This window comes from Macrotis lagotis, chromosome 5, assembly GCF_037893015.1.
Source record: "Macrotis lagotis isolate mMagLag1 chromosome 5, bilby.v1.9.chrom.fasta, whole genome shotgun sequence".
Classification (NCBI taxonomy): domain Eukaryota; kingdom Metazoa; phylum Chordata; class Mammalia; order Peramelemorphia; family Peramelidae; genus Macrotis; species Macrotis lagotis.
In genome coordinates, this window is record NC_133662.1 from 148484720 (window position 1) to 148628898 (window position 144179).

Below are 144179 nucleotides of genomic sequence, written 5' to 3' on the forward strand. Positions count from 1 at the left end.
CCTTTGCTCCTAGCCTATCTTTCACTTCTGAACTAGAGCAACATCTGACCTCCCCATGAATATTGATTGTCCTGATCTTTCATGCCCTGGAGATCAAAGGAAGCCCCTTTCCAAATGTGGACCCCCCCCCATTTCTTTCCTTGAATAGTCAATTAGGCAATGACTTCTCCACTCCCTTCTGTAGACTTTGTTATTATTGAATCATTTCAGCCTTGCCCAGCTTTTTGTGAAACCATTTGGAATTTTTTTTTTAGGTTTTTGCAAAGCAAATGGAGTTAAGTGGCTTGCCCAAGGTCATACAGCTAGGTAATTATTAAGTGTCTGAGGCTGGATTTGAACTCAGGTACTGTACTCCTGACTCCAGGGCTGGTGCTCTATCACTGGGCCACCTAGCCACCCCTATTTGGAATTTTCTTGACAAAGATACTGGAATGTTTTGCCATTTCCTTCTCCAGTTCATTTGACAGATGAGGAAACTGAGGCAAAGAGGGTAAAGTGACTTACCCAAGGTCATCCAGCTAGTCTGACTCAGAAAGAGGACTCTTTCTTATATTAAATCCAGGGCTTTATCTCCTGAGCCACCTCATTGCCCTAATATGTACCCTAAGGTTACATCCTCTACATGAACATATACCAGATTCCTCTGATGCCTTTGGAAGGTAGGTAGTATAGTCTGGACTATGGAAGATCTGAATTGAAATCCAACCTCAAGTAAGCTTTTTACTTACTGTATGACCTTGGACAAGTCATTTAGTTTATGTTTTGTCTCTGTTTTCTCAACTATAAAATGGGAATATTGATAGCACTAACTTCCAAGGGTTGTTGTAAGGATAAAATGGGATAATATTTGTAAAGTGTTTAGCACAGTACTAACTTTTGTTTGGTTAAGGGATAGCTAGGTGACCCAGTGGATAGTGGTGGACCTGCAGTCCAGAAGACCTGAGTTCCAATTCAGATTCAGATGCTTATTAGCTTATTAGACTCATTAGAGAATGAGCTACAAAAGTTCTATGTGCCTCAGCTGAGGGGAACATAATAGAAGTCACCTCCCTAAGCAGTGAGGATCAATGGAGATTTTCTTATGATTAATAAATATTTATTCCTTTCCCCTTGGTTTGAGTCATGCTCACTAGGCAGTTGTTAAGGATTTGTTCTACCCTAGGGTAAAGGCAGACTTCTTTTCTACAGCTGGCACTGAAATAGAATTTTCATAGGATGTTTGAGAATCCAACCCCCTCCTTTTACAGATCTTGGCTCTCCCTCCCTAGGGACCACAATGTATTGGAAAGAATACTGAATTTGAAGTCAAAAGACCCAAATTCAAATCCTAGTTGAACTCATTACTTGCAAATAAATTAACTCTCCATTCCTCAGTTTTGTTTGTTTATTTTTATTTTAAATCTGTAAAATGAGAGCTTTAAACTAAATAGGCTTCCCATAACTCTCCTCTTCTACTTTCAACCTCTGAGCCACCTTTGAAACCCATACATTAAACTCCAGTTTCCAGTCTGAAGAAATGCCTCCAGCTCTCTATTCTTGACTGAATGTCTATGACTGATGCACTCAGATTTCAATGGATAATCAAGGACCACCCGGACTGCCCCTCCTCACCAGCTCCACCCATTTCCCCAAGGTGCTCTCCTATGATTCAACACTCAAGTGCCCCCAGGGAAGTGATTTTCTGGGATTCCCAGAAAGTTAGAACTGGAAGGAAGAGGGATACAATTTCATTTTACTTATCGGGAAACTGAGACTCCAAGAAGTTAAGTGAATTGCCTGAGGGTCAGAGAGCTTGTTAGTAAGAGAGAATGGTTCTAAAGACAAATTTCCATTAATTTTGTGGTTTTTGCCCAGGGCTCATGTTTCCAAGAGCCTAGCATTTTATTACAAAAATGTTTAATCTAATGCTTTTATAAAAAAAAATTCTTCCTTCTTGCCAAAGGTGCTATTCTTTTCTCTGCAGACTGTAATCATTAAAATAGTTGGTTCTCATATTAAAAACTTATGTCATTTTTGCACAAGAGAATGCTTGACTTTGAAGTATTGAGTACAAATGGGCTTTTTGACCTTGTGACATACTGCCCATCAGCTACAAGGCTTTTTTTTTCCTTTTCTTTTCTAAAAAGTACGGTCAATTCACTCTGTACTTTCCCGGCTGTCAGTGTAGCTCTAGGTTACTTCCTGCAAAGTCAGCTGACCATGAGTCACTTTTACTGCATTTTAGCAAAGCAATATCAGAATCACAGAGATTATCCATATCAGGTCTAAAGGCTTGAGAGAAAGCTATTGAACCTTTCTGCTTGGGACCTTCTCAACTCCCCCATCTTTCATTCATAAACTCTCGTTGAATTGTAGTCTTTTGTTCTCCAGACTCTAGCAAAGTTATCACTTCTTAAAAGAAAGGAAAATCAATTTACCAATTTCCTGAAAGGGAAAAAAAATCCATTAATCTTTGTAGTAGATGAATCATTCATTTGGGTAATCTGTTTCCCTGGAGAGAGAGATTATGCCTTTGAAAGAAAATTAAAATCTTTTTTCTTTAAGACAAATGATGATAACATAGCATTAGTATATGATATAGTGATGCAAAAAAAGGAGGGGGGGACCCATAATTTCTAAATCCTAAAGATGGAGTTTAGATGTTAAAAAGGAAGGGTTAGGCAGGTGGATGATAGATCTCCTTAATTTTAGGGAAAGTCATTTATACAAAAATCATAGGGAAGTATGCGGCTATGGGGTTTAAAATTAGAACCAATTCAGCTATGGATATCAGTCCTACTTCCTTCCTTGGCTGATTGTATGAGAGTCTGAATAAATATTTTAACCACTTTGTTGACTCAACTTCCTCATCTATTAAATGGGGACAAGACAGCCAAGTTATTTCATTTGCTTCTTGTTAGAAAAAGGTTAGATGAAGATAATGGTGAAGTTCTTTGCAAAATAAGGACCCACATTTTAATAGTACAGAAATAAATTAGAACTTGGAGAGTGTGTGTGTGTGTGTGTAGGAGGGGACAACTATAATATGTAAAATCATGTTGCTATGTCATCACCTGCAATTTTTCTGGAGAATAAGACTATTTCAAGTTACAAAACTAGTGAGTCTAAGAAAGAGGAAACGATGAATGAACAAAAGCAAAGTTTAGAGGAAGCAGAAGCAACAGGGGAGAAGGTATAAGGGGTGGGATGATGTTACTTATATTGAAAGATTTCCTTTAGGATCTGTGGTTTGGAATTGATGAAATAGAATTTACTTCCAACAGCTTATGGAACTAGAAATAGGGTACCTCTTAGGAAAGGTATTAGGTGAGAGTATCCAGAGGAAAGTGTATAGCATAGTAAAGAGACTTGAGGATATGCTTTATGGGAATCAGCTCAAGGATCCGGGGATGTTTAGCCTGTAGAAGAGAATTAGAGCTCATGATAGCTTTCTTCAAATATCTGAAGTCTGTCATGTGAAAATGTGGTTGGATAATGTTTGACTGGATCCCAAAGGGTAGAAGAATGAGCAAGGGCAAAGAAAATGCAGAAGGGCAGACAAGAAAAATTTCCTGATAATTAGAGCTACCCAAATTTGGAACCAGCTGCCTAGGAAGATAGCAGCTTCTCCTGAAGTAGAGAAGTCTCCAAGCAAAGGCTGGAGGACCACTGGCTTAAGGATAGTACAGACAATGTTCAATTTTTGGCTCTTCCAGCTCCATGATTCAGGCATATTGATAGTATAGATATAGATAGATTTTCTCTCTATCTAGGATCTCTCTTAATTGGTCAGTTTATATCAATAATGATGGATAAAGGATGTCTTTACAACACAAGTAAAGGATTTCCCCTTACATGTCATATATTTGGTCCAGATCTGTAATTTAATCAGTGTGGGGAAAGACCCAGTATGGAAACTCCCTTCTCCTGATGCAGATCGACTCATCTGTCACTAATTAAGAGAGTTGCCTGAGCAAAGGCCGAGGAAGTCTAGGAGACCATGACGGTTTCCAAGGAGGCTGAGGAGGAGGAGGTGACAACAAGCCACAAGGAAAGAAGATGAAGTTTGAATAACTTCCCCCTCTTCTCTTTTCCCCTGCCATGTGAGTGGACTCTGGGGGTTTTATCCTGTTGTCTAATAACTGACAAGAGCCTCCAGAGGACATTCAAAGCCAGACAGAAAAACCTGAATGACATTTCAAGGGAGGAAACATGGCAGCTTTGACTAGCTGGATATTCCATATAAACTTTTTTTTTGCAGAGATCAGTGATAGCTGTAGGAGTATACCTTTTTGTCAATGAGTTTAAAATATTGTGTTCTATATACAAAATCATATTTTGCCTAGAGAGAGAGAGAGAGAGAGAGAGAGAAAATTTTCTGAGGTAATGAGAAGCTAAGTAAACTTGCTACAGCCTCCCAACTAATAAGTCCCCCTAAGTATTCCTGATTCTAACACTACCTTCTGTATCCACTAAGTCACATTGTTTCTCTCTTAATTTATTATAGACAAATTTCAAAGCAGAAAACTTATACCAAAGAAAAAATTATGGCAAGCAATACACAAAAACTTACAAATTATATATATAACCTCAGTGGAGAGAAGGAAAGATATACAGGTGAGGTGGAAAACGGAATCCAAGGGTCATTATAGGCACATTCATGTGGAAGGGGAACCTACCATTCATTAATGAAGAAGGGGTGTGCCTAATGGTGCCAATTAGTGATCTCACGGGAATTCTAATACCCATGTATTTAGACAATATAAATGCTGCATATAATATAGCTGTTTATTATAGTTAATAAATCATGGGATTGACTATTGACTATTGATACTTCTATTTACAACTAATTGCTGCTTTAAGTTATTAAAGCTCTATTAAGTTACTAAGGTCAATGGTGCTTCGTCTAAAAAAAAAAGTTGATATGGTCAATATGTTTAAAAGGGGTGTTGCTTCAGGTTAGGTCTCCTGGGCTGAAAATATTGTGCATCAATTTCAGTAGCAACTTTTGGTTAATCCCTGATAATCCTGTGTGAGCTTGGAGACAGCTCCTGGCATTCCCATTCTTGATATTTTTCAGATCTTTTTGTTAATAACATGAAGGCAGTGCCCATGTCTTAGGGTGGGAGTGGAGAATACTTCAAAATTATAAAGTTTCTTTTGAAACTTATCAGACCCAAACTCCTCATTTTCTCATGTTTCATTTGTTTTTAATCCTTTAGCTTGGTTTTCCTGGACTTATTTTAATATGAAATTTCATCTTCATATGTCCATCAAAAATCTTAGATTAAAGTTTTGATGGATAAAGAATTGACAAAGATGTGTCTGTCTTGTTAAATAAATCTCATTTCAACAGGGATGTTTTTCAGAATCCTGCTTGTCATATATCGTGATGCTGTCTCTAACTTGTCCATTATAATCATCAGTTTAAACTTCCAAAAATAATGGACAAAAAAGGTTCAATTAAGTTCTTCCACAATTTATTCTTATGTGATATCTGTGTATGTAAATATATATCCATAAACATAAATAGTGAACATATGTTTGTAATGTAAAGTCAAATAAATACTTATCAAAAAAGTGACCAGATTAGTAGATTGTGCCTCTATTAATATTTCTTTTCTCAACTTAATGATCAGTGAATTTAACTGAGGTTTTTTTTTTATGCTCAGGGGCTATTATCTTTTATAAGGACTTCTGTCCTGACAATAAATGGTTAGAATTTTATAATAAGCCTTAGGAAATATAAAGGAGTCACAGCTTATCGCTTTACCACATGGTCTCCAGAAGTTTAATATAGCTTTAATAACTTAAAGCATCAATTAGTTGCAAATGGAAGTATTCATATAGCCAATCACCTGATTTATTAAATAGTTATGTTATATACAGTATTTATATTGTCTAAATTCATTTATACTCCCAGGAAAGTCAAAATCATTTTAAGGTAGTAGAGTTTCATTTCCCAGTGGTCTTATGGCATGAGAACATAGTTGGTCTTTGATTTTTTTAAAATTATTTTTTAATTACTTTTTTTTGGCAAGACAATGGGGTTAAGTGACTTGCCTAAGACCACACAGCTAGGCAATTATTAAGTATCTGAGTCTGGTTTTGAACTCAGGTCCTCCTGACTCCAAGACTGGTGCTCTATCGACTGCACCTCCTAGCTGCCTGGTCTTTGATCTTTTAAATTACTCTCTTTTTAACTTCAAGGGGTAAAGAGTAGTGACCCTAATGAATACCTAGTTCAGAATTCTAGAAGCTCCCTCAAAGATAAATATGGTACCCCAAGATTCTCTGACACATGATTTGAGAATATTTGGTCTACCCAATATTCCTATAGTTTTCTGTTTGTTAAACAGAATAAGAATTTTTATTTTTCCACAGTCCAGTAATTTATAGAAACTCCAAAAATATTAAATGGGAAATAGAAAATACATTCCTAACCAGATTTTCCTTCTTCAAGTAATTTAATATTCCTGCAATATCATTAGAATATTGTGGCAATACAGGAAAAAAGGAAAATATTATAATTTTTACAGTAGGAATTGTTACATATTATTTAAAAAGAAATGACCCAAAGAGAGTGGGTTGCCTAAGGAAATAGTGATTTATCCCTGAGTGGAGGGTCATATAATCTAGATGAAACATCTAGAGCTGGAAGGGACCTCTGAGTCATCTAGTCTAAATCCTTCATTTTACATATGAGGAAATTGACGTCCAGGTTCTTCATTATCCATTGATCTTAATCCAAGAAGAGCCTACAATATTTGCTAAAAGGTGAACAGGACTGATACAACTCAACTTCCTTTGACTTCCATCTACTTTCAGGGGGATAAATGTAACAGTATCTACTAGGTACCCTGGCATGACCAAAAGGGGAAGTGAATAACAGCTTCTCCATTTGAAACTTTATGGGGAATTTCAAGGAGTTAGCTCATGATTACTCAAATTGAAGCATGGATAAAGCATCCAATGCCCACAGATCCCATAGAAACATGTCATACCTGCACTTAGTCAAGACCTCTGTATTTTCAATATCAAACAAAAGATCTAGCTCCTGGGCAACCATCCTCCTCCAAAGCAGGCTCAGGTTGAAGTTTTGTCCCCTGACTCAGAGGGCAACATTCCATTACCTGAGTCACCCGCACTACCTCAATAGTACCCTGGGTTTTCCTCCAAGGTTTCCCAGTCAAATCTTGAGCAAGTCTAACCATGTTTCTCTTATGAAATATACTGACAATACAATCACAGGGATTAATGGCCAAAAGGTTATGGGCTGGGCAAGGGCTATCCCCAGAAACGAGTTCTGCACTTGTGGTAGGGGAGTTTAACTTCATTTGAATACCAAGAAAACTTTATAGAATGAACATCCATATTATCTTTCGCACATGGCAACACCATCTCTTTGGCCTAATTTGCTTCTCTCATTCCTGATAGCTAAGAACATCTGATATGTGAAAGCTGGGTAAGATTATGCCAGGCCCTAATTAAACTTTCCTAACATTCACAGAGAGCAAGGGCATTTTCATATCCTAACAGGCAATGTAACTCTTGGACTTGCTGTTACATTGACAAATCAGCTTGAAATTGTAGGAGATGAAATCCAGGATCTTGAAGCATCTATTATATAGACCAGCCTAGAAAGAAAGTACCTAATACCCATGCTAATTATATTTGGTTAAACTTGTAAGTGGTTTATCTATCATCATTGATCATTCAAAACACACTGCTGATTTCCAGCATTTTATGGACTAAAATTAAATCCAACTAGATTTGATTACTGTCAATTCTCTTCACCAATGGCAAATTACAAAAATAGGATTCATTTTTTTAAGTGATAAGATGATTTGATTTCATTCTAATTAGTCTCATAATTTGCAAGCTGCACCCAAAACACATAGAAAATTTTCAATCCCACCCTTTACCTCAATAACTACCAACAATATATAGACCCTCCAGGTGGTTAAGCATTCTAGCTTTCAGGACTCAGGTTATGGATGGGAGAAAATGAGTAAGCCATCTGGGATGCTGAATCTTGATAAAAAAAAAAGGTAATGAGATAATTTCACTTCATTAAAAAAAAAGTATTGCCACCACCTACCTTATACAGTCTTATTCTGCTACTGCAATTGGTTCCTTGCAAACTATCATTGTGGCTTTATGCCTTCATGATTCATATCCAAGATAAAGAAGGTGAACATACCATTGTACTCTGACCTGGTCCAATTGACTCTGGAATATTGTGGTCAACTCTGGAAATCACATTTTAGTCAGGGAATTAGTAAGCCAGAAAGTATTTAGAGTAAGGTGAAAATACTAACAAAAAAAAAAATACATAGAATGAGACTTTTGGGGTGGCTAGAGTGGCGTAGTGGATAAAGCACCAGCCCTGGAGTCAGGAGTACCTGGGTTCAAATCCTATCTCAGACACTTAGTAATTATCTAGCTGTGTGGCCTTGGGCAAGCCACTTAACCCCATTTGCCTTGCAAAAACCTAAAAAAAAAAAAAAGAATGAGACTTTCTAGAGGGAATCAGCAATAATCAGCCTGGAGCAGAGAAGATTTAAGACAGAGGCAAGTAGTATTCTGGTTAAATATTTAGCAACCAACTCTTCAGAGGAAAAAAAAATACATACAATACATTTCTGTAGCTAGCTGTAGAGGAAGCTATGTGGTAGGGTATGCAGAGATACTGAATTCAGGAAGACCTGAGACCAAATATACTTCCTAGTGAAACTATCAACTATGTGACCCTGGACAAATTACTTTACCCTGTTTGCCTCAGTTTCCTAACCCATAAAATGAGTTGTTCACTGGAGCTAATCACTCCAGTATCTTTGTCAATAAAACCTCAAACAAGGTCATGAAGAGTGGTAATAACAAAAAAATCAGGTCCTGATATGTAATATTTACCATTTCTGAGGTTTAAATGCTTACTAAAAATTTAAACAATCATTTCAGTAATCCAAGTTGATTCCAGGAGTCACAATATTGTCCTCATTATAACTGAAGGCTGTTGTTAAGAAGGATATTAAAATTCATTCTACTGGTCCCAGGAGGCAATACTAGGAGAATGGGTATAAGGGTCAGAAGGGCAGATTTTAGTTTAGTATAAGGAAAAAAATATTAATGATGAATGCTGGCTAAAGCAAAATGTTATCTCAGGAGGTAGTGAGCTCCCCATCACTGAAGATCTTCAAACAGAGGGATGTCAGGAATGTTGTAGAAATGAATTCTATTCGGGGTGACATTTGGACAAGATAGTGTCAAGTTCCCTTTCAGTAGAGATTTTGCTATTCTAACCTTATGTGAATCAAAACTACCAGTAAGAGAAATGTCATGAATATATTTGATTACATTTAGGATACACAAAACATACTGAGGTTTAATAATATTGAATTGAAAACTAGATTGTAATGTGTGGGTGCAAAAATGAAATATGAAATTCATCTGTGGCAAGAAAATACATGTTTAAATGGGAAGTTCAGAAACTTAAAGGTTTTCTTAGATCTCAAACCCAGAACCTTAGTTTCATAAGCACGAAGAGAGAGATGGCATTACCCTTTGCCTAACGTAACCCAAGGAGAGAGATTCAGAAACTTCTAATTTACTACTAAAATCATGAAGGGGCACTTTTTCAATAGGGAGTTCAACTGTAGATCATGTGAAGAATCCAACATTGACAGATGCACAAATATAGGGGAAGACTACATGGTATAGAAGCAGACACAATAGCTGTGAGACCCTGGGCAAGTCACTTAACCCTGTTGCCTCAGTTCCCTTATATGTATAATGAGCTAGAGAAGGAAATGACAAAGCACTCCAGCATCTTTGTAAAGAAAACCCCAAGTAATAAAGAACCAGACAGGACTGAAATGACTAAACAATAGTACATGGTATGGTGGAATGACCCCTGGGACCTTAGAAGGAGCTCAAAAGGTCATGTAGTCCCATACTTCCACTTTACTGATAAGGAAACTGGGCACCTAAACTTAAATAAGTATGCACATTCAGCTTCCAGCCCAGATTCCCTGACCTTATGTGTGTGTGTATCTATGTATATGCATTTGTATGTAAATATATGTGTGTATATTTATATATTTTAAATATATAAATGAAGGGGTTAGATTATATAGTCTCTGATGTTCTTTCTAGTTCTAGATCTAGGGTCCTAAGATCTGGTCAAACCAATGGATGAGAACAATGTACTCAAACTCAAACTCAAAAGTTTAGCCAAGGTTTGGGAGAGTATTTTTTCCTTCCTTTATTTTTTTCCTTTTTTAAAAGTTTATAATTTTATTTTCCCCCCAGTTACATGTAAAGGTCAGATTCTGACTCTGCTACTTACAAGCTGTATGATTTTAGACAAGACATTTTACCTCTCTAGACTTCAGTTTCATCATCTATAAAATGGGGACAATAAGTTCATCATCCAGAATGATCTCCAAAGTCTCATTCAACTCTAATGTCTAAAAGTCTATTTCTTTTTCTTTTTGAAGTCCTGGGAAAATATGCATGGTACACATGGAGTGGTGGCAGGCAGGGTGAAGAACAGGATCAAAGATATCAAGTTTTGATTTCTTGTACAATGATTCTCTTGGATTAATTTTACCTCAAATTTTCAAATCTGTTACTATCTTTTTACAACTTTGCATTATGCATGAACAAAGAATACTATAACTTCCTTGGCTCCATGATCCAGTACATTCCAAACTGGAGAGTGATTATCCACAGTGCAACTGGTACTGAAGCATCTCTAAGTGGATTCCAATTTATTCAGTGGCTACAGAAGCCACTGGTCACAGCTGAGAAGATTCTCTCTCTCTCTCTCTCTCTCTCTCTCTCTCTCCATATATACATATACATATGTGTGTGCATGTGCATGTGTATGTGTGCATATGCATGTGCATGTGTATGTATATATGCATATGTATGTGTATGTGTGTATATATGTATATTAATCCAGCAGGAGAATTTTCTGAGACATATAGGGAAATAAGGTAGAAAGCTGGTAAAATGACATGAGATCTCAAGAATTTAGAGTACAGTCAATCAACAAGCATTACTTTTGTCAGTCATTATGCTAATTTTATAGATGATGAAATTGAGACCCAAAGAGATAGAAAATTTGAAAATACAAAGAGAAAAGAAAAACAGTCCCTGTCCTCAAGGATCTTAAAATATAATGTGGAAAGACAAAGCAATAAAACCAATCTGAAATGGGGGAAAAGGGGGAAGAAATTGGAAAGAATATTCCTTTTGGAGTCCAAGAACCTAGTTTCACTGATGCTTATTATCTGAGTGCCCTTAGAGAAATTTTTGTCTATTCAGGCCTAAGTTTTTAAAATAATTATATGTATATATTATTTATTTATATAAATAAATAAAAAGGTTGGGTTATATGTTCTCTGGGAGTCTTTCTAATTTTAGATCTATAATCCTAAGAATCATTCAAAGAAATGGGTAAAAATAATGTACTGAAAACTTAACCAAGGTTTGAAAGAGCATCTCTCCCCTCCTCTTTTTTCCCCCTCAAGTTTATTTAGTATTTTATTTTTCCCCAATTACATTGTGAAAACAATTTTCAACACTCATTTTTAAAATTTGAGTTCCAAATTCTCTTTCTTCCTTCCCACTACACCCCCCATTGAGAAGACAAGTAATTTGATATAAGTGATGCATGTGTTTCCCTTCTTTTCAGGAGACTGTTCTCCTGATCTCCTTGCAGATTGCTTGAACCATCTAGGTCTCTTGAACTCACCTAAAGTGGGATAGTGAGAAGAAAAAAGGAAAAGAAGGAGGAAGGGAAAAACACACTCACCAAACTATTCTGTTATCTAGTCATGAACTTAACTCAAATGCAGTTTTCTTGAGAAAAGAAATTTTTAAGGTCTCTTGGCTCCTTAAGGTACAAAAACACATGCAGGGAATGCAATATATGATCAATTAATTATTCTAAGATTTTTGAGAATGTAGAAAAAGAACTCTATTTTTGGATAAATTTAAGACCAGCTTTTATTTTTTATCAAGAACTCTAAAAGAGCATCCTTAAAAATTGATTTAAACTTGTCCATTTAAATCCAGCATCATTTTGAGATCATAGGATCATTGAATTTGAATTGGAAGGGGCCTAAAAGTTGTGTAAGAAAGTGAGACCCATCTGCAGTCCTTGGTCAGCAAGATTGTTGTGGTTCAGTCATTTCAGTCATGGTTGACTCTTCATTATCCCATTTGAGTTTTCTTGGCAAAGACATTGAACAGAGAGACAGACAGAGAGAGAGAGAGAGAGAGAGAGAGAGAGAGAGACAGAGACAGAGACAGAGACAGAGACAGAGAGAGTCAAAGTGGGAGAGAGAGATTAAAAAGTAACTAAAGGTTTTACTTATCCCCATGCATTGGAATCATGAAAATTTTATTAACCTTTTCCAAGAAAGTTCACTTATCCTGAAGTTGAAAAGGCAACAGATTAATAAGAATTTTAGAATAACTTTTTAAAAACTGTTAGACCAGAAAAATTTGCATTGACTCCAGGTCCTTTTCTACTTCATTTTGCAGGAGAAAACTGAGGCAAACATGCTTAAGTGACTTGTCCAGGGTCACATAGCATTTGTATTCAGGTCCTCCTGACTCTAAGCCCAACACTCTTTCCACTGCACCACTTATCTGCCCCATTTTGAGATCATAAGAAAGTAGAATTAAAGCTTGGAAAAATGTTGGAAGTTATATAGGAAACTAAGGCCCATATGCTGTCCTAGATCTACAAGATTGCTCTGTCTCAATTATTTCTACTTGTTAATGAACAAAAGAAGTCACTCAGTGCTCTGGCTTCTGGCTCAATTTCGTCTTAGGTAAAGTAAAACAGTTTAGTTTTTGGTAAAATTTCAAAGAACTGGAAAGATTAACTTCTGTGACTCTAAACTTTGTCAGGAACAAACTTCCAAAAGCCACCAAGACAGGCAACAGAACTTCTTAAAATAAGTCCAACTTGCACTTAATATAGAGATGTTTACTCCCACCCACCTTTCTGAGTATGTGGCTAGTGACTTCCTGTAAAGGAAATATTTTGTCAACTTTTGCCTTTGTTAGTTAAGGCTGGCATTCCCCACTTAGTACTGGTCCAGATGTTGTGAAAAAGAGATAGCATCACTGTAGAAATCTTCATCTCTTGAACGTTAGAGATAACCACAGGTGTCTCTGTAATCACCCTAGCCTTACCACTTCTAGTGGTCATCTCTTTCTAAGGCACACAACTGTAACTAAGATACCAGATCAATCAAAGATATGGTCTTGTAATCAATTTTTTAAAAAAATCTATTTTGCCAGAACTAAGCAGGGTAGACTAGACCAGTAGGTTTTCATAAAAATTTCAAGTGACCAACAAAGCTCTAAGACTGATTCTAACTCACTGTGTCTCAATTTCCTTAATTATAAAATGAAGGAGTTGGATTAGATGATTTCTCAATTTCCCTCCAGTTAGAATGCTCTCTGATTCTACAATTCTTTCAACTTCTTGATGATGACACCAAATCCAGTTTTGTAGCCATAGATATTGATTAGCTAATTATGGGTAGAGGAGAAACCTGGGATGAGAGAGAGAGAGAGGGGGAAACTAGGAAGAAAGTTTTACTCATCTCTGTGCCTTAGAATCATGAAAATATTATTAACCTTTTCCAAGAAGGCCCACTTATCCTGAAATTGAAAAGGAAACAGATTAAACTGAATTTTTGAATACTTTTTAAAAATTGTTAGACCAGAAAAATTTGCATTGACTCCATTCATATTGACTAAGGGTCTGGTGGCTAGGTGGTGCAGTGGATAGAGCACTGGCCCTGGAGTCAGGAGTACCTGAGTTCAAATCCAGACTTAGACACTTTATAAGCTGTGTGGCTTTGGGCAAGCCACTTAACTCCATTGCCTTGCAAAAATCTAAAAAAGCAAACAAACAAAAAACATATTGACTAAGGGTCAATCTGCTTTTCCTAGCCTTATAACATTTAGAATGTGAAAAGATTTAGAGATCTTTTAATGTCACAGGATTCTTAATCTGGGATCTGTAAACTATTTTAATTTTTTTTAATACACTACTTTTCAATGTAATTGATTTCCTTTGAAATCTTATAAATTTTATTTTATTATTGAAAAATATTATTCTGAAAAGAGGTCAATTGACTTCATCACACTGCCAAAAGGGTCCACGATATACCAAAATGTTAAGAACTCTTAATCTTGTTCAACCCCTTTATTTTGCTTATGAAGAAACTGAGATGTGTACACAAGTTCTAAATGGGATTCAAACTTAGGCCTTTGTCTCCAAACTGATGCTCCTTCTATTACATAAATCTTCAGGAATAAAATATTAAATAGATCAGACATCGCTGTTCCTATTGGCAGTTAGGTGGTGCAGTACTACTGGGCCTGAAGTCAGGAAGACTCATGTTCATGAGTTCAAATCTGACTTCAGAGATTTACTAGCTATATGACCTTATGCACATAATTTAACCGTGATTGCTTCAGTTCCTCATCTATAAAATGAGCTAGAAAAGGGAATGGCAAACCAGTCCAGTATCTTTGCCAAGAAAACCCCATATAGGGTCACAAAGAATACAATACAACTGAAATGATTGAATAACAACAATTTATATGCTCCCCCATTGAGGATAACCAGCAGTTAAAAACTAATCAATAGGGGCAGCTTTGTGGCACAATAGAGTACCTACCCTGGATTCAGGAGGATCTGAGTTCAAATTGGGCTTTGCAAAAAAAAAAAAAAAGAAGTAATAATTTATGCCGTTGCCCATGTCAACAGCCTAGGTACCTAAGCATCATTTCATCAGTATTCAAAATACTATCCTTCTACCTCCAACAGATGACCATAGTAACTGATAAGTCATATGAGCAGGCAAAGAAAGGGCAGATAGAATTTATTGGGAAAGGCATCTGCTCATCATTTCCTCTAAACTCTATCTCTAATGGAAAAGATACTAGCTTTGCAGTCAGAAGACTTGAGTTCAAATCTAGATTCTGCCATTTATTATCTGTAAGACATCAGACAAATGTTTAGTGTCTCAGGGGCTCAGACTCCATGCCTATAAAATGAGGAAGCTTAATTAGATGATCTCTGAAGTCATTTGCAGCTCTAAATCTATATAGGATCAAAGATCTGGAATTCTAAGGGATACTCCACCCCAAGGCCATAGACATCAATCCCTTCATTTTATTTAGGAAGGAAGTGAGATCCAGAAAGTTTTATGTGATTCATGCAAGAGCCACACATGAAGTAAGTAAGCATCAAAGTTGGCGTTTGATCCTAGGTCTACTGAATATTCTTTCTATGAACCTATATTTAGTTTGATTTTTGTTTGGTAGTCCTTGGTCAGTAATGGTGATCTGTAATAATTTTATTTCATGCTACTTTGTTGATGAAATAGCATTAATTCAGAACATTTTGCAAAAGATAGAGTCCCAACAACCTCTCTTAAAATGCAAACCAAACCACAGCAAAGAAAAAATGCCTCATTATTCTGGTTAAAAATGCCTGCAGTGAGATCCAATGTGGATGGTTTTCTACTGGGTTAGAAGCAACATGTTTGCCACACTAGGCAACAGGCATATTTTCTGAGACTGGTATGACATTGAGATCAGAGGATTGGGCCAAACAGGGTCTCCAGGAACACGACAGTCTGAGTCAATGAGCAATGATGTGAGCTTCTATTTATGTATACAAAAACACCTAGGTTTTCTTTCTCCTCTTTCGAAAGAGTTGACCTCCCCTTGAAAAAAAATCTGTAATGTCAAATGGCAGTTTAATAGACAATTTGTGGAAGTCTATTTTGTCACTATTAACGTATCAAACATACATGCTGTTAAAATCTAAGACCAATTGTCAGATTAGGTTTTACCCACAGGAAAAGAGTGGCTTTTTTATGCCACAGAGTGACGCACAGAACAGCCCCTGCAAGACCTTGGGCAAGCACTTTGTCACTAGAGTTGATGCAGACCAAGAAATACACCTGATCCAATCTGGCCTCTATGGTAACTGCACCACTCAGTGAACCAGATAATGACAATCCATCATCTGGAAGATGCCTTTCCCATGACTAGAGGGAGGAATAAGGGGTAAGCCATCAACAGCAACTCCTAAACAACAGGCTGTTTGTTATGGTTGCAGACAAGGATATGGAACGAGGGCAAGGCTTCTTGAAATGCTCTGCATCTGGAACAGAAGATTCATCTCCTGGGAGGAGGAAAAGAATCCATATAAACATTCTGCTGTCCTCTGAAGGAAGGAAGCAAATTAGGAGAACAACCTAGAAGACCGGGTTGAATCCTCTCCATCTGCAATTCTTTTTCCTTTAACTGAGTGTCCTAAGGTGGGTGGGGGTGGATAGGGATAAGGTGGGAAGGCAATAAAAGGAAAAAATAATTCTTGATTAAATAAAAAAAATGAAACATAGGAAAGGGAAATGCAGACAACCATACATTCAGCTAATAATGGAAGAGATCATGGGTCAGGATCATAGATCTAGGGGAAAGAGGCCCTGGAGGATATTTAGGTCAACCCTGTCATTTTACAGAGGAAGAAAGGGAGGCCAAGAGCAGATGTGTCAGATTCTCTTCCTGCAAAAGTGTGCTGCAGAACCAGATTAAAATATAATTGGAAAATGTTTCACAAAATAAAAATGCAATGTTCAGTCATGTCAAACTCTTTGTGACCCCATTCTTGATAAAGATACTGAAATAATTTTGTCATTTCCTTTTCTAGCTCATTTGACAGATAAGGAAACTGAGGCAGAAAAAAGGTAAATTGACTTACCCAGGTCACCTAGCTAAGAATTGTCTGAAGCCAGATTGACCTCAGAAAGAAGAGTCTTCCTGACTCTAAGAACCAAACCCTATCCACTGCCACCTAGCTGATATTAGCTGTGTTATATTGTAATAATGTTATTATTGTAATAATACAACATAACGCAGCTAATGTCAATTTATAGTTTTCTAAGTCAACATGAGGCCTTCAGGGATCCACTCTCTTATAGTTTGACACCACTGGTCTAGAGAGAGATCCAGTATTTTGCTCAAATGAGTTAATAAATGAAAGAACCAAGCTTTCAACAGATTCAAGATTCAAACTCTGGCCTTCTAAAGCCACAACTATTGTTTTGTTTTGTTTTTGATTTATTTCATTTCCCATGGTCTCATAAAGAAGCACAAAGAAGAGCAGGTATAAGGAGTTTATCCTGCTTGTTAGGTATCTCCAGGGTGGCTGAAAGAAATCCCAGAATGAAAAAGAAAGTGGCCATATGGCTGAAGGTATTTCCCCTATAAAAGCTATCATTTTTTTCCTGCACAGCTGGCATTTACTATCTCTTTTATACACATTCACTTTTCTAGATAAAGGATCACTATACCCCCCCCCCCAAGGCCTTTCCCTAAGTTCGGGTTCAGTTAACCTTGCCTTTTCCTGGTTTCAGCAGTTCTCATTGAGTATTACCTTCTCATTTTACTTTGTAAAAATGTATCTTGATAATAAATTACCTCCCTCTGTCCCAAAGTAGAAACTTAACTGTCAGAACTGTCAGCATTCTGTCCCCTAGAAGACCATAACCAGTCTATAGTGGTAAGACTTAGACTTTTTTTTTTTAGGTTTTTGCAAGGCAAATAGGGTTAAGTGGCTTGCCCAAGGCCACACAGCTAGGTACTTATTAAGTGTCTGAGACCCCATTTGAACCCAGGTAGTCCTGACTCCAAAGCCAGTGCTTTAGCCACTATGCCACCTAGCCGCCCCTAGGACTTTGACTTTTGATGTGTTTGGTATAGTGAACCTGCTCCAACAAAACAGACTAGCAACTCACAAAATCAAAGATTTGCCTAGGGCATTGATAGATTAAATGACTTGTCCAGTTAGTACATGTCATTGACTGGACTTGAACCCAAAGCTTTTTTTACTTTGAGATAGACTCACTAAACACCAATCCAAATTGCCTTTCAATAAGTCTTTGGGTTAGTAAATGAGTCCTAATAAATTAACTGAAGGGTATAGAGATCAAATTATACACCCAATGTCCAAAGCTATTAAAAGTCAGGTCTTCCTGACTCCAAATTCAACTCCATAAGATACCTGCATGACCTATCTCTTTTAACCCTAAGACATCACAAAAATATGAGCTATTTTTATTAAAGTGTACTCAGCAAAATGATGGAAATGTTCATTGATAAATACATATGTATGTGAAGTAGTTTTCCCACAATCCTTTGTACCTTGCCATTTTCAAATGATCACTTAATAAAAGTTCAAATAACTACATGCTATTTATAAAAATTCATTTTTAAGATTTCTAAAATAAAAAAATCTAATGATATAAATTGTTGAATTTAATTATATTCAAACCAGAATAATAAAAATAGTGTTCACAAAAGGCTAAAATCAGCCAAACACTAAGGGGTTCCGTGATCTCAAAGGATTTTTCAGACTTGCACTGGATATTCTCTTTAGCTAGGAGTGTGCTGAGGTATAGTCATTGCATAATGAAGCAAGTTAACCTCCTACCTTGTTTTTAATACCAGCTGTAAATATGCTCCTCTGTAGTGACTGTTTTCTTGAATGTTTGTACATTAGGTAGGTGGACACATACCAAATAAAACATTCTTTTAGAATTAAAAGTACATAGAGGGCATTTGGTCAGATCAGCTACCCCTCCATTGCCCTGGATAAGATAGTTTTCAAGAGGTCCCAGAGAAGGAGCTACTTGATTATTTGCATAAAGATATTATGAAGAGGCAAAGTACAGCAAAAGAGCATCAACTCCAGTCAGAAGCCTTGGGTTTAAATTTCTCCAATGTGTGATCTTTGGCAAGTCACTGGATCTCAGTTTCCTCATCTGTAAAATGAGGCAGGGTTGAGCTAGAAAGCCTCTGAGGTCCTATCTATGTCTAAGATGCTATAAAATTCTAGAACTTCCATTGGTAATATATTCTAGAACAACAATTGGGAATTTTCTTCTCATGTATAACCTGAATATCTCTTACTTTAACTTAATAATTCTACCCTTACCTTGTTTAATGAGTAACAGGATAATTGCTTACCATTGCCTACCCTCATGACATTCTATACTGCAAGAAGTCCTCCTTTTTGTCTTAAACCTTCCCTGTCTCTCTCCCATAGTGTCTATAAAGGCATAAGAAAAGTTAATAGGCTGATTTCTTAGAAACCTTATCCAAAAATTTAATAATTAACATCACTTAACTAAATGAGAATTTTAACTAGATATGAAGCTGGCCAGTATTATTCATCTATTATTACTTTATATGAAATTCTTAATTTCCCAAGTGATTAAGTTGAATGGTATGCACTATATTATATTTCAACAGATTCATACTCCCCCATTGTGATGCAAAAACTGTACAATCCCTTATGCAAACACTATTGTGTTATCTAGGTTCACTGTTGATTCTGCAGCCTAATCTTCTACTCCACCTTGGGGGGGTGGGAGAGATAAAGGCATATTCTCTGAGGCAGAGGGATCAATTTTGATGACTACCACCTGAGCAAACTCCACCTGGGACTCCCCAGGTGGTTGTTAGATAGGGTATTCCTCCTCTATCCCCTACCTGCTACCCTCATTAGTCATTCGCTCAGGTTAGTAACTTTGATTGTACAAAATCTGGCAATGCAGGTTGTTAAGTTCACCAATCTCCTGGTAGCCCCTCCCTGACCAGGTTACAACTTGTATTTCCAGAACTAAATTATTCGATTCAATTCAAACAATATTTATTAAATAGCTACTGTGGAAAGAATACTTTTTGGAATCTGGGAAAGGTACAGTGTTTGAATAAAACATAGTCTGGGTCTTCATGAAGTTTATAGAGTTTATGGGCATGAAAGTACATTGACAAGGATAAATATACAACACAAAACATTCATTTTTTTCTACTTTGGGATAATTCAAATAGTAGGAAGTGTTTTATTTTTTCCTTTACATCAAACCTACATCCACATCTTCTTTCCATTGCATCTAGTTCTGTATTCTGGGAGCAAGGAGAACAAATGTAAGGCTTCTTCGGTATTCCACATGACTACCCCAAAAACTAGAGTACAGCTATCATAGCTTCCCCCCAAACACATACATCTTAATTTTTCAAGGCTAATGATTCTCATTTCCTCCTGCTCTTTTTTAAGTAACAAATATTTTTTTAGAGATACCTAGATAGTTCAATGGTTAGAGTGATGGACCTGAAGTCAAAAACACCTGAGTTCAAATTCAGTCTCAGACATTTACCTAGGTATCTGACTCTGGGAGAGTCATTTAACCCCTCTTTGCCTTGATCCACTGGAGAAGGAAATGACAAACCACTCCAGAATCTTTGCTAAGAAAACCCCATGGACATGGTATGAAAGATACGGTCACAAAGAATCAGCCCCAACTGAACAATGATAATAACTAGGGCAGCCAGGTGACTCAGTGAATAGAACAAAAGGCTTGAAATCAGGAAGATTCATATTTGTGCATTCATGAATGAATGGGACCCTAGACAAGTCACTTACCCTAGTTTAATCTCAGGTTCTTATCTATAAAATAAGCTGGAGAAGGAAATGGCAAGCCACTCCAGTATCTCTGCCAAAACCCCCAATGGTTTCATAAGGAATTAAATATAGTTGAAAAACATTTTTTAATCAATCAATGTAAGAGTTCACCTAGGTCTAACCCCTCTATTTGTTCAAATGAGGAAACTAAAGGTCATATGCCATCCTGGTTAGCTTCCTTTGAAAACTCTACATCTCATCAATGTCCTTCCTGTTCCCAGATCTGAATATATAATATACCATATGTGATCTGATCAAAGCTGAGTATAGTAAGACTATCATAACTATAGTCAGAAATTAATTTTTACAGTGCTTTATGTTACTTCTTTTGTATATTTTTCTATAAATTCATCAATACAAATATTTATTGAACCTAGCCATATTAGACATAATTATTTTGTATAAAAGTCTGTGCTTGACTATGGATATGCAAAGATGTATAGGTTAGTGGTTTCTGCCTTTAAGAAATTTATAATATTATTTAGGATACAGGCATAAAAGAATAATAATTTTATTATTATTATTATTATTATTATTATATGTTATATGCCAAATGACAAGTAGATGAGATGTTATCATTTATTTCTGTAACCACTACTTTGCTTTTGAACATCTTTAGAAAGGGAATAACTATTTCCCATCCTGTAAAATGAAACAATCACTGGCTCTGGAGTAAGAAGAGTTAGGTTCAGATTTCACTTTTGATGGTTACTACCTGTGTGACTGTGACCAAGGCATCCCAGGACCTCAGTTTAGTCACTTATAAAATAAAGGACTTAAACCACATGGCCTCTAGGACAGATTAATTTTTTTTAAATTCTTGCTATTCAAACATAAGCAGATAAACATTGGTGACTAGATCTTTAAAAGAAAGAAAGAAAGAAAGAAAGAAAGAAAGAAAGAAAGAAAGAGGGGTGGCTAGGTGGCACAGTGAATAGAGCACCAGCCCTGGAGTCAGAAGTACCTGAGTTCAAATCTGGCCTCAGACACTTAATTACCTAGCTGTGTGGCCTTGGGAAAGCCATTTAACCCCATTTACCTTGCAAAAACATAAAAGAAAAAAGAAAGAAAATAGAAGGCCTCTGACTCCTTAGTTCTAGAACTATGAACTTATGAATGGCAAATGTTGTTGCTGTGATTTCTGAAGCATCATGGAGAGACAAGAACTGGAGAAAGCCCAGTATTGTCTTAATTAAAAAAAAAAACAAATATAAGGGAACCTTAGATCAGTGAGCTTGACTTTGATTTTTGACAAAATTCTAGAATGCTTTCTTAATGGAAGAAATGATGATAAAGGAATACAGTATTTAATAAGAATTGTCATGGTTTCATCAAGAACAGGTCATGCCATACCAACCTCATTTCATTTTTTAAGATGGTTATTAGATGAGTAGACCAGGGGAATACTGTGGACATTTACCTACTTCTCTGAAAAGCATTTAAAATATTAAGCAGACCCTAAAGGGCCTTCAAGCACCTCTATAAGTCTATAAACTGTTAGGATCCCTATGGCAAGATAACTCCTCTCTTTTTTACACCTCTGGTGTTTTTTTGTTAACTATTAGAAGACCTCACTTTTTCCAGAGTTAAGGCCCAGAACGCAAGCTGTATCCTGAGTATGGGACTACAACAATTCTGTCTGCTCATCTTCTGGATGTACTCTTCACCAGTTAATCACAGAATTGTCTCACACCAGCCCCAGGTGGTCTCTGTACTCAGATAAGCATTTGCAGAAACCATGTTCAAGTCACAAAGCCCAACTATGTATGAATCAAACTGGTCTCATAGTTACTACTGCCCCCCTCATTTCCACAGCTACAGTTCACCATGTGTTTCTTTATCAAATTACTACTATATGTATATCAAGGCTTAGTCTAGCTGCAGTAGATCTCCTTGGTATTAGAGCAAAGTCTAGTTTCCCCTCCTCCAATGAAGTAAACAAAGATGTTTCCTCCTTATAACCACTATTAGCTCTTTGGTTTTATTTTTATTTTATTTTTTCAGTTGTGATAACCTCTGGGTGCTCTTTGGTATTTTCACAGTTAATAGTTGGTGCAAAAACCTCTATAGGTCTTCAGTCATTGACAAAGGTGAAGAATAGGTATCATCATATTGGCAATCTTTAAATCTATAAGAGTTGGGGCAGCTAGGTGGTATAATGGATAGAGCATTAACCCTGGAGTCAGGAGCACCTGAATTCAAATTTGATTTCAGATTCTTAATAATTACTTAGCTGTATGACTTAGGGCAAGTCACTTAACCCCATTGCCTTGCCAAAAAAAAAAACCCAACAAAAAAAATCAACAGGAGTTACTGATTCCGATTGAATAGCAAGTTAACCATCCTCAATTCCTTCTCACTCCTTCCTAGTACAAGTGGAAAATATGGACAGATAGACATTCTAGTGGGAAAAATGTTTTTAGTAAAATACAATCTAAAAGTGAATTGACAATGAAAAAAAGCAGCCAAAAATCTCATGAGATCTAAGACTACATTAAGAGAATATAGTGTTGAGGATAAAAGAGGAGAAAATTCTATTAAATTCTTCCTTAGCTGGACAATACATGATATGTTGCATTTGATTTTGTGAACCACATTTTAGGAAAGGCAAATAAAAGCATCTAGATGATGTTGAATCTCAAGACTGTGCTGGATGAGAATCAATTGAAGGTACTACGGATGTCTGATACAGAAAGGAGAAGAGAGAAAAGGGAAGTGGAGGAGAGGAAGAGAGGAGATAAGAAGGGATAATAGGAGAGGAGAGGAAGGAGAAAATGGGGCAGGGGAAGAGGGAGATGGCAGAGGAAAGGAGAGGATAGTGGAGGGGAATGAGAGGGTGACATGTTAGTTATCTTCAAGTATTTGAAAATTGTCAAGAGAAACAGTAATTACACTTTTTTCTTCTTGGCCATCTGTGGCTGCCCCAGGAATGACAGGTAAGGAGTTGCAGGGTGGTAGACACAAGAGAAAATGTCCTAACATTGAAAGCTACCCAAAAGTTAAATTCATTGCTCCAGGAAATAGAAATTCTCAGCACTTAAGTAAAAGCTGAATTACTTGCAAGGATATTTTTTAAAAAATACTTTATAATTTGAGCAACAGGGTCTCTGAGGTGCCTTCCAGTTCTGAGATTCAGTACTTCTATGAAATGTTACAAGAATTTAGCAGAAGGGCACCAATACATAATGAAATGAAAAGGGAAAAAGTCCTGGTTTTTCACCTTGGAGAATACCATGCAAATTCTTGCAACTGCTCAGGGATTACAAGCTTGTGTTAAAGCAAGGATGGTCTTGAAAAAAAAAAGTTGTCAAAGAACAGAGCAGAGATGAGGAGGTAGAATGGGGTGAAAAGAGAAAAACAGACAACTTTGTACCAATACCCCATACCAGTCAAGACATGGTCAATTTTGCAAGATGCAGTAGAGTGGGGCCCATTTAAATAAACAGACAAAATTATACAGCTTGTCATAATAAGTATTGTATTAGAATACATAGAAAGAGGCAAGGGGATGCTTTCTTCTGATTGGACAGTTTTAATTTGCTAATCACAAAATAAGGTGATCACATGATAGAAACTTTTCAGTACAGATAAACAGCAATGATCTGGTTGCAAATAAATCTTCCTTATCTATATAAGACTTATGAAGAAAAGTCTTTATTTAAAAATATAAGACATATAAAAGTTATAAGGGGAGTCTAGTTATCTAGATAAGTTCCCCTGTTCACTTTGGGTGCATAATATAGAAATAAACCATATTCCAAAGTAAGAATGTTTCCTAAAAGTTATGATGTAAATCAGATTGAAGAGTGTTGATTGTGTGTGTATATGATAAATATTTCCAAATGAATTATTAGTGAATGACAGAATACCATGTAGGCATATCAATTGGATAATCTCTTTGGAATTTTTGCATTTCGAAATAGGTAGGTTGAATCCCAAGATACTGAAGTGGAACTAAATTATTTAGTACTTTTGTGAAAATTTTTCCTTTTCCTTTTTTTATAACTGTAGTCCAACTGGGTTGATGACTATGACTCAGATGATAGCCTAGCTGTGGTTTCAAGGGTATCACTTTAGCATTATAATCTCTTTTTGTCATTAGCCATCCCTGGGGATTTCACACACTATTACTAAGTTAAAAGGAACTCCCCTTTCCTATATAAACCACTATACCTAAAAAGGCCTTTGTATTTTTCTGACAGTGAAAATGAGACACAAGAGACAACTTCAATGAATGCTCAAATCTGGGTCAGAAAAGTTTCTCTTGAAATCATTACTTAATTAGAAATTACTTAATTAGAAAAGACAGGTGAATGATAAGAAAAGACTGAAAAATAAGTACTTTTGTTCATTTTCCTAAAGTTCTACTTACAGGAATGTGTGCAGTTGGTGAGGTTTGGTTTTTGGGTTTTTTTTTTTTAATACCTGAAAGTGTCAAGGAAGCAAAGGAAGACAGTTTCTCACCAATAAATTATTAACTGTGTAGAGATTATTCACCTTTGACTATGTATATAAAGGAAATAGCCATTTCCCAGACACTACTGAATTAAAGGCCTAATGAGACACTATGTTGGGTTTTGCTTTGTTTTTATTTCTTTGTTTTTCTGTGGACTAGAAGAGGTCATAGAAATGTAAGACTAGATTATTTGGAGAATAATCAAAATGCCTCTTGTCGAGGCAGCTGGAGTCCAAAGAGGAGCAAGTAATTTGCCAATCATCAGTTCAATTTTAATTCAATAAGCATTTATTAATCACCTACTATGTGCCGGTCAATATACTATGCTAGGATATAAATATGAAAGACATTGCACACCTGGGTGTAATGTTCCATTGAACTGAAGCCAAGTGGAACTGTTGATAATATATGAAATGTTACCTGGAAAGTTCTGAGTCCTCTAAGGAAGGTTTTGGAAGTTATTTGTTTCACCCTCCAGCACTCTAGTCTGAAGGAAGAGGCAACTGAGGAAGCTGACAAGAGGTTCAAGTATTACAAACAGTCAATCAGGATGATGATGAGATTTCAAGTGACCAGGTTATCCTGAGGATGGCATGAGGTTCTATGGTGTTAAAACCCAGTGGAGCTGCTGATTAAAAAGGTAGAGTTATCTTGAAAATTCTGAGCCCTCTCTAAAGGTAGCCTTTGAGTATTTATTATTCCACCCTTCAGTCCTCTAATGAGAGGAGAGAGGTAACAGGGAGTTGAAAAGATGCAGAGTAACATGAAGATAATAAATGATAGAATCAGATTTCAAATTAAAATCTTCTAACTACAAACTCAGCATTTTTCCCTTTCACTCAATGGCTCTTTGGATAAAGATTAAGGATAGAAGAGTAAAAATTCACTTAATTTAATAGATGTAACCAGTCCTAGATCAATCTTCACATCCCATTTAGTGACCTACCTTAACAGGTGTCTTAATCTTATTATCTACCTTGACACTTGGTACATACAAACCACTCTCAAACTCCTCAAGTGCACATACACACACACACACACACACACACATATGACATATAAATACAGAAACACACACTTATGAATCTCTGACTGCTGTTCTTATTCTAAAAACAATAACCAAACTAATAACTTCCATTGCTCCTTGAAAGATTATGACAATAAACATTCTGTAGTTCCACTCACCATCCCTATAATTTCCATAACACAGTTCTCCAATGTAAATTGTATCAGAGATTCTCTTACTTTTGAATATGCTTCTCCAGCCCTTAGGACAATGTCTGGCACATAATTGGTTGTTAATAAATAAGTAGTGATCAGTTTAATTGGTTAGTCATCAAAGGCAATAAGCATCTACTAATCACCTACAAGATATTTTGTATTGCTCTAAATATAAGTAGACAAATGAATTAGTTTTCACGTGCTCCAATATAACCAATATAAATTAACCATCTATGATTTCACATTTCTCTAACAGGCTGTGTAGTCAGAATTGTCCCCTCCTTTGATTTTCTTCCTAGAGCTCTGGAGAAAAAATGGTTCTGGAATTGAGTCCATGCTGGTTTTCTTAGTTAGCCAGCCCAGGAATGAGATCCCAAAGAATCAGGATCAGCCTTTAGGATTCAGCCCAGGAGTAGACATGACAAGGATTTGTTTTGGCAGTAATATCCCTTTTGGATGTAACCTTGATGAGATCACTGCTATATAGAAACATCATTAAATCATAAACCAATTTATCAAGAGATTAAGGTGATATAAGGGAGAGTATGACCCTTGAAATGATAGAGGAAAAAATTTGTACTTTTTTTCCTTACTAGAGCTCTAAAATGAGCATCCCTTTGTAAAAACTTAGTGATGTTAATACATTCAGTGAAATTGGAATGCTAACTACTAATGGTTTTCAGTTGGCTAAATTCACCAGCATGCTGGCTTGAAATAGTATTAGGGAAAACCACCCCAATCTCTCAAGGGCATATCTAGAACCTTAGGCAGGTGGGTGGGGGAAAGTAATCTATCTGACTTTTTAACTCACCATACAAAGAATTTTCAGCTAATAAAACGGTTTCACATACATTATCTCATTTGTTGCTCATGACCCTGTGAGACAATACGAGCCTTGTGATTTCTATTTACCAAAGAGGAAACTGAGACTCAGGGGAATTAAGAGTCTAATCTAACATCATACTCTTAGTAAACACAGGACAGGTATTCAGCATCAAGGCTTTCATTTCTGTTTAGTGCTATTTTGCTCTACAATGTTGCTTCTCAGGATCATTATAACCAAAGGAAAATTCTGTGGATTCAAGTTGGAACCTTAAAAGTAATTGTTCCTCAGCAAAAAGTATAGTGAATGAGAAGTTGTTTGGGCAATTTGGGTCAAAGACATTCAAGTCTCTATTGCCTAATCAGTCCATTGAACTTCATGAAGTCAAATGAATTTTGACTTGAGCAATTATCAGTTGAATTAAAATACTAATAGGAAAGCACTCTATGGAGAAAGGAGAAAATATACCTCCTTCCCTTCTTTGCAGGGGTGGGGGATCATGGGTGAGGAACATTGCATATTCAGTAAGAATTAGTCAATGCATTTATTGGTTGGTTTGGGTACTCCTTTTAGCCCTTTTTTCCTGTTACAAGGGATGACTCACTGGGAAGGGATACACTGGAAAATGAAAGTGATTTTAAAAAAAAGACATTGCAAATTCATTTTTAAAAGTAAAACCAAAAAATAAAAAGAAAGTGCTTTATAATTATAAATGCATACTAATATCACTGCTGTTTTATTTAGATACACTATATTATATATAACAAATGTATATACATACAAGTATAATATATGACACAAATATGTATACATTGTATGTAGTATATGTGTATATGATAATGTTGAATATGAAGATGAGAAAAATATTAGATGAATAAGATGATACAAAATGAAAAAGTAGTCATAAAAGGAATAGGCACACTGAAAATTAAATTTATAGCAGTAACTAAATCAGGAAAATATTTGACAAAATATATAGATTTAAATTAATTTTAATTACTTTTGCTGTTGTTTAGTCATTTGCAGTCCCCATTTGGGATTTTCTTGGTAAAGATACCTGAGTGTTTTGTCATTTCTTCCTCCAGTTCATTTAACAGATGAGGGGTCATATAGCTAGTAAGTATCTGAGGCTGGATTTGAACTCATGAAAATGAGTCTTCCTGACTCCAAGCCCAAAACTCTTATCCATTGTGCCACAAGACTAGCAAATAGTATACCTTTAATAAATGCTTATTGATTGACTGCTATTATTATGAATTATTTTAACTATTCCATCCTAAAATTCCAAATCAAAATTGAATATGCAAGTATTTAAGCAATTCAGATTGACTCTACTATCTGAATTTATACTATGACAGTCAAAACATCAGATTCATTTGGCTATGTGGATTAGACCTTCTATTCATACTCCCTAATTAAGTTTACAAATTTTATGAAAAGAAAACACATAATTCATTACTAACTGAAGGTAAAGAACATGTTTCCCTATAGTTCTTTAATTTCCCACAATGCCTTGATAAGTAGTGCACATACCATAGATATCAAATAGATATCAATTGAAGGAAGAGACAAATATCTTCATTATGGGTGGGTACAGGAAAAACCCTACCTAACATCATTAGGCAGGTTTACAGAAACACAAAGTTATGTAAAACCACTTTTATAGGGGTGCTGATGGCATTACTGTAGCATTTCAGGATGCTATGACAATTTGGGCTACAATGTATTAAAGATAACTATTAGAAACACCTCCATATGAATTAAGTCTAAGTATATATAAATATATACATATACATCATATATACGTTTTACTGTTTTAAGAAAATACTAGTGAATTAATTTTCTTCTTTATATTTTTATAATAATGGTGGTGGAGCAGGTCTGTTAATCATAGCTGTGATATCATTCTTATTAGTAGTTTTACTGAGCAATGCAAATTAATACCTTCTGTTTAATTTCCAATCTTAGTGAATTGCCTGGGAGACAAATGACTTTAAGTGATTTGTCCAGGTCACATAGCAGTAGTTAAACCTGTCTGTCTTCTTCACTCTGAAGACTGCTCTCTATCTCTATGCAGCACTGTCTCTCAAATACTAATGGCTAAATTCATACACACACACACACACACACACACACACACACACACTAATTAAGGACTTCTGTCTGATTTTGGCATTCCCTCCAAAAGTGACTTGGGTTTATGATATTCCCGTTAGACTGGAAATGTTATGCAATAAAAACAACATTGTTAAGACAAAGAACACTGAACAACTTAACTGTAATCAATGCAATGACCAATCTTGATTGATCTATGATACAGCATTCTATCCATTTCTGATGGGGAGATGAATGGAGTCAGGATGTAGAACAAAACATGTTTGTTTGATAACATAGACAATTCATGAATTTATTTTGTTTGATTATCCATATTTGTTATAAGGGAAGGGAAATAGGAAGGAGGAGAAAATAGATTTTGTTCATTAGAAAAATTAACTTAAAATTTTGAGAAGGTTATGAACATATTAGTATGAAATATAAACCATGTTGGGCTAAGAAGAGATTCTTATCCAAAGAAGGATTAAAGGATGTCATAAAATACAAAGTAGATAATTCTGAAAACTTAAAATTGAAAAACTTTTTAAAGAATAAAATCTACGCAGAAGGAAAAACCAACTAACCTCAGAAAAGAAATGAGTAAATTTGTCTGTCTCCCCTTCCTTTCATTGAAGAGGTAGAGGTCAATGGGTGTAGAATGTTTTTTAAGTTCTTAGTCATTTGATTTTCCTTAAATATTTTTCCTTTGTAACAATGGAAGTTACATGTTTTGGGTTGGGTAGGGGAAACATATTTGAAAATGAAATTTTGTATAAACAAAAAACATTGATAAAATTCAAAATAGAAAACAAATTATATGAAGATAGACTGCTGTGCATACATATGTGTCAGAGATAATCTCTAGAGCCCCCCAAAATAAATTTTGCACATTTATGAACTATTTTTCTATTTACACATGAATACTCTAAGTTAATTGATCAAAAGCTTTTTTTTTCCCTGACAGTCTTTTATATGACTATTAGAAAATGAAAGTTTGCTTTTATGTTCAGAACTGTTTAAATTTCACATTATATTAACAGGATTCAGTCAACTAAAAATTGTTGATTACTATGAAAGTCCATACAAGGTTGTTGAGAGGATAAAAAGATGAAATTTGTGAATGCACTTAGCACAGTATCTGACTCACAATAAGCTATATATGTTGGTTTTAATCATCTTTAATATCCCTCATGTATTCTCTGTGATGATCAATCTTTTTTGCCTATTTTCTGGAGTTGTTGGTTATGTGCTTGTTGATGCCTCTAAGTTGTATCAAATGATACACCAATCAACTAACAAGATTACCTGTTCCCTTTTTTGTCTTTTCATGAAGGATATCCTCAATGTATGTATAGATCATTCTCATAAATATTTTATAAAGATGATAAAATAGGCATTATGTTAGTAGTTGGAACTACTACTGGAGATCTGGAGATATCTTTTCAATATCTTCTCTGATGAGATACTGTCCATCATATTTTCTGTCATTTGGTGTCTTCCTTTCCTTTAGATAATTTGTAAATAAATCCCTCAAAATTCTCAAAATTATGTGATCTTCATCATAGATTTCTTCAGTGTGAACTAGCAGAAAGAATACTTAAGTACTGAGTTTAAATAGTTCTACTAGCTTTAGTATTGAGATTAAATTGCTATATTAATGCTTATAATACAATTTTTTTATCATCTGTTTGTTGTCCTAGTTTTATGTATAAATGTTCTTAGGATGCTCTGGCTTAATGGGGTTTCATGTTAGGCATGTTTATAGAATCATTTTGCTTTCCATTTTTTTTTGCTTTTTTTTGTGTGGTGTAGTGTTTGAAATCTTAAGTTGTCATCTACATTCCTGTGAGTTTGAGCTATGATGTGAGGTCACTTCACAGAAAATTTTTAAGAACTTGGTGAAAGGAAATATCATTAATAAAAGTAGAAAGTGTTATTTAAGGAATTGAAAATACCTGAATACCAAAGCCAGGAAATATAACCAAAGAACAATCTCCAGATTCTGTTTCTTAAACAGATGTAAAGTTTGTTTGTCTAAAACAAATAGTCTTCACTGTTCCTATTTCCAATAAATCATGCATCTACACCGGCTTGGTTTATCAATCATTTATTCCATATGTGCCAAGCACTATGCTAGGCACAGAGATTGAAATTCAAAGAATGAAACAGTCTTTTCTCTCAAGGGTTTTATATTCTATTTGAATCCTCATTACATGAGAATTCAACCCTGTTTTACAGTCATTTACAACATGGATGATGCCTTTGATGATGCTTCTTTATTCTCCTTGACCTCTTTGAATCTTTGATGCTGTTGATCACTCTCTCCTCTTTGAAATGTCTCTTCTTTCTAGGTTTTCAGGACACCACTCTCTCCTTATTCTCCTCCTACCTTTTTGACCACTCTTTCTCTGTCTCCTTTACTGACTCCGTCTGCAGAATATTTCCTATAATAGTAGATAGCATTCAGGATTCTATCCGAGGTCCAATTCTCTTCCTCCTCTACACTTGTATTTGGTGATCTCATCAATTCCCTTGGATTTAATTGCCATCTCTATGCTGATGATTTTCAAAATTTGTCTTTCCTCCCACTGTCCCCCTTCTTGATCTCCACTCTCCCATCTCTATTTGCCTTTCAGATATCTCAAATTGAATATCCAGTTTAATAAACCCCAAATCAGAACTCATTATTTTTTCCCTTAAACCCTGTCCCTCTGCTACTTTCCTTATTACTGATAGAAAACAACATCATCCTCTGAGTCCCTCATGCTCACAACCTTGGAGTCATCCTGGATTTTTCACTATCTTTCATTCCCCACCCCCAATATCCATCTCTCTTCTATGCCCCTTTCTCTCCTCTGTCACTGCCCCAACTCTAGAGATGTCTTTAATCACTTCATGTCTGGATTATGGCAATAGCTAGCTAGTATGTCTACTTCAAATCTCTCTCCACTCCAATCTATCCTTATTTCAGCCACTAAAATGAATTTCCTAAAACACAAGTCTGATCTTCATCATATCCCACTAAATAAAATCCAACTGGCTTCCCATTGCTTGCAAAAATAAATACAAATTGATCTGTTTGGGATTTAAAGCCTCCTGTTCCCTCTTGATCCAGTGACATAGCCCTTCTGGCTCTTCCATGAACTAGATACTCCATCTCTCAGCTCTGAGTATTTTCTCTAACTGTCCCCCATGCCTGAAAACTCTCCTCAGCTACAACTATTGACCTCCCTGGTTTTCTTTAAGTCTCAACTAAAATCCCACCTTCTACAAAGAATTTGCCTGAACCCTTCTTGATTCTAGTGCATTCCTTATGTTAAATTATTATCTATGTACCCTGTATCTAAATTGATTTGCATATATTTGTTTTCATGTTGTCTCCTTTGTTAGATTGTAAGCTTTTTGAGGACAGGGACAGTCTTTTGCCTTTTTGAATCCCTAGTGCTAAGCACAGTTCCTATTTTATAGTAAACATTTAATGTCTTTTAATTGCTTGATTGATTTCTCAACATATGATAATATATTGCAGCCTACTTACATTCACCTAGATTTTTTTTCTGTTTAAGTGCAATTTTTTTTTCATCTCAAATCATGGTGTTCCATAATCTGAAGTCATATGACATCATCATTAGAATAATTTTTATTTTTTATATTTTTAATAGTTTTTAAGGGTTTTTTTGCAAGGCAAATGGGGTTAAATGACTTGCCCAAGGCCACACAGCTAGGTAATTATTAAGTGTCTGAGGCTGGATTTGAACTCAGGTACTCCTGACTCCAGGACTGGTGCTCTATTCACTGCACCACCTAGCTGCCCCATCATTAGAATATTTTTAAAAAATAAAAGAGATTGGTCATGACAATTAATTGCTCACTTTGAGCATAATAAATATACATATACAATTAAACTATGTGTACAATGACTACGGTATTTTTATATATTTTATTTTTTTCCCCAATTGCATGTTAAAACAATTTCAAATATTTTTTAAAGTTTTGAGTTTTGAATTCTTCCCTCCTTTTGTCCTCTGAGCCCTCCACGAGATGATAAGCAATCTATTTTAGTTTATACACAATCATGGTGTTTTAATCAAAAATACTCAGCAAACATGATGTTATAATCTAACAACTTGAGTCAGGGTGGAGATCAATATTAAAACAATTAACTTTAAACTGGAAAGCTAAACATAAGCATAATCTTTAATTTATAAAATATCTTCCTCACCTTATTAAAACATTTATTGTACATTTCATTTGGTAATATAAAAAGTTCCCAGATCCACAGATGAGATTTGAGAACAAAATAAGTTTGTAAATCTGTTGTTTGGAAAGCAAAATTCATTTTCCCATTTTAAAAAACTTCTACCTAGGTCATAAAAAGTAATTAAACTCATAAGTAATAAAAACAGTAGAAAATTTAATCATGACAAAATCAGCAGTGAAATTAGTAGCAACACAAAGGCACAAAGTTAGAAACAAAATGTCTTTCACAATATAGAAACAATGCAAATATGAAATAATTTTAAAAATTTATTTTGAATAATGGTACACCATTACCCTCCTGCTTTCAAAGTGAAATTCATTCTTAAGAAGAAGGTTCATCAGATAGCTGACCCATGTGTGTTGTGGTAAAGCCAGAGTGGGATGGGGAAGGAGGGAGGCAGAATGTCAGATAGCCTTCTATACGGGAAGTTCTGTTTACCTTAGATAAAGGAAGAAACAAATAAATGATGAAAATGCATAGGCAAATGATGAAAAAACAGAGGCAAGAATATTAAGGAAAAGTAAGGTGAGAGGGAAGAAGGGAAATATGTTTAAGGATTCAAAATATATTTTTTGCTATTTTTCAGTCCAACTCTTTGTGACCATGTGGACCATATAGTCCATGGGGATTTTCTTAGCAAAATTATCAGAGTGGCTTGCCATTTCCTTCTGCAGAAGGAAATATAGTATTCAAAATATACTATTGAGCAAGAATTATCAAAGCCAACTAGGCCTTTTTAAAGGCATAGAGAATACCAAAAGAAAAATAAATATTAAAAATTCATGTACAGTTCCATTTGCTATAATAAGTTCTTTTGTATTTTATTTATTTGTTTGTTTGTTTTTGGATTTTTCAAGGCAATGGGGTTAAGTGGCTTGCCCAAGGCCACACGGCTAGGTAATTATTAAGTGTCTGAGGCCGGATTTGAACCCAGGTACTCCTGACTCCAAGGCTGGTGCGCTATTCACTGCACCACCTAGCCACCCCACTATAATAAGTTCTAATCAGAATCATTTAAATGCAAAAATATTTAAACTGAAAGACAAATATGTATTTACTTAGTTATAGAAAAAATATTTATTCCTTTAATAAACAAGAAATAGTTGAAGATAAAACAGATGAGATTCACAATTTTTGTAATTTGTCTAGATAAAAATCATAACTGAAATAAAAAAGTGAAGATTCTATTTGATAAGTTTTTATTGCATGTCTATTATGTGTCTAGCGCCCTGGGCTTTGAGAAAAAAATTTTTGTGAGAAACATGCATTATAAAAATTTGACATTCAAACCAAAAAACTCATATAAATAAATGACTGTAAGATATTCCCCTAATGAATAACTGGTCAAAGGATTTGCATACATAAGTTTCAAAAGAAGAAATACACATTGTAACTTATGCAAACATCGAAAATTGTTCAGACTCTATAATGTAATCAAAGTTGCAAATCAATTCAGCTTCAAGAATGATGGCATAATATGAATGGTGAGTAATGGGATTCAAGTAGGTGAGGAAAGCAAAAGTCTAAATCAAGGTGGGATATCAAATAAAGTAACAAAGCATGGAGCAGAGGAACTAGATTAAGTCACTTTGGGGACAGAGGGTAAGATGATAAACAAAACTGTGTCTGCAGTTAAATTGGAGAAAAAACATATCCATATGCTTCAATCATAGCAGAAAGGGGCAAAAGACGTGTCCTGCCTGTGTGCTTGTTTGGTGACTGGCTAGAAGACGGGCTTCCCTGCCTATATGAGGTTTAAGACGATGGAGAAGGCAAATCAGCAACAGCCAAAGGAATCTTGCCCCAGTTCCTCACTCAAGTCCTGTGGCTAATTCAGACTCAGAAGACTTGGGAAAATATACTTTCCTCCTTTCTTATCAGAGATGCAATAGCTACCAGTAACTTTTAATATGGTAAATCAGTAGAATTCAAGTTCTTCAATACACCAATTCACAACCTTGGTGGTTGCCAACTGTTTGGCACACTGGAAGGGATTGGGGGCAGCAGGCAGGCAGAGGTATCCAAAGTCCTAAGTACAAATAGTTAGAGATAGAGATCTTGAAGAGTTTTGCTCCAAATAGTATTTTTCTTAGACTCCTATACTGAATAACTCATTCTGAGTATATAGTAAGTATAGTTTTATAGATGTACTAAGGTACTAAGCCACTTGCTTTGACTTATTAAAAAAAAACTACCAAACATTTTTGCTTAAAAGATTTTTCTCCCACCAGGGTAGAGCATGAAGTTTAAAGAACTAGTCACAGTGACTTATTTTCAGTCTGCATATCTGTCCAGAAGAGATGACCTTGTAAATAGTTTCCAAAATTATTAACCATAAAGAAACTACAAGACCCACAAAATTTGCATTGCCCCATTTCACATATCTGCCTAATTTCTCCCTCTCCTATGTATCCTGATTCTCTCACACTCAGTGGCTAAAAGGACAAATGCATCTATCTGACAGAAATATATAGGGTTCCTTGGAAAAGAAAAGGATCAAAAAAGAAGTCCATCAAGTCAACTAGAATTTATTAAATACCTATTATTAAGCACTGGAGATACAAAAAGAGGCAAAAGATTGTCCAAATTGCCAAGGATCTCATAACATGTAAACACCTTTGTACAAAAAATTTGTATGCAGGATAAATAAAAAATGATCAATGGAGGGAAGATAGTAGAATGAAGAGAGATTGGGAAAATCCTCCTGTAGAAGTAGAGAATGGAAGGAAGCCAAAAAAGCTGGGGGTAAAACCTTGCCAAAAACTCTAAATGAAACAACTCATCCAATTGCCTTAGGATTTCCTACACAATCCCCACAAAATATGCATTAGCTAACAAAAATTAGCACTGTCTCAAACTTCCATGTAATTTTATTAATTAATAATTCTCTCAGCATTAATTGGATCACCTAAACTGAATCTTAACCAGTCCACACAATCAAACTAATCTCTACACTCCACCACATATTCACAAAGCCTATTTTCCTGTCAGAACTATTCTACCAGTTAATTCTATCAACATTAAGAAAATATCCTGTCCAATGTCAAGATGGAGGAATGAAGAAGGAACCCTTGCAATCCTTCCCCAATTTCCCTCCAAACAGCTAGCAACTGCTCAGAATTGATCTAGGAGCGGGGAAGCAGTTTACCATTGGGGAGGAAAGATCTGTCTCAAAGATTGGGAGGGGAGCGAGATTAAAGAACAGCAGCAGCAGCAGCAGCAGCAGCAGCAGCAGCAGCATTAGCCAGCCTCACAGCAAGGACCTGCAGCAAGGTTTCAAGCCTGGGGCAATTCACCAAATAAATTCTACCCTCCTGCAAACCAACTACCCTTAGGCAAGTAAGTAGTCTGTGCAGTGCAGCAAGGTTCCACACCAAAGACCCTACTCCAGTACAAGTGAAGACCTTGATCCCATTGCTGACCAGTAGTGAAGCCCTATCCTGGGGCTGGTCATCCCTTTGATGTTTCAGCAAAGAGACCCTCAAGGCCAGCCACCAGAAAGACTGTATTAACATAGCAATCCAATAGCAAGGCCACATTCTTGGGGGCAGGCCAGCAGCTAACCATACCCAGGAGATGTCAATAGGCAGGTCTCATCCCCCAGTACAAGCCAAAAAGGAAATCTAGCCTCCATCAGGTAAGACCCTGAGCTCCAGTACAAAACCCAGACAATGCAGGACCAGAACCAGCTTTAGCATAAAAGTACCAAGGCACAGAAACAGGCAAAAAAACGAACAACAACGACAACAAAAGAACTTGACACAGAAAGGATTGAGGTATAAACTTAGAAGAGGAAAATACTGTCAAATTGGATACATGTGAAATGCAAAGAAAAATTTCATTTTGTCTCAAGGGCAAAAAAGAATTCATAGAATTGCATTTTAAAAAGCGAATTAGAGAAGTAGAAGAAAAATTGTGAAAAAACAAATTAGAAGTCTTTCCAATACTATCGGGGTGAAGCAAAGCTGTCCTTTATCATTGCCATCATTTAATATAGTACTAAAAATGTTAAATATAGAAATGAAGAAAAAAATGAAAGGAATTAGGATAGGTAATGAGGAAATAAAATTGCCAGATAATATAATTCTCTTCAGATAATATGATACTAGAAAATCTTAGCAAATCAACTAAAAGCAATTTGAAATTATTAACTTTAGAAAAGTTGCAGAATACAAAATAAACATATAAATTATTAGCATTTCTATATATTATCAACAAAGTCCATCAGCAAGAAAAAGAGAAATTCCATTTAAAATGACTATAGATGATATAAAATATTTATGTTTATACCTGCCAAGTCAAACCCAGAAATAGGAATACAACTATAAAACCTTTCACACAAATAAAGATAGATCTAAATAATTGGAAAAATACTAATTGCTCATGAGGAGGAGAACCAAAATAAAAAAATGACAGTTCTACCTAAATTAACTTATTTGTTCAGTGCCATATCAATCAAATTATCAAAAAGTTATTTTATTAAGTTAAAAAAATCAACAAATTCATCTGGAAGAACAAAAGTTCAAAGGTATCAAATGAATCAATGAAAAAATGCAAAAGAAGATGGTTGACCTCTACCAGATCTCAAGCTGTATTGTAAAGTAGAAATTATCAAAATAATCTAGTTATAGCTAAGATATAGAGTGGAAACTATATCATTGGAATAGATTAGGTACAAATTACATTATAGTAAATGACCATCATAATTTTTGATAAATCCCCAAATCCAAATTTTTGGAACAAAAACTCATTGACAAAAACTGCTAGGAAAACAGTATGGTGAAAACTAGATATAGACCAATATCTCATACCATATACCAAGATATGGTGAAAATGGATATATGATTTACACATAAAGGGTTATACTATAAGAATATTAAGGGAGCATTAAACAGTTTATATGTCAGATTTATGGATATGGGAAGATTTTAGGAAGAAAGAAGAAATAGCTTTTCAAAAGAAAAATATATAATTTTAATTAAATAAAATTTTAAATTATTGTACAAACAAAAATAATGCAACTAAAATTATAAGAAAAATGAGGTGGCTGGTGGCTCAGTGGATAGAGCAATGGCCTTGGAGTCAGGAGTACCTGAGTTCAAATCTGACCTCAGACATTTAATAATTACCTAGTTGTGTGACCTTGGCAAGCCACTTAACCCCATTTGCCTCACAAAAACCTAAAAAAAACCCCAGAAAACTGGTGGAAAATTTTACAAGTATATCTGATAAAGGCCTCATTTTTCAAATGTTTAGAGAACTGAGTCAAAATTCTTTCCCAAACTTTCTTTTGGAGCCTCCCCAACATTGAGCTAGTTCCAGCAATGCCTGTGTCAATCTCATTCTCAATGTGTACGTCCCTGAAAAGAACAAGGTAAATGAACTTGACCACAATATTCAGAACTTCTCTATTTCCTGTAACCAATGGTTCCACATAGGGCTGATGGAGCATCTGTGTTTTCTTGGTGTTGTTAGACCAAAATCAGCACAAGCTGCAGACAATCCATCCACACTTTGTTGCATCTCAACTTCAGAGGCTATATTATTGAATGTAGTCATCTACAAAGAATATCATGCACCAACACGCCCTCCACTTTGGTCTTGGCTTGCAGCTTCTTTAAGTTGAAGAATTTACCATCAGTGCAGGAGTTGACCTTGATGCTGTATTCATCCTCAATGAAAGCATTTGATAATTTGACTGAAAACATCTTACTAAAAAGCATGGAAGTAAGAACATGGCCTTGAGTCACTCCAGGGGTGACTAGGAAATAACATGTGGCATCATCCATTATCCAGAACCCAGGCAAATATGTTGTCATGAAATTGATGGACAATACTGGTGAACTTCTCCAGGCAACCAAAATTTGACACAATTTTCCATAAATCCTCATGACTGACAGCATCTAAGGCCTTGGTCAGAATTAAAAAAAAGTTGTATGCAGACTTATGTTCTGTTCTTGGTATTTTTCTGAGGTGTCCCATAATACCATATCAACTGTTCCTCAACCCTTTTCTGAAGCCACTCTATGCTAAGGGAGGTGACATCTTCTAGGTGAAGGATCAGCCTATTGAGGAGGATTCTGACAAGAAGCTTACCAGCAATGGCTAAGAGAGAAACATCTCTGTGATTATCACAGGGCAATCTATTCCCTTTACCCTTATAGAGATGGGTGATGGAGGTAGCCTTGAATTTGGGGGGTTAACCTCTTCATGACATATAACCTGGCAAATTTCGTCAGCTTTTGTATAAGCAATGAACTCCCCATCTAATAGATCTCCCCTGGAATAGAATCAGCACTAGATGCCACAAGAAAGGAACATAATGGCATTCAGAACCCCTTCTTCATCTATGGGACTGATTGACTTCAACTTAAGGTAAATGGTCAGTGATTTCTGCATTCATTGCTGATGGTCTATTAAGAACACTATGGAAGCATTCAGCCCATCTCTCTAGGATTGTGTCCCTATCACTAATTAATGGACTCCATCAGCACTGAGTAGTTGAGATGCACTATTAATCTTTGTCCATAAATAGCCTTCAGGGCATCATAAAAAGCGCATTGGAAGGGGTGGCTAGGTGGCACAGTGGATAAAGCACTGGCCTTGGAGTCGGGAGTACCTGGGTTCAAATCCGATCTCAGACACTTAATAATTACCTAGCTGTGTGGCCCTGGGCAAGCCACTTAACCCCGTTTGCCTTGCAAAAACCTAAAAAAAAAATTACCTAGCCATGTGACCTTGGGCAAGCCACTTAACCCCATTGCCTTGAAAAAAATCTAAAAAAAAGCACATTGGATTGTTACTGTGTAATATACAGTATATATACTGTATAATATAGTTTATATACTGTATAATATAAGATACTGTATATCTGTATAGCATAAGATATTGTATATATATATAATATATGATACTATATATATATATATATATATAAAACTGAAATTCATCTGTCTTTTTACTGAGTCAAGAGTCCTGCATCTTTTTTTTTAGGTTTTTGCAAGGCAAACGGGGTTAAGTGGCTTGTCCAGGGCCACACAGCTAGGTAATTATTAAGTGTCTGAGACCGGATTTGAACCCAGGTACTCCAGACTCCAAGGCCAGTGCTTTATCCACTGTGCCACCTAGCTGCCCCCATCCTGCATCTTTCTAAGCTTCACTTGTACTTTACTTTAGATGGAAGTAAACGCTGCCTTCTTAGTATATGATTGTAATGCAATATTAATCTCAGAAAAACCTAGAAAGACATATGAATGATTGCATAGTGAAGTGAATAGAACCAGTAGAACATAGTACATAGTAAGAGCTATACTGTTTGATGAAGAATTGTGAATGACTGCTATTCTCAACCATATAATGATCCAAGACAATCCCAAAGGACTATACCATCTGACTCTGGAGAAAGAACTGATTTTCTCTGAATATAAATTGTAGCATGCCATTTCTCACTTTTTTTTTCTTTCAATTTTTCTTTTATTTGAATCTTCTTATACAAAATGACTTATATGGAAATGTTTTACATGATTAGACCTGTATAAACTATATCTGATTGTTTACCAACTCAGCAAGGCAGGGGGCAATAGAAGGGAGGAAGGAATATAATTTGGAGCTCAAAACTTTAAACAAAAATGTTAAAAAGTTGAAAAAAAGAAAATATCTTAATTCTCCATTAGTGCCTGAAGAAAAGGTAATTCACAATTCTGAATAACATGAGATTCTTTGCCTTAGTTCCCAGTCTCCTTTTCTATTTGTCTTCCCTATACATCCTCAGACATCCCTAGTCTTCCTACACACATTCTCTGCTTTAGTAAAATCCATCCCCTTATTTTCCTTGTCATGTGCCATTTCAGATTCACAGAAATGTCCCTATTTGTGCCTTCACTCATGTTTTCTATTTCTAGAGAACAAAGACAGAAAGAAACGGGGTGTGGGGGGGAGAGAGGAAAGGGGGGGGGGAATAAGGAGAGAGGGAGAGGAAAGGAAAGAGACAGAGGGATTCCTTAATGAATTTTCTAGGGATTTGAAGGTAAGTCTGCACATTACTATTCTGTATCAGAAACCTATGAAATTTAGAAATTGAGTCCAAGCTAAATAACTTTTTCATCCTTGCAAAAATCTTCCTTCCAGATTAGGATTTGGGTTGTTTGATGAATGACCAAAGGGTTTTTAAAAATCATTTTAGCTGGTATTTTTCAATCATTTTTTCTTTGAGTGATTTAAAAAATTTTTTATTTTATTTCTAATTTATGGAATAAAACAAGCATTTCCATAACTTAGTTTAATAAAAAGATGATTTCACATGTGTACCTGAAATATTAATTAAATTAATGAAATAATAAAAAACTATTAATTTTAATTTAATTTAAATATAAATTAGATTTAATTATTAATTAAAATGAATATTTCTATTTTATTTATTATTTCAATTATTATGAAAAAACAGTTATAGTAATTAGCTTACAAATAATTTTTCCCTATCTGTTCCAATTTAACTTAAACAAATACTGGCTTATTAGATAGATAGATAGATAGATAGATAGATAGATATGTGTGTGTATTATTAATAAATATTTTCTCAGTCACTAAAATGTGGTATAAAAAGAGCCCTGAATTGGTAGTCAAAAAATGAGTTTGACTCTCAATTCTACTTTCCTCTATGATCTTAGGCAAGTTCATTAACCTCTCTGGGCCTCAGTTTCTTCACCTATAAAAATGAGGGATTAGACTAGATTCCTGATGTCTCTTTCAAATCTAAAATATTATTTTATCAAATTCATCTGTCATGGATATCAATGCTAAATGAGTGGCAGAAGATCATATAATAGGTATATGGTAGAAGAGGGTCCCTGAAGTTCAATGAATTTTCCCAACAATGTGGTTATCAACTCTAAAAAAAAATTGAGAAAATTCAAAATATAATATTCAGAATAATTTCAGTTTCTTTATATGACTCTTTCACTTAATTAGAGAATTCTTTGAAGGATTTATTAGCAACAGTTCTATAGAATACTATACCACCTCAACTTAAATAGCACCTTCATAACTACAAAACCTCAATACATAGCATCTCAGAATACTAGAGGATCATAGGTTCAAATCTGGAAAAAACTTTAGAGGGCACCAAGTCTAAACCAGAGTCATAATAATTAACTTTAAAAATAATGTTAACTAGGGAACTAAATCATTTTGGTATCAGATTAGGGATCAGATATGGTCCTCTGGTTACAATCAAACATTCTTTCTGCTATATCACATCTTTAAAAAAAGTCAGAGTATCAAATAGGTCAAAAAGAAAATTTAAAATAAATCCTACATCATATTTCTTAGGTACTCCTACATCTTGGTCCTTCTGATAATATGCATAGTCAGATTCCAAGAAATATTCTTCTCAAAACATACAGGGGATCCCAGACACAGTCAATAGTAAAAGTGACCCATCCCTTTCCCTGTAAAGTTTAGAGTTGACTGTTTAACTAAATTAACCACATTTGGACTGGGTTCAAAATTAAAGGATGCAGATGTGATTTGTGACCATAAGGAAGGGGGGGGGAGAAAAAATAGAGACTCAGTGCTTATCCCATATAGCAATATGCTTAGAGAAGACAACTGTAACATCCAGGAAACCTGACCTAAGCAAAGAGGAAATAACCAAATATGGATTACACAATGAAATCAGCTTTCCAGTGAAAAAATCATCTGAAGGCTGAGTTTGCACAAGTGGGAATACCCTTTTTTTAAGAACTCATTTTCCAAGCTAAATAATAAAAGTTGTATAAGCATTTGCAAATGTTTATGGGAAAAGCAACAGTCATAATGTGGGGAAACACCCAGTTTTTCTACACATTCATGGGTTCAAATAACCAGAGCTGCTAATTTCTGGAGATCTAATTCAAGTGACATTTCCTACTGAGTCTCATTGGGCATGTTTCTGTTTCACATTGCCTGTCAGCTCTCCACAAATGAGGCTGTAGGCATCATCCACACAAAGAATATATTTGTCTTTATATAGTCTCAGTTTGTGTGGGTTGCTACAAATGATGGAAATAATCTTGGATTGCTGATTAAATGAATTTGAAATCCAGTGGCAAGAAAGTCATTTCTTATAGGATAGAAATAAACTTTTCTTTCTGGAAGAATTATAATTTACAAATGAATGTAATCTGAACTGCAGTCTTATGCACATTGTTCTTTATGTCTCTGACTATTCATAGAAATGCTCATTTTACTTAGTATTTATTAAAGTCTGAAAATATAAATATATGTATATTTTTAAAATCTCTCACTTGCAACTCAAAAATAATTAATTACCTAAGAGAGACAAATTCAATCATTTAAATCAAGTTGCAGATCTTTGAGTGAAATTTCACAAATTAATGGAAATTTTTTAAAATGAATATTTCATAATCACTTGAGAAAATTGTGGACTTTTCCTTCTGTATGCCTGATTTTATATATACATATACATTATATCCTTAGAATTATAAGTGAAATGAAATATAAATACACAGGGCAAATCTGAAGATTTTTGCTACTAGCCTTTTTAAATATATATTTTATTTTCCCTGGCTACATTCAGAAAAAAAAAATTTAACATTCATTCTTAAAACTTTGAGTTCCAATTTCTCTCCTTTCTTCCCACTCCCTATCCCTCATTGAGAAAGCAAGCTATTTGATATTGGTTAAAAATGTATAGTCATGTCATATACAACTTTAAGGTTTGTCAAGCACTTAACATTTTTGTTGTTCAATCATTTTAGTTCTGTCTGATGCTTCAAGACCCCAGCTTGGGATTTTCTTGGCATAGATACTCGAGATAGATACTATTTCTTTGACCAGCTCTTTTGACATGCAGAAACTGAATCAAACAGTGTTAAGTGACTTACTGGTGCCACACAGCAAATAAGTGATGCCAGATTTGAACTCAGGAACATAAATCTTACTGATTCTGAGCCCACTCTATCCACTGCTTCTCCTAGCTTTCTTAAGAACCCTACCTATGTTACTCCAATTGATTTTCACAACACAATAAGGTAGATGTTATTATCATCATCACCATTTTGTAGATGAGGAAAATGGCACCAAGAGAAGTTAAATTACTTTGCAAGGGTCATACAGAATAGATGTCTGAGACAAGATTCAAACTCAGGTCTTGATTCCAAGTGCAATAATACTCTGAAAAAAAAAATCAAATAGGAAGAAATAACATGGTGGGTTTCCTTTTCCTAAGTCGATTGGTCCTCACCATACCCCAATCACCTCAAAGAACCCCAGGTGCAGTGGATAGAGCAGTGACTTTTGAGTCAGGAGGATGGAAGTTTGAAACCTGCCTCAGACTCTTTTAAAAATTTATTTATTTATATTTCTTCCTCAGACTCTTGACACTAACTAGTTGAGTGACCTTGAGCAAGTCATTTAACCCTGATTGTCTCTCATGCAGGACCATCTCTAGTCTTCCTGATCCTTATCTAGCCACTGAACTCAGATGACTCTGGAAGAGAAAGTGAGGCTTAGTACAGTACCCCCTCACTCAAATCCAATTCATGTGCTCGTCATGACATCACCTCCCTGTCTTTTTGAGAATGAGGGACTAACATCAAAGAACCCAGACTTTACCACCAGCCTCAGTGTTCAGAGGAATAGTCTCAAATTATCCAGGAGTTTTGGTATCTATGCATAAAATAACATTCTTTTCATCTTGAGGACTAACTTCCTGATGTTTGTCTTGGGTGTAGGTTTTTTGATTTTGCTTTTTTTTTGTTTTGTTTTTTAGGTTTTTTTGCAAGGCAAATGGGGTTAAGTGGCTTGCTCAAGGCCACACAGCTAGGTAATTATTAAGTGTCTGAGACCGGATTTGAACCCAGGTACTCCTGACTCCAGGGCCGGTGCTCTATCCACTGCGCCACCTAGCCTCCCATTGCTTTGTTTTTTGACATTGTTCCAAGTATAAAAATTACTTGCTATATTTCTGTGCCTTCCAAAAGACTTTATATCAGTGGTTTTCAAAGTGTGGTCTGAGGATCCCTAAGGGTCCCTGAGACCACTTCAGGGTATCTATGAGGTCAAAACTGTTCTTAGATTAATCATTTCAATTTCAAATCCAGTAAATCTCAATAAACATAATTCACACAGACACAAGTTTTTGTGGGCCTTCAATAATTTTTAAAACGTTTTTCCCTCAGTAAATTTTTTAGGATAAGTAGGTGGCACAGTGGATAGAGTTCCAGGCCTGGAGATAGATTTGAGTTCAGATTCAGCCTCAGCTATTTACTACCTGAATAAATTTGTGAACACTTTCTATCAAATGAGCTAGGGAAGGAAATGGCAAACCATGCTAGTATCTTTGCCAACAAAATCCCAGTGGGGTCATGGAGAGTCTGAAATGAGAAGCCACCAACAACAACAATTTTTAAGAATATAATTTGGTCCTAAGACCAAAAAGTTTGAGGATCTTTGCTCTACTTGACCTGTCCTCATGTTTGTCTTATCTCTTTCAGTAGTCTAGTCATTCTCTGCTTGGCTATTAAACTACCCCTAAGACATCAAACCTTCAAGTTGGGTATTTTAGGAATGTATGAGATGAAATACTTCCTTCAATTTTCATGGACACATATAATTCATTAATACCTTCATATCAGTTTTGAAATTTAAGTATTTTTTAAAATAATTTCACTTGGGGGTAGCTAGGTGGCGCAGTGGATAGAGCACCGGCCCTGGAGTCAGGAGTACCTGGGTTCAAATCCAGTCTCAAACACTTAATAATTACCTAGCTGTGTGGCTTTGGGCAAGCCACTTAACTCCATTTGCCTCCAAAAAAAAAATCACTTCTTGGCTGTGTCAAAATATCTGGCCTCAGACTTTTATTTATCATAGCCAAGAAATACTAGTCCTCTTGATCCTGTCTCTAAATATAGCTACTCCCTCAGTAATGAGTTTTATTGAACCAACTGGCCACTGCTGTTTTCAAAGGATAAAAGGGCTCCATAAACACTTTCATTCAAAGTCCTCTGTTCATCAATAACCCCAGATGCTAACTACTATGGCCTATTCACCTAACTACTATATCCTACAAATCATAAGGTATATTTCTGCAGAAGTCAGTTAGAATGGAGAATACTTAGATAACATTTCGAAACACACACACACAAACACACACAGACATCCCACACCCAATACACTGTTTCTTATAAAACTCATGTTCTACCGATGATGGTTTCACAACAGGAATATGTGTGAGATATATCTTCTGGGGAAGATTAATTGATTTATGTACTTATCAAAACACAAATCAGGGTTTAATTTATTATTTGTTGATCATCCAGACTTAATAAATCAATGAAAAAGATCATACTAGAGGTATATGTCTGGATATGAATATATGTATGTATATATATACATATACATATATATATATATATATATATATATATATATATATATTGTAAAATTTGAGAGATGGTTGTAAATATTTACCAGTAAACTTCTGGTTAATAGTATTATCCTTGTATATAAAGAACAGAATATTTTTTTAAGTTTTTTTTTCCTGTTGATTCTGACTATTTTGGTTTAAGCTCTTTCAGTACTTGTGAGTATGCATTCTAAACAAAATAATTAAAAGAATTGAAGTAGATTTGTTTCATTGTTGTCTTTTTTGGCAAATGTTTCAGTGGTTTCTTTTATCTACTCTTTCATCCAGATATACAAAAAGGATTTACAATAGCTCAGAGAAGGTTATTATCTTATGATATTATCTTATGATTTTTTTTTATCAAATCCTCCATGATTCTAGGCAAATCAGCAAATCCTAGACTTCAATAATCAAAATGAGAGGGTTAGATTAGATGGTCTTTGGGTCTCTTGCAGACCAGGTTTTAAAGGTCTTTGATTCTGTGATTATATTTTAATTAATTCTCTAGAATACAATGGCCTAGAATACAAATATAACTGGGGAGGGGGCTTTTTTGAAATAATGATAATTAAATGATTAACCAGAAGTTTTCTTCTACAAGGCGTATTATATTGTTTTAATCCCTTTTCTTTTCCTTATAGAATCATTTATCTTGAAGAGACTCCAAGATATCATTTTTGCAATGAGTGTACAAATTTAAAATCTCTGTTGATGGGGAGATGGGGGTGGGGGGGTGAAGAGATTTGCTGCCGAAGAAGGGATGAAGCCACTCAAGTTTGAAATGAGGCAGGGTAAACTTCTTATTTCATCAGTAATTAGATTGAGTCCATGAAAAAAAGAGAAAGAGAAAGAGAGAAAGAAATATGCCTATATTTTTAGAATCATTTATGGTTTATAAAGTTTATTAAATTGCAAACAAATCAAATTGCTAAATTTAAAAGTTAAATTATAATGAGGTGATTAATAGCCTAAGAAATGACATCAGTTTTTTTTTCTCTTAAAATTTTTTTATAACAGTCATTTCCCGATGACCCTACTCCCACTCTGGATTTGAACCCTCCCTTCTCACAAATAAAAATAATTAAGGAAAAACTACTGACGGAGCAACTGAACCTGAAATCCCCACATCCCTGATGAAAGGAGGGACGTATGTTTCTAATTCTCTATTCTGAAGCCATTTTTGGTATTTCAATTACTCAGAGTTGCTTCCCTTTCGCAACCTTTTAATTTATTTTGTTGCATTTGAATGTTATGAAATGTTGTCATCCACTAAAAATGACAAGTATGAGGAATTTAGAGAAACTTGGGAAAATCTGTTTGAAGTGCTTATGGAGTGAATAAGCAGAAATACAATATCCACAATGATGACAATCAAGTAAATGAAGATAGTCCGAGATTTTATTTCCAGTGTTTCATCAACTTAACAAAAGTGACTTTAATAGGAAAAAAAATAAGAAAAGAATTGTGGACTAGAAGTAAGATTGATTATGTTTGTTTTTTTACCCTATTTTGTAAGAGAGAGAAAGAAAAAGGAAGGAAAGAAGGAAGGAAGGAAGGAAGGAAGGAAGGAAGGAAGGAAGGAAGGAAGGAAGGAAGGAAGGAAGGAAGGAAGGAAGGAAGGAAGGAAATTGCCATTCCCACAGGAGGTTTTCAAGAGAAAAAAGCTTTGGTTTATGTAAAATGTCTTAGATTCAGAAATGAAAGGTCCTATGCCATTCTGAAGTAAACTCCCTATTCCAGATGTCTTGTCAATTTTTCCAATTAAAGGTATGCTGATTTACCAATTGAGGTAATCACACTTTACCTGAGATTTCTCAGTTACTTTAATAAAATAAAGAATCTATTTTAGAGAAGAAGGGGGAGCAGGCAATGAGGGAGGTAAACTCATTCTCTAACTCAGACTGACTGAGCATTGATAGAGTAGAAGAGAAAGCAACCTTTAGCAATTGTCTACCCATTTAATCTGAGAAATAAAGACTGAATATCCAGAAGAAACCTTTCCCACTAATGAAATCAATGGTGAATTTGAGAAGCTCCTTGCTGAAGATTTGGAGGAAGACCTGACCTTCAAAGGATCCAGAAACATTGACAAGATGGTTGAACTGAGATTTTGCTTCAAAGCAAGAATGCTGGAGCAGTGATTGGGAAAGGAGGTCAAAATATAGCTGTACTTTGTACAGACCACATTGCCTGTATTTCTGTTCTAGACAATAGAGGCCTGAGGCCATACTGAGTATAAGTACAGAAAATGAAACAAATAGAGAAATTCTGAAGAAAATCATCCCTGCTTTGGAAGAGGGCCTGCAGTTGTCATGACCTCTACTGCAACCAGCTGGCTCCCACTCAAATCTGATACTGTAGAATGCTTAAATTACCAAGTCTATAAAAAAATGACTTTGGGGGGGCAGCTAGGTGGTACAGTGGATAAAGCACCTGCCCTGGAATCAGGAGCACCTGGGCTCAAATCTGGTCTCAGACACTTAATAATTTCCTAGCTGTGTGGCCTTGGTCAAGCCACTTAACCCCATCTGCCTTGCAAAAACCTAAAAAAAAAATGACTTTGGCTTTGAGTTGAGATTGTTGATCCATTACTGGTAGGAGGAATTAGTAGGGTCAAAGGTGCTAAAATAAAAAAAAAACTACAATACAACACTCAAAGAATATCAAGTTTTTCCAGGAATGCTGTCCTCATTCCATGGATAGAATTCTTATCAGTATAAAGTTTCATAGCGTTATGGAGTACATAAAGATCAGACTGGATCTTATATATGAGTCTCTTATCAAAGGGCATATATAACCCTATAACCCTAATTTCTATGATAAAATCTATGACTATGGTGGTTTCACAATGATGTTTGATGATTAACAAGCATATCCTATAGGATTTCCTATGCAGTGAAGTTTTTATAAAATGTCCCCAGGCAGTAGTGGACATATTCTGCCCATATCAAGAAGAGATTGTGATAACATAGGTCCTCACAGAGGCCCCCCCCATACTTTCTCCTGGATGTAGTGGCAGGGGTGGTAGCAGAGTTTGAAATTTTCCTCTTCCATCACTACCACCTAGAGGAAGAAAGCTTATGACTTATGGCAAAAGAGGAAGACCTAGTGACTGTTTTGATGAGTGCTGATGAGACCTGGGGCTCTGCAATAGATACATGGAGTCTTTCCAAATGGAAGATGCTTATGAACCAGATGTTGCTTCTGAATGTGATTAATTCTTTGCAGGGGACCATGGCTCATATGGTGATCTTGGTGAACCTATTATTACAGCACAAGATTTATCTGAATCTATTATTGACAAAGGTGATCAGTAAATCAAACAACTACATCTTGCTTCTAGAATATCAATTAAAACTGATGAATCTTTGGAAGGATCTGAGGATCGAAATATGAACATTACAAGAACACAGGACCAAATTCAGAATGCACAATGTTTGCTACAAAACAATATGAAGCAACATGCAGATATTGAAGTATTCTAATGCAGTGTGAAACAGTAATCTGTAAAGTTTTCTAAGACTGGTAAAGAACTAAAGAAGTCCTGCATTTTTGTATCTGCTTCTGTTTAAAAATTCAACATTATTCTATTTCATAGCTGTTGTGTATTTGAGGTGTAGTAAAATCATTGCTGTTTACCAGGTGTAATGCTTTAGTTTCTTATAGTGGGAGGAAGTGCAAAATTAACTTTAAAATTTTAAAACAGCAACAGAGTGGATTTTATTTTTGTTCATTGTTGGTGGTAAAATATGTATAGGTGTGTATACCTCCTATAATTATTTTGAATACCTTGCTTTGTGATCACTTAATTTTGAGGGTGGGGGGGAACAGGGAAGAATATCAATTAATCAGTCAATTAATGCCATATATCTCTGACATCCATTCAGAGTAGTGTGCAGAAAGTAATGTTCTTTTTGTGTGTGTGTGTGAGGCAAATGGGGTTAAGTGGCTTGCCCAAGGCCACACAGCTAGGTAATTGTTAAGTGTCTGAGATCAGATTTGAACCCAGGTACTCCTGACTCCAAGGCCAATGCTTCATCCACTATGCCACCTAGCCACCCCTGTAATGTTCTTTTGTAAGAAAGGTCTTATGATTTTTTCAAAATAAATTCAGTGATATATTTTTGATAGTCATTTTTAAAAGACATTATATCTCAAATGGATAAATCTTTTCACCTAGTCAAAAACAGCACTAATTAAACACTAAATTTGATTTTCAGCTCCTCTGTAGTTATAGGAATATTGTCTTGAGCATATAATAAACAAATAGTCCTTGTAGCAAGTTGATGACTTGAAAGTCCTTTGCTTGGGAAAGAATTGCATCACATTCATTCAAGCAACAAGTTGGTTTTTGCAAACACTTGCCCCTGCTCACAGCACAACTTTCTATATTCATGATTGTGGAGAACAACCAAGCTAGGAGCAGTACCATAAATTGGTATAGGTACACACACACCTGAAGCATGATTAGGAAACAGAAAAACACTTGGTTAAAAAAATGAAACTAAATAAATTCTGATTATTTTTAGAGAATTCCTTACATGTCATCTTGCCTGGTGTCCACATGTTAAACTTTGTAAATATATTTGTATATGTACATGTACATACACACATATTATGAATAAATATATACACACACACTTGTTTTTCCATTGTATGCAGAATTGAAAGAAAGACATACCATTTTTCTGTTATATATTTGATTGTGTAGGAAATGTTTGTGAACAATTAAAAAAAGTGATTTAAAAAAAAGTACCTGTGGATATTTTGTGTGATATTTTTGGCATTTGCATTAATAGCTAAAAGTTTTAATTTCACTTCCAAATAGAAATAAACTCACACAACTCTGAATTTGATGTGCCCAGTTCAAAGAATGAGTGACATTGTTTAAAAAAAAAGAATCTGGTTTCATTTCCTATCACAAATTATATTACAAGGTGCCTTGTGCTTTTCATTAGCTGTTATGGTTTTAATTTGCAAACTACTTTGGAATTTTCTCAAAACACAAGATATTTTACTCTTTAAAAGATCTGCCTCTTTGTTTTGCTGGTTACAACACTGAATGCCCAAGAAGTGAGGTATGGAAGGTGAAGAGAAAACCTCTTCTACTTACTTCATGGTCTTTTCAAAAAACTGAAACAAAAAAGTCAAAATAAATAAAATGCTTTAAAAAACTGAAACAAAAAAAAACTATAGGTATGGTAAGCAGAGACAAAGAATATAAATTCAAAAGCTTTTGCTACTTGTATTAGGTATGACCTTTGAGCTTCTTTCCTCTCTAGATCCATGATCCTAGAAATTGTCACATGAGCAATAATTATACTCCAGAATCTGATGTTTCTAGTGTTGTACTGGCAAATATTTAACTGGCTCTCTAAGAGAAAGAAATGAATCCATGATGATTTATATGTATCTATAGCATTTTTCTCCTACACTTTCTTAAACTTAGATAATCAACAAAATAATAAATTAATCAACAAAATTGTAAATTAAGCCCATATCTGTGTGTGTATGTCAGTTTCCAAGGTGTAAACGTTCAAGCTGAAGTGAAACAATCAGCTCTTCCTAGCTGATCGGAGCCAGGGCCAGCATATCTCTGGGTATTTTATATTTTTGAAAGGTATATAGGAAAATGGTTCCAAGAGATCTTAACATTAACATGAGATCTTTATAAGAATGCTTGAAATATTCCCTATCCATTTTCCACAGACCACAGAAGTTAGGCCAATTTGTAAAGAGCTAATCCATTTCTTGCACCACTCCCATCCCACTCTCACCATTGACTCCTGGGGGGGTTTCCATATTTTCAATGTCAAACCCACATGTTGAAATTTGGGCCTCTAAAATATTTACTATTTGAAAATTAAATATATGATATGAACTTTCTTGTCATGTTTTTAGATCACACAGTAATTTATTAAAATATGTTACAATCACAAAAGTCCTGAATTCCAAAATTTTTTAGTCAGAGGAAATGCTGAAATCTCTTACTCCACCCATGAAACCCATTAACCTTTATGCTAAGTAAAACTTATAAACTACCCAAAGTTCTTTAGGGAGTGGCTATGATCAACCCCAATATCTAGGTAACAGTGCTATAGGAGTCCATGGCTGTCCTTTCACCCTGAGAAAAGGCTTGGTGGACAGGCCTGAACAAAGGGTTTAGATGGGAATCTGGACCATCTCTACCTGTTGCTTAGGACCTAGGTGATGGCCCAGACAGAGGTGAAGAGAGATACAGAAAATTTTTTCACTATCACACATCTTAAGCAACACATGTCTTATCTAAAAACTGACCCTGAATTGGCCAGTTATGGTTTCCCATGATCCTTTGATTGAAAACAGACATTTGATAGGTAGGAGGACACCTTTTTTTCTGGTTTCTGGTAATTGTATCTGTTCACTCTATCTGTCCCAACTTGAAAAGTTCCTAATCTTTCCTTCAATTAGAAATCAAATGATCTAATTTTGTATTCTGGTTAATTGTTTTCTTTAAATTATTTGGTCTTATTTGATTAATTTTTTTAATGTATTACAGTTTTTCTCTCCCTGTATACAGGGTCTAGTGCAAAAGATGAGGGATCTGGTCCTGGTTTGATAAGCAATTGGGATGCATTGCTTAAAAAATCAATATGCTCAGAAGTGAGAACTGTTGTTTCCTCAGTCATTGCATCTTTCACCTGCCACGGTAGCTTCTAATGGTAACACACACATTAAGCAGGAAAATAGATGATCAGAAGGGAGAAACTAAAGTTCATCAGAAATAGTTAATCTTGACTCTGAAGCTCACTACCCTGTGTAATTTTAGGAAAGTCAGTTCCCTATTCTGGGCCTCAGTTTCCTTATCTACAAAAATAAAGAGTTGGACTTAATATACTTTAAAGTTCCTTTCTGTCTATGCTCCTATAAGCTCATGGAGATGAGAAGCCATGGAGAAATCAATATTCTTACTATTTTTGTAGATAGAGGACCATTAGCTATAGAAAGGAGAAGATACCTCCTTAAGATTCCTAGACTGGTAGTTCTATTAACAAATCCATAATCTAGATCTCTAAACACTACCTGTTGTGTTTTATTTTTTCAATGTCTACTCACTCACTCAGAAACCTAAAGTAGCTTAGCATTTTTTAAACAAACAAGACTATCAGTAGAATGATGAAATGATTTAACTATACCTCTAAGCATGCTACTTCATCTGGAATAGTACTCCTACAACAAGACATTATTAGTGGTATCCTTATTAATAACATCACAAATTAACTGATGCTTATAGTTCCTAATTCTTCTGGTAAAGTCTTTAAAAGATCCTGGGTGATTACAATGCTTTTTTTTTCTGTTGGCTACATTTGCTTTCCTTGTGACTGTAATGTTCAATAGACAGTGAGCAGTAAATCAGTAAAGTCACAATGCCCCAGGGATACTTTACTCCAGAAATTCATCTTGGTTTTTTATGTTCTTATTCAACAAAGCATCTATTTGAGTCACCTTTCAATATGACCTTTTCAGGTAAGTTCCTCCACCTTCTGAGAAGGGAGGAATTATGTGTCTTTGCTCTACAAATATGAAAGATGGTTCAACTTCATTTGTTCCCCAGGGGGAAATCATGTGACCTGTGAAAGAGGGGAGAATTAAACGTCACAAGGAAGCAATTGTTCAACGCTTTTACTGAATGATTAAAAAAATAAGAAGTGCCATCACGTGTTTATTTTGTTTTAATGAACAAAATTGTAGAGGAAATAATTTATTTTTCATTGTTTCCAGAGTTGTGATTGAAAGTCAATCAGTCACAGTTATGTCATGGCAACCAATCCATGGTCAGAACAGACAAAGTAGAAACAGGACTAGGGAAAAAAAAGGAAGGAACACTTACAAGGGAGGTAACTTTCATGAATTCAGATTGTATTTGACATTGGTTGTACTTAAGTAGAAAGAAACAAAGACTTAAAGCAATTGCTTTTATGCCTAACTCAGAAAGAATGTAAATGCTAATCAATCAATCAATAAGTATTTATTAAATACCTGCTCTGTGATCTGATGCTTGATGTTTGTCCTTCATTCTCAAGACCATGACAACAGGGAGGTGATGCCATGTCAAGCACATGAATTGGATTTGAGTGAAGGGGGGCTGTGCTGTATCACCAGCTTCATTTTTTCCTCTAGTTAAGCCATCTGGGTCCAGTGGTCAGTTATGAATCATCAGAGATGGCATGTGAGGCAATCAGGGTTAAATGACTTGCCTAAGGTCACACAGCTAGTAAGAGTCAAGTGTCTGAGGCCGGATTTCAACTCAGGTCCTCCTGACTGCACAGTTGTTTTCTAACCACTTAGCACCCCTAAATACCTTTTCTGTAGGTATTTAATAATGCTTAACTCTATATACCAGTGGTGATACAAAAATAAAAATAAACTAGCTCCTCACTTCAAAGACTTGACATTCTATCAAAGAAGACAATACAGATAGATAGATAGATAGATAGATAGATAGATAGATAGATAGAGATAGAAATAGAGATAGAGATAGAGATATAAAATAAATACAAAGTGATTTGGAGGTGTAGAAATACAAATAGGAACTGAGTTCAAATCCAGTCTCAGACACTAGCAAGTCACTTAACCTCTTTTTGTCTCAGTTTCCTTAACTGTTAGATAGAGATAATAATAGTACCTTTTTCCTAGGGTTGTTGACAGGATCAAATGAAATAATAGCTGTAAAGCTCTGGTACATAGTAAATGCTTATATAAAGGTTAGTTATTTTACTGTGGTTATGGATAGCTTGACAAACCAGCAGAGTATTCAAATAGAAGCTAACACTTAAGCTGAACTTTGGAAGGAACAAGGAATTCTTAGAGAGCGGTGAAGAAAGAGGACTTTCCAGGCAAGGGAAATGGTCTTTAGGCCTGAGATAGAATTACAGTTTATTCTTTTATAGTACTTTTTTCAGGATCCTGATCTTAATGAAGGAATTCCTTGTGAATACAATTTAAAATACCTTTTGAAAGGAAAGATTTTCCTTTTAATGAGAAATTTGCTTTTCCCACTCTAAGAAGACCTTTTCAACATTGCTAATAAAATTAAGGGTTTCTGTCCTAAGCTTACTCATTTATTTGCCCCACATCTCAGCATTGCTCTACATTTCCACCATTTCCAGTCCTCTAATGTTCCAGTCTCTGAGAAAGTAATGACTCTTCTTACCAGACTATTTGTGTCATCGATCCCTATTCTTTCCAATATCTTCCATAAATTTGCCTTGTCAGTTTCATTTCTGTTTTCTTTCCTTTCTCCAATTCCTCCAAATCTACTGCCTTCTTTCTTTTTAAAACATGCTCATGTGTCCCCCAGCCTTAAAATACTTTCAAACACTATTGTTGTTCAGTCATTTCAGTTGTCCCTGCCTCTTCATGATCCTCATTTGGAGTTTTCTTGGCAAAGACATTGGAGTGGCTTGCCATTGCCTCAGTTTTCTCATCTGTAAAATGAGATAGAGAAAGAAAACATGATTAAGTGACTTTCCCAGAGTCATAAAGTTAATAAGTGTCTGAAGCCAGATTTGAACTCAGGAAGATGAGTCTTCCTCATTTCAAGTCCAGCATTGTATCCATTGTACCACCAAGTAACCCTCAAATACTCTGACACTGCCTCAAATTATTATTCTATCTCCTTCCATTCATTGTCAAACTCCTGAAAATAGTTGTCAATAATCACTACCTTCATTTACTCATCACCCTCTTATGATCCACAGTCTCATGATTTCTGACCCCAACATCAACTGAAACTGCCCTTAGGCTTACCAATGATCTCTTCACTAATGAATCCAGTGTTCTTTGATCAGTCCTCAGTCTATTTGCACCTTCTACAGTTTTTGACATTTTTGACCAACCTCTCCTCCTAAACATTCTTTTTTCCCTTGACTTTTTTTTTAAGGTTTTTGCAAGACAGATGGGGTCAAGTGACTTGCCTAAAGCCACACAGCTAGGTAATCATTAAGTACTCCTGACTCCTGGGCCGGTGCTTTATCTACTTCCACCACCTAGCTGCCCCTTCCCTTGACTTTTGTAACAATTCTCTCTTCTGGTCTCCTTCTGGAAAGCTCCTTCCCAGTCTCTTCTCCTGAATCATGCTCTCCATATTTTATCTTCACTTTTCCTTTACTGATGATATCAACTCCCATAGTCTATTTATCACACCAAACATAGGTATCCAACCCTAAACTGGGTTTTGCTTAATAGCAATTCCACATAGCCAGCTCCATTTTGGACTTCTCCACGTGAATTTCCTGTTGACATCTTAGGTTCTATTTTTCAAAAATGGAACTAATTCTCTTCCCCCCACCCAACCCCACTCTACTTCCCAACTTCACCAAACCTGTTGTAGGGGAACCATCATCTATCCTCTCCATCACTCAAGATTATAATATTGGATTTATCTTTGGATCTTTCCCTCCTTTTTTTTCTGCCACCACCAATATCAGTTCTTCGGTATCTCATCAGTTACTAAGTCTTTTCCACTTTACTTTAATATTTACCCTGAAATCAAACTAACTCTCTCTACTCACGTGGTCACCATCCTAATACTCTCTAGACTATTATCATGGCATCCTAATTGATCTCCCTTACCCCAATTCCTCCTTCACACAACTGCAAAAATAAACTTTCTAAGGTACAGGTATGAACATTTCTCCTCTATCTTCAGTGGCCCCATGTTTTCAGTATGATAAAATACAACTTTTCATTTTTGTGTATTTAATGGCTTCCACACTCTGCTTCTAACCTACATTTTCAGCATTATTTCTCATTACTCTTGTTTCCACACTCTTCATTCCAGTCAAACTGTAAGACTAGTTTATACTTGATCTTGACATTCTATTTCTAGCCTCTCTACATTTCCACAAACTATTCTTAACATCTGAAATCCATTCCTTTTTAATCCATATTTCACAGAATTCTTATTATTTTTTCAAAGTATCAACAAAATCTTTCCCTAATCTCTCCAATTACAAGTGAGTTCTCCCCCCTTCAAATCATTGGATCATAGAAAGAATCTTAGAAGATAGATAGTTTAATCCCCTCATTCTATGAATTTAAGCTAAGATTTAAGAGTCTTTCACTACTTCCAACAGATATGTCTGTGACCCAAGATCTCCTTTGGATTCACAGAAATAATTTGAGCATTTAGTCTAACATTAAAGTTTTCATTTTCTCTCTTTTGTTCTTGTTCCTATCCTGGAAACTGCAAACAAACCTCCTGAATGAAGTTCTAGTTTTGGCTTGTATCTAGACTTCCACAAAAATGTGTAAAAGAACTTCTAGTTCCCCCAGAAGCACCCAATATACAACATGGCTAGTGGGTATTTGAGTGTCTGTATTTTACCCATTACAGAAAATTCTTAAGACATGGAAGATTCACTGGAGTCCCTGAACAAATATAGAAAGACAGAGAACTCAAATATCCTATTAAAATCCCTATAAAATGTAAAGACATGGGACAGCTGGGTACCACAGTGAATAGAGTACCAGCCTAGAGTCAGGAAGACCTGAGTTCAAATCTAGTCTCAGACACTTGATTGCTTACACAGCTGTGTGACCTTGGACAAGTCGTTTAAACCCATTGACCCACAAAAACTGGGGAAATAAAAGAATGTAAAGACACTTTGAGTGATTGCTGAATAAACACCTCCATTCACCTGGGACCAGGTTATTTCAGTGATTCTTGGCAGTATCAGAGTTGACAAGGTTCTGATCTTTTGCTACCCAACCCATCCATGATGGCATGGCTTTAGTGCTTTAGCTACAGGCCAAGATCTTCTGTAGAGGAGTCACTTCATTCTTCATGCACCCTAATAAGGAAATTATCTCCCTCTAGAAAAACTGATGCCACATTTTTTAAAATCAGAAACTCTGGATTTCTTGGGAACCCATTAATTCCCATGGAAAGTCCATTTACCAGAATTCTAGCCTTTGATCTGTGGTCATAAAAAAAAGGAAACAGAGAAACAGAAAGTAACCAAGTCCATGAACTTCTCTTTTAAGCTCACCTATGCAAGCACAGGATGCTCACCATGTATTTCCCCTGACATTTTCCCTTTTCTGCTTCTGGAGTGGTGGGACAGGGATTGCAAGAAGACCCTATCCCCTACCCCCTTCTTTCACTATTGCTTTATTGCCCTCAGATCTGAAAGTACAAGTAAGATAAAGCCCAGGAAGATGGGGGGGGAAGGAAGAAAAAAAGGTGGGTGGCTATGGATAGAGTCATTTCACAACTCATCTTGGAGGTAGTCCCATTCAATATTAATCAACCAGAGGAGATCTATGTACCTTTTCAGCAGGGGACCCTACAGGACCACAGCCTGTAATCTCATCAAGTTAACTGAAGTCTTCATAAAATTGGTTAGAAGATCCAGTTGATGCACCCCTTAGGATTTGATTCAACATCCTCTGACTTAATTACTGTCTGTGTGACCTTAGCCAAGTCACCAACTTGTCAAGATCTCAGTTTCCTCTGTAAAATGAGGGAGGGGATGGGATTGACTGGTGCTTAAGGTCTCTGCTATAAATCTATGATATAATTATCTTATGACTCATTCACTCTCTCTACCTGTTTGACCTTGGACATATTCTCTAACCTCTTTGGGTCTCAGTTTCCATATCTGAAAAGTGTTAAGGTTAGATTAGATGGGCTTCCTCTGAGGTCCTTTACATTTCTAGATCTATAATCTTATGATGCCAAGGACAGCCCTTTTCCAATAAACTTCATATTATACCAATTTGTGTACATGCTGTATCCCCTCACTATTATATAAACTTCTTGATGGCTTATGCATCTTCATATGTCAGGACTTAGAACAATGCCTTGCTCCTGGTAGAAATTTAAGAAATGTTGATTTATTGATCAAAATCATACATGGAGAAAGACATTTCAAACTCTATTTCTAGCATACAAATGCCTTGTAATAAAAATTCCCAGGTGACCACTAAGTTCCTCTTTCACTTCTATAAGTGAAGAAAAGGAGAATTGCTTTTAAATGAGTCGATTATGTAATTAAAATGATAGATCAAGGAAGACCCAGTTGCTAAGTGGCAGCTATATAAGTTTAAACAATGAAATAACAAGCATCTGAAGGTTTCCTCAGATTCTTGCTTCATTACAGATAATGATCAGACTAGACAAAAATAACTAGAATCTGCAATGATTAATTAAATGTTAATTGCTGTGGCTTTAGCAGTGTAGGGAACTCCTATACACCTGTGCTCCAGCACCGCTTCAAATTCCAGTAGATTATTGCTGCAGGCTCCCTTTTGCCTGAGACTCCTGCTATGATTGCTCCCCTTCATCTGGGATTGTGCTGCAAACTGGAAAGAAGACCTTGTTCTAAACCAAATGGCTGCTACTTTCTTCTGAACTTGCTTTGAACTCACTCTAAGACCTTCAGTCTTGGATCTGTGACATGGAACTGAGCAGAGAGCAATAGATTTGTTAGTTTGCACTGTTCCTGCATCTTGAACATGTCAGAAATCCTCTATGCTTTGCTTTTTTCATCCTGTACCCAGAAGAATCCACACTGTTGCTAGCCAGACCCCTACTATCCACAGACATGTCTGTTTTCCTGTGCTAATTTGGCCTGGGAAAATGACACACTTCGTCTTGAATTTCTTTTTTGTTTTTACAAAGGCAATTCACTGCAGCATCTAGCTGCCCTTGTATCTTGAATTTCTTGGTGAGAATTTGGTCAGATGCATTTTCTAGATCTTTTTTAGAGAAACCTGGGGAAATTAGAAAGGGACACTTCTGGATACTCTGACATCTATCAAAGATGATTTTTTAAAAATTGTATGTCAAGAAGCAAGAATTATATGTTTGCATAGCTAGTTAGGCAGCTAGTTAGGTGGCACAGTAGATAGAGCACAGACACTAGAGTAAGGAGAACCTGAGTTAAATCTGGCCTCAGATACTTCATATTTACATAGTTGTGTGACTTTGGGCAAGTCAACATAACCCCATTACCTCGACAAACTTGTAGCTTTTCCAATATTATTGTAACTCATAGAATATTTCCTTTCTTTTTGCCTTTCTGTTTGTTTAAATCCTATGTGTAAACTTCATTTTAATTCAGCTATTATAGTCTGTAAGTCCCTACCTAAATCGAAGGATCCCCAACTTTTTTTAAAATTTCCTTGTTTTTCAATATACCTTCCTGAACTTCCTATTCAATATGCAAAGATACAGATCTTTGAGTCTACTGTGCTACAGGCATTCTCTAAGCTTTCCTAATTTCTTCCATTCATTAATCAAGGAAATGAGTTCTATTGCTTGTTATATTTATATACAAAAGAAATCAAATAGATTTATTAATTTGGATTAGATAATCTAGTAATTAACCAAATATTCCCTGTTCCTTCTTGTACTTCCCTGAGTACTGGAAGTTGAGAGCCAATGTATTAATGCATGAGGGAGTGAATCTGCAATTTTCATGAATACTGTCTAGTGTTTACCCTGTCCTTGAGAAATGCTTCCTAGTGATAGCCATGAGGAACTCATATGCATTATTTATTTTTTAATCTATAGAATAATAAGGAGGTCAGATTTCTATCAGTGTTACCAAATCAACTGGTAGCAACATAAATGTTGCACACAAAGCACTAGGTCCAAAGTCAGGAAGTCATATCTTTGTGAGTTCAAATCCACCTTCAGACACTTAGTTATGTGACCCTGGGCAAATCACTTAACCTGATTTGCCTCAGTTCCTCATCTATAAAAAGCTCTGAAGATGGAAATGGTAAGCTACTTCAGTATCTGTGCCAAGAAAATTCCAAATTGGAGGGGTGAGGTGAGTTTGTTGAACTTAAAGTCAGTGAGACCTGAGCTTCTATCCTGCCTCAGACACCACTAACTGGGTGCCCATGAGTAAATGACTTAACCTCTTCCAGTCTGTTTCCTTCTTTGTAAAAGAAGGGAAATGATATACTTATCTTATAGGATTATTTAGAGGATCAAATGAAATAATATATGCATAGCACTTTGCAAACTTTGAAGAGCTATATAAATCCAAGTTATTGTTTCTATATTTGTTATTAATTATTATTATAAACAAAATTGTAACAAATATAAAAAAATCAATTTGGACTTCATAAAGGAGGTAAAATCTAAACTAGTCTTTGAAGAGTAGGGAGGTCTTTTCAGGAAGAGAATAATGTCATGAGCATACGCAGGAAATATAGGCAGGCTTATACTTCCGATAGAGAGGATTCAAATTCTAACAAAATAATTTGGGACCAGATATAGATTGTCCTAAGTTTCAGGTTTTATTGATTGGACTTTATTGGAAAGAGAACTTTGGACATTGTTGAGTAGTAAAAATATATGATGAAAGAAATTTCTATGATGCACCATTGGTCTCTAAAATGAATTGGAGGCAAAGAGATTAGAGGAATGGAGAACAGTTAGGAGATTATTACTAGTGTCCATGTGTTATTAAGGACTTGACCTAGAATGGTAGCAGTGAAAATGGTAAGAGAGGATGGAGATAGCAATTGGTCTTGTTAATTAAATAGATTTAGGGGGAGTCTAAAGGATGTTGAGAGCAGGGGTTTACTGAGGAGGGAAGGTGATGAGTTTGACTTTCAGACATCTTGATGAGTTACATGGCAAGTTATCCAAGTAGAAATTTCTAAATGAATTTTTTTTTGGCTAATTTCAAACAAAATAAGAGGAAAATGATGTAAAATAATGTAAATTATTTCTTCTTCAAAGAAAGAAATCTAGTAGAAACACTTAATGGTGTACTAATTTTTTTTTAATGTAAAGAAAAACTTCACTCATTTGTTCCTATGTTGTTTTCTGCCCCTTTTAGAAAGTAAACTCCTGACATCTGAATTACTATTCATCTAAAAATATTTCCCCCCTTTACCTGTTAAAGCACTTAGAATTCCCAGTCATGCTGTAGTATAATACAGTCACTGTTTCTATGTTGGAGAAGCTTCTGAATAGCAAAAACTTTTTTATTTTTCTCATTTTCTTACCACCCTTGATCCAAAAGCAAGCACATAGTAGCAGTTCAGTAAGTATTTCTTATTTGGTGAGTTAAATAATCATGATGTTGTGATTTCTACAATAAACTGCAGATTATTTTATTAATTCTCATAAACTTACTGATCATACTAAACTGGTACCCACTAAAAAAAAGCACATCTTTAGCATAGTCTTTCAAAGACTCCTTAAAGAATGGGATTCAAAACTGATAAATAAGAGGATAGTATGGTACTGAATTTAGAATAAGAGGATTTAGGTTTAAATCCTTGAGGAGACAGGGAACAGCATGAAAACATGGGTTGCCTGTATCATGACAAGGTTACCCTTAGAAAAAAGTGACCAAAAAATGAAGGGGGGGCACTATAGATAAAACTTGATATCTTCACAATTTACCCAGGTTTATCCTCTTTGAGATTAACAGGTATTATAGTAAGAAATACATACTTGATGTCTAATAATTTATCTCAATACTCAATTATTATCTTTTTATTGTTACCAGTCATAATTTTAAAAAATCTCAGTGATGCAATGTAGCTTTGTGTCTTTATGTCATGATATGGAATACTTATTATTTTGCCAAATATTTCAGCCAAGGGTTGGCAACGCACTAAACAAGCATTCCCCAGAGAATACACTTTCTGATATATTTTCTAGTATCTGCTTTCAGCCAACTTGGTAATGTGGCAACCAAATATGGAATTAGCCCAGATTCTCTATTTTCAGTTAAAAAAAATTATGTTCCTATTTTTTCTTCCAATATTAACTCATTATATTAATTCAGGCAAGTGTCTTAACCAAGGTGTCTCTTATTTTATGAGTTTTTCATTTGCCATAATTACTGCTTATTAAAAAATAGATATAATAGGTAAAGTACCTAGTACAATGGAAGTGCTTAAGAAATTCTCTATCAATCTATCAATATTATCTATCATTCATTATCTATCTATATCCTTTTTGGAAAATATACTTCAAAAATATTATTAAAAAGGTAGAGAGGAGACCAAAGATTTTCATAGAAATTATAGGTAATTTAAAATGACATAAAATATTATGTCATCAATCAATAATTCAATGAACAGTTATTAAGCACCAAACAATAATTAGGCACTATGTTTATATAAAGATAAAAATGAAACAATCTCTGCCTTTGAGGATCTTACAATCTAGTTGGCCAACTAGGCCAGTTTCTTACACTGGGTATAGGGATATAGATAGAGAGGTAGATGAAAAAAAAAGAAAGAGAGAGAGAGAGAGAGAGAGAGAGAGAGAGAGAGAGAGAGAAAGGAAGGAAAGAAGGAAGGAAGGAAAGGAAGGAAGGAAGGAAGGAAGGAAGGAAGGAAGGAAGGAAGGAAGGAAGGAAGGAAGGAAGGAAGGAAGGAAGGAAGGAAGGAAGGAGATATAGATGCACAGATAGATGGGTAAATAAAAAGGAAAAGTTCTATATAAAGGTTGGAATTTGAAGTGAACTAAAAAGAAAATCAGATATTCTACAAAGTAAACACGAGGAAAACCAGCAAAATGGACAATTTGTGAAGATGATAAAAGGAACACCATATATTAGATAAATTAGAAATGTCAGGTAGTCTAGACCTCAGCATATGTGAAGGGGAACAAAATATAATAAGGTTGGAAAAGTAGTTTGGGGCCAAATTGTATGGGGCTGAGTTTATTTTTAATCTTCAAAATAATAGAGAGCTATTAGAAGTTTGCAGTAAATGTGGCACCACATCCTGGCCCATTCCTGCAGCCTGGTCTGCCAATGCATTTGTATTGTGCTAGTTGATGGTGTGAGTTGTGTTGAGGTCATGAATAGTTATTGAATTTTGCATTCAGTCTTTGATGGGTTGGGCAATTCGGCCCAGAAGAGCTAAAAGATGACCACATTTGAAGTAGAGGGATGAAATGGTTCTTCCTATACTTTATAGAAAAATCACTTTAGAAGCTATTTGGTGCATGGATTAGGATAAAGAGAGCCTTGAAGAAAGGGAACTAATTAGAAGGCTATTATAATAGTCTATGTAAAATATTATAACAGCCTGAAGTTGGGTAGGGTTTTATGAACAGAGAATTCAAGAAATGGAGAAACAACATGATTTGGCCATTGATTGGACATGTGAGGTGAAAGAGAGTGAGAAGTTGAGAAATTACCAAAAGTCACAAATCTGGTTGACTGGAAAGATGGTTTTACCATTGACAGAAATGAGGTCATTTGGATGAGAAATAGATTTGGTGGGAAAGATAATTCATTATGAATTCACTTTTGACTATCCTTCAGGAATACAGTTTGAAGTTTTCAAAATGCTAAAAGTAATATGGAAGTAGAGTCCAGGAGAGAGGCTAGAAGTGATTCACTGAGCTGGGAGTCACTGGTATGGAGGTAAGTAAAACCCGCATGATCTGTTGAGGTCAACAAGAATGAGATCAAAAGAAACAAAGGACTGGGGCACATCTTTTGGATGCACTCACAGTTAGGTTTTGATATGGGTGATAATGCAAAAGAAAACCAAGCAAAGGAAATTGAGAAAGCATAATCAAACTGTTAGGAAGAGAAGCAAGAGCTTGGTGAAATAAAAACCCTAAATAATGTGAGTTCAGAAGGAGAAGTGGTCAATAATTTCAGAGAGGTCAAGAAAGATGAGGACTGAGGATGAGGTCATCAGATATGTAAAAATGGGAGAACTGAACTAAATGACTTTAAGAGTCCTTCCACCTCAAAATCTATGATCTTAAGAAATGCAAAATGGAAGAGGAAAACAGAACCAGAAGAATAAGTAAAAGAGGAAAATATATGAGAATGAATAGATATGGAATCCTGAGGAGAAATTTTTGAGTTGGTGAATTGAAATGTCTCTCTCTCTATATATATATAACAACGTAACAATAACTAACATTTATAAAGAATCCTTTAAGGTTTATATTTACACATGTTATATTATGCTCACAACAACCCTGGGAAGTAGGTGCTATTAATACTCACATTTTACAGAGAAGGAAACTAAGGCAATCAGAGTTTAAGTGACTTGCCCAGAATAAGACAGCTAGTAAGTGTCTAAGGCAAGATTTGAATGCAGACTTTGACTCCTTAATGCCAAATCCAACACTAACCACGGCACCGCCTAACTCCCTCAGAACAGCTTCTTTTTTTTTAATAGAACTTATCTTTGTATTGATTTCCCTCAAACCCTTACTAAAGGTCAATCTATTTTAAATTGTTCCAAATAATCTCAAATAGTCATGAAGTTGTAATTATTTAGGAAATAATCTCAAAAATGGATTCAGAATTAAAAAATAATATTTTTGAGAGGTCATAGTCCTAGATAGGATAAATCTGTGCACCTTCAGATTTCAGAATGGATAGGAATAAATCTATAATATAGTAGACACTTTACTATATCATCATCATGCAACTGATTACAACATGAAGTTAGGTTAAAGAAAAATAGAAGTAGGGGCGGCTAGGTAGTGAAGCAGATAGAGCACCAGCACTGGAGTCAGAAGGACCTGAGTTCAAATTTGACCTCAGACTCTTAATAATTACTTAGCTGTGTGACCTTAGACAAGTCCCTTAACCTCACGGCCTTATAAAAACCAAAAAAAAAATCAAAAATCAAAACAAACAGAAGAAGTAGGTTTATATAATAAAGTGACCTGGGTTTGAATCCCAATGCCAATAATGTTATTTATTATCTGTGAGACTTGAATTCCAATCCCAATAATGTTATTTATTATCTGTGAGTTGGGATAAATCATTTCAATCTGGGTCTCAGATTTCTCAAATTTGAAGTATTCTTTTAGCTCTAGATCAATGATCTCTATATCTAAGGAATTCAAATTATTTTAAGCAATTTTTATTTTTTAATTATATTGAATACTAATGAAATCTACTATTTGCATTTAAATACATTCATTTCAATACATAGCATATTGCAGCTAGCTTAATCTTGGTCAGCTTTCAGTTTCTTCATCTTAAAATATGATAATAGCAACTACTTCATGGGGCTATTGTGAAGATCAAAAATTCTTTGCAAACCTTAAAGAACAATATACATGCTAACTAATATATTATATGTTTAGTTAATACAATTTCAAATGCCATTGTATCTTCCAAAATGTTTTAAAACCTTGATGGTGCCTTGGATAAGATCTAGGGTCCTGCTAACTCTGCTTTGTATTGGGACAGACTTAGATTCATTTTCCACATCAATCTATCCAGCCATTTATTTTCTATGGCTAGCATCCTCTGGGTGTGACCCAGTAGATTTCTATTTCAGTGCTCACTGTAAACACATGTACTATGTGTACCTGCTGCCACGGAGACTGTCACAATAAAAAAAAAGCCAGATGAGATCATCACCTTTAAGGATGGGGTGGCAATTGATCAGAATCCTGATATCTTCTTTACTCAGTAAAAGACTTGGTAACCAGGGAACTTCTCCAAAGGGGCTACCTTTTGATACTGAACCCCAAAAGAACACTCAAATAGTCTTCCACATGCCACAAGCATGTTATGCTTCTCCCCCCAATTCCCAGATAGCTTTCCACTTTGATAGGTCAGTGTTTGGATCTTGGGCTCCCTGGCAATGCTGTCTTTTACGTTGTATACTTCTTAAGTTTTACTTCATTCCACAAATCTCCCTAAATTTTATTTTTTCCTTTCCCATGAATTCTCTCTAATTCACCCTTTTCCCTCTCTCCTAAAGCCTTCTGTTTCCCACAAAGAAAATCCCCACTAGTATTTGCCAATGTTCCAATCACAAAAAAGATGGGAAAGGTCAAAGTTTAAAGTCAAGTAGAGCCCTAGAGTAAAGGACAGAAGGCAAGAAAAAGGTATTTAATTCAAATCAGCAAGTTTATCAAGCACCAAAGGAATGCTCAGAACACTAGGAATCCAAAGGAAAAAAAATGAAAAAAAAACAAAAACAAACAAACCCCCCCCCAAACCCTGTCCTCAAGGTGTTTCCATTCTACCAGGAGATTATAACAAGAAAACAGTTAAGTAAATGTCAGATAAATAACAACTAAGAGAACTATTAGACTTCCTTAAAAAGGTAGAACAGAGGGGTAGCTTGGTGGCGCATTGGATAGAGCACTGGCTCTTTGAACTCCTGTTCAAATCTGGCCTCAGACACTTAATAATTACCTAGCTGTATGGCCTTGGGCAAGCCACTTAACCCCATTGACTTGCAAAAAAAAAGTAGAACAGGAGTTTTACATGAAGGAAGACAGATATTCTAAAAGAAGGAAGTGTTTTTCAAGAGTGCTAAAGCATGGGAAGGAATATGAAATACTATGCACCAAAAGATTTGAGCTAATTCCAATATGACTCTCAGTCTCTGTACTGGGAAGGTTGGACACACCATAGAAGAGCATGACTTCTCCAGTTTGTCCTTTCCAGAGATCATTCCCCTTTCTTCTCATTTTATATATCTCTAAACCTAGGAGCAATGAATGGGATAGAAAAAAGACAACAGAGAGTTAGAGAATTCATTAAGTGGAGCAGCAAGGTAAATGTTTTCTTTTGGATCATCAGAGCAAGATATAAGCTAATGTAAAATAGAGATAAGAGTTAATGTTGATATAGCAGAATGTAGAAACTCTTGTTTAAAACTGTTGAAGTTGAGAGTAGTCAAGGGGTTAAAATTCAGGCAGATTGCAGTGCCAGGGAATAATGGGTAAGATGGCAGTATCTAAATATTTGACTAAGTGTTTTTCTGGGGGGGGGGGTTGGCTTGGGTTTTTTTAAGGGTGGGGCATGGAAAGGAGTAGAGGATGACTAACCTTAGGAATAAAAAAATCCATGAATGAAAATATATTTATTAAGAGTTTACTATGTGCCAACCACTGTGCTAGGCCTGAAGAATACAAATAGGGAAAAAAATGAAGACTGACCTGCTCTTAAGGAGCTTTCACTCTCCTTGGGGAAGACCACCCAGCACACTCTCATTTGTCATCATGACCAAGGATCTCTTTTAAGTTCTCCCTCATTTACTTCAATTCAGTTTAAAATGTTACTGAGACAGAGTACCAAAAGATAATAGGATAAAAAGACAAACATTCCCTTGTTCTTGGACAGTTCAGAATTCATGGGTTCTTTCCAACTCTATGAAATCCATGAATTCTGAACTAGCCAAGAGCAAGAGTATGTTTATCTTTATATCCTCATTTTACAGGGAAGGAACCGAGACTCAGAGAGTCTCTTGCTTGTGGCCTTAAAGGTAGCAAAGAAGCAAAGATAGGATTTAAGCCGACATCCTTTAATTCCAAATCTATTCACTCATATTACCCCCTTTAGACTCACTTCGGCAATGTTGTTGGCAGATGAGAGAGAGTTTTTTTTTACAAGGCAAATGGGGTTAAGTGGCTTGCCCAAGGCCAAACAGCTAGGTAATTATTACATGTCTGAGACCGGATTTGAACCCAGATACTCCTGACTCCAGGGCCGGTGCTTTATCCACTACGCCACCTAGCCACCCCCAAGATAGAGTTTTAATATAGTATCCTATCTCCATTTCCACCTATTCACAGGATATCTTAAAAACTTCCCTTAACTGCAGTTTTCCTAAATTTTTCTCTTCCCAAAAGTAAACAGTTCTAATCTGCAAGGCCTTTCAGGTCCCTCATAGGTAGAAAGAACACTGATATAGAAGGAATTATAGTTGTCAAAATAAAATTAAATGATTTGAGAGGTACTCCCCCAAAAACTCAAGCACCACCCATATCCCAAGATTCTACAGTGGTATTGGAATTAAAATGAAAACATTAATTGGTAGGTATAATAAATTAAGTCAATCATTAATTCATTAATTCCTGAGAGAGTCTGAAGTGGTGGTGGAGGTGGAAAAAAGTTACTACCCCTTAGTCTGCTTATGTAAAATGGAGACACTTATAAAGATTAAAAAAAAAATAAGGTACTCATATATGGTTTTAAGGTTTGCAAAACACTTTACATACATTATCTCATTTAATCCTCATACTAATTCTGTGAGGTGGAACAGATGTTATTTATATACATTTTACAGGTGAGGAAACTGAGACTATAAGATGATCACAGAGTATCAAAGATAGGATCTGAAGTCAAGTGTTCCTACATGTAGGCCAAGAATTCAATATATTGCCTGTTGCCACACAGCCTGTACCTCATGGATTTGTTGTTTCAATGAGATCATTCCAGCATCGGCTACACCTTCACTCATTCTCTTTGACTCCTTGATCAAGGCAGAGGAGTTGGAATATCCCCTTGCTCCCCATTGCTATTATTCATTTTTCAGTAGCCTCTCTTCCCTTTGACATTCATACTATTAATATATAATCAAAATTCTGTTAGTTGGTGTCTACAGACTCCCAGCTTACTCACTTCAGTCTTGGATCATTCCCATCATTCAATTCCTTCATGCCTTTCTACATTTGTGCGGCAGAACCCATTATGATTGGGTCCACTACAAATTTTATGTTATAGCCTACTGTATACCTCCCTTATTGACTCACTATCCCATTCTCTTAATGATCCTTACAAACCTTTTCATCCCTCTATCACTTATTTTTAATTTCTCCCAGTCTGCAGGCTTATTTCTTGTAGTCTACAAATGTGACCATGTCTCCCCCATCCTGAAAAATTAAAAAAAACACCTCATCTGATCAACTACCCCTCTATCTAACCACTTTTCTCTTCTACTCTCTTAACTGCTTACAATCTCTTTCCAAAATTACTGATGATCTTAGTTGCTGAATCTAATGATCTTATCTCTATTCTCATTTTCTTTGATATCTCTATGTCTTTGAAAATGTTTATCACTGTCTCCTTGATTATCTCTTCTCTCAAGGATATTTAGAACACTAGTCCCTTCTAGTTCTCTCCCTATCTATCAGTCTCCTTTGCTGAATCCTCATCCAGATCAGGATTTCTGTCAGTGTTACCTGAGTTATTCCCCCAGGTTCTATCTAGCCTGGGTTTTCTCTACATTACTTTCCTTGGTGATCTCATCAACTTCAATAGGATTTAATTATCATCTTTTTTGCTGATGATTCTCAAATCTACCTATCCTGCCCCAAAGTCTTTGCTGACTTCCAATTTCCCATCTCCAAATGCCTTTGAGACATCTCAACCTAAATGTCCTGTATACATTTTAAGCTAATGTCCAAAACAGAAATCATTATCTTTCTGCCCAAACTCTGCCCCTCCTGTCTTCCCTATTATTATTATAGAGAGTAACACAATCTTCCCAGATCCTCAAGCTCCCAACCAAGAAGTTACCATGGACTATCTTTCACTATATTTCACTCCCTATATCAAATCTGTTAACAAAGTCTAACAATTTTACCTTTGCAACAATAATGGTGTACTTCACCCCCTACCCCCCACCTCACCCCACCGCTTACTGTCATCACTCTAGTGGAGACCAGCATCACTTGCTGTCTAGATTCTGCATTAGCCTTCTGGTGGGTCTGTCTGCCTCAAGTCTCTGTCTACTCCAAGCCATCCTCTATTCAGCTACCAAAGTGGTTTGTTAAAAATAGGGGTCCAGGGGCAGCTAGTTGGTGCAGTAGATAGAGCACCAACCCTGAAGTCTGGAGTATCTGAGCTCACATCTGTCCTCAGACACTTAATAATTATCTAGTTGTGTGACCTTAGGCAAGTCACTTAACCCCATTGCCTTAAATAAATAAAATTTAAAAAAAATAAAGTTTAGGTCCAGTCAAGCCACTCCCCTACTCTATAAACACCACTGGCTACCTATTATCTCCAAGATAAAAAAAAACAAATTGCTTTACTTAGCATTCAAGTAAATGACTTTCATAAACTATATGTTTCCAAATTTTCTAGTCTTTTCCCACTTTATTCCCTATCAGGTACATTTTGTTCCAGTGACACTAGCTTCCTACCTATTCCCCCAAACCTATTCCCCAGATACACCATCTCTTGACGGGGGCATTTTCTCTGGCAGTCTTCCATGCCTGAAATGCTCTCCTTCCTCAACTTCCTTCATTGACTTCCCTGCCTTCCTTTAAATCTCTATTAAAAGCCCATCTTTATGGAAATTTTTTCCAGCCTTTCATTTTTTAATTATTTCCTATTTGCCTTGTATATAGCTTTGTATATATACTTATTTGCATGATATCTCCACCATTTGATTATAAGTTCTTTGAAAGCAGGAACATCTTTTACCTCTTTTTGTATTCCTGGTGCTTAGAATAGTGTTTGCTACATAGTAGCCACTTAATAAATATTGATTGATTGATGATTTTTTTTATTTTTTTTTGCAAGGCAAATGGGGTTAAGTGGTTTGCCCAAGGTCACACAAGGTAATTATTAAGTGTCTGAGGCCGAAGTTGAACCCAGGTACTCCTGACTCCAGGGCTGGTGCTCTATCTACTGCACCATCTAGTCACCGATTGATGATTTTTAAAAGCATTTTGTGCTGTGTACATAAATATAAACTATCCTGCTGAACTATCCTGCTTATAACCATGATGATGATGGTGGTGGTGCTGCTGGTGGAAGAGGTGGCGCTGATGATTTTGATGATGATGATGATGATGATGATAGGTGGTGCTGATGGCAATGATGGTGGTAGTGGTGGAAATGATGCTGGTGATGATGGTGTTGATAATAGTGGTAGTGATAATGAAGATGATGATGATGATAGCCATGATAATGGTCTAATCTTGCTTCTGGCACAAGTCTGGGGATGCTGGAAAGTTACACAGTCCTCTAGACACTCTTAGATTACAAATTGCAGAAAAGGTGCCAATCTGCACTGGTAGAGGGAGTTTCCTCCGGTGGCCGTTCCCTATATCAGTCATTATCACAGTCCCTGTCTCTATCTCCAACAAATGTGTCAGTCACTAGCTGGGGTTTTTCTAAGGAAGACGACTTTTTAGAGGTCTGAAAAGGTCTGCAAGTATAGGGCACTGTTGGGGGGTGTCACACCTGGGGTCACAGGTCAGGTAGAGGAAAAGGAGGGAGGAGAGTGTAGCCGAGCATCCCCAAGTTCCCATTTTGCCCCCCGGGGAGTCCTTCGCAGCCTCTCTGATCGGGTCTGCCTCTCAGGGGGTGTGGCTACGGGGGCTGGGGGGTGCAAGGTCACGATGAAGCGGGGCTAGGGATCGTGACCTTCATTTCTACCCAAAGAGCCCCGGATGATTCCTGGACGATCTGCCCCCTCGTTCCATTCGATCATCGAGAGCCCTTCCCGAGCAAGCCTCCCCCGGGGAGGCAGCGATCAGCGGGGGAGGACGTGGGAGCCATTCAGGGATTTCTTTCTATGTTTCCCCCCTCCCGTCACCTTTTTTTTTTTTTACTTCTCCAAAGTAGGTGATTTTTATTTTTATTTTTAATAGAAAAACGACGGTGAAAAAAAAGAACCGTCTTCATTCCCATCACCGCGATTTCCACATGGATGTGACGTTCGGCCCGCGCTTCCGAAATGCCCGGGTTGAGTCACGCGGGGACAACCCCGGGTTTGAAGGCTGAGGAATTTCTCAGTCCCGGCGGACGGCGGTCCCCTGCGCCCCCCCCTCCCGCCCGCCCGCGCCGCCCTCCGGGAGCCCCCTGGCGGCCGGCCGCCGCCACCGCAGGCGACCCTCGCCGGCCCCGAGCTCCCTCGGCTGTCTCTCCGCCCCTTCTCCGAGTGCTTTACAGAGAGCCGCCGCTGGGCGTCACACGGTCACATGTCGGAAAGTCCCAGAACCCGGCTGGAAATCCCCGGGCAGATATATTACCCGGCCTAAAAGAAAGGAAAAAAGAGAACCTGCGCAGTGGCTGGCTTCGAGTTGTAGGACCTCGGCTTGCGGGGGTGGAGCAGCGCGGGGCAAGCCGTCCTCCCGCAGCGGCGACAATTGTAGCAGCGGAGGCAACATTGTAGCAGCGGAGGCAACATTGTAGCAGCGGAGGCAACAGTGTAGCAACGGCGGTGCCCATTGTAGCGCTATCGGTAACATTGTAGCGGCGGCGGCCGCAGCTCAGCCCGCCGGGAGCAGCCGGCCCTGCAGCGCCCGCTAGCCCAGGCTGCGGCTCATGGAGCGCCCCGCCACCTCTGCCCTCACCTCTGCAGCCCGCCTTCTCGTGCATTAAATCGGGACTTGTGCATTCCGTACGGCGCCCATTGCTGCTTCGCAAAGGTAACCCCCATCTCTCTCTCTCTCTCTCTCTCTCTCTCTCTCTCTCTCTCTCTCTCTCTCCCCTCCCCCCCCCCCCCCAGGCGCTAGGTATTGTGCGCCGGGGGTTTGGCACTCGGGGCTTGGCCGCACGAATTTGGCACAGACCTTGACCTGAGCCCTGTTGCTTTGACAGCTTGTGGTGATGGAATGGGGAGGGGGAGGGGAGGGCTGATGCTTACAGAAAAGATATGGGGGGCTGAGGGAGGGTAGGGAGGGAGGATGCACCTCTGAATCTCCCCAACGGTCTGGGCCGTTAAGACAAATTAAAGATAAATCGGAAACCTTTAATTTTCGGCAATGGACAGAATGTGGATAATAGCCGTGGATTTAAACTGACTTTTGATGCTGTTAAAATTTTCCTCTTTTGTAAAAAAAAAAAAATTACCTCTGCTATTCGAAGCAGGAATTCCGCATTTTCTGCAAAGGGCCACAGAGAACGTAGTGAATCTGGCATTGCAGAATATAAATAAAGGATGATGGATTGGAATGATGGATTGGATGGATGTATTGGAAATGACCCCAAAACTTTGCACACCCCAGAAACCTCATTTCCCCAGATTTTGGCTGCCAAAATATTTTACGATTGTGCGACAGAGTTGACTTTTTAAAGTTCCAGCTGTGGAAAGTTCAGGAGAAATTTAAATACCTCCGCTTCAGTCCCACCCCTCTGTCAGTCAGCTTTGTCAGTCTTGGTTGTCCTACATCCTGCCACCTGGCCTTTGCAGGAAAGCTAGGGTATTAAGAATAGAGCTTAGCTCCCGTGGATTGGTCTGAATCCAAATCTCCCAGCTTGCAAGATCTCTTGGTGAAAACCAGTCTGATAAAGTGGTGCAAACTCTTTGAGAGCTATTTGTCATTTTCACCTGATTAAAGGGGGGAAAAATAACAGCCCTGAAGTCTAAGACCATTGAACAGTGAAAGATGTAAAAGATAACAATGCAAATTTTTAATAGTGGAAGAAAAGAAAAATAATGATTCTTGTTGAGGAAACTGAGGCACAATTATGACTTTATGCATTTATTCAACAAATATTTATTGAATCCATCCTAAGTATTATATTGGCTACTATGAAGCATTTAAAGATCAAAATATGGTCCCAACAATAACGTATGTATTCTTCTAGATTAATGTGCTTGACTCTGCCTCCAGCAGTTTTTGGTGTACAATGTGAGAATTTTATTGTTTTGGCTTAGTGATTTCCAAAAATGGAATTGGGGGGTTTTTTTTGGTTGATAAATAATTCACAAATTTCTGCGTTGTACACCAAAACACCTGTACAAAATGGAAAAAATAAAGAATAACCAAAAGGAAAAAGAGAGAGAAGGCTTTTAGAGATGATTAACTTCTAAAGAATTTTGTAGTTCCTAGTGACAGAATTTGGGGAAATTTTTGTGAAATGAGTCAAAGTAATATTACAAAACATCACTTTTTTACAGATTCATAAAACTTTTCTTCTCCTACAAATATATAACAAGCATAAATTTTTAGAAAAAATACTCAATGACTCCATGTGGAGGAGGGTCTAAGAATTAGACACTTGGAACAGCATCTTTTCATTTGTTTTGGTGGGTAGTTTTGGAGAATGAACAAATATGGTTGAATTGCTTTAAGTTCTGGAATATTGACATTTGCATGGGTTCATATGGATGATTTTGGCTTTCACAATTTAAAGAAGATCTAGGACTAGAAGAAAGCAGTGAATAGAAACAAATCATTCTTTACATGTTTTCCGAATAATTTAAAGATCTTTTTATGGTAACCAATTTTTAAGGCTCTAAGATTTACAAAACATTTTGCTCAGAGCCATTCTGTAAAGCGGGGGGGGGGGGGGTCATGTAAGTATTATTGTTTCCCTTTTAATAGCTGAAACTAAGATCCAAATAGTGTAAATGACTTACCCTGGGTCACACAGAAGAAGAAGTTAGGTTGCAAGTCTAGACCTCCTCTCTCCAAGGGATTTAGTGCCACCCATCTTATTTCCCTCTCATGTTAGTGAGTTTTATAAACACATTTCTGATGGAGAAACCAAGGACATTTTAAAAGACTCATTGCTACCACACTTGCATTTGTGATATCCTGTGCCAGTATTTGGCCTCTCGGATATCAAGGGAGAAAAATCAGTTTTATATTTGGCTAAGGGAAGGAAAATTATATTCTTTAAATCATATATATACCAATGTCAAATTGAAATTGAAATTAATTGAAAAAAATTCCACTGGAGAATATCCTTTCATAATTTATAATAATAATGAAAGAAGTATCAGAGTTCAGAGTGATTTGAAATCCATTAGGGTAGCAGATGTCTGTGTTAGTTAATAATTTATGCATTCTGATAGGCCTAGGTAGGAAGTAAGTTTCTCAGTAGTCCTAAGAGATATGTATATTTACCTTAAGGTAGGTTAGTTTTCAGCATTGGATGAATGGAAATATTTTTTGATATACTACTAAAGCCAACTCATTCTTGATGATTATCTTTGTCACCTTGAAGGTTCAGGAGTCATATAAAGAAATCAAGATATTTTGGGACTACCTGGGGAAGTACCAGGACAATTGGGAAATGTTTGGGGATTTTCATTATCTTTTTTTTTAAGTAAGATGTGATAATGATAGGGAAAAGGGAGCAATGAAAACACCTGGTGCTTGTACCACAATGGCTTGTCAAACAAAATTGGTTTGATCACTCAAACCTAATCTCATCCCATCTAGAAGCTCATCTCTGCTTCTTCATCTTCCTTATATTTTAAGTTGCATCCCTGCTAAAGGTTCTGAAAGCTCTTTTCATTTCTTCTCCAGGGCCCTCATTTTCTTGTATTGTTTGATTCACCTGGGGATGAAGAAGAGAGTGGTATGCAACCACTAGTTGGTATCTGGAGTACAAACAGCAAATTTTATTGATTTGGAACTGAGTAATAATTGAACTCCAATTTTAACCATTAAAAGTGCTTAATAATTATAAGCCAATGTATGACCTGAGGTTCGATCTCCTTGAAAGTAGAAATTTTTGCATTCATCATACTTTTATCTCCAACATCTGGCATTGTTCCCATTCATAATAAATACTTGTTGATTGACTGATCAGGGAGATGGTATGACATATTGAATCATGTTACAGAATTGAGGAGTCAGGGAGACTCCTTGACCACTATCCTCCCCAACTGTGCAAGTTGGGCAAATCACTTTAACCTTCCTCTTCTTCAGTTCACTCTTCTCTACAATGGTGGCTTATAATAAGAGCATCATTTCACAGGGATATTCCTAAACTCCAAAGAAATATTCAACGGAAGTAAGAAATTAGTACAGTGGAAAGAAAACTGGCCTTGGAATCAAGGACCTAGTTCACTTACCACTTATGTGGGCAAATCATTTAATCTCTCTGGACCTCAGTTCCTCATCTGTAATGAGAGGGGGATCGACTAAATGTCTTATTTAAGGTTCTCCCCTACCCAACTTTAAATCTATGATCTTAGAAAAAGAAGTTTTAAAAAATAAACTATATGATGGCTTTAAACAGTCATGGGATGTGGTGAGGATGTCACTGAATATTGTTTTTAAGAGAAAAGGAACATTTTCATCATCACTTGGTTTGATGGTATTGATCAATTTCCATATAAATGTTTCACTCAGGCCATAAAAAGAAGAGATAATCAATATTCCTGATGCTGTTAGGAAAGCACTGTTTTCACTTTCTATACCAGTAAAGAAATAGAAGGTTTTAGCTGTAAGTTTGGCAGTGATCAGATCTGCTTTTTATTTGGGGGTGGACCTACAGGTAAGAGTGTCTTCTCTGAGCCCATAACTGGTAGCTGATATTTCATGGTTCAGAGTAGTTAGTTCCTGTGAACTTCATTTCACTGCATCAGATTCAGAATCAATGATGAGATACCTGCTGTGTACTTTTGCTCACAGAAGGGATTGGTTCTATGACAGACATTACTGAAACACAGGTTATTCCCCTCCTCCTCAGTGCCCACTCTCCTCCTTCCTACTCTTGTATATAAGTTAATCTTTAAAAGTGATATAACTTGCAACAGTCCAGTGTGAGTAAAACTTAGGTACCAACAAGCATCTTGGGAATAGAGGTGACTAGGATTTAAATCTGTTGCCCTCATATTAGAGTAGTGGCAAGTTTCAAATTCTGATTTCCTATGGGTAGATAAAACAGAGTAGATATTAAGACTAGCCTAATGGATTGTTTTTTTGGCTTTGTTTTTCCCTTCTCAGGTATTCTCCAACAACATGGCTGAACAGCAAGTTCTCCCCCAGGCTTTGTATCTGAGCAACATGAGAAAAGCTGTGAAGATAAGGGAGAGAACCCCTGAAGATATTGTCAAGCCTACCAATGGGATAATTTATCACTTCAAGACCATGCACAGATATACAGTGGAGATGTTCAGGACTTGTCAGTTTTGTCCTCAATTCCGGGAATTTATTCTTGTTGCTCTAATTGATAGAAGCATCCAAACTTCACTAGAAAACCAGAAAAAGCTCAACTGGTGCCGTGAAGTCAGGAAACTTGTGGCTCTAAAAACAAATGGTGAGTTTGAGAGCCCTTCCAACTCTGAATTGGGATTGATCCTAGGACTCATAGTAAAATATTCTGATTAAGGTTTTGGGGTGTTAGGAAGGTGACACAATGACAAGAAGGGTCCCCACATGGATTTGTTTATGTGAAATAGCTACAACTCTATTATAATCATATGTAAAATGCCTAGCTGTGTGATTCAGCTGACACAGGAATCTCAGTAAAGGGTGTTGCATAGTCTAAGTACAAGATTTTTTGTTTTATGTTATGTTGTTTTATAAAGCAATCATTATTTTCTAAGGAAACATGTTAGAATGCTTGGAGGGTTAAGAAAATTGGACTGGAATCCTTAATCTTTGGGCAAATCTTTTACCTGATTTTATATATCAGTTTATTACCACTTATAAAAAAATGGCCATCATGACTCCAGTAAACAAGGTTAAAGGACTCTTAACCCTTTCAAGAAAAGTCCCATAATTTATTCAAAGAATTTAATCTGTACTTTTGAGCCTAGGAAATATTAAATATAATTGTGCAGGGCTTTGTTGTCTTCAGAATTTTTCCAGCTTTCTCCCAGCTTTCTCACTGGCCTCTAAAGGCAAGCTCTTAACCTTTTTTTTTAATTTGGAGATATTTTTCCCCAATCTAAATTCATGAGCCCCAGAAATCTATGCACATAGCCTTTTTGTGTGTGTGATACTCAGGTTCAGAACTGCTCTAAGGTCTCTTCCAGCTTTAAATCTACAATCTGATGATTTTTTATTCTTAAGAAATAATAGAAACATTTCAGATCCCCCCCCCTCCGTTTTTGAGCTGTTTTTCATTGGTTGTTGCTTATGATCTTTTTTCCTCCTTGTCATATTTGATTTTCCCCCCACCCCCTGCAGGCTACTGATAGTGTTGCCTGATTCTCCTTAAAAATCACAGCAGGTTCACAATTTGTTACTTAGTTTTAAATTATTTCTGGGTAGCTTTCACTATTTATTCAAGTATAGTTTGGTTATTTGTTTGATGTTTGAAGTCTGGATATGTGTGATGAATGCTAGAAATAAGTCCAAGTGGGATTCTTATTCCTAGGTAAGAAGCCGGAAACACAGTATTTCCTATCAACAGCAATATTGCTAAGATTAGTATAACATTACTGATAAGAAAAGAGGACTTTGATGTTTGCTGACCATTATGAAAAGGCAATTATCCAGAGATGAAACAGAATCAATATTTGACATCTTCCCCTAGGAATAGTCTAGAAATAAAGATCTTTTAAAATATCAACAACAATTTTAATAGCTGAAGTGTATATAGTTTATTTTACTTGATTCTTACAGCCCTTTGGGGATGATGCTGTAGGTATTATTCCCATTTTAAAGATGAGAAAACTGAAATTCTGAGAGGTTCAATGACACAGCCATGATTGCATGGCTAGTTAAGTACTAGAGACAGAATTTGAACCTAAGTCCTACCTAACTCCAGAACCATCTCTCTTTGTACTCTACATAGTCAATACAGCAGTTGTTGTCATAGAGAAAGCAAGATGAATCTGTGTTAGATCCTAACACAGAATTGGTTGTCCTGGGAGACAAAATAATTTTCAGTGGTGATATGTAGTAGGAATCTAGCCAGGCTTTGGTGTCTCCTAGGAAGTGGTTTTCTTTGCCTCCCCTCCCCATTCATTACCAGGAGGGATGGAGTCATAGGAAAGGGTGGGGATTGAGGAAGGGGAGTGGCCTTGCAGAATTTGAAGTTTGTGAAACACCAAACAATGCTTAGCAGGGAGTCCTATTCACTTAGAAGGTATCTACTAGTATTTGTGGATTGGCTCAGATTTATTGGTTCTTGAGGAAAAGGTACATGGGAAATGTTTTCTGTTGATTAAATGCTTGATTAAAGCATTTTTATGAACTGATTTTTACTTTAGAAGAGATTAAAAGCATTTCTGCTTGTAGGAATTTGGTTGGTTTTTTCTAGGCAAAGACTTTTTTTTAAATTTGTTTTTGTTTTTTTTGGGGAGGGTTACAGTTGCTTATTCTTCCCCTCCCCGGATCAAAAGTCTATAATGTCTAAAAGGAGAGAAGAGGTATTCAAGAAGGGGAAACAAAACCCCCAAAACCAGAACAATGCCTTTTCATCTAGAATTTTTAATAAGATTGATTTCCCCCCCCCCCATTTAACCTGTAGGATGGATTATATAAAGTTACTGGATTGTTTGGAAGTGGGAGAAAAGAGATGGTAGGTGATTCACAATGTTTGCATTTGAGGATATGAGACTAGAGTGAATGAGGAAGGGAGTAGGTGGTATAAAATTGAAACTTCATGCGAAAAATTCCAGTGTCTATTGGCTGCTGCGATTTCACTTGTATAATGAATAGGCCTATTCCAGCTCACCCTAACCACACCCACTTGGAAAGTCCAGTATGCGCTTCACAGTTTAAATGTCTACACACCAGAACAAAAAGTACAATAGCAGTTGCTCAATTGCTAGTCAAATAACTTGGCACTGGGGAATTCCAAGTGTTACTGAGGGAATTTTGTGCTGGTGAATCTCAATAAAGAACTGAAAGTAAGAACAAGGAAAAAAAAAGCCTTATCTTTGCTCTAGATTTTGCAAAGGGGAAATTTCAACAGAATGTAATAGTTGCCACACTTTTGGCCTAGACACAAGACTAAAGTGATCCTTTTCCGTTTATTTGTCTGGATATTTGTTTAGCCAGTCTTTCTGATTTAAAAAACAAAACAAAACAAAACCAAAACCAAACCAAATAAATAAGTGAATGGAAAGAATGTTAGTTTAAAGTGTATTTTAGTATTTTGAAAAACTTGATCAAGGTGAAAATATTATCAGACTTCAAAATTTTTGGCCTAGCAACATTAGAAAAGTTTATCTTGGTTTTAAGCAATTGTGGGCTTCTCAAAGAATTACCGATTGTGTGTTTGTGTGGGATTATCTGAATTCAGTTCAAGAAATGAAGTTAATATTCAATGCATTTGTTGCTTTGAGAGTTTTGAGAAAATGCAACTCTGTATGGAGTCATTTCTTCCTTTATTTCAAATAGTCCCCAAATCATGTCTTTTAAAAATGTTCTTACTCACCTTTCTTAGAAATAATGCCTTCATCACTTCAGCCCTAATTACCCGGAGCATAGGCTGTTTGACCTAAGGAATTTTCAAACCCTTAGTTCTGTGGCATGTTATGATTTTTAATGAGGAGTTGGCCATTTAAATAAGTAGTATTTGACTGTTGCTGACAAACAATACTTCACCACATTCCTGTGGGGCAGCTTTGTCTTGTCAGCCCTACATTATGAATGAGAGGAAACTCCCAGCACCAAGGGTAAAGTGATATAGCCAAGTCACTTCAATGTGAGTCACTAGCAATCCCAGTCCCATGCCTAGGAAGAAAAGCCAGCACTACTTCCTGATAATTGCATGTTTACCCCAGGCCTTTTCCCAGTGTCACCATCCCTGGATGGTGGAATCCCAGAATATAAAAGCTGAAAGGGAGAGAAGAGCCCAATTTGGGAATCACCTCAGGGTGTTCTCAAAGGTGCAACAGTGCAGCACAGTGAAGAGAACCCTGGGTTTAGACCCTGTCTAGCTCTGCAACCTAGCAAAATCACTTAGTCAATTCATTTAGCTCATTTCCTCCTCAGCTATAAAATGGGATATAATAATTCCCTTAGAATCTTCTTCAGAGTTGTCATGAGGATGAAACAAGATTATGCATCTGCTTGGAAAATCTTAAAGCACAGGATTTATATCAATGACTGTTATCCTGTCTAAACTTCTTATTTTACAGATGAAGAAACTAAGGCAACTAAATGACAAAATAGAGCACTGCATTTGGAATCAGATCCTAATTCAACTCTTGCCTTAGACACATTAAGTGGGACTCTGGACAAATTAACTTTAACCTCTCTGCCTTAGTTCCTCAGATATACAATGAGAGAATTGGACTCAAGTTTCCTTCTACCTCTAAATCTGTGTTCCTATATTGACCACAAAGGTTTACTGTTGCCAGAGCCAGTCTCCGGTTTCAGTTCTCTCTCAATTGCACTCTGCTACCCTTCATTAAAAATAAATTTGGAGTGTTCTTTTCATTAAATAAGAATTCTCTTCTTCCCCCCCCCACTGGAAAACAAAAAACAAAAACAAAAAAACAACCAGCACTCTTCTAAAACAGCCTCCCACTATTCTATGAAATGTAGGCAGTGGTCCTGGAGAAGATCATTTGACTGCTGCCACTTATTTTCTCCCTTCTCAGCATTACCATGTAAATGTTAAGGAAAAGTGTTAACAGTGTGCATGCTCTTTTGCACAGGTGATGGGAATTGCCTCATGCATGCTGTATCACAGTACATGTGGGGTGTCCAAGATTCTGACTTGGTCCTGAGGAAGGCCCTGTACAGCACTCTGAAAGAGACTGATATCCGCAACTTCAAATTCCGTTGGCAGCTGGAGTCGCTGAAATCCCAAGAATTTGTGGAAACAGGCCTCCATTATGACACCAGGGTAAGAAGATTTTGTTCAAGCAAAATCTGCTCCTTGGGAAATACTAGGCAGTTCATTTTCTGTGTACATTTGGGGGAAGGGAAGGCAGGACAGGGCACAGTTGTCTCAAATGATCTTACGATGGCCAAAGTCCTGCCAAGGATCTCTCTTCTAAGAGAAGAATCTCTAAGGGTGGGTTTTTTTCAGGAGCTTCTCCTGGTTTTCATTTGTCATTGCCCTTACATGCATTATTGAGGCAGTGAGTCAGATTCAGGCATGTATGTATAATCCAGTTCATCGCTCTCCAAGTCACGAGTATGGAATTTTTGTGGACAATTTGGATGAAGATATTTAAAATTTTTTTTTTATTTTTATTTAAGACAGTGGGGTTAGTAGTAACTTGGTCAAGGTCTCAAAGCTGGGCAAATATTATGTGTCTGGGGTCAAATTTGAACTCAGGTCCTCCTGACTCCAGGGCTGGTGCTCTATCCATTGTGCCACCTAGCTGCCCCTGGATGAAGATGATTTTATATCTCTTTAAGGTTTTGTAGACAGATGTTGCCCATAGCTTTCCTCACAGTCCATAAGGGGCTTCAGTACTGAGTTTGAACTACAATGGAAAAAGTCACCAAAACGAAAAAAAAGATTGTAGGGGGAAGGGGGTGTAGGGAGAAAGACTATTAGGCTATTTAAATGATTTTATAGGGAAAAGGGAAAATAAAACTGAGTGAATAGACACAAACTAGAGTGAGGGGGAGGGAAAGAAAGGAAAAATACATTAAATTGCCTTTTTCGTTTTTCCCTTAGAATTGGAATGAGGAATGGGACAATCTTATCAAAATGGCATCCACAGATACATCAGTGGCCCGGGGTGGACTTCAGTATAATTCACTTGAAGAAATCCACATATTTGTTCTTTCTAACATCCTCAGAAGGCCAATTATTGTTATTTCAGGTGAGAGTCATGATTTCTGTTGAGGTGTTTCATTTTAATCAGTGTACAGTGAAGCACTTCTCCACTTTAAAATTTTCATCTCTAGGATGTAATCTAAAATTTCACTGCATTTCTTATAATGAAAAAAAGTCATATTGATCTAGTACAATAGCAATGAATAGTTGAAAGGAATTTGGTTTGGATAATTCTCAGTGGTTTATTTTTCCTGCTCTTTCTCTATACAGACAAAATGCTGAGAAGCTTAGAGTCTGGTTCCAACTTTGCTCCTTTGAAAGTTGGTGGAATTTATTTACCTCTTCACTGGCCTGCCCAGGAGTGCTATAGATATCCCATCGTCCTTGGTTATGACAGCCAGCACTTTGCACCACTTGTTACCCTAAAGGACAGCGGACCTGGTAGGAAAATTAAACTATGATTTAGAACAGCTTATTTTAAATGTTAGTGTGAAGTATCTCCATTCCTATTTGAAGTTAGTTGTATTCCTGATTTAAATGAAAATATGTCTTTCAAAAAGTTTGTTAATTATCACATCATCAGATAAATATAATGTTTGTTTTACCTGAAACCAGTGAAATATTTCTGTTAAGAATTAGAAGTGTTGGGACAGCTACATGGCACAGTGGATAGAGCACTGGCCCTGGAGTCAGGAGGACCTCAGTTCAAATCAGTTCTCAGACACTTAATAATTACCTGGCTGTGTGGCCTTGGGAAAGTCACGTAACCCCATTGCCTTGTAAAAACAAAAAAAATTTAGAAGAGTTCTTTTAGTTTTTTTTTTTTTTTATGCAAGGCATTGGGGTTAAGTGGCTTGCCCAAGGCCACACAGCTAGGTAATTATTAAGTGTCTGAGGCTGGATTTGAACTCAGGTACTCCTGACTCCAGGGTGGGTGTTCTATCCACTGTGCCACCTAGCCACCCCCAGAAGAGTTCTTTAAATGATACTCCTGTTGGTATTCTGAGTGCAGGGAGTAAAGAGAATAGAGGAACTGTGGTCCTTTCTACCAGTTAAGTGATGATGTAGTTTTTAAGGAGCACTTTTCTAGACTCCTCCCCACCATTTGTTCAAGGTATCATTCTTAATCATGATTTCATGGATCAAAACCTAGAAGGGACCTCATAGGCCATATAGTCCAACTCAATCTTTTTAAAGTTGAAGAAACTAAGGCTCAGGAAGTTAAGTGACTTGCCTAAGATCACATGGTAATTAGCAGGGTCAGGACTTGAAGCCAGATCCTTCAGCACTCTTTTCTAGTATACTATTTATTCAGAAATGTACTTAGCATGTTTCTGATTTCAGGCACCACCCCATTTAGTAGAATAACATGTCCACATCTCATTTTCTCCTCAGAAATCAGAGCCGTGCCACTTGTGAACAGAGATCAGGGAAGGTTTGAAGACTTGAAGGTTCATTTTCTAACAGAGCCAGAAACAGAGATGAAGGAAAAGCTACTCAAAGAGTACTTGACTGTGGTAGAAATCCCTGTGCAAGGCTGGGACCATGGGACAACTCATTTAATCAATGCTGCAAAGTAAGTGATTCCCTGTTGGCTGAATTGGTTAACATTTTTACTCCTTATTCTGAGACAATACCCAAGCAATCTCCCATCTAAAGCTGGGCCTTAGCTTTATAGGAATTTCCTTCCCTCCACTAGAAAAATCACATGAACACTGGCCTATTGCATTTTTTTGGAGATGTGAATAAATTAGGAATGCAAAATTTGAGTCTTAAGCTTAGATTAAGGCAGGGCAAACTAGTTTCAAATAGCATATCTGAACAAGAAAAGAGTCACTGAGATTTTTTTTTAAACTATATTGTAGTAGGGTTCAATTTTATTTCCTACCTTGATGGACTTTTATATATCTTTATATCATCACATATTTATTTATATAATATATTAGACATAAATATTTATAAGACTATTTATATTTTCTTTAAATCATCATAGAAATCCCCAGAAAAATAGCCTTTCATAAAAGAGGTATACAAAGAACAATTGTAACCCACATTTTCTTTTTTCATTTAACAAATATTTGTTTTCTCTCTGTCCCAAGGAAAAAAAAGAATAAAATTAAACTTCTAACAAATGTACATTTTCACACAAACAGTTCTCACTATTAGCTCTGTGCACAAATGCATGTGTCATTCAATATCTTGGATCTATCACCTTTAAAGAGGTGGATGGTATAGCCTGGTTCATCATTGGTCCTGTGGAATTGTGGTTGATTACTGTTTTGATCAGAGTTCTTTGATCTTTCACAGTTGTTTGATTTTTTAGTATTTAACCCACGGTTCTTTTCCTGCTTAATTGGGGTGGGGGGAGTGGAGACATGAGAAAGACAAAAAGAGATACAGGGGCACTGATACAGCCTCCTCTTCTGTTATCCTGCTTTGCTTGGTGACAGAAATTAAAGTTCATTAGAACATGGGTGGAGCTTGTAGACAATTTTTATAACATTCATGTGATTCCTCTAGACCAAAGAGGGGCCAGAGAAACCTCAACTGTGCATTGCATGTTTGGTTAAAATTTAACATAGGGAAGGCTGTCCCTCCTGGCCTGTTCCACTTGGAAGTCTTAGGTTCCTTTGGGTTTCTTAAGGGAATTTTGAGTTTTAGGAAAACTGGGACCAAAAATTTGTTATTTTGTCCTATGGAAGATTTTTTTTTTGTGGAGGGGAAGAAGTTAACCTTCAAATAACTGAAAGCAATCTTGTTTCCCTCCCCAAAACTAAAGTATAGAATACAATGGTAGCAGCTTCTTCAGATTGTACTATTTTTAATAAATCAAATTGGGCTAAATGAATATATCATAAATTTAGAGCTTGAAGGAAATTTGGAGGTTCTTAATCAACCCCAATCTTGTTATTGTTATTATCGTTCATTTTTCAGTCACAACCAACTCTTTGTGGCTCTATTTGGGGTTTTCTCACTAGAGTGGTTTTTCATTTCTTTCTCCAGTTCAATTTCACAGAAGGGGAAACTGAGGCAAACAGGGTCAAGTGATTTGTCCAGGTTTATATGGTTAATAAGTATCTGAGGCCAAAATTAAACCTAGAAAGATGAGTCTTCCTGTCTCCAGGCCCAGGACTCTAGCTGACATCTTACAGATGAGTAAACTGAGTTCCAGAAACATTAAAGCGACTTGCCAAATGACAGAGCAGTGATATGGTATTTTATAGAAAGAAGCGAAAGCTTCTTCATTTATTTAATGTGTGACTCTGCTATACTTGTTACTGGATCAATTGGGTGTCCATGGCAGTTTGGAAATGAAGGTCTGAATTTTTGCCTGTGGGTCAGTGTTGTAAATGCTATCCTACTTTTTTTGCTCTCTAGGTTAGATGAGGCTAACTTACCTAAAGAGATCAATCTGGTAGAAGACTACTTTGAACTTGTTCAACATGAATACAAGAAGTGGCAAGAGAATGAACTGAATCAGGGAGAGGCCCAGGCTAGGAATGGGCTGGAGCCCCACCTACCCCAGCTTTCCCTCATGGAAGTCAAATGTGAAACCCCAAACTGTCCTTTCTTCATGTCTGTGAACACACAACCTTTTTGCCATGAGTGTTTTGAGAGACGGCAAAACACACAAAATAAACCAAGAAAACAGAACTCTAAACCAGGGGTGGGGAAACTCACCGGCATAAGAGGTGAAGCTGAGGAATCACCAGTTATGGGGCCGCACTCTGCACCTCCCACTGCTCCCAGCCTCTTTCTGTTTAGTGAAACAACTGCCATGAAATGCAAAAACCCTGGATGTCCCTTCACCCTGAATGTGCAACATAATGGGTTCTGTGAACGGTGCCATAATACTCGGCAACTCAGTCCCAGTTGTGGCAGGCACTTGGATGCTGGGAAGTGCCAGGCTTGTCACCAGGATGTTACCAGGACCTTTAATGGGATTTGTAGTACTTGCTTCAAAAGGACTACAGAACCTTCCCCTATTATCAGCTCCAGTTTCCCCCCTCCCTGCCATCAGAGATCATTCTCTGATCCCTCTCAGCTGAGTCAAAGCATCCATCAGCATCCCTGCCACAGAACTGGTCATGAGGTCTCTTCTGGGGCCATTTCCCAGCCTGGACGGAATCCAGAGAACAGGACTGGAACCAGTAAATGCCGAAAAGCTGGCTGCATGTACTTTGGAACGCCAGAAAACCGAGGTTTCTGTACTCTGTGTTTCATCGAATATCGAGAAAATAACCGTAAGTAGAACTATGTATCCTATGATATCATTTTTTTAAAAAGCCGTCATTTATTGTAGTTTTTTAGTCTGCAAAGTAGTTCACATGTAGCAAGTGACTTTGACAGAAATAACCTATCTTTGCAATAATACTACAACCTGGAGAAAAGAAAATATTTTAGGTGAGATGGCAGGCATCACTGACTAAATACGAGACAACCTATTAAATACTCTTTTGGTTAAGCTTAAAGAAAAGAAGAAGCTTAAGAGTGGAAGGGAATCAGAAAACTGATATTCCCTTAACCTAAATATAAAGTGGGAAATTAAATTGCAACAAGTTTCTTGAATCCTAAGTGAAAGTGATTCTGATTCCAATTAAAATAATTCTTTTGAGAAATAGAAGTTCCACATTGTTGTTATAATTAGATTGTATGGCTAATATTATTTAGTAAAAACTTGTTCATGTCTGTGGATCAGCCTACATAGTATAAAGGGGTTACCGACTCCAAAGCACTACATAAATGATATTATGAAGATAAGAAAGAAAATACATGAATGTGGTAGGGAATATTGTCTTCCTCTCTTTTGTGATTTCAACCTGTTTAATGATTTCCCAGAAGCAAACATTCCATACAAAGGATGTCCAAATCTTTGTGACCCTATTTAGGATTTTCTTGGCAAAGACACTGGAATAGTTTGGTATTTCCCTCTCCAACTTATTATATAGATCAGAAAACTGAGGCAAAACATAGCTAGTAAGTGTCAAAAGACAGATTTGAACTCAGAAAATCTTCTTGATTTCACTGAGCCACCTAGCTGCTCCAGGAGAAGAGATAAGAATCAATCAAAATGGAAACTTGAAGGCAGGCACTGAGTTTTTAATTTCTTTTGTCTTTGGATTCCCCTAGAACCTATGTAGCAGAAAGGAGAATGGCTTCTCTTGCAGAAGCTAGCCCTGCTCACCATATTCAGGGAAATTTTATTAAATCCTCTAATATAGGAGTTGGCCAACTAAGCCACAGTTCCTCCTGCTTTTTGGTCAACCTGAGAGCTAAGAATGATTTTTATATTTTAAAGTAAAGTTTTGGTGTATTTTGAAATGTTAAAACAAAAACAAAATTAGCTTTCAGGCTCTACAAAACATGGATGGCCTATAGATTTGTCTGCCCCATTCTCTCTTCCCTCTCACCAATCATTTTTGAATGTCTGAAAGACATGCAGAAACTTTTTAGAGATTTTTTTTCTTTAGAAAGCACTCTGTACTTTAACAAATAGAAGGAATTCATTTATGAAAAAATGATGTTCTAAGAGTAGCATTTATCCTTTTGGGGGGGGAAGGGAATGGGGAAGGGAAGCGTGCCTTCTAATTGCAACAAGATGGCTTTACTCCATTTTTATTTTTTGTGAACTTTCACTCTGTACTTGTAATTTCTTTAGTTTTGTAATCTCCACAGCTTTATAACTGCTTGTTGGTCCATACTGACTATCATATATTTCATTCCAGGGGACCCACCTGCTTCTGGTAAGACTGATCCCTCGGCCTCCAGGTTCCAGAATACCATTCCCTGCCTGGGGAGAGGATGCGGCACTCTTGGTAGTACTTTGTTTGAAGGATACTGTCAGAAATGTTTCATTGAAGCCCAGAACCTGAGATTTCATGAAGCAAAAAGGACTGAAGAACAGCTGGTGAGACAATCAGAGGTATATAAGAGATGGCAGCCAACCCTACCCACAGAGGCAGGAGGGGTCCTTAAACCCATTAGAGCAGTGTAATTCCACAGTAATAGGTAGACAGTATCAGAAGGAGCCAGTGTCCCAGTTGCCTCCTAATTGGAAAGTCAAGGACAAAAGGTTTTCATAGTTGTAGTAAGGTGCTTGAGAGAAAAAAACTTTATTTATCAGAATACAACAGCAAGAGTGAATTCTTTTCCTCTTCAACTCTTTCCTCAAAAGTTATAGCTTGGGGGGGTGGCTAGGTGGCACAGTGGATAAAGCACCGGCCTTGGAGTCAGGAGTACCTGGGTTCAAATCCGGTCTCAGACACTTAGTAATTACCTAGCCGTGTGGCCTTGGGCAAGCCACTTAACCCCATTTGCCCTGGCAAAAAAAAAAAAAAGTTATAGCTTGGAAGGATTTGTGTTACAAATAATGATTTGAGGAAACCAATCCATCTTATAGAAACCTCTTTAATCTTTTCTGGTTCTGAAAAGGAGGGGGGACCTTTACATTCCCCCCCTTTTAAAGACCTTGACATGAAAATCAGCCCATGAGTATTTTTCCCCACAATCTCCTTGAAAAAAAAGATAACAGTGGTGATAAATTCAGGATACCCCAGAAAAAAATTCAAATTAATTCTGTTTGTTTCTTTCTTGGGCTTCACAAGCTAACTGTCCTTTTGCATTCTTCCATTCAGAGATCCAGCCAGGGCCGGGACATCCAACGAACAACCCAGAGCTCTCAGAGAAAAAAATGTGCCAATGCAGCTTGTAAGAACCCTGTAATCCACAGAGGGGAAGGGTTGTGTCCAGAGTGCCAGCGACATAATCAGCTACTGGGGCCTGCCATCCATAGAGGGGAGCCCCTTACAGAAGAGTTGCCTAAGCCACGCTGTCGAGCCCCAGCCTGTGACCACTTTGGGAATGCCAAGTGTAATGGGTACTGCAATGAATGCTATCAGTTCAAGCAACTCTATGGCTAATCAGAAACAGCAGAACCACATCCCTGAGATGAAAGAGCATTCTTTTTGGCCAAAATGGTGCTAACCTGTAAACATTTGGCTGTTTCACTTGAGGGTTAGCCCCTAGAATCGGCTATACCATGGTTTTAGCTTAGAAGAGTAGGCTGTTCACCAGGAGTCTGGCAGCAGATATGTTCACCTGAGGAACTGTGAGTCCTAGGACACCTCTAGAAAAACTTACCTCTTGCCCTAGGGTTCAAAGTCTTGAGTTTGGTAGTTGTTGATTTCTGGGATCACCTCCAGACCTCTCTGTGAGTCTCAACATTCTAAGACCTGGATAACTAGAAAAACCTAGAATACTCACTGGACTTGGACACAGAGTTTGTACTTTTGGGTGTGAATACCTATCTCTCACCTTGTGAGCCCTGTCTGATACCAGAAGGCAAAGGTCCACATTGAAAGGAATGCCTTTTTTTTGCCTAAACCTCCAGCTCAACACGTCTCATAGATAGAGTGGATAGAGCACAGAGCTTTGGGGTCAAGAAGACTGATTTTCCTGAGTTCAAATTCAGCCTCAGACACTTGCTAGCTGTATGACCCTGGGCAAGTCACTTAACCCTGTTTGCCTCAGTTCCTTATCTGGAACCATGAACTAGAGAAAGAAATGGCAAAGCACTCCAGTAATTTTGCCAAGGAAACTCCAAACAGGGTCATGAAGAGTTGAACATGCTTGAACAACAACCTGTCTCCTGGAGGTGAACCGGGATTCTCCTGGTGAAAGGACCATCCAGGGGATGCTCAAATAAGATCAGAAGGAAAATGTCTTAAAAGGAGAAGCAGGAGTCTGGCAGTATTCTTTCCTCTTATCTGCTGGTTTCTTGGATCATGAGGAAAGCAGACCTGTTTGTGGATTCTGGAATCAGTCAATCAATAGCTGCTGAATCAAAGCGAGGAGGAGAAGTCAGCACTGAAGCAAGAAAAAAAAAACCAAGCTGCTTTTTTTTGTCCTCAATATGCACCTTTTAAAAGATAAAACATTTGGGTGACCTGACACAGCCCACTTAAAACAATTGACACAACCTGAGATGTGAATGCCAGTTGTGTACATGTAAAATTAACTTGGGATCATAGATCTAGATCTGGAAGAGACCTCAGAGGACATCTAGTCAAACTCTTTTGATTTTGCAAATGTAGAGACTGAGACCCTAAGGTGGCAAAGTCATAGAGGTGGTAAGCAAAAGGAGCAGAAGTTGGGCCTGGGTCCTCTGACTCCAGAGCTAGTCATATGTCCTTATATTATATATGAGGGATTATTTTATAAAATTGAATGATATATTACCCTAGTTGTAGAATAGGAAAAGTATGTAATAACCTGTTTTTTTGGTTGTTGTTTGAGCACAACGTGCACAGAACTTATAAAAAAAATCAAGACTTGCTGCCTTTTATCAAAGGAGTAAAAAAGTAAGGTTATTCTTTATAATTGTTGAAATATTTTCATATGATCTATCTTATTTATTTTATTATAAACTTCTTGGTTATTTAAATGTACATTTCTTTTGCTGTTTGTAAAATATGAGTCTCTTGTTTGAGTTAATAATACAATTCACTTCAGTTCCCATATTAAGATTTGATCTATTCTTGTCCACTGTGACAATGTCTGTTTCCTAAAAAACACTTTGATTCCTTCCTGATAGAAAAGGGAAGAAATAAAAAAGTAAATTAATTCGAACTTCACTGTGATTCTTCTGATTCTCTTTTCCCCAGCTACAATAGGAGGAATCTGGCTCATGGTTGGAGGTGAGACTAGGATGGGGTTAGAGAACCTGTCAGGAATTGGGTAGTATACTCTCATGGGCCTTTAATGACCATTTCTTTGTGGTTATTTCCTGAGGCAATAGGTAGAGAAGCCTCATATCCAAGATGAGAACATAGTTTGGAAATGAAGCCATTCCTGGGGTAGCAAAACAGGGAAGAAGTTTCTATATCTCACTTTATAATTATTGTCCCATAATCACATCTGCTTCCAAAAAGGGAAATGAAATTCCCTAGTGCTAAAAATTGTCATTTTGTTTTAATATTCCAAGCTGGAAACATGTGGGTAGGCCTTACCTACAGACAAGCCTTACCTATAAAAATACATATACACTATGCTTTTATTGAGTCATTGGCAGTGGTGAAATCTTCCAGGCCTGTCTTTTTTTTTTCAGTTTTTATCCAAAGATACTAAAATTAACATAAAACTAAGAATACCAGTGATGTAAATGTAACTCTTCAGAACAGTCTATGTTAAAAAAAATTATTGAAGACAGTTTTGATACTTGACATTTCTGATTGAAGAAGATACATAAGTCAGCTTCCAAAGCAGTGCTTTCCAGCCCTCTGTGTTCTGAGTCACACCTAGTGCTAAGGGCTCTAGGTTTCTTATCTATCCAATTGAGGGAGCTGATGAGATGAGAGAGATGAGATTGAGAGAGAAAAAGAGAGAGTTGGGGGTGGGGGGAGAGGGGACAAAGAAAATGATTAGGGACTTAGAAAACAAGATAAGGGAGAAACCAGGATAATTTATTCATTAAATCATTCGTGATAATTATTCAGCATTTGAAGTACCTGTGATTTTTTTTCAACCTGAAGATAATGTATCCGTCAACACGTATTTGTGATTGTTTGTGAAGTATTTCCTATCTGCCAGTGCACATATATGAAAATGTGCACATTTCCTGTTCTAAGTTCAAAGAAAAAAACAAAACAATCAGAGAAGAAGGCAATATGAGAATAACTAGATAGAAGATAGATACAGAGTAGATAAAAGGCGATGTCAGAGATAAAGATATAAGCCAGGGAGACCAGGAAAAGTCTCCTGCAGAAAGTGGGATTTGAAGTGAGTATAGAAGGAAGTCAAGAGCCAGAATTGAAAAGGGAGAACATTCCATATATGGGTGATAGTTGATGTAAATGCTATGGGAGCTGGGAGCGTTGTGTATAAAGAACAATTATTAGACCAGTGCAGTTAGACTATTGAATATGTGCAGGGGAGCAATGCATAAAACTGGAAATGTAGGAAAGAGCAAGATATGAAGAGCATCATTATCATAGGTAAGAAATTTGCTTTTATCTTACATCTTTTTCTTTCTCACTCATTCATCTTCTGACTCTCAAGAGTTTTCTCCTGATGACACATTCTCCCCAGCCCTTTACCCCTTTTAACAGTGGATGAATTTTCCCTCTTTTCTCTCAGACTCATTGATCAAGGTGGTTTAGATGCAATATTTCTTGTTTTCATTGGCTTTTCCAAGTTCATCTCACCTTTCCTCCTTTTATATTCAACTAAAAAAATTTATTGTTTTCCTCTGGGACACTCCCTTTCTTTCCTCAATTATTTCCTGGTTCACAATCTCTCTCTCTTCTCCCCAATTCTTCCTGTCATATTTGGGAATGTCAACATACAATATTGGTACTCTCTCAAACACACTAACTCCCAGTTCCTCAGCATTCTTTTCCCATGGCCCCCTGAACCTCACTCATCTTTTCTTTCAAATTCTCCCCTCTTCTGAACTTATCTATTACTGTGGATGATATCACCATCCTCCCAGTCTCCTAGGTTCCCACAAACTAGGTGTCATGCTAACTTCTCACTCTTTCTCATCTGTCTTTATTCAATATGTTGCCAAGTCCTATCAATTTTACCTTCATAACATCTCCTGTATATACTCCCTTCCCATCTCTGATATTGTTTTTACTTTTGTTCAGGCCTTCATCACCTCTGGAATCATTAGTCATTGAATTAATTAAAGTTCTTGAAGTTTTCAAAATAATTCATTTTTACAGTGTTCATGTTGTATAAATTGTTCTCTTAGTTCTGCTTTCTTCATTCTGAATCAGTTCACACAAATTTTCCCAGATCTTTCTGATACCCTTTCTTTCTCATTTTCTTTTTTTAAATTAAATTGACCAGAGGTTTATCAATTTTATTGGTTTTTTCATAATACCAACTTTGGGTTTTATTTATTAATTCAGTAGTTTTTTTTGCTTTCAATTTTATTAATTTCTCCTTTAATTTTTAAAATTTCTAATTTGGTATTTGATTGGGGATTTTTGATTTGTTCTTTCTCTAATTTTTTTAGTTGCATGTTTAGTTCATTGATTTCCTCTTTCTCCAATTTATTCATATAAGCATTTAGAGCTATAATAAATCCCCTGAGAGTTGCTTTGAATGAATCCCATAGGTTTTGTTATGTTGTTTCATTATTATCATTATCTAGGATAAAATGGTTAATTCTTTCTATAATTTGTTTTTTGGTCCACTCATTTTTTAAGATGAGGTTATTCAGTTTCCAAATTGCTCTGGGTCTATATCTCCTTGGCCCAGTATTGCATATGACTTTTATTGCATTGTGATCTGAGAAAGATGTATTCACTATTTCTGCCTTTCTGCAGTTGATCATTAGGTTTTTATGTCCTGGTACATGGTCAATTTTTGTATAAGTTCCATGTACTGCAGAGAAAAAGGTATATTCCTTCCTATCCCCCTTCAGTTTCCTCCATAAGTCTACCATATCTAATTTTTCTAACAATCTATTTACCTCCCTAATTTCTTTCTTGTTTGTTTTATGATTTGATTTATCTAGATCTGATAGCAGGAGGTTGAGGTCTCCTACTAGTAGAGTTTTGCTGTCTATGTCTTCCTGTAATTCTTTCAGCTTCTCCTCTAAGAATTTGGGTGCTGTCCCACTGGGTGCATATATATTCAATATTGAAATGACTTTATTGTCTATGGTACCTTTTAGGAGGATAAAGTTTCCTTCCTTATCTCTTTTAACGCTATCTATTTTTGCTGCTGCTTTGTCTGAGATAAGGATTGCTACCCCTGCTTTTTTTACTTCAGCTGAAGCAAAATATATTTTGCTCCAACCTTTTACCTTTACTCTATATGTATCTCTCTGCTTCAAATGAGTTTCTTGTAAGCAGCATATTGTAGGATTCTGGTTTTTAATCCACTCTGCTATTTGCTTACGTTTTAAGGGAGAGTTCATCCCATTCACATTCAAGGTTATGATTACTAATTCTTTATTGCCCTCTGTGCTATCTTCCCTCTGTTTGTATTTCCCCCCCTTTCCCCCCTTTATCCATATTCCCCAGTATTTTGTTTTTGAATACTACCCCCTTCAGTGTGTTTGCCCTCCTATATCACACCCTCCCCTTTCTTTCCCCTTTCCCTGTTCCCTTCCCTTCCTTTTGTTATTTCCCCTTATTTCCTCCACTCCCCTTCCCTTTCTCTGTCCCCCCTCCCCTTTTCCCCTTTTACTTCTTGAAAAGTTAGATGTTTTATAAGTTAACTGAGTATGTGTAGGTTGACTTTAGGCCAAGTCTGATGAGAAGAAGATTCAGGTGTTTCTCCTCTACTCCCTTCTTCCCCTCTATTACCATAGGTTTTTTTGTACCTCTTAGTGTAATGAGATTTGTCCCATTCAATCCCCTCCCTCCTCCCGTCTCTTTCCTATCCCCCTTTTTAGGGAGGTAGTGTATTTTTTTTTAGATCATTCTATCTAAGTCATAGAAAATTCTGAGTGTCTGTCCCTTCTAGTTCAGTATATTCTGTTGAATAGAGTCAAAATTCCTGAGAGTTATTAGAGTCTTTCTCCCCAGTGGAGTTAAAGCCAGTTACATCCCATTAGATATCAGTCTCATGGATAGGTCATGGACGTCTATCATTTCTGGCTAGGTATATTCTCTCTGTTAGAGTTACATTTCTCAGGATTTATGAGAGTCTCTACCCACCCCCCCCATGCTGGGATATAGCCAGTTTCAACTCGCTGGATTGCATTTTTTTCCTTTTACCATCCCCCCCCTTTTTTTAACCTTTTCATGTGTCTCTTGAACCTCCTGTTTGATATCCAAATTTTCTGTTTAGCTCTGGTCTTTTCATCAGAAATTTTTGGAATTCTTCCATTTCGTTAAATGTCCATCTTTTTCCCTGGAAGAGAAGGCTCAGCTTTGTAGGAAAGTAGATTCTTGGCTGCATTCCAAGCTCCAGTGCTCTTCGAAATATCTCGTTCCAGGCCCTTCGATCCCTTAAAGTTGATGCAGCCAGGTCCTGTGTGATCCTTACTGTGGCTCCTTGATATTTAAATTGTTTCTTTCTGGCTGCTTGCAGGATTTTCTCTTTTATCTGATAGTTCTGGAGTTTGGCCACAACATTCCTTGGTGTTTTCCTTTTAGGATCTTTTTTTGGTGGGGATCGATGTACTCTTTCAATAACTACTTTGCCCTCCAATTCCATGATGTCAGGGCAGTTTTCCATCACTAGATCCTGTAATATTAAGTCCAGGCTTTTTTTCTCTTCAATGTTTTCAGGAAGTCCTATAATTTTCAGGTTTCCCCTCCTCGATCTATTCTCGAGGTCAGTGGTTTTGTTGATGAGGTATTTCACATTTGCTTCTATTTTTTCTATTTTTTGATTTTGTTTAACTGACTCTTGCTGTCTCCTGGAGTCATTAGTTTCTGTAGACTCCATTATTTTTTGGGGGGAGGAGTTTTCTTCATTAACCTTTTCCAATTGGTCAATTCTACTTTTGAAAGAGCTTTCCATTTGACCAATTAAGGTTTTGAGAGAATTAATTTCTTTTTGCATTTGCTCATTTGAGGATCTGAGAGAATTATTCTCATTTTGTAATTGTCCAATTGATGATCTGAGAGATTTATTCTCCTTTTGTGTTTGTCCAATTCTACTTTCTAAGGTTTTGTTTTCTTGTTGCAAGGTATTAATTGTCTCCCCCAAATTTTCCAGTTGATTTTTAAACTCCTTCCTTATTTATTCAAGGAAATCTTTCTGTGCTGGAGACCAGATTGTAATCTCCTCAGATGTTCCAGGTCTCTCTGGGTTGGGGTGTTTCCCTTCCAAGAATTTTTCTATGGATCCACCTTTCCGCTGACCTTTCTTCATTATGCTAAGACCTTGAGTTGGGTGGGGTTGGTTCACCTGGGCTTGGGATCTCTAAAGGCTTTACTGAGTGCAGTTTCTCTGGCTGGCCAGTAGGAGGTGCTGGTTGCCCTCTCTGGGGTGTCTGTGACCTTGGTTGCAAGGCCTTCTCCTTTTGCTTGAGGGAGGGAATTGGAGGTATTGAATTCTTTTGCCTTCAATCAATGGTGGGCTTTACCCTGGCCTGAGGTGATTCCTCAGCTGGGCTGGTTCTTTTGCTCACACACCTGGGCCTGAGGCAGAAGTAATTTGCATTTGTTTGGGAGGAGGCCTCAGTGCAATGGAGGCGTGGGCTCAGAGTTTCTCAGAACCGAGGAGCCCAGGGATGGTGTCTGGCACCCGACCTCTCCCCGCAGCCCCTTCCCCAAGCTCCAGGGGGACAGCACCAACACCAGCGCCTCTGCTTCCCCGCGGACCCAAGCCCCCTTCGTCAGCCCCACCGCTGATCCAGCAGGTCCGGCTCTCGGGCCCTCAGACTCCCGGTTCCGATTCAGCTGTTGATCTGGCTGATCTTCCCTCGAGCCCAGAGTCACCTGCCAGTACTCAGCCAAGGCTGCTGCGGGAGACAAATCCTGAGGTAGATTTTCCTCTCCTGGCTTTTCTTTCTGGGTTTCCTGGTTCGGATTTCTTTTAAGAGGTTTGTTTCATGTGATAGATGGGGAAGAGATCAGGAGACTTTAGAACTGTGCCTGTCTTCTCTCCGCCATCTTGGCCGGAAGTCATAATGAATCCTTTCTCATTTTCTTACAGCACAATAATATTCCATTATATTTATGTATCATATTCTGTTCAACTATTTCCCAATTGATTGGGCACATTATCAGTTTCTAATTCTTTGCCACCACAAAAAGCTGCTATAAATATTCTTGAAGTTATGAATTATTTAGCAGGAAACAATTATAGTAGTCTACTGTTTGATAAACCCAAAGAGTCCAGCTTTTGGGATAAAAACTTTCTCTTTGATAAAATATTGTTGGGAAAATTGGAAATTACTACAGCAGAAACTTGGATTAGACCAATACTCAAAATGGATATAGGATTTAGACATCAAAGACAATATTATAAGCAAACTAGAAGATCAAGGAATTGTTTACCTGTCAGATCTATGGAAAGGGAAGCAGTTTATGACCAAGGTAGAGATGGAGAACATCATTAAAAGCAAAACTAGATAATTTTGATTACATTAAATTATATAACTTTTCCACAAACAAAACCACTGTAACCAAGATCAAAAGAAATGTAGTAAACTGGAAAACAATTTTTACAACTAGTATTTCTGACAAAGGACTCATTTCTCAAGTATATAGAGAACTGAGTCAAATTTCTAAAAAAAAAAGCCAAGTCATTCCCCAATTGATAAATGGTCAAAGAATATGTGGAGGCAATTTACAGATGAGGAAATCAAAGTGATCCATAATCATATAAAAAAATTGCTCTTAAATCATTACTTATTAGAGAAATGAAAATTAAAACATCTCTGATGTACCACCTCACACTTCTCAGACTGGTTAATATGCCCAGAAAGGACAATGATCGATGTTGGGAGGGATGTGGGAAATCTGGGGCACTAATACATTAGTAGTGGAGCTGTGAACTCATCTAACCTTTCTGGAGAGCAATTTGGAATTATGCCCAAAGGGCAATAAAAAGGTGCATACCCTTTGATCCAGCAATACCACTACTGGGTCTATACCCTGAAGAGATCATGAAAAAAGGCAAAAACAGCACTTGTACAAAAATATTCCTAGCAGCTCTGTTTGTGGTAGCAAAGAATTAGAAATTGAGTAAATGTCTGTCAATTGGGGAATGGCTGAACAAATTGTGGTATATGTATGTTATGGAACACTATTGTTCCATTGGAAACCAGGAGAGATGAGAATTCAGAGAAACCTGGAGGGATTTGCATGAACTGATGCTAAGAGAGATGAGAAGAACCAAAAGAATATTGCATACCATAACAGCAACATAGGGTTGATGATCAGCTTTAATGGACTTGCTCTTTCCATCAGTGCAACAATCAGGGACAATTTTAGATTATCTGCAATGGAGAATACCATCTGTATCCAGAGAAAGAACTGTGGAATTTGAACAAAGACCAAAGACTATAACCTTTAATTTAAAAAAAAACCCATTATCATTATATAATTTTGCTCTTATATTTTATTTTTTCCTTAAGGATATGATTTCTTTATCAATACATTCAATTTAGATCAATGCATATCATGGAAACAATGTAAAGACTAACAGACTGCCTTCTGTGGGTGGGGAGGGGGAGGGAAGTGGGATTAGGGGAAAAATTGTAAAATTCAAAAATGAATAAACAAATTAAAGTTTAAAAAAAACATTTATTATGTGCCAGACACTTTCTTTATATCCCCAGAGCTTAGCAAAGTGTCTGGCACATAATAAATGCTTATTAACTGACTAATTTTACATGCCAATTAGAGGAATTTGAATTTGATGCTGGAGGTAATAGGGAGCCACTGAAGTTTATTCAGTAGAGAGCTGGTATAAACAAATGTCTGGATGATCATTTTGTCAACTTAGTGGGAGTTGGATGGGAATAGAGAGAAATTTGAGTAAAGAAATCGAACAGGAGGCTACTGAAATGGTCCAGATATTGGTGGCTATGTGAGTGGGCAAAACATTTAGGGTCACAAAGGAAAGATGTTGTGAATGTTGAAATGGCAAGAATTGGTTACAGATCAGATATATGAGGGAAGAAGTTAAGCATGACTCTGAGGTGATAGATAGACAGGCAGAAGATGGGGCTTTTGAAAGTACAGTAGTGGGAAAGTTGGGAAGAGAGGACCCATTCAGCAGGATGTGAATAAGAGGAGAAAATGAATCTGATGATTGGGGTAATCTAGAGTTAGGGCCGGGTAAGTTATGATCAGCAATAGGACAAGCAAACAAAGGATTCAGTAGTAGTAGTAGTAGTAGTAGTAGTAGTAGTAGTAGTAGTAGTAGTAGTAGTAGTAGTAGTAGTAAAGCTAGTATTTATTTACTACTTTAACGCTTTACAAAGAATTTAATAATTATTAACTCATTTGATCCTCCCAGGAACCTTAGGAGGTGGGTGATATTATTATCCTCATTTTATAGGTGAGAAAACTTAGACAAATAAAGGTTGTCACAATGCCCAAATTCATACAGCTAAATCCAAGACTGAACTTGAACTCAGACTCAGGGCTCTTTCTAGCCATTATGCCACCCAGCTGCATTAAGAGAAGAAAGAGTATGGTTGAATTGGTTCAATTACCAATATTTATTAAGTGATTACTATGTGCCAGTTACTATGTAGGTAATGTAGATATAAAGAATACAAAACTACTTTTAATAACAATAGCTAACATTTATACAGAGTTTATATGTGCTAGGTGAGCAACTAGGTAGTGCCATAGTGTACAGAGCACTGGGCTCCAAGTCAGGAAGATGCTGACCCTTACTGGCTACATGACCCTGTGTGCCTCAGTTTCCTCATCTGTAAAATGAGCTGAAGAAGAAAATAAAACATTTTAGTATCTTTGCCAAGAAAATTCCAATCAATCACAAAGAATCAAATACAACTGAAATGACTGAACAACAACAAATTGTGCCAGTCACTATGCTAAGCATCTTAGAAATATTATCTCTCACTTGAGCTTTACAATTAAGCATGGGAGATGGGTACTATTATGAAACCCATTTTACAGATGAATATACTGGGACAAACAGATTTTTAAGTGACTTGTCTGGAGTTATACAACTAGTATCTTGTGTCACATTTGAACTCAGATCCTTCTGAATAGTCTAGCACACTATCTACTACATTACCTTGCTAACTAGAAAATTACTCTTTTTCAGAAATAATCAAATGAAATGGATTACAACTACAGGTCAGATTCTGTATGAAGTAGTTCATCAAGCACTGAGAATTCTCAAAATAGAAAATTCTTATTCAAAAAGAATGTGAGCACTCATAAATTCTTTTTTTTTTTGCAAGGCAAATGGGGTTAAGTGGCTCGTCCAAGGCCACGTGGCTAGGTGATTATTAAGTGTCTGAGACCGGATTCAAACCCAGGTACTCCTGACTCCAGGGCCGGTGCTCTATCCATTGTGCCACCTAGCCGCCCCCATAAATTCTTTAATAATAGATTTGATCTGTCTATTCTTCAGTCTTATTTTAGGACCAGAGGTACCCTGGTTTAATGAGTAGAGTCTGAGGGTCAGAACAGCCCAAATACTGACTTTGTGACTCTGGGCAAGTCACTATATTTTTAATGCCACAGGCAATTCTCTGAAACTTTAAGATTAAAAAAACAATTAGTTGGGGGTGGCTAGGTGGCACAGTAGATGGAGCACCGGCCATGGAGTCAGGAGTACCTGAGTTCGAATCCGGCCTCAGACACTTGGTAATTACCTAGCCGTGTGGCCTTGGGTGAGTCACTTAGCCCCATTGCCTTGCCAAAAAAAACCTAAAAAAAAAACCAATTGGTTTCCAATCTGCATTACTAGAAGGAATTTCTGGGTACAGTAATGAAATCATAGGTTTGGTTCCCCCAAAATGCAAATTATAGTTTGGTTCAAAATTTCAACTTGTTAGGTTCAAAAAATGGGAAAGATTGTTAGACACATTACAAGTTTTTAAAATTGGGTACTCCAGTGGACTATAAACTTACTATGACTTCACAGTGAAGCAAGTCTATCAAAAAAGCTGGCCAACTTGTCTTTCAGCACTAAAATACAAACTTAATTCTATACTTAAATTATGGGATGAGGAAGAATTACTGACATAAGTAATTCACCAATGTCTTTTGTTGAGCACCTCTGCCTCCCTGTTTAGATATAGTACAGCCCAAAGGCAGGAGATAGAAATCACCTTTTGATGCTTCCCTAGAATTTTGGGGAAGTGAACTGTCAGTTCAACACAAAGAAGGAATTTCTGACAATTAAAACTGCCCAGCAATAGCATTAATGAACCTCCTCTTTAATGGAAATATTAAAGTTGAGACTGGGATGAAGCATGTAAAGAAATTATCAAATCAAATAGATTTACCTAGATCTATTTCAACTCCACAGATTCCATTGAAGCACCTAATTAAGTATGTGAGGCAGTGAGGTATGGCAGTGGATAGAGTGCCAGGCCTGGGGTTAGAAAAACTCACCCTCCTGAGTTCAAATCAGACCTCAGACATCTATTAGCTACATGATCCTGGGCAAATCCCTTAACCCAGTTTGTACAGTTTCTTATCTATAAAATAATCTGGAGAAGGAAATAGGAAGCCACTCCAGTCTCTCTGTAAAGAAAACTGCAAATGGAGTCAGCCATGACTGAGAAATGTGGAGAACACTTTGCTTTAAAAATCTAAGTGGAGTTGGAGAGGATGGGACTCAGCTCCCAAACCCTATCCAGAACAATCCCTCAATCTGTTCCTGGTGGCCTTGAATTCAAGATAAACTTCTGCCTATTTCAGGGCAGCACCCTCTCTTCTGGACAATACATCCTTCTTCAGTAGTCTCAGAACCAAGTGAGACCTCACGCTCACCATCCCTGGTTTCACTCTACATCTCCTTTCCATCCTTTGTCCATCCTGTGCCTCTGAAGAGGCAAAGAGATGATGCAAAGGATGGACCTTCAAGTTTGGAGTCAGAAAGAAATAAGTTTAAATCCAACCTCAGACATTTATTAGCTGTATAATCTGGGGCAAGTCATTTAACCTCTGTGCCTCAGTTTCTTCAATATTAAAATGGGATCTATAATGGGGTCCACCCTCCTAGGGTAGTTATGAGAATCAATGAAGATCATTTTTTTTTAATTTTTAAAGATTTTATTTGAGTTTTGAGTTTTACAATTTTTCTCTAAATCTTACTTCCCTCCCCCCCGAAAGTAACCTATCAGTCTTTCTTTTGTTTCCATGTTGTACATTGATTCAAATTGAGTGTGATGAGAGAGAAATCATATCCTTAAGGAAGAAACAAAAAGTATAAGAGATAACAAGATCAGACAATAAGAAATCTGGGTTTTTTCCTAAATTAAAGGGAATAGTCCTTGAAATTTGTTCAAACTCCACTGTTCTTTAGCTGGATACAGATAGTATTCTCCATTGCAGACAGCCCAAAATTGTCCCTGGTTGTTGCACTGATGTACATGTTGCTGTTAGGATGTACAGTGTTTTTCTGGTTCTGCTCATCTCACTCAGCATCAGTTCATGCAAATCCCTCCAGGTTCCCCTGAATTCCCCTGTTCCTTCCTGGTTAATAAAGATCATTTTAAAATCTTTAGCTCAGTCCATGGTTCAGTTTGTTTCCAGGCATTTGGGAGTAGCTGGGAGTCATCCTCGTCCCTCCCAGAGGACTTTGTGATCTAGGGATTATTCACTAGGGACAAGGTGTAGATCTGCAACTCTCCCTGCATTGTTTAAATCACAGGTTTAGTTTGTTTTTCTTTTATTAATCTGAAGGTACCCAATTAGCATAATATACTCTAGAGAACAGTATGTTTATTTTAAAAAATAACCTTTGAAAATCCTCCTGCAGAGGATTGTCTGCTTGCTTGATTATCTTGCTTGATTGTCTACCTACTTGAACTATGCCTGACGTCAGCTCTCGAAGGGAAACAGTTCCCTTGGAAGTTCTGTGTATGCATTGTTTTAGTCAAATTGACCCACTTACAGTTCTTTGGAATTCTCTTGGATTTCTATCTATGGCCACCAGGGGGCATAGTAAAAAGCATGTTGCGTATGAAGTCAGTAACACCCAAGTTCAAATCTCAACTCAGACTCTTACAAGCTGTGTAATGGATCCTAGGCAATTCACTTAACATCAGTTTCCTCATCTGTATAATGGGGCTAACCAAAGCACCTACCTCCTGGGGCTGTTGTGAAGATCAAATGAAATAAAGTTATCGCTTCCAACCCCAATGGTTAGGGGTTTGGTGCCTAGTGAACCAGAAAATCCTTCTTAAAAAATTGTATACCAGAGAAGAAGTCTGAATTATTATGGAATTAAAAGATAAAATATACTGATATTATATAACAATATTATGCTTTTCTGAGTTTCTAAACCTCTTCTGTGCCATCTGTTGGGCCATTTCAAGATGTTTCTAGCTTCCATAAAAGTAAAAAAATTCTCATTTAATTTCTTATGCCAACCCCTAATATATTGGAACTATGATGGGAAAAGTCATGGTGGAAGAGATAACTAATTTTAAAATATCAGCTATAGAGTATACACTATGAAAATGTTAGTTTTTGCTGATGTTTTTACCATTATCACCATCACCATCATCTCCATCATTTCCCACATCTATGACTTTGTACAAGCTATCCCCAGTTCCATCTTCACCTATCTTGGAATGTTTAGTCTTCATCAAAGCTACCATCAAAGTGACACCACCCTTCCAGGAAGCCTTTTCTGTTTTCCCTATTTGTAAGGTTTCTCTTCCACCTCTTATTAGTGTACATTTATTTATCCCCCACTCCTAAACTACAATAGAAGTTCCTTAAAGTCATGGGCAGGCTTCCATATTGTCTTTATAGACTATGGGGAGTCTATAACTCAGTGTCTTGGATATGGGAAGCATATAGTAAGGTTTTGTTCAATTAAATTAGATTGAATAGAAGAGAGGGAGAAGATCCTTCTCTCAGGCTCATGAATTATACTGAAAGGCACCTAGAAGAAAAGGCAGGACAGTTTTAAAGTGAGATAGAGCATATCCTAGAAAATAACAGAAAGAAAAAAAGTGTGTGTTTGTGTATGTGTATGTGTGTGTGTGTGAGTGTGTGTGTGTGTGTGTGACTTATTGGTGGTATATTTTCCCAGTTGATACTTTTACAACTATATTTTCCAGCACAGTGAGGAGGTCTAGAAGGCAGGAAATCTTGGATATATGGCATTTTTTCCATGACCTTTTAGAAATACTTTAGCTATAAATGACTGGATAGGATTAGTTGATGTTTTTTTCTTACACACATAATGGTAATATCTTCTGTGGTTTGAAGCAAGTATTTTACTGTAAAATCATTAGTACCTGATTTACCACCTGGTCAGATTCTAGTTTGCATTTCTGTTCAGGCTTTGAAGACTTCTGTGTTTTCTAGGTTTACTTCTCATCTCTGGATTTCAGTTTTACTTAAACATCATTGACAATATGGGGTATTTTTATAAAAATGTATGAAACTTATCTTTTTTATCTGAGACCTTCCATCTTAAGCCCATGATTAGACTAGGGTAAGGGGAGATGTGAATAATTTTTGAAAGATAATTGTTTTCTATAAACCTGAATCCCTTCATTGCAGAGGTAGAGACTTGTAGATGTCAAAAGTGCATACTGTCAAAACAGCTAATTTTTTAGTTAATTTTGCTGCACTGCTTTATTACATTTTTTTTACTCTTTGTTAGAAGGGGGAGATACTGGATGGAAAGATAAAGGGATTTATTCAGAAACAGATGTGATGGGGGAAAATGTAAAAAGAATACAATTTTCTGAATGGTTTGTGAAAGGCTGGGAATTTTTTTAACTCTAGGAACAGAAAAGTACCTAATGGTTGGAAATAGTTGACACAGATATCCCTGGCCTTATCTGAAGGGTCTGCTTCATTAATCTTGCAGAAAATGATATTTTCTTAAGCATAAAGTATGAAAAAGTTGCCAATCATTTCACCATGTAGCTTGGATAAGGATTGCTTTGCATCACATACCCTCAATTCTTTATACAGGTCCTCTTATTTTGAAGCAAATAAAATCCTGGTATTCTGTCTTAATAATATAATAACATTTTGTTTAAATATATAATAATTTTAAAATATTTTAATATTTTATTTAACAACAAGGATTATTTTAACATCTTGATTGACTGTCAGAAGGTTTGTTGGTAGAGATGAAAATAATATAGAAATTTATAGGATCATAGTTTGAGCTAGAAAGAACTTTAGAGGTCATCTATTTCCAGTCCTTCATTTTATAGATAGGAAAATTGAGACTCAGGTATATTTACTTGCTCAAAGTCACATACAAAGTAGGTGGTAGCATTGAATATGATTCAAGATGGCAAATAGATGGGTTACAAAGCCAACATTATAATATAATAGTAACTTCAAATTATTAGTGGTATCAGAAAACATGAAATATTCCTTTGGAAATGTAGAGGTCTGAAGATAATTTTAGGAAAAAGGTTTAACTTAGAGGAAGTGTACCCAGGCTAGAATGGAAAAGGAATTTGGGGAGGCCTGAAGAGGACATATTTGAACAGACTTGTGTTATAAAAGGTTGAGTTCTCCAGGGTCCTGGAAGAAACTGATTATGCTGGGATTTGTGAGCCTTTATCATGACCAGGCCTTCAGCAACCTGGGCATTTATTTTCATCAAGGAAATAGGATTGGGAAGAGACCAAGCTCTTCTAATGTCTATGACTCCTAGACCACTCTAACAAGGAGAAGTTATTTAACAGTGGTTCTTAATTTAGCATCTTTGAACTTAAAAAAAGAAAAAGAAAATTCCATATGGCAAGGCGCCACATATTGCAAGGAGTTTTATTTCCACAGGTAGTGTGGTGGTGTCACTATGTGACCCAAAAGGAGGTAGAATAGATCTAATCTCTTCTCTTTCCATCTTCTAAGAGATACTTTAATTCCTTCCAGAAATGGAAACAGGAGACTGAAACCAAAGGCCACACTGTTTTCTTCAAAAAGTTAAAATTATAACTATAGTTTTAGATAGTGTTAGAGTAGAGAATTTTGATCAGGTTCAATCTAATTTATTATGACTTTGTTGATCCCGCAGGGATAGGAGGACTCCTAGCTTTATATACAAGAATTGGCCCTTTTCCTATCAAAAACTAGCTTCTACATGAACATATATAACATTCAATAAAATTCATTTTTCCAAAGTAGTAGCAAAATAGAAATCAGAGAAATTATATGTAGGAGAATATATATCAGGCAATTCAGAGTGAAGGAGCTCTCCCACTGGGAGCAAGGTAACTCAGCTCAACTAAGAAAGAGTTCTAGCTGTCAACCATATATGAAACCAAAAAAGTATGAAATAGGACAAAGGTCAGGTGTGTTTTCATGAGGGTAGTGAAGTGTTAGAAACATCCAGTCAAAGCTCTTAACATGCATATTTTTTTGTTCTTCATCTCAACTCATCCCTTCAACATAAAGGACCAGCCTTTTGACCATTTGGGTCCCTTGCTCCATAAAAGTCAGGTGAAAAAAAACAAAAACAAACCAAAAAAACCTTTTTGTTGTCATTGGAATGTTTATGTTGTTTACTTTCTTGAAATATTGGTGAACATTGGTAAAAAAATAGTTTTATAGTCTTCCTCTGCATGAAAAAAAGTTGTCCATTAATTCTAGCAATTTCTTGACTTATCTTTCAAAATCTATCTTGACTACAGTCACATCCACAACAGAAAAGTGTAAAATTGGGGCAGTATTCTTTTCAAAAAATTTTTTACTTTTCCTTTGCAAATTTCAGAGTTGAAAAAGATAGTTGCCTTCTTCACTTGTGCACTGAGAGGAATGAATTGATTTTCAAGTATCTGGGTTTCTTGGAAGCATGCTCTCCTTGAGAACTTGAGATGTTGAAGAGCAGGTCCTGGACATGGAAGAACACTAAGGAAGCACTCATTGCCATAAGGAAGAGTAAAAAAGAGAGAACTGGTCTAGGGACAAAGAGGAAAAAGTCTCCCAGCACTCATATCTCAGTTTTATCTCAAGTCAGCTCTGATCAAAGATACCTTTGGACTGTGTTATATCGATAATGCCCAGAACTCAGGCATCAATAGGTACTCTTATTATCCTCTGTTCCTGCCACATCTGGTTTATTGAACTCAGTTCTGGGCACCACATTTTAGAAAAGACATCAATAATCTGGAAAGCATCTAGAAGAAGGCAATTATGATGGAAAAATGCATCAAGATCTTGATATATAATAGATAAATTGAAAGCATCAGCAGAGTTGTTTAACCCAGGGGAAAAAAGAAGATGGGGGGAGACATGGAAACATCTGACAGCATTAGAAAAGTTGCCAGATAGAAGGATTAAAGATATTTTCTTTAGAACTAAGAGAAGTGAGTAGAAGTTTTATAGAGGCATGTTTAGGAAGTACTAGGTAACTTCTCCAGAGGCCTTATAGAAAATGTAGCTAGCAGTGATAGTGGATAGAATACTGTAGTATTTAGAATCAGTATAACTAGAATTTGAAGCCTGTCTCAGATACTTACTGGCTGTATGATCCTGAACAAGTCATTTAATCTCTCTGTCTCACTTTCTTTATTTGTGAAATAAAGGGTTGGACTTAATGACCGCTAAGTTCCCTTCTGGCTACAAATTTATAACCCTATGTTATGTTTAACATAGAAGATATTTGTGTTCAGGCATAGTTTGAAGTGAATGGCCTTTGAGGTAACTATCCAAGACTGAGATTCTAGGAATTTTAAGCATTCTTACCTGAACTTGTTATTAGGTTCTTCTCAGGTACAGTCTAGAATGAGATGTCAAAATAATGCTTTCTATTTAAGATGAAAAAAAAGTCACTAATATGTTTGTCTAAGTGATCTATCTTCACCTCTGTTAAGATTTAGTTTAAAAAGTCTAAGCTAAGCAAACGTTTGCTTGAAGGTGTGTGATTACCTAGAGAAACAATTCCAGGTTAAAAAAAAAAGTGAAGTAGGGCAGCTAGGTGGTGCAGTGGATAGAGCACCAGGCCTGGAGTACCTGAGTTCAAATCCAACCTCAGACTCTTAATAATTGCCTAGCTGTGTGACCTTGGACAAGTCACTTAACCCCATTGCTTTTAAAAATAAAAGAAAATGAAGTAGATAATTTGTCCTCAATCCTTCCACCTCATTTTTTGTGGCCCTCTCCTTACTCCTGATATTGTTTCCCCTGTCCCATCTTTATTTCCTTGTCACATTCCTCTTAACTAACTATCCTGTCAAATTTTCCCAATCACTACTCCAATAGTCTCCCTATTCAATCTTTTTTTTTGATTTTTGCAAGGCAATGGGGTTAAGTGGTTTGCCCAAGATCACACAGCTAGGTAATTATTAAATGTCTGAGGTAGGATTTGAACTCAGATCTTCCTGACTCCAGGGCCAGTGTTCTATCCACTGTGCCACCTAGCTGCCCCTCCCTATTCAAACTTACCTGATCTCAGAAGCAGTTTTGTTTAATAGTTGGAAGAGAGAATACTAGTGTAATAGATGCCATAAGCTTGAGACATCTTGGGTTGGCATAAGAAATTAAATGGGTAGTTCGGGAGAGTTTTACAGAAGCCACAAATGACTAGTGAAAGTCAGCAGATGATACAGAGAAAGTTTAGAAACTCAGAAATGCATAAAATATATGTATAGTATTGTATAATATCAACATATTTTACCTTTTAATACCATAATAATTCATAATTTTTCTTTGATATGGAGGGTAAAAAATTTATACAGGTTTCCCTGATCACATGGGCATGATGACCCTAACCCCACTGATGTGATAGGGATAACTGAAGTGTGATGTAGGAGACCTAATGTTAGATCCAGATTCAAATTCTACCTCAGAAGCTTACTAGCTAGATAACTTTGGGAGGTCAAAGAACAGAGCATAGAAACAATAAATAATTTCATTAAAGATAATGACAGAAATGAAATAACATATCAAAATTTATAGGATGCAGTCAAAGCAATACTTAAGGAAATCTTGTATTTCTAAACACTTCTTGGCTCATGCCACTATGCTTCTGCTGTTCTGTCTGATCTCAGTTCCATGGAACAATATACCCCTGGTCTTTCCCCACCCCTCACTTTCCTACCTCCCTTAATGTGTGTCTTCTCTCATTAGACTGTAAGTTCCCTGACACAAGGACTGTATTTTAAAAATTAGTTGCATCCTGGCACTTATCACAATGTCTAGAACATAGTAGCCACTTAATAATTGTTCTGAATTGAATTGGATTGGATATTTAAAAAATGTATAATGTAAAGAATAGAGGATCTAAAATTTGTGGGTTGAGAGACTGATGTTAAGTAGGGTCAAAAACTCAAGGGTCCTGATTCCCAGTCCTTTACTTTAACCTCAAGACCACATTCCACTCAAATGGAAACTGGTTGCCTTGGGTCTCTGAGTCATTACCCAATTCCCCACACTTTGGTTAGCCTCAACAAGGCAACAGCTCTTTCTCCAGACAAAGAAACTAAAATGATTCCCTAGAGAAGGCCAGGTCTGACTGCTAAGCTAAGCCTTTTTTCTCACTTTACAATTACAACTTAAGGTCATTAAAGTATATAATGCCCTTGCAAAATCTTTTCATTAAGACTTGAATTAGAAACTAGAGTTGTAAGGAAAGAAAATTTATAAATGATGAAGCCATACAATTGTGAGTTATTGTTATTATTATTATTATTATTATTATTATTATTATAATGAAACTCCTCATCTTTTTTTTTTATGGGATCTTAGATTTAGAACTGGAAGGGATCTTCAAGGCCAACAAATCCAATCCCTTCATTTTACAAGTGAGAGGGAATAGAGGCAAAGAGAGTTAAGTGACTTGCCAGGGGATCAGGCACTCCTAAGTATCTGAACTGGGATTTAAATCTAATTTGAAGTCTTTCCAACTTGAAGAATAGTACTTTATCCCCTATATCACAGTGAAACCTTTTTTTTTAAGATTTATTTATTTAAGGCAGTGGGATTAAGTGACCTTGCCCAAAGTCACACAGCTAGGCAAATATTAAGTGTCTGACACTAGATTTGAACTCAGGTCCTGCTGACTCCAGGACCCGTGCTCTATCCACTAAGCCACCTAGCCACCTCCACAATGCCACTTTTTAATAGAGTCCAGATAGAAACAGTCCTGGGATAAATCATATACTGTGATTAGGGGCAGCTAGGTGTTTCAGGGGATAGAGCTCTAGTCTTGGATTCAGGAGGATGGGAGTTCAAATTCAGCCTCAGACACTTGTCTCTTACTAGCTATGTAACCTTGGGCAAGTCACTTAACCCTGATTGCCTCACATCCAGAGCTGTCTCCAGGCATCGTGATTTATAGCGCTTTACTGGACCCAGATGATTTTGGAGGAGAAAGTGAGCTTGGTGACTTAGCACAGCACCCTTCACTCAAATCCAATTTATGTGCTTGTCATGGCATTACCTTCCTAATGTCTTGTCTTCTTCGAAAATGAAGAACAAACATTACTGTGATTATTCATTTCTTTTGAATGTTCTGAAATCTGCTGCACAAGGGCATTTTAGTAATGAATATTGTTAATTATTCTTATTGTTCTTATATGATAGGTGAAGACACAATCATTGGTAGAGGGAAAAAGAATCTAACAGGTTTTAAAAAGCTGTTTTATACTTCTTGGAAGTTATCCTGTTGAAATAATCAGGTAGTTGGTGGCATGGGAAAAAGAGTGCAGGACCTGAATTCAGAAAGACTCATCTTTTTCAGTTTAAATATGACCTCAGTCACTTATTAGTTCTCTAGCCCTGAGCAAGTCACTTAACCCTGTTTGCCTCGGTTCCACATCTGTAAAATGATCTGGAGAAGGAAATGGCAAACTGCTTCTCAATGTTTGCCTAGAAAACTCAAATGGGGTCATGAAGAGTCAGATATGACTGGAACAACTAAACTACAACAACATCCAAAATAATTTGACATAGGGAAAATGCAGAACTTGGAGAGAAAGGTACAGGACTATTTTCAGCATGGCCTAAGAGAAAGAGGGGTCCTGCTCTTAAACCATCTCTCTACAAACACATGTAGATGACCCCCAGCAGTATTTGGATTCATAGGTGGCTTCCTTCATATATTCAACCCATGGCTCTTCCACGTGGTGCATGCTCATGAGATGCAAATGAATTTCAGTATAGGTTTAAGTAAAATATAGGACCAGTCTTGCTTGTGGGTAGAGAAAAAACTGCTCACATGGAATGACTATAAAGGACCCTAAAATTCCCTCTGCCCCTTACAACCTCCATGAAATACATCCTAAACTAAATGTCAGTGTTTAATTTTCCATAATTACTCACTCTTTGGAGGGAAGAAATTCAGAGTTCTGGCTACAAAATAAATACATAAAAGAAGCAGAAAATGTGAAAGGTAGTGTGTATAGTAGAAATTAGAACAAATTATATAGTCAGAGAATGTAATCTTAAATGTGTGTTTTGCTACTTAACTACCTGCATGAACTTGTATCAACATGAAGGGGCCTCAGTTCCCTCATCTGGTAAATGGAAAATTTGTGTTAGATAATTTCTAAGTTTCCTTTAAGTGCTAAATCTAGGCTCATATGTCTTGATATGAAAATCTATATTTTTTAGCATAATTAAATTTTAAAATATTTTATGTATTTATTTTTCCAGCTACAAGAAACAGTATTTTTTTTTTATCATTTTTTACAAGGCTTTAAGTTTTACATGTTTCTCCCTCCCTCTCTTGCTTCCTCTTCTCCCCCTCACAAAAAGCAATCTGCTATAGGTTTTACATTTATAATCAGGCTAAACAATAGATCCATATAGATCGTGTTGTGAGAGAAGCATGGATTAATTTATAATGCTCATAACACATACTTAGATTGATGGAATTTATGTATCACTCACAGGACTGGTTTAAATGACTTCTCAGATCTCCTCTAAGTCTGAGATTTCATGACATGTTATAGCTAAAAAGTTTTTTCATGCATATGACCACATTAGATCTTCATGAGAATCTGATAAGGTTAGATGTAATAAGATTGACTCAACTCAGGTTAGTTCAGGTTCTATGTTAGAAAGAATTGAGGCACCAAAGGGTGACTCAATAGTTAACAAAATGAAGTTTACTTAATTTTAACATACAAAAGATATTCAACGGGGGGCAGCTAGGTGGTGCAGTGGATAGAGCACTGGCCTTGGAGTCAGGAGTCCCTGAGTTCAAATCCGACCTCAGACACTTAATAATTACCTAGCTGTGTGGCCTTGGGCAAGCCAGTTAACCCCATTGCCTTGCAAAAACTAAAAAAAAAAAAGATATTCAACAAGAACACTGTAGTACTTACCTTGGGGAGACAGTCTAACCCCCTTGCTTCCCTATAGAATTATATCAGTAGGGTAGGATGTTAAAGCTCACTTGGTTTTAGGACATCTGCCAAGTCTGAAGCATCCTTATTTCATGTGAGGTGGGATTTTTTTAATCACTGAATGGGCATTGCCTCAGTCAAACTGAGACCTATTAAAGACCTTAGCTTAAAAATGGCTGAGGTCTCCCATTGCAACCAGAGACATCTTCAGTCCTCCTGATCCATATCTGATCACTGGACCCAGATGACTCCAGAGGAGAAAGTAAGGTTTGCATAACCTTCTTCCACTTAAATCCAATTCACTGGTATGCCATGGCATCACCTCCCTGATGACATGGTCCTCTTTGAGGATGAAAGACAGACAACAGCATCAACATAACCAGAAAAGGTTTACTATGGCCTGAGACTACCAGGAAACCTGAGTCTATCCCACTGGATCAATCAAATTCCAGGAACAGCTTTTTCATCTTTCAGAATAAAACTAACTTAACCTTTGTTGGGGAGGCAGGCATGGTGGGGAAGGGGAGGAAAAGGAAACCGTGAATGGTAGTGATCCTATCACATTAGTGCAAATATATGGATCTCTTTTATGAACCTCAACAAAATCCAACTCCAGTAACTCAGATAGGATTAGGAATAATCTTGACCTCTTTAAGGCCATGCCAACCTAGCACAGTGAAAGCTTTGATACATTCTATCATGCTGGGAAGGCTTTTGGTATAGGCCCAGGAACAGACCAGGTCTGTTTGCTAAGCAGCAACCTAGCTAACTACACAGAGACACATATCAGGAGGCCACACAGCTGGAGTTAGTTTCCCTCCAATACATACCTTTTTTTTTTTTAATCTATGGCATCCCATGAAAAATGACACTTAAAAAAAAGCCCCTGAGTTTTGTGTGACCCCACCTTCAATTTCTGCAGTGAGAGTAACAGAGTAGAGAAAAGGAGGCAGAGAGTATTAAGAATCACACAGTTTAGAAACCACCAACAAACTTCATTTTGACTGTTAATGCTATACATACATACATACATACATATATATATATATGACATTCTTGTTAAATAAGCAATCAGTAGATATATTGCGAGAGGAACCAAATCATATCAGTTCTGACCTTCTTACTATTTTTTTTGCAAGGCAAATGGGGTTAAGTGGCTTGCCCAAGGCCACACAGCTAGGTAATTATTAAGTGTCTGAGACTGGATTTGAACCCAGGTACTCCTGGCTCCAGGGCCAGTGCTTTATCCACTATGCCACCTAGCTGCCCCTTTGACCTTCTTACTATTAACAAAATTATAAAAAGGTTGTCCTAGCTCAAGGTACTGCTTCCATCAAGGTTGATCAACTCACAATGTTGTTAATGCGTACAATATTCTATTGGTTTTACTCTCTTTGCTCAGCATCAGTTTCTGTAATCCATCCCATGCTTCTCTAGAGTCCAATCATTCATGGTTTCTTATAGAACAATAGTACTCCATAACATTCATATACTGAATATCCCCTCAATTTCCAATTCTTTGTCAGTACAAAAAGAGCAATAGCAAATATTTTCAAAAGAGATCACTATGAAAAAATTGCATCCAACAATAAAAATGGAAGGATTGCACATAAGAAAAAAATGCAAATACACACCCATCATTATGACAACATATTATGTCCATCAAGGATAAAAGAAACCATTAAACTTGGACCCTGACATCACAGCCCGAGATGCACTGATAGTGTAGATGGGAATGGTATGAAAGAGAACAGAAATAGAAAAAGCAATCACCCTGGACCCAGAATATTCCAAAGATCTATGCTAGAGTCAACACAATTTTGAGGATATTGAGGGAACGATATCTGAAGTTATCTTTAAGAGAAACTTCAGATACCTCTGATATTGATCAAAAGTACTGGGGGTGGGAGGTAGGGCTGGTAGAGGGGAAGAGAGAAAGATACTATGTTAATATTTTTAAAAAGCAAATTTAGGGAAAATCTATAGGAAAATAAATCCATCATTTTGAGAGTAGGGGCCCAGCAGAGAGTCTAGTTTAAAAAGGTAAGGTCATTGAGATATTCCTGTCTGTGAAAGTTATTGTGTTGATTGCATCAAACTTAGAAAACTACAAAGTCTCCTGGAAATGATGATGATATCTATAAGAGCTTTAAGGTTTGCAAATGTTTTACAAATATTTCATTTTATCTTCTGGAAGAAATTTGTTATCACTCAAAGGACTTTGTTATATTTCTCTATCCACATAGGAAAGACCAAGTGGATGAAGACTATCTAATTCTCAAATTTCAATATGAATTTGGATGGAAATATTATAGAACTTGCTCATCAATATGTATATTTTTTGCATTAAATATAACATACTGGTTTCAACCCATCTCTGATCATTTTTCTTCCCTTCTGAATCCTTTTGTTCTCTTTGATATATTTCATTAAGATTTTTGATAGGGTTGGGACATTACTATCATGATTTCCTCATTCACTCTCATAATTCTCCTTATACAAATGCAAGCCCTTTCCAGTAACCAGTAAGTATAGTCAAGCAACCCCCCCAAAAAAAATCCTTTGTGATACTATTTTGTGCATTTAAAAACATTTTTTTTTCTGAAAAGAGCTTCTAGACCACAGCAGCTTGACAAAAGGGCCCATGACACAACAACTTAAGAATTCCAGTGTCTAGTATGCCAGTTCTCTTCTGAGAAGCATAATTTATGATCAGTGGTTTGATCATATTGATCACTACACTGATATTTGAGAAAAGATACTCTTCATCCACTCGGTCTTTTTCATGTGTTTGGATATGATAAATGTCTGAATAAATTATGGTATACAGATATAATGGAATATTGATGTACTATATGAAATGATGAAATGAATAAATGCATTAAAGAAGGTTTACATTATCTGATACAGAAGTAATTGGAAAAAGCCAGGAGGAACAATGCATCCAATAAACACAATGATGCTCTTCCCACAGATAATGTACGTAGGAGTAGAGTTTGTAGTTACAGTTTTTATTTTTCCATCTTAGGAAATGCTTTTGCTAATAAAAAAATGTCTCCTGACTAATTATTGATGAGAAGTACTCTAAGTGGGAATTCAAGTTCTATCGTTAGAAGTACAGACCTATAAAATATTCCTAGAATCCAAGGGTAATACCTACCCTTTGGGGAATCAATTCTAAAATGTAAAACCAAGTTTGAAAACTAGACAAAAGAGAGACACTCTGCCTTATAGCTCCAAAGTTCTACTTTCCAATTGGGACATTTGGAACATCTGCCATTTTTCTTTTAAATATTAATTTGTACTTAACAAGCATCATAAAATATGAATATTTACATAACAAAAACACATTATCATAGAACATTAAAGAGTAACCCATTTTTCACAATCCTGAATGTGAGCTTGGTAAAGTTCCCAATTAATATGTTCCTTTGGTTTAGTGAGTTTTGTAGCTTGAAACAATACCAAGAAACCCCAAGATATGTAGAGAAGTCATTGCTATGGATAATAATCACGGTACTCCTGCCCCAGCTAAATAGCCATGGAAAAATCTTTGATGTCTGGCCTGGTTCAGTGAGCTCAATAGTGCCTACAGGTCAGTGATCACATACGTTTTCTTAAAACAAGAGGCCTTAAGTAAATGAGGATACACAGAAACCATTACATCACCTTGTAGTCATGCATGATAAAACAGAGATGTTGGAAAGTCAGAGAAAGGAGGGGTGATTAAGTATTGTCTTTTACTGACAAAAATTTCTTTCCTCTGGGTTACTGCTGTCATTTTGTTACAGACATGCTGGTTATTTAAATGTCTTTTTTTTTCTCTTGTGACTTCCCATTCTTCCAAAATTATTTTAATTGTTTCTTTTTTTAAAATGGCCGGGAAGATATTTAGAATAAAGATGCAATAGGTCTGGCTTGGGATTGGAGCAAAGGGATAGAGTGTGGAATACAACTGTCACTTTTGTTCTAATGTTAATTTTCAAAAACTCCAAATGTCTAATACTGAAAGACAGCCCACAATGTTCAAAAGTTACCTAGGCTACCCCCTCTTCCGGGCTGAACCAGTTGAATCACCCATGATGAAGGAAAGTGTGGCTCACCTCACTAATAATTCATTACTCTGATTTCTTTTTCTGTTGTTAAAAATGTGTGTCTGGGGGGGGTGATGGTGGGGGTGAGGATGGTTGGAGTGGAGTAGAGAAAGGACGTTGGTAATTTGAGTGGGCAGGCCGGAAATGTGACATTTCTCTCAGTTCATTACCACTGGAGGAAATTCAGCCCTCTCTGCTTAATTCAGAAGCTTTTTTAAGCAATGTGATTTTTTATTTCCTTTTTTTCTTAAATAGTGTGGTTTTTGCCAGTATGAACTATGCCAAGCCTACCTCTGTAAGGCTGAAAGACTAATTATTTTGATGGAACTTCATAGAGCGATGTCATCTGGGGAGTGTATCTATTTAAAATACCTCACCTCTCTAGGTGAGTTTCCTGCTCATTTTTTTTTCTGATAAGACAGGTCTGTTGAATCTTAGATTACTTTATTAAACATTCCTATATTTTTCTTTTTTCCTTCCTTACAGGAAGTGAAAGTTAATACAAATAGTTATTCATGTTTAAGTATCTTAATAGTTTTGAGGAACCCAATCAAACATATACCTGGTAGAATAGTGATGACAGAAGTCAGAATCATGTAGAAATAATTGCCTTAAAATTTGTTCCTATGATGCTAAGATCATTGATTTATGGATGGAGGGTCATTAGAGTTCATTTAGTCAAAAAAATTATGGGAAAATGGTTAATATAATGACAAATTATTAATATCAAATGTAATTCTATATGCCAAGTCCTTTAAATAATCTTAACAATGTCAGAAAACCCAGTAATGTCCTTGCATTCTTACCTTTAGTTAGATTAGGTTAAGTTGAATCATACCCAAAGTCCCACCTTGGTCTCTTACCCTATAAAGAAAGCTAATTTGAGCTAGACCAAGTTCCAAATTACATCCTAAAGGTCTTGCCCCCTTCCATTGGGATTCATGGAATGAAGGGCAAAGCAGTCCGAATGAAGTGATTTTCTTTGCCTTGATTGCCAAGGGTTACTGGAATATCATGATCCCAATGTGACCACTTCCCTCTAAAAGTATCAGAATCATTTCTTAAGAGTCTACTGGTGGGACACCCCCCAGAGTAGCAGGTTTGCTACCCTGTTATCTCAATTAAAGATGCTTTATTCTTCAATATGATTGATTGATTGATTTCAGGATTGATACCTCTCATTATACTGTTGAGAAAATTGAGAACCAGGGAGGAAAAGTTTCCTTTCCAGGGTCACAGAGGCCAGAAGTGGCAATGGCAGTAATTGAACTAAGGCTGACTGGAGATATAACACTTTCCCACTCTTGAATAAATTGAATTGAGTTGAATTGAATTGAATATGGTAAATTGTTTTGGAAATCATATTGAGTTAACAACCTGAATTCAAAAGAACTCTGAGAATTCTAAGGAAAGTTATTGAATGAGGAGAAACTTCAAAATATGATTAAAAACACATTGGAGTTTAGAATCAAAGCAACTGTCTTGCCCCCAATCTCCACTTGGTGAGATATTAAAGGTTCCCCTTGTAAAAGAGGGTGGTCCCCAAAATGAGGAGAGGTCCTTATTGATTTTCAGTTTGTCAAAAATAAATAAATGTTAACTTTCCCTGAATTTGTCCCAGTCAAGGACAAAAGTTAACTGGGGTGGGGCAGGAGAGGGTCTACTTAGAAAGCTGGAGTTAGGGTGGTGGGGAAAGAGGCAAGGCAAGAAAAAGGAGGAGGGAGGGCAAAGGAAGATATAGCCTAGGGTCTTATGATAGATGAAGAAAGCAAGCCAGTGTTCTATTTACAATTAAGAGAATTCTCTCTTGGGTACAGTGGCTAGAGTACTTGACCTTGGATTCAGGAGGATGGGAGTTTGAATCCAGCCTCAGATACTTGAATCATATCAGATATCTGGCCACTGGATCCAAATGGTTCTGGAGGAGAAAGTGAGGATAAGTACAGTACTCCCTCATTCAAACTCAATTCAAGTGCTCATCAGGGTATCATCATCTCTTTAAACAGCTATTCAATTGCTAAATTGATTTGATTAAGCGTGATCTCACTCAAACTCTGCTCCTACATACCCCAAACTAGGTGTCCAACATGATACCAGAGAAAGGAGGGGGAAGGGGAAGTCCAATTGAATATACAAGTAGTTTTGTTGCCAAAAACTAAGTCCAGTTTAGCTGCAACACAAAAGAATCCACTTAAAAGGGGCAGCTAGGTGGTACCGTGGATAAAGTACAGGCCCTCGAATCAGGAGTACCTGGGTTCAAATCTCATCTCAGACACTTAATAATTACCTAGCTGTGTGGCCTTGGGCAAGCCACTTAACCCTATTTGCCTTGCAAAAAAAAAAAAAAAAACCTATTAAAAAATAAAATAAAAAAGAATTCACTTAAAAGATTGACTCTGACCCAGAAGAATTTGGGGACAAAAAAGTTTGTTTTGTTATTGGTGTGATTAACAGAAGCTTAGGGAAAGATTAGCAGCAACAGGCTGCCACAAGAGGATAAGTAGTAAGGAAAGGTTTGGAACAGGAGGGTATATTAGGAAGGGGAGATCTTGCCATCAGGGATAAACAGTAAAAAAGGTTTAGGAGCAGGACAGTTTATGGTACTCCCTAAGAACAGGCTAGCTTCTCAAAGGAAAACAACAATTTAACTGAGTAGAGGGTGAGCTTTTAAAGGGGCAAGAGGATGAGTAATTAGGTGTACTTGGATGGGGACTGTAACTCAAAGACTTAATCCTTTCAGGCTTGGGCAGGGATCCATTGTTTTATTCATAAGGACCTGTCTTGGGGGCGGGGCAGGAATATGCCTAGTTCTTGCCAGGGGGCAAAATATTTCACTGAAATTCATCCACATCATCAGTTAAATCTTTTTTTAATTTTTTGGTTTCTTTTTTTTTTTTTATTTTTGCAAGGCAAACGGGGTTAAGTGGCGTGCCCAAGGCCACACAACTAGGTAATTATTGTCTGAGGCCAGGTTTGAACTCAGGTACTCTTGACTCCAGGGCTGGTGCTTTATCCATTGTGCCACCTAGCTGCCCCATCATCAGTTAAATCTTAAAGCAATTTAGGGCAGCTGGCTCCATTGAAATTCCTGCAAAGATCCCACTTCCGCCCCTCCCCTCCCCCAAAAAACCCACCTTGTGGTAATTCTAGAAAGCAGGTAACTAGAGGAGTTCTAGTATGTTAGTGTGGACTAGCTTATATTTTTGGCAATATCAGTGTTGTTTCAACTGAAATCCTGGGTATTACAGGTCTTGAACTAGTCACTGTGGTCCTGCCCCAGTCAATGTGCTTTACATTAAATCTTGTTTGCTTGTTTTTTTTTAAGTTTTTGCAAGGCAATGGGGTTAAGTGGCTTGCCCAAGGCCACACAGCTAGGTAATTATTAAGTGTCTGAGGCCAGGTTTGAAGTCAGGTACTCTTGACTCCAGGACTGGTGCTCTATCTACAGTGCCACCTAGATGCCCCGTCTTACATTAAATCTTGCTTCACATTATTCATTAAATATTCATACCTTTCATTGATAGAAACTCTATATTATTATAATTGTGACTTTCACTAATAGAAACTTTTACTGGGAAGTATACATAATTCATGGCTTTTACTTTTTAAGGGGTCTACATTATGTCTTTCACCAATAAGGACCCCACAGGAATCAATGTTTAAATATTGAATTTGCCAAATACTATCTGTGTAATCTTGGGCAAATCATCCTATTTCTTCTGACCTCAAATTTCTTCATCTATAAAATAAAGGAGCTAGATTAGAAACCCTCCATAGTCCATCTAAATCTGTAATCCTATGAACAATGAATTTACAGAAATATTGGTGGTTTATATTGTTATAGCACAAAGCACTTACAGAACACTTTTAAATATACTGTTCAAATTGATCCACACAACAGCCTTTATGAGATAACATTGAGGGCCAAATATTATTCTGCCCACTTTACAGATGAAGAAATTGAGGCATAGAGGAGGCAAGTAACCTACTCCAAGCCTCAGAACTGAAAAGGATGTGGTAAAGTCAGGGCTTGAACTATGACTCCAAAGATCTTTCCCCTGTACTTTGCTAAATACCTCTTAATAAACCCAGACTCTATTTTTGGGCATTGTGCTTCATATTTAAAAAATTGAATCTCATTTGTTTTTCTCCTATGTGACTTTTTATTTAGCTTAGGTTTTTAGCATCAGGACTTTTAACGGCTTCAGCATTCTAGCCTAGAGAATATAAGATTTATAGGGGGAAATCACAGTTATCTTCAAGAATCTGAAAATGAGGAAATGGACATTCCAGAGAATAGAACTGAAGATTACTGAGTAGAATGTAAATTCAACTTAAGAATAAACTTCATAACCATTTAGAGCTGTCCAAAAGTGAGTGAGGTGCAATGGATATGATGGGTTTTCCATCACTAGAAGTCTTTAGGCTGTGACTGAATGACATTTATCATGTATGTTCTTATTGTTCATCCTTCATTTTCAAAGGGGATCAATGACATCATGGAATGATGTCTTGACTTGTGCCTGAATTGGATTTAAGTGAGGCAAAGCTGCACAATATAATTAGCCTCCCTTTTTCTTCTAGAGTCATCTAAATCCAGTGGCAAGACAAAAGTCAGGATGACTAACAATGATTGAGATTCAGTGGAAGACCTTGTTGTCTTTGATGTCTGACTCTAAGCACCTACTTCCACCAGGGAAGGGGTTCACATGCTTGGTTTGGGTTTGAAGCCTATCAGTTACCTTCAACCTGGTTTAGTCCATCTGCTGTGGTGATTTTACTAAGATTTGGCCACTGCACATGCTCCAACTTCAGAACAGCAATCAAAAGCATTAGGCAAGCCCTCACACCAATCTTCCCTGAACACCTCATATAACCTTACAGCTAGGTGGCATGAAAGGCAGAGGCACTAAGCTTGGAATCAGGAAGACACATCTTCATGAGTTCAAATCCAGCCTTAGATATTTAACTAGCTATGTGACCATAGCTAAGTCATTTAACCATGCTTGCCTTGGTTTCATTATCTGTAAAATGAGATGAAAAAAGAAATGGTAAACCACTCCCATATTTTTGCCAAGAAAACTTCAAATGGAGTCATAGAGACAGAAACAACTTGAATCAAATATGCTGTAGATACTTTTTCAAGCTAATTTGAACTAGATGTCTATTGCAGTTGTTCTAAAAAAAACAAATCAATATGTATATTGTAAAATTGAAAATTGATTTTAATTCTGTTTTTAACACTTAAACTGGCATAGGTTTAATACTTTCCTCAAACCAAGTGAATCTAAACTTTTTACCCCTATAACTTCACCCTTCACATAAACTCTTTAGAAACTTGCCTAAAGGTCAAGTGTTTGTCTTGTTAATACCTCCAACCTTTATTCAGGTAGCCTCCAGTCCTGAGTGCCAATTCTGCTGTTTTAATTACATTTCTACTCTGGTATTATTAAAATTCAAGTTGATTCAATAAAAACTGTTTCAGACTACATGAAAATCTGCCAATTATTCCTAATACCTGAGAATTATTCCCATCTCTCAATGTGGAAATAATGAGGAGTTGAGACAACTCTTAACCCATCTCCTCATTTAAATGTCTATGATTAGGACCATGATATATGGTCAAGTCAACCAGAAAGAAGATGCACCTAAATTTAGAAAGACCCTGTCCATCTTCACTCAGAGCTTTTGGTCATTAAGAAAGGCAGGCCATTGATCCAATTTATTGGTAACTACTAGCCTAACTAATAAATTGATCAATCTTGGATAATTGTTTTTCAGTTTGCCTTCATTTTCAAACAGAACAATGCAGTACAGAAATCATGAGATCTAGAGTCATAACAATCTAGATTCAAATCCTGCTAGTGACAGTAACTAGTTGTATTGAAGTAGAGGAAATGCTGGATGAAGAAATATGTTCTATCTGTTTCCTCTGCCCTGACCATATCAAATAGTCAACCTCTGAGGTGGCCTTGGTTGATTCTTGTCCTTTGTCAAAGAAGACCAAAATGACATCACTATGTTTGAGACAAATTACAGTGTGTCCTATTGTGACTGATCAGACCAATATGAGCTCAGATGACTATACCATAGGATGGGCACAAATAGTGCATGAGAATATCTGGGGTGGTTCTCTAAACTTACATGTCTCTTGTTTCTTTTGAGCTGCTTCAATTCTGATGTAGGGTGAAGCTCTCTGTTGAGGGCACATTATGATGGGTGGTCCTGTGCCAATATCTATCATGCTGTACAACCTGTTATAAAGTTTTTAAGAGAGCTTCAGAGTATTGCTTCTTCTGACAGGCTCTGAGCATTTGTGCTCTGTGAGTTCTCCACAGAATAGTCTTTTTGGCAAGTATTTGTTTGGTATTCTAACAATGTATCCAGCACATCATAGAGTACTCTCTGTTGTAATGTTGGAATGCTTAGCAATTTAACTCAAGAAAAGACTTCAGTGTATGATATCTTCTGCCAGGTGATCTTCAGAATCTTCCTAAGACAATTTAAAAGGAAGTGATACAGTTTCCTGATGTGACACTGGTAGATTGTCCAGGTTTCACAGGCATACAGCAATGAGATCAGCACAATGACTCTGTAGACCTTTAGTTTGGTATTTAGCCTAATACTGCTTCTCTCCCACACTGGCCTTACATTAACATTGACCCTTGGGGCAGCTGGGTAGTGCTGTGGATAGAGCACTGGTCCTGGAGTCAGAAAGACCTGAGTTCAAATCCAGCCTCAGACACTTAATAATTGCCTAGCTGTGTGAGACCTTGGGCAAGGCACTTAACCCTATTAGCATAAATAAAATAAAAACAAACACTGACCTCATTCCATTTTCCAAGCTATAGAGATGAGGCAATGAACTTTTTAGTAAAGTACCTTGTCACTCCCTGGTAAGGACTAGGTAAATTCCCATCCCCCCACACCCCAGGCACAAGACAAATTCCTAGCAACAAAACAATAAATCCCTGCCCTAGCATAAATGGAATAAGTCTTTGAGCTACAGCCCCTCATCTACATGTTCTTATGTACCTCATCTTTGTTCTTTGAGCTATACCCTATATTTCCCTAATTACATTATCCTGCTCTCAGAGTTACAGCCCCCATCAAGGTATATCTAGTTACCTAATCTTCTTGACCCTTTAAAAGCTCACCCTCTACTCAGTTGAGTTGCTTGGGTTCCCTTTGGGAGGCCAACATGCTCTTGGGGAGTGTGATCCCCTAAATAAACTGTCATGCCCCTATCCCTTTCCTCACTGCTTATGGTGGCTGCTGCCGCCGTCTCTCTCCCTTAGCTTCTGTTAACCACAGCATTATATAAATAAACTTGCTTGTTTGGTCAGAGTCATACTTTTAAGTGAATTCTTTCTCATTCACTTGAGCTCCTGAAGCCTTTAGCCAGCCACAGTGTGACCATGAGCAAGATTTCTCCAAGATCCAGTTTCCTCATCTATTAAATAACAAAACAATACTTATTGTGCTTATCTCATAGGATTCTTGAGAAACTTTAAGTACTTGGCAAACTTTAAAGCCCTACATAAATGTCACTTATTCTGAGTTTCCTTACAAATACTCAAGGTACTTGAGTCAGTGGCTAGAGGTGGGCAGTATCATACTCATCCAAACCCTACATGTACTGCTCTAAAATGAACCAAAAACATTTGATCTCTTGCAACCTCCTAAAATCACCAGGAAAAACTTTCAACAAAATAATCCACACCAGAAAACATCATAAATATTCAGGTACAGAGTATGGAGAGGACTTTTTTTTTTAATTCAAACTGAACCGTGGCATTACCTAATCTATTGCCTCATTTCTAAACATGGTTATGACCGAGCCCATTGAGTCTGTGGTTACACAGGGTTTTTTGGAAACAGTTTCAAGCTCAGGCACACTCCTCAATGTGGGCAGAGTCTGAAGATTGTCATCTCAGTCTGCTCTCACCCTATTGGGAAGTCCTGGTGGCCTAATGAGAAGAAGGCTTTCTTTTCCTGCCTCATTCTACCCTTTTCATCTCAAAGGGGGTTTCCTCCTATTTCTACCCAAGATCAATGAATAAAATCACAATAGTAAAAGTACATACTCTCAATGAGCCCACAGGTGATTTTCCCCAGGGAATATTGGAAGTATAAAAAGGAAGTGAGATTAAAAAAAGATAGATAAAGATCTTATTATAAGGGCAGAAAAGAACTGAAGGCATGAACACCAGTGGAGGTGATAATAAAAAGCTTTGAAGTAGAAAAAAATTTCAATTCATGAAATACCTGGGGGGAATAAAGAGATGGTTCCAGGGGTTTAGATTTTCATGAATAGATCACAGGTAATAATCCAATTTAATAAATGTTAAATATATGCTATGTTAAATATATGCTATATGAAAGATATCATGTTACCCATTCAAGACACAGAGACAAAATAAAAATGAAACAGTCTCTGCCCTCAAGTGGGCTTTGCATTCTCCTTAGAAGCTATAATCTGGGGACAGCTATTTCAGCTGTTTCAATGACTGGTGATTTATGCCTTCATATTTTCTCAAAAACCTTTTTGCCCCATCAATTGGGGAGTAGCTAAACAAGCTATGAATGTTATGAAATACTATTGCTCGGTAAAAAATCATGTGTGGGGTAACTAAGTGGTGCAGTGGATAGAGCACTGGTCCTGGAGTCAGGAGGAACTGAGTTCAAATCTGATCTCAGACACATAATATTTATCTAGTTGTGTGACCTTGGGCAAGTCACTTAATCCGATTGCCTTGCAAAACAAAAACAAATTTTTTTTAAAAAGAGCTAGAATATATTTTCAGATAGCTAAATATTAAATAATTTGAGGAATAGCAAAATTTTTCCATTACCTATTTACTAAATACTAGAGAATCAGGAAAGTTTCATTTAGGAAATAATACCTGAAACTAGGTCTTGAATGAAGCTAAGGATTTTAAAAGGGAGAGGTCAGGACAGAGTGTATTCCTGGCATGAGGGATAGCCTACAGGAAGGCAAAAGGACAGGAAATAGACCCTAGTCAAAAATATCTAATTCATCAGTGTGGTTGGAATGGAGAGAGTATAATATGTAACAGATATGTTTATTATATAAAATAAGTCTGGAAAGGCAAGTTGGAACCAGAATATAGAAAGTATTAACATGAAGATTAGGAGTTTATTTTTTATCCTGGAGACAACAGGGAACCATGAAAACTTTTGAGCATTGTTGTGACATTGCCTACTCTTTGTCTTAGTCAGATTGTTTTGGCAGTTATGAGGAAATGGATTTAGGGAGGGGAAGATACTGAAGAGCAAAAGGAGGCTATAGTCTAAGTAAGAGGTAATGAAATAGATGAAAGACTAAGTAGGAAGGTGCATGCGATTGGAAAGAATGAGAAAGATATTGGGGAAGAAGAATTGATTAGACTTTTAACTGAGTATGGGGGGAATGATGGAGAGGGAAAGATAATGGATGACTTTGATATTCTTACCTAAAAGATAAGGAGGATTGTTATGCCCTCAAAAGAAACAATCAAATTTTTAGGAGGACAGATTGGGCAGGAAAAAAATGATCAATTCTATTTTTAGGAATAGTTAAGTTTTAGGTTAGTGTAGGACATTGAGGTTGATTCATTTAGCAAGCAGTTGACAGTTTGGGACTGGAATTCAACAGAGCCCAGTCAGTACTAGGTAAGTCATTTATAAAGATGGTAATTGAAACCAGGAAGATGTTTGTCCTTCATTCTCAAAGAACACCACAATGTCAGGGAGATGATACTATGACATGTACTGGAATTAGATTTGAGTGAGAGGAACTGTGCCTCACTTTCTCCTCCAAAACCATCTGGGTCCAGTGGATTGGAGATGACCCTGCATATGAGACAATCAAGGTTAAGATAGTAAAGACGGGTGAGAGGACCAAGAAAAAGATTATCCATTAAAAAATGATCAGAAGTTTCAAAATCTCTACAATAAAGTCTGAGAAAAAACCATTAGATTTCAGAATTAAGAGATCTTTGATCATTTGAAATCAATGATATATATTCATAAAGTAGAAAGCAAAGGATAGAGTAGTAGAAGTTGAGAAAGTAAAAGTAATGAGTATAAACTTTTTCTAGGAGTTTGATTATGAAAAGGTACATCAATATGGCAAGTTCAAGTAAAGAATATTTTTTATAAGAAGAGGAGATTTGAAAATGCTTTTAGCCTGTGAAGGAAGTTTGAGAAAAGAGATTTGATATAGCTACTGCAGAGTGTAATAGAATCAGTCAGGGAAGTCTATTGCTGTACCCAGTTAATTTTACATTATATAATTTCATAATGGACTCATTTAACCTAGTTGTGCAATTTCCTTCAGCAATATTCACTAACATACAAGAAGGAAAAGAGAAGATGAGTTTAACCCAGGGTGAGAGTTTGTCAAAACATGAGGAATACTTATGAGAAAGAACAAGGATTCATGGATTACACTGATCAATTAAAGCGTCAAAATTTCAAAAAGAGGAAAAACAACTAAGAGCAGATAGAATAAACTAGGTGGTGGCAGTGGATAAAGTGCTGGTTCTGGAGTCAGGAAGACTAATGTTTCTGAGTTCAAATCTGGTCTCAGAAACTAACTAGTTATATAATCCTGGGCAAGGCACTTAACCCTGTTTGCCTCAGTTTCCACATCTGCAAAATGAGATGGAGAAGAAAATAGTAAACCACTTTCCTAAATGAGGTGATGAAATAGTGAAAGAACCAAATGGTAGTCAGAGAGACTAGAGATAATGTTAGAAACAAAAAATAGATTTAAGAAAATTGAGGTCCTGATCACAAGACATCTGAGAGCCCAACTGAAAACTCACCACAAATAGGGTGCTCTCCCAACATCACTCACCACCTGTCTTATTTGCTTACATCCAAAACAATACCTTTTCTGATGATGGGGATAGGATCCTACTAGAGCCAAATGGTAACCCCAGTATCAGAAATGAGCAAGTGATACAGCTTCCACCATAGCATCTGAATAGAACTGGTTCTTCAAATATTTTTTTAGGTAAGAATAAAAAAGTTTCACATAAATCATCCAGTCTCTTGGGATGATTATAAATGAGGATTTTGTGTCTATCTTTAGTCAAATGAGATAGAGGGACCACAAAAAAGCCTGCCTGTCACAAGGCCATATGCACTGAGCTCCAGCTCATTTCTATAGTAGAAAGCCCTAGCTTTAGAGACAAAAGTCCTGGGTTCTTATCCATTCTCTGACACATTAACTTGGACACAGACTCCCTGAGTTTCACTTTGTTCACTTATAATAAGGGGGCTGGACTAGATGACCACAAAGTTTTATTTCTAGCTCTAAATCTATGATCATATACTCTTAACAGTCTATGGGACCAGAAACATGACATGGGCAGTGAAATGAAAAGACCCTTGAATTTAAAGGGGGAAGACTTGAGTTCAAATCTCATTGGTGACTGTTATCGCTTATGTGACTTTGAGCAAGTTACTTAATCCCCCTAGGTCTTGGTTTCCCCATATGTAAAACGACAGGGTTAGAATAGATAATCTCTGAGTTTCCTTCTGACTCTAAATCTATAGTGTTTTGATCCTAATAAGAGTCAGTATGATTTAATGGACAGAGACCTAGTCTCCATATCAGAAAGCCCTGGGTTCAAAATCCAACATTTGACTGCATAACCCTGTTGCCTGCATGACCCTGAGCAAATCATTTAACCTTTCAGTTCCTCAAGTCAAATCTCTAAGACTGTTAAGTTGCAAGAAGGTGTTCATTTTGATTGATAGAAGGAATTTCCTCTTTGGGAGTTTCCTATATTAATGACCTCACAAGTCTCATCTAGTCCCATGATCTTAACATCTCTCACTTCCCTGCTTGTCCTAAGACCAAAAATATTTAATGAACTTGAAGGATTACTTAAAATTCCTGTCTCAACAACAATTCTATTTATTGTTCAGAGAGTCTTAAAGAGCCCATTAAGGGCATTGCCACTATATCTCTAAATTGTCCCATCCATCTCAGTTTCACAATTTATTAACTTTTTCTTAGACAAAATATGGTGTCACCTTGTATAAGGAAAACACAATGAAGTCCTCCAATGGCATTTATTGCTTCAAACCAAACTATGTTTTCATAAAGTCTCCAAATAAGGCCCCAATCAATGAACTAGCCATAGAAGGAACTCCTTAATATTTCTGTTGTCCATGACCAATGAGTAGAGAGCTCTTACCAGCCTATAAACAGAGAAAATTGAAAATATCCCCAGCTCATTCTTATGTGTTCCCCTATTTCTACTGCCTATTTTTAAATAAAGACAGATTGACAGATTACTTTGACATATTTTGCATGAACCAAGCCTTATCATAAACTACTGAGTTTCCTGTGGGTCAGCTATCACAAGACTTCTCCCCTCTCTTCATTCCAGAATGATATACTCTTAATTCAATTCAGTAAACATTTATTGAATACCTAATGTGTCCATAAGTCCTATTCTGAAGTCTGAGCATGATAATTTGGAAACCAATGTATAAGGATGACAATAACTTTGTGATTCTAAATGAAAATATGAGAGTAAAGAGTTAGTAAGGGACACCTTGAGGGACTATGCATTTTACAATCTATTAGAAAAAAGGTCAGGAATAATCACCACAGCTAATATTGTCTGATTTCCTAAATGATTTATTAGTGACATAAAAATTAATAATATGTATAACTTGCAAAAGGTCAAGATGCCTCAGATTATTCAGTAGCTGCAAGGGCATTCATAAATAGCAATTAATGCAAGATAGAATTCTGGCTACAGTGTTTCAATAATTAGTGAATATACCTTCATATTTCCTCAAAAAACCTTTTTGCCCCATCAATTGGGGAAATGACTGAACAAGTTATGGTATATGAATATTATGGAATACTACTGTTCTGTAAGAAATCTTGAGCATGGGGCAGCTAGGTGGGGCAGTGGATAGAGCACCAGCCCTGGAGTCTAGAGGACTTAAGTTTGAATCCGGCCTCAGATTCTTAAATAAAAAAACTACCTAGCTGTGTGACCTTGGGCAAGTCACTTAGCCCTATTGCCTTTCAAAAACTAAAAAAAAAATCATGAGTGATCTAACTACAGAAAATCATGGAAAGACTTGCATGAACTGATGCTGAGTAAAATGAGTAGAACCAGGGGAACATTATACACCCTAAAAGCAACACTGTGAGGTGATCAACTATGATCAAGGCAACTCCTTTCAGCAGTTCAGTATCAAGGACAATCCTGAGACATTTGTTAGGGAAAATGCTATCCATTCAGAAAAAAAGGAAAACTATAATTCTGAATGCAGAGTAAAATGATATTATTATGTTTACTTTTTTAAAACGACTTTTATGTTTTTCTTTCTTTTTCATGGTTTTTTTCTGGTTAATTCTAGTTCTTCTTTCATAGGTTAATAGAAATATCTTAAACCCAATTTTACATATAAAAACCTATATCAGATTGTTTGCTGCCATGGGGAGGGGAGTGGGAATGCAGGAAAGTGGAAAAATGTGGCACTCAAAAGCTTGCAAAAGAATGAATGCTGAAAACTATCTCTGCATGTAATTGGAAAATAAATAAAGAAGAAAAAAGAAAAGACCTTTTTGCCAAACCTGTAGGCAGTCACCAAGCATTCTTTAAGGATATAATTATAACCACATGAGGAAAAGGGCTACATTTTCCAGAATATCTAGGCTCAAAGAATAAACATTCATTGTGAGAACAAGAACTCTTAGCTCATATACAGCAATGTGAGTGTCCACTGCAAGATTAATTTCATCAGAGAACTGATAAAAGACTATTCCTAGGTAGAAGAACAATGGATGTTTGGTGGATTTGTGCCAATGCGTGACAATGGAAGAATCTTGAATATTTGAAACTCTGGAACATAGTAGGGTGAAGAGAAGAGATATCTTGGCTATTGGGAAACTAGACAGATTGCCACAGTATTCAAGAACTTCAATGAGTACCTGGGGCAAGAAGCTATTAACCTGATGAGTCTTTAGATATTTGAGTTTTGCCAGAGTTTAAACTCCAACAGAGGGAAAAGGGGAATGAATTTTTATTTTTTCTAAAGATCGTTGAGATTGTTTTCAATTTCTTCACCATCCATTTAACCCTCAGTATATGTTTTACTATTAGTGTGGTCATCCATGTAATACTTAGACCCAAGTTAGTTTCAGATGTTCCCATTTGAAAAACTGGGTAAAGATGAACAATTCCAGAAGATCAGATGCTATTAAAATCCACCTAATTTTCTTAATCCACTGTAGCTCAGAATTGACTAACTCATATAATCAATCTACTAGCTTCAGTCTCCCTAGTAGCTGGGGGTTACAGGCATGATGCCTGTGATTACTTTTTAAAAAATTTTTCTTCTACAAAAGGTGAACTTGCTGATCTTTTTTTCTTTTTTTGCTATCTACTGAAAAAAAAAAAGACCTGCCAGGTTGTTGACTTATTGTCATAAAGAGGTTTTTTTTGGCTAATCAATCACTCTTAAACTTCTACCTCTCTCCTAATATAGGGTGATGAAATCAAACCACTGTTTCCTACCATGGATGCTTCACTTTCTGGTGTTCAAGTTTTGTCTATCCACAAAATACCAGATAACACCAAAGAAACAGTTGTTAAAGATGGCATTTTAAAAGTCAATGTTGGAACCAGGATACATTGACAAAAAAAAATCCTATATTATTTTCATAAGAATCAAGAAATTGCACAGCTACTCTTTCCTCTGCATTTTGTCATGATCATAATGCCTCTTTTCAAGGCTAAGGTTTAAGTTTATCTCCTCTCTAAGTCTAAGATTTAAATTTATCCCCTCTCCATGCCCCAGACTAGTGATTTCACTGGGATTGGGATCTCTTAGTAAGAAAATTCCTTCCACCAAGTTCAGATCAGTATCTTTCTGCAACTTACAGTTTTGGAAAATTATATAGATTCTGGGAGCTTACATGAGTATCTAAGGGTCACATAACAATATGTGTCAGAGGTGTCATTTATTTGAAGGAGTTCTGCTTCTAAGGTACCACTCTATTTATATCTACATTTACTTGCTGGAGAGTTCTACTGAATGCTTTTTACAAGCATCATAATAATAATAGTTGTCCAATTTTTTAAGACAACCATGCTGACCAAATTAATGGTGGTGTGACTTGCACGATTATGTTTATTATAGGGAGAGGTATGCTGTGCAAGGCATCCTTCTCACTTGCCTTTTCCAGAACTATTTCACTTCATGACCTGATCTGATTAGGAAACACAACTATTGGTGATGGTCTGAATGCTGTGGGAATCTCTTCTCCCCACCCTGTGTATCAGTGAGTCACCTTAGTGCTATGGTGACAACCCTTCATCAATATGGTAAAACTAACCTGAACATTAGTAAATGCTAATAGCCTGAACCATATTCTAGTTTTGGGAAAACAAACTTCTCTGATGTCTTATATTAAGAAATTGTATTTTTTCTTAAATGATCATTATCATATTATCTTGGCATTTCTACATTTGTATGTCATATATGAGAAATGTGGTAATCAGGTGATCTTGGTCTTGAAAAGACTCTATGGGAAAATAGCACTAGCCAGATAACTTGACCTAACTAATAGGCACCTAATTTTCTCAAGAAAACTTGATCAAGATTCCATATTATTTCAAAGGACCACTTCAGAGGAAGTATTTCTTAGTTTTTGGTGTTGTCATTTTCAGGCATGCCTGACTTTTCATGACCCGATTTGATGTTGTTTTTTTGGCACAGATAATGTAATAGTTTACCATTTCCTTCTCCAGCTCATTTGACAGATGAGGAAACTGGTGCAAACAAGGTTAAGCAACTTGCCCAGGGACACACACCTACTAAATATTTGAGGCTGTATTTGAATTTAGGAAAATGACTCTTCCTGACCACAATCTAGTTTTCTACCCACTGTACCACCTTATTACCCTTTGATTTTGGTTGTTGCCTTCATTAAATGGTTCTAGATACTCTTCTTTTCATTTAAGAACAATCACTGTTCTGTATTATTTATTTGTAGCATAGACAACCAAAACTCTAAAATCTGACAACTGGCCTGCATTAACTTGAGATGAATTTAAGGAACTTACAGACAAGTCCCTTCTCCGTGTTGCTGTTATTCTTCATTAGACTAAATAAACTGATAAGACTTGAAAGGATATTGTTCCTAGGACTATTCTGGATGCTCTTAAGCAAATTGTTGGAAGAAAAATGTCACGTTTCTAATCATTCTTTGTTATTTCATTTTTAACATACAAGTTAGTTCTTGCTGGAACATTGTCTCAATATTTGTTTTGACTTTATCTAGACTTAGATAAGGATGTTAATGAAAAAATACTATGAATATGCCTAGTGTTTGATCATTTTATTCTGCTATGAATTACTAAATTGAACCAAGGCATATTCTTGACCATATAACTAAAGTAATGAGGCTTATAGCATTAAAGATATAGAGTGGAAATAGACTGGTAAGGCATTGCTGTCTTTAAAAGCAGTGAAATTTTTCCTACTAGGGTGCTTTGATAGCAACAGAATCTTTAGAAACATCCTCTCTAGAAGTCATCTGGCATTGATCTTTCAGCAACATTTCCTGAGGACTCATCAAAGCCACAGAGTGAAAGCAGTAATAATTCTTCTTAGACAACCACAATTACTGAAATGGAATCACCTGGTTATTCATCCACCCACCCATCCTAACAAGAGGACAGCCTCCCAAAGGGTATGCCCTTTCTGGTTAAAAGATCATAAAAACTAAAGAGACAAAAGAATGTTATAGAGGTATAGTCAGAGGTGTAAATTAGTCATTTGTTCCTTTGGAATTCCTTAACATTTTGTAGCTTTAAAGTTTCTGTGGTTCTATGTTGCAGGGAAGTCTAGAGTATTTTTGCAGCAATGACTTCAGTCATGTTGAAGATTGGACCTTCTTTTGCCAGTTAGACAATTTACAAACACTTGGAATTCTAGTTTATACCTTTATATTGAACTTAGATTGCTATATTGGGCATGTACTCCTAAACTAGAACCAGTTTTGCTTATCACAACCTCTATAATCATATGTCATAGGCACATAAAACTATCCTATCAATATTCCCTCTTGAAAATTATGTTTGTTTCAAAGCTTTGAGACAAACTTGATGAAGTCCTATGGCATCTTTCACTTAATTTCTCTTTTTCTTTTCTTGGCAAAAAGGCTTATTTTCCACTCACTTCCCCTTCTTGCCTCCCACCCCCCAAACATGATTTACAAGATAGATTTCATCTAAACGGATTGAAACAAACCCAAAGGCTATGGAGTTTACGAAGTTATATTTCCAAAAATTTAAATGAAGTAAAGCAGCCTGCATACTTTTTTTTTAACCTTTTATTGCCTGTAAATTCCTGGAAAGACTTTCTGGGAGTATTACTTAGCTCTTGGGAGCCACCTGCTGCCCTCAAACCCGTCCCCCACACCACCCCCAGGCTTTTCTTTGTCTCTCAGCTAAATTTGGCATTTACCCCCTTCATAAATTCTCGCTTTTGGTACTACATAACTGCAGTGTTGCTGTAATTATGAATAAACCAGCATTTTATAATCATTTCCTGTTCTCAACAGTTTAACTGTTTTCCAAATTCCCTAACTTCTTCATCAAAGGCCTTCCTTTATCTTTACTACCCTCCTCCCCCATTAAAAAAAAAACACCCTTTTTTTTGAAGACCTTTCATTCTTTCCTTTCCCCTCTTCAAATTTAGATTAGTTTCTGGCAGTTAGCTTAGATTTTAGGGATGGTGATATGATATGAGCACCCTCCACCAGCCTCCTATACTTGGAACTGGTCTTTTTATACAGATGTGATGGTGATCATGGGGTCAGAGTCAGACCTTAGAATTCAACTAATACAAATTAATTTCATAGGTGAGGAAATGGAAGCCTAGAGAGGTTAAGCAATTTGCCTAGAGGAGTCAGAGGTTTTCAAACCCAGATACTCTAACTTCAGACTATACTCTCCTTCGATTGACTGATAGTTATAGTGGCAAATATGTCCTTGATCTACCAGAGAGAGGTCTATTACATTTCAACCTCAGAGTTCTAGGCTATCTGGAGAAGTTTGGGGGTGTTTCTTCTCTGGTACTCCAGGCTTGAGTGCTTTCTGGCTTTGTTCCCCTCTCCTTGTCCTCCCTGATTACACCTCATTTCCTTTTCATCATTTAAGATCAATTAGCTTTTTTAATTTATTTTTTATTTTATTATTATTTTTTTAGGTTTTTGCAAGGCAATGGGATTAAATGGCTTGCCCAAGGCCACATAGCTAGGTGATTATTAAGTGTCTGAGACCGGATTTGAACTCAGGTACTCCTGACTCCATGGCCGATGCTTTGTCCACTATGCCACCTAGCCGCATCTACGCCACCTAGCCGCCCCAATTAGCTTTTACAAAAGTATATTTATTCCAAAGATGTAACAAGAAGAAGCTACAAACATTTCTCCCAATACTTCTGGTATATAATACCCTTCAGTGAGGAGTGGGGTGGTTGAGTAGGCTTAAACAGCACACAATGCTGGTTCTTACCAAGTCAATATATAAAGTCTGCATCATTTCAAGATGAATCTTTGCCTCAGCTGCCTCTGAGCTACAGCTGAAAGTCATTTCCTTGGGTCACTTCTTGCTCATCAGATAATCAGTGTTTTTCTGACTATAAACCTGGATTCTAAGACTCTGGATTACTGGACACCATCCCCTACCCTCCCATCCGGCCACCCGACTTTTCAGTACTCACAAAATTGAAAATTCCACTCCCTTTCCCTAGAATAAGAAAAGGCTAAACACAGAGTCCAAGAACAAAAATAAGTTTTGGGGGGCCATGTGGCCTTGCCAAGGAGAAGACTTTAAGAATTCTTCCAGAGGCCTTACTAGAATTGAAAATTTATGAAGGGGGTAAATGCCAAATTTAGCTGAGAGACATATGGTAACTATGCTCTCACCACCAACTATGCTATCAGTACCAAGCATAAAATGCCAACATATTCCAGGTCATCAGGGTTCTCCCAAAAGTAACCTCCCCAAAGTTTCTATAGAGAGAGAGACAGCATTAGAGTCATTCACTGCTTAAATACTAGACCTTATAAAGATAGGGAATCACAAAACCTATACAGAGGGGAAACATTTTCCATAAACTATATTTAGAGGCAAAAGAAGTATACTCAGGTCTACTATAATATTAAATCACCTAACCATACAAAAACCACACAAAAACCATTGGGCTTGTGGGGAAAATAGAGTCGGGGTACAACACTCAAAAACTTAATAACAAATGAAAAAGAAAAAAGATAACAGAAACATAATAAAAATAGCACAGTTGTATGCATATTAAATGTGTAGGAGATACATGTTTACTACAGTAAATAGTGGTGGTATACTCAGAACTCTGATCGCTGCTCAGCCTACACTTTGATTACTGGGGCAGGGTAAAGGGAGTGTGGCAGAAGGGTGAAGTGTCCAAGGTCCTCTTCCACCCAAAGTTTCTTCTGTACCAGAAGATATAGTAATAAATATGGAACTTTACCTGGACAAAGATTTGAAAGTGTGTTTAAATTCAGTCCTACCCGAAGTCACCACAACCCATTCTCAAGGAACCAAATCCATTATCTTGTGAGGGGAATTAGCTGGCATCACCCTATGACTGGTGGCTCAGTCTCCTTCCCCTGCAATAGTCCAGGCTCACTTCCAGGAAACAGTTCACTGGGTCCATCTTGAATCATACTTCTTCCTGGCCAGGTAAACCAATTATAAAATGGTTAGATGGTCTCTCCAAGGTACTTAGTGACAAGATACCTAGTGAGGTGGTGGGAATTCCATTGAGGATTTCCCTGTCTTCCCTTCCCTTCCTGACAGTCTCTTCAATCCCCCATCCCCTGCTCCTCTCCCCCTCCCATCATTTTATGTGTTTGCCATCACCATTCCTCACAGCTTTCATAGTTTCCTATGCTGAGGAAGATGGCTGACATTGGCTTTCCTAAGTTTGAGCCAGACAACTCTCCTTCTCTCATGTTTGGGTCCCCTTGATGAACACACTATCACTGTGATGCAGTTTTCTTCTATGATGACAGTGAATATAAACAAAGGTAAAGTTTTAATTAGGCTCAGACTATTCCCTAATATGTCAATCTCATGGAATCAGATTCACATTTCCAAAAGTTTTATAGAAGAATAGACTGTAGGTAGAAAGATTGCTTTTCACTTATCTTGACTTTTTGTCTTGCCAATGGCAAGACAGTCTCTGATTCTGGAAGAGAGAATAAACTTGACTATTTTGTATAACTTAACCTCACTCAGATTCTGTTAGTGCCCAAGACAAGACCTTATCCTATGATGTCACTGTTCCTTTTTGAAAAAGAAGGATCAACAACAAGCAAGAACAAATAGCACTGGTCTATAACCTACTACCCTTCTTTTCCACAGCTTAAAAGGAACTAAGTTCATCACATTCCTCAAGCTTTTTGTTCCTGACTTTGACAATCTGATAAAAATGCCAGCGAATGTTTCCTTAAAAAGCTCCTTTAAGATCATTCAAGTTTACTGCCAACTGTGTCATTCATTGTCATTCATTTGATTGATATTTTTTGATCTTTACTATGTATAAGGCATTAGGTTAGGTGCTTGGTGAAATTACAACCATTCTTCAAATTTCAGCTCAGATAATATCTCTTCCATGAAACTTCTCTGACCTCCTGGCCCCTCCCAGCCCCAAACTGGGAGTGATCTGATTCTTTCAATATCTTTTCCTTCTCTTATTGCTAAAAGCTAATATTTCTAATACTATATTGAATAGTAATGCTAATAATGGGCATTCGTGTTTCACCCCTGATCTTATTGGAAATGCTCCTAGTTTATCTCCATTACATATAATATTTGTTGATGATTTTAGATAGATCCTGTTTATTATTTTAAGGAAAACTCCTTTAACTCTTATACTCTCCAGTGTTTTTGATAGGAATGGGTGTTTTCAGCATCTATTGAGATAAATTATTTCTCTTGATTTTCATATCGATATGTTCAATTATGTAGAGTGTTTTCCTTAATAGTGAACCATCTCTGCCTACCTGGTATAAATCCTATTTGATCATGGTGTTATTATCCTAGTAATAACTTGCTATAATCTCTTTGCTAAAATTTTATTTAGGATTTTTGCATCAATGATCTTTAGGGAGATTGGTCCATAATTTTCTCTGTCTGTTTTGGTTCTTCCTGGTTTGGGTATCAGCATGATATTGTTTGCATAAAAAGAATCTGGCAGAAGTCCATCTTCTATTTTTTTAAAATAGCTTATGTAGAATAGGAATTAATTGTTCCTTAAATGTATGGTAGAATTCACTTGTAGATCCATCTGAACCTGGAGACTTTTTCTTAGGGAGTTTATTGATGGTTTCTTCAATTTCTTCTTTTCAAATGAAATTATTTAAATATTTTATTTCTGCTTCTGTTAATCTAGGCAGTTTGTGTTTTTGTAAATATTCATCCATTTCATTTGGGTTATCAGATTTATTGGCATACAGTTGGGGAAAATAGCTCTGAATTAGCTCTTTAATTTCCTTGTCTTTGGTGGTGAATTCACTGGTAATTTGATTTTTTCCTTCTTTTTTTTTTAAATCAGATTAACCAAAAATTTATCTGTTTATTGGTTTTTTCATAAAACCAATTCAGTTTTATTTATTAGGTCAATGATTTTCTTGCTTTCAATTTTATTAATCTCTCCCTTGATTTTCAGAATTTCTAATTTGGTATTTAGTTGGGATCTTTAATTTGTTTTTTCCTAGCTTTTTATTTACATACCAATTCATTAATCTCCTCTTTATTTTATTCATATAAGCATTTAGAGATATAAAATTTCCCCTAAAAACCTACTTTTACTTTATTCCATAAATTTTGATATGATGTCTCATTGTTTTCATTTCCTTGGATGAAATGATTGATTATTTCTATAATTTGTTATTTGATCCACTCATTCTTTTGAATTAAGTTAATCAGTTTCCTATTAATTTTTTCCATTTTCCATGATTCTTTATTATATGAATTTTTATTGTATCATGATCTGGAATGTTTGCATTTATTATTTCTGCCTTTCTGCATTTGATTGTAAGGTTTTTTAATGCCCTAGTACATGATCAATTTTAGGATAGGTACTATGTATTGCAGAGATAAAGATATATTCTTTTCTATTCCTATTCATTTTCTCCAGAGGTCTATCATATCTAAGTTTTCTAAGATTTTATTACCTACCTTAACTTCCCTTTTAGTTTATTTTTGTGGTTAGATTTATCTAGTTCTGAGAGGATGTTGAGATCCCCCATTATTATAGTTTTGCTGTCTATGTCTCCTTGTAATTCATTCAGTTTTTCACTCTCTCTCTCTTAAGTGATTTGCTGAAGGTTGAAATTAAAGAGCTAGGGAATTATTGAGTATCTGAGATGGATTTGAACTCAGGTCCTCCTGCCTCCAGGGTCAGTGCTCTATCCACTGCACCACCTAGTTGTCCCTCATTCAGTTTCCCTTTTAAGAATTTGGATGCTATACCACTAGATGCATATATTTTTTTTAAATTTTATTTGTTTAAGGCAATGGGGTTAAGAGACAACCAAGGTCACACAGGCAATTATTAAGTGTCTGAGACTGGATTTGAACTCAGATCCTCCTGACTCCAGGGCCAGTGCTACACCCAATGCACCACCCAGCTGCTCCAGTGCATACATTTTTAATAATGATATAACTTCATTACCTATGTGCCTTTTAAGAAGATGAAGTTTCCTTTCTTTTCCCTTTAGTGAGATCTATTGCTGCTTTTGCTTTGCCTGAGAATAAGATCACTACCCCTGATTTTCTTGCTTTGAGTGAAGCATAATATATTTTGTTCCAGTCTTTTCCCTTTTCCCTGTGTGTATCTTTATGCTTCAAAAATATTTCTTGTAAACCACATATTGTAGGATTCTAGTTTTGAATCCATTCTGCTACCCACTTCTGTTTTACGGAGTGTTCATCCCATTCAGGTTGACAGTTAGGATTACTTAGTCTTTATTTCCCTCCATGTTATCAACCCCATTTGTACTTTTCTCTTTCTTTTCCTCTTATTTCTCATCACCATGGTTTTGCTACCTTTTCCTTTTAACTTTTCTCTTAAATTTTAACTTTCACTTATATCTTTACCTTCTGTTTTATCAGTACCTTCTTCCTTTTCTTTCCCTCCCCCCCCAACTTCCCTATAGAATAGGATAGATTTTTCTGTTTTTCTTTTTTCTTTTTTTTCAAGGCAATGGGATTAAGTGACATGCTCAAGGTCACACAGCTAAGTAAGTATTAAGTGTCTGAGTCCAATATTTGAATTAAGGCCCTCCTGACTCCAGGGCCAATGCTCTATCAACCACACCACTGAGTTATCCTGAGTAGGATAGACTTTTTTTATTATTTTTTGAATTTTTTATTGTTTTTTGAATTTTACAATTTTTCCCCCATCCCCACCCCAGAGAAAGTAGTCTGATAGTCTTTACATTGTTTCCATGCTATACATTGATCTAAATTGAATGTGTTGAGAGAGGAATTATATCCTTAAGGAAAAAGTAAAATATAAGAGACAGCAAAATTACAAAATAAGATAACTTTTTTAAAAAAAAAATTAAAGGTAATAGTCTTTGGTTTTTGTTTAAACTCCATAGTTCTTTCTTTGGAAACAGATGGTATTCTCCATCAGATACCCTAAAATTGTCATTGATTATTGCACTGATGAAATGAGCAAGTCCATCAAGATTGATCATCACTCCCATGTTGCTGTTAGAGTATACAATGTTCTTCTGGTTCTGCTCATCTTGCTCAGCATCAGTTCATGCAAATCCTTCCAGGCTTCTCAAAATTCCCATCCCTCCTGGTTTCTAATAGAACAACAGTGTTCCATAGCATACATATACCAAAATTTGTTCAGCCATTCCCCAACTGATAGACATTCACTCAATTTCAATTCTTTGCTACCACAAACAGGACTGCTATGAATATTTTTGTACAAGAGATGTTTTTACCCTTTTTCATGATCTCTTCAGGACATAGACCCAGTAGTGGTATTGCTGGATTAAAGGGTATGCCCCTTTTTATTGCCCTTTGGGTATAATTTCAGTAAGATAGATTTTTTTTTTAAACCCAATTGGGAATAAATCTTATTCCCTCCCTGGTCAAATTTATTGAATAAGATTTACTCAGTGTTCATATCTTCCCTTCTTTCCCTCTACTATAATAGGTCTTTATGCCTCTTCAACTGGTGTTATTTATCTACTAATACCTAACCCTCTCCTTTTAATGTTTTCATTGTTTTCAAAGTATGATCAAAATACAATCTAGGTTGATTGATTGTTTGTTTGATTGTTAATCAGTATTGCCTCAAAGTCTCTTCTGTCTCATTAGAAATATACTTCTCAAGAATCAAATCAAATTATGATTATTATATATCTTAGATCCTTTTCAAGAACCCTCTGTGGACACACAATATTCATGAGCTAAAACATCATGCAAAGTAAGATCACTTCCTAATTTTTTTATGTCCAACCCTTCTAAGTAGGCTTTCATCCTCTGCCCCCATGGTACTACAAACCTCTAAGTACCTAGTAAAGTCACTTGTGATTTAATTAAGTCTAGAGCCTTTAAGTACTCCAAGTACTGGGACACTCTGAAGGTCTCTCAAGAACTTTACAATTGATTGAAAGATTGGAAACACTGGCACAGGAAACCCAGTATAGGATGCCTCATCAAAGAAAGTGCTGATCTCTATGAGCAAGATAGAATTCAAGTAGGTCAAAGGAAACATGAGACACATAAATTTAGAGTAAATACCCCAGCTTTTCACCTGGACTATTTGTGCTTGACCTAGAGCATTCTAGCATTCTAAGGTCTTATTAGTCTGATCAGCCACAGTTCAATACTCTGTAATTTGTTTCAGACATAGTGTTGTCCTTTTGATCTTCTTCAATAGGATAAGAACCAACAATACCCACTTCCTCTAATTACAATCTCTTCAATTATATTCAACCCTTTAACTAACCTTAGTGTTATTTTCCCTGGTAGAGCTGTATACAATTTAATATTCTTGACTAACATTTGTTTGAGGTTTTTTTCTCTTTCTGTGTATATTTCTATGCAACCTTCTTAGTCTTGTATTTAGAGATTGAATTCTTAATTAATTCTGGTCTTTTGATAGGAAATTTTGGAAATCTTCTATTTTTGATGAACATTCTTCTTTTCCCCTGACAGAATATGTTGAATTTTGCAGGTTAGTAAGTCGAGGTTGTATTTTGCAGGTTGTAATCCAAAGTCTTTTGCCCCCCATTCACCCACAATACCCTATTTTGGGTCTCTTCCAATCCTTCAATGATTGGAAACTGATAAGGCCTGTGTAAGTCTGATTGTGCTTCCTTTGTATTTAAAATGTTTCATTTTGTCTGCTTATAGTATTTTCTTCTTTAATGGAAAATTCTGAAATTTGACTCCAAAAGTCATTGGAGTTTTTATCCTGGTGTCCTTTTATTCTCAAGGAGTCTGTGTACTCTTTCAATGACTATTTTGTCTTCTTGATCTAGCAGATTTGGACAGTTTCCCTGATAATTTCCTGAAATGCATTTTCCAGGCTCTTTTTTTGATCTAGGTTTTCTGGTAGACCAATAATTTGTAAATTATCTCTTCTGGATATATTTTCCAGGTCATTTGTTTTTTTTCTAATTATCACTTTATATTGTCTTCAATATTCTCAGACTTTGATGGAATCTTGGTGTTTCATAGACTCATTAGTTTTTATTTGTCCAATTCTAATTTTTTATGATTTTATTCATTTATCTTGTTTTTCCTTAAGTTGGTTAATTTTCCTTTTTGCTGAGTTGTGTTCCCTTTCCAGTTGGTTGATTTGAGTTTTAGAAGAATTATATTCCTTTTCCAGTTGATCAATTTTATTTTTTGAAGTGTTAACATTCTTTTTCCAGTAGGCTATTTTTACTTTTTTGAAAGAGTTGATTTCTTTAATCAAATTTTCAGAATTTTCCTGCATGGCTCTCATTTCTTTTTTTTTCTTTTTCTTTTTTTTCCTCTCTGTTTTTTAAATTCTGAACCCACAGTAAAAAAGAAGTTGGCACTATAAATGTAAATAAATGCAAAGCTGTATTTTGAAACGGTGTTGGGCTGACTCCTAGCAGACTCCAGCAGTAAGTAGTAGGGAGAGCAAGTCTTTTGATAGGGTG

General features: G+C 36.7%; 1 protein-coding gene and 1 pseudogene across 2 annotated transcripts; both read left to right on the plus strand.

Annotated features, from left to right (window-relative positions):
• Positions 1–3979: 3979 nt before the first annotated feature.
• LOC141489412 (heterogeneous nuclear ribonucleoprotein K-like) lies at positions 3980–50302 on the plus strand (annotated as a pseudogene).
• A 23221-nt stretch (positions 50303–73523) lies between these two features.
• On the plus strand, positions 73524–93298 carry TNFAIP3 (TNF alpha induced protein 3). 2 transcript variants are annotated; one of them, XM_074187680.1, is made up of 9 exons: positions 73524–73959; positions 78220–78532; positions 82836–83026; positions 83813–83960; positions 84185–84355; positions 85310–85490; positions 87293–88158; positions 89641–89837; positions 90550–93298. In XM_074187680.1, exons 2-9 carry the CDS (start codon positions 78235–78237, stop codon positions 90832–90834), a joined length of 2337 nt encoding a protein of 778 aa, XP_074043781.1. In that variant the 5' UTR covers positions 73524–73959; positions 78220–78234; the 3' UTR covers positions 90835–93298. The 2 variants fall into 2 exon arrangements, with proteins under 2 accessions (XP_074043781.1, XP_074043782.1); XM_074187681.1 differs by having other exon boundaries at positions 89641–89822.
• The last annotated feature ends 50881 nt before the right edge of the window (positions 93299–144179 follow it).

Coding starts and splice junctions, on each gene's coding strand:
- TNFAIP3 (XM_074187680.1), top strand. CDS start 78,235: ATGGCTGAACAGCAAGTTCTCCCCCAGGCTTTGTATCTGAGCAACATG. Junction 83,027..83,812: donor GCCTCCATTATGACACCAGG/GTAAGAAGATTT, acceptor TTTTTCCCTTAG/AATTGGAATGAGGAATGGGA. Junction 88,159..89,640: donor CGAATATCGAGAAAATAACC/GTAAGTAGAACT, acceptor ATTTCATTCCAG/GGGACCCACCTGCTTCTGGT.